At 42.0% G+C, this 130,077-nt stretch overlaps 2 protein-coding genes, 1 long non-coding RNA gene and 1 pseudogene across 18 annotated transcripts; 3 read left to right on the forward strand and 1 right to left on the reverse strand.

The window, feature by feature from the left end:
* The first annotated feature begins 3,194 nt into the window (after positions 1-3,194).
* RNF135 (ring finger protein 135) lies at positions 3,195-20,036 on the forward strand. 2 transcript variants are annotated; one of them, XM_064582470.1, is made up of 5 exons: positions 3,195-3,523; positions 12,195-12,344; positions 15,662-15,824; positions 18,299-18,382; positions 18,977-20,036. In XM_064582470.1, the coding sequence occupies exons 1-5, from the start codon at positions 3,248-3,250 to the stop codon at positions 19,504-19,506; spliced, it is 1,203 nt and encodes a 400-aa protein (XP_064438540.1). In that variant the 5' UTR covers positions 3,195-3,247; the 3' UTR covers positions 19,507-20,036. The 2 variants fall into 2 exon arrangements, with proteins under 2 accessions (XP_064438540.1, XP_064438541.1); XM_064582471.1 differs by lacking the exon at positions 12,195-12,344.
* On the forward strand, positions 9,469-9,598 carry LOC129046274 (U4 spliceosomal RNA; annotated as a pseudogene).
* On the reverse strand, positions 17,702-32,813 carry LOC123854282 (uncharacterized). Of its 3 annotated transcripts, none has more exons than XR_010408466.1 (6): positions 32,675-32,813; positions 31,328-31,410; positions 28,854-28,963; positions 23,400-23,469; positions 20,292-20,474; positions 17,702-18,543 (listed from the first exon to the last, which is right to left on the reverse strand). It is a non-coding gene; the product is annotated as an uncharacterized LOC123854282 (long non-coding RNA). The 3 variants fall into 3 exon arrangements; XR_006793295.3 differs by lacking the exon at positions 32,675-32,813 and adding an exon at positions 32,040-32,216; XR_006793296.3 differs by lacking the exons at positions 28,854-28,963; positions 32,675-32,813 and adding an exon at positions 32,040-32,212.
* RHOT1 (ras homolog family member T1) lies at positions 32,278-93,245 on the forward strand. Of its 13 annotated transcripts, XM_045889422.3 has the most exons (22): positions 32,278-32,543; positions 49,682-49,740; positions 51,582-51,663; positions 54,519-54,562; positions 54,855-54,908; positions 55,040-55,092; positions 58,814-58,922; positions 59,236-59,337; positions 65,160-65,258; positions 66,028-66,136; positions 67,109-67,229; positions 69,632-69,716; positions 70,073-70,218; positions 71,190-71,290; positions 73,119-73,249; positions 73,924-74,007; positions 76,017-76,136; positions 77,741-77,943; positions 78,989-79,084; positions 80,731-80,853; positions 91,122-91,169; positions 92,364-92,452. In XM_045889422.3, exons 1-21 carry the CDS (start codon positions 32,468-32,470, stop codon positions 91,135-91,137), a joined length of 2,013 nt encoding a protein of 670 aa, XP_045745378.1. In that variant the 5' UTR covers positions 32,278-32,467; the 3' UTR covers positions 91,138-91,169; positions 92,364-92,452. The 13 variants fall into 13 exon arrangements, with proteins under 13 accessions (XP_045745378.1, XP_045745375.1, XP_045745377.1 ...); XM_045889419.3 differs by lacking the exon at positions 91,122-91,169 and having other exon boundaries at positions 92,364-93,245; XM_045889421.3 differs by lacking the exon at positions 92,364-92,452 and having other exon boundaries at positions 91,122-92,357.
* The last annotated feature ends 36,832 nt before the right edge of the window (positions 93,246-130,077 follow it).

The following is a 130,077-nucleotide window of genomic DNA, read 5'->3' on the forward strand; positions in this document are numbered from 1 at the left end:
TAATGTTCATCCACAGATTGTTTTTAAAAGAAACCAGCCCATCCATCTCATTAAGAGCTGTAATTCCAATACAATTTTGACTTTTTGTTTACTAATTATTTATATAAACTTATACTTGTTTTGATTGACTGCTAATAATAAGTTTTTAAAATATTTATTTATTTATTTGAGACTGAGCATGAGCAGGGAGGGGCAGAGGGAAAGGGAGAGAGAAACCCAAGCCAACTCTGAGCTGAGTACGGAGCCTGACTCGGGGCTGGATCTCATGACCCTGAGATCATGACCTGAGTGGAAACCAAGAGCTGGACGCTTAACTGACTGTGCCACCCAGGTGCCCTGCCTGCTAATAATAATTTAAATGATAAATCAATCTGGAAGAAAAGTTTAAGAAGAGACTTTTTGTTATAGGAAGTAAAACTTTTAAAATTTCAACATATATACATATTTTTATTGTAGAGAATTATTACAAATTGATAAAAGTGATTACAAAGTGATAAGACTTTCATGCATAAAATAGATTGTCTTAGAATATCATTCTGTGGAATTAGAAAACTTAGAATAAATGGATAAATTCCTAGAAATATATAAATTACCAAAACTGAAACAGGAAGAAATAGAAAATTTGAGCAGACCTATAGCCAGCAAAGAAATTGAATCAGTACTAAAAAAAACTCCCAACAAACAAAACTCCAATGATGTGGGAAACAAAGGCAAAAGAAAAATTAAATTTCCTTACTATTTACAGCCCATTGACAACACCTTTAAAGAGGCAGAGTGACCTTCCTCTAGGAATTCAGCTGCCTCAAGGTTAGTACTTTGTTAAGGGCAAAAGGCAATCTTAGCCCAAACCCCAGGATCCAAGTCTACTTTAACCTATAAAAATTCCTTTGGGAGGGCACCTGGGTAGCACAGTTGGTTAAGCGTCTAACTCTTGGGCTCCGCTCAGGTCATGATCTCATGATCCTAAGATCGAGCCCCGAGTCAGGCTCTGTGCTCAGCCATGGAGTCTGCTTGAGATTCTCCCTCTCCTTCTGCCCCTCCTGCTCCTGCTCCCCATCTCTCTCTCTTTTAAGAGTATTGTATTTTTTTTTAAAGATTTTATTTATTTATTCAGGAGAGATAGAGAGGCAGAGGCAGAATGAGAAGCAGGACCCTGAGCTGAAGGCAGACGCTTAACTGACTGAGCCACCCAGGCAGCCCCTCTTTTTTTTTTTTTAAGATTTTATTTGTCAGAGAGAGAGAGAGCGAGCGCTCATCAGCAGGGGGAGAGGCAGGCAGAGGGAGCTGAGCAGGGAGCCTGATGCGGGGCTCGATTCCAGGACCCTGGGATCATGACCTGAGCCAAAGGCAGAGGGTTAACCGACTGAACCACCCAGGCATCCTGAATTCTACAAAACATTTAAAGAAGAGTTAATACCTATTCTTCTCAAACTATTCCAAAACATAGAAAAGGAAGAACATAGTTCCCTAGAGAATGTGGAATAGAAATGCAAATTCAAGAAGATGAAAGAATGAGAAAATTTCCAGTGTAAATGAAGAACTCCTTCATGTATTTTTACCCCTAGGGCTATTTCCACCCCTACCCCCTTTCTGGTAACCACTGCATGCTTTTGCATGAAACTTTTAGGAATTGTCCAAGAAAAAGTTTGAAGACCACTGGTTAATCTACTCTTTCAAGAAACTTGGGTGTCTAATAGAGAAGGAGACGTGGCTAGAGGGGTGCTTCTATTAAAGGAGATTTTATATTTTAAGATGGAAAACGTAAGCATGTGTCTTTGGTATTTTGCCTGTATTTCAGAAAAGAGAGGCATTGGCGAAACAGTTTACCACCAATGAGGACACTTGGGAACAAAATCCAGGTAATACATCAGGATAGGCTAAGTTATGCTGATGCCACAGCACCCACTAAACTTCCATAAGCTTAACATATCTCAAGTTCATTTTCCTCTTTTACTACATGTTCTAGTGTGGGTCTGCAGGGGGTCTGCTCATCTTCGCCACTCAGAAACCCAGGCCACCAGATGATGGCTTCAACTCCATAGTCAGGGCATTTGGCAGAAAGGGATACAACGACTTACTCACTAGCTTTTTAAGCTGGTGGAAAGGTAACAAGTATTCTGCATGTTTCAAGTGGGTCAGAGAAGCGCCAATCCCACCAGATGCTGGAAAGAGCTGGAAACTTCAAAGAGTAGACTAACAGGTAGTTCTATTGAACACTACTTGTCATTTCCAGTATTGGAAATAGCCACAAGTTTGTATTATCTATTACCTACTTCGGGGCCAGGCAAGATGGGGTGAAATAAAATATGAGATATCGTTAGTTCATTTCAACAGAGAGGTAGGGGGTTCTGGTCTCTGCCACTCAGTTACTGCTGTGTAAACCTGAAAGTTCCCTTGCCTCTTTGGGGCTTTGGGGAGGATGTGATGCTCTTCCAGCTCCAACGTTTTCATGCTGTAATGAGCTTGGGACTGGAATAAGAGGAGAGGAGGAAGGGAGCGAGCCCAAGGCGCGCGACCTCAAGAAAACAGACTCCAGTATTTTTGTCCGGATGCCTGTTGGATAATGTGCTTTCAGCCAGCAGAGAGCAGTAAGGAGACGGTGGCACAGTTCTGCATTGTAATAGCTGTTTGAAAAGTCTAGCGGTCGCTCAACTTTGGCTGCGCGTTAGTATCACCCCGGCGAGGTTTTTTAAGAATCCCGGCGCCGGGCTCCACCCCAGACGATGAAATCAGATTCTCTGGGAGCCAAGCCCCAGCATCGGTATTTTTAAAGAGTTATGTGCACCGGGTATTCTTTAATCCTTTACTTGCTGGAGTGGCTGGATGACATCTAGTGGGCGCATTCTCATAAAAAAAGTTCTTGAACCGAACCCTCTCTTTCTTCTTCTCTCAACGGCTGTCGGGGTTGCGTTTTAATAGGCCAAGGTGTGTGCGGTGGGGGGGGGGGGGGGAGGCATCAAGCTAAAGGGTCTTTGGGACATCAGCGGGCTCCTATCGTTTGGGGGCGAGCTGATCTCCCCGCGCAGGAGGCTCTGACTCCGGCCAGCTCTGACCTAGGGCGCCCGCGCCGGTAGGGGGAGGCTCAAAGTCCGCTTTCAGCGGGACAGGACACTGGAAAAAAAGGGTGGGCCGAGGCGGGGAGAGGAAGGCCGGGGGAGGAGCCGGAGGAGACGTTGCCGCGAGCGGGCGGTCCCCGACGAGGCCCTGACTTCCGCGCCCCGGCGTCCGGCGGGGCGGCCTGGTCACCATGGCGGGACTGGATCCCGGCCCGGCCGTCCCCGTGTGGCTGGTCGAGGACGACCTGGGCTGCATCATCTGTCAGGGGCTGCTCGCCACGCCCGCTACGCTGCCCTGCGGCCACAGCTTCTGCCGCGAATGCCTGAAGGGCCTGTGGGCCGCGGGTAGCGCCAGCCCCCCGCGCTCCTGCCCCACCTGCCGGGAGAGCGCCCCGGCGCCGCTGCAACTGCGGAAGAACACGCTGCTGCAGGAGCTGGTGGACAAGTACAGCCGGGCGCTGCGCGAGGTGACGGACGGTCCCGGCCCCGCCCCGCGCCCTCCCCCGCCCCGCGCCCTGCGCCCCGCGCCCCCTCCGCGCCTGCGCCCGCGCCCCCGGGTCGCGCCGCCCAGCAGCCGGTAGGAAGGCGCAGCGGCTCTTCCTCGCATCCGGCCCGGCCTTCCTGCTCTCGCAGGGCTGGTGTCACTCTGAGCACTCCCGCTTCTAAGTATGAAGAAGCTGGGGGCGGGGGGAACCCTAGTCTCCTGACATCCAATCAGCCTGGCTGCTCTAGCTACTTCTTGGCACATTTCCACTTCTTTCCAGTCTTTCCTCTGTCTCTGAACATTCTTACATTGAGGTAAGATACAGCATAAAATTCGTCATTTCAGCCGTTTTTTATGTGTATAATTTAGTGGCATTAGTTATATTCTCAGTGATGTGCAGCTGTCACCAGTTTCTGTTGCCACAAGGCCATCACCACAGAGACTCTGCACCCCTTAAGCAATAACTTCTCATTCCAACTCCCTGCAGCCCCTGGTAACCTCCAGTCTTTTCTGTCTCCATGATTTGCCTACTCTAGATATTTCATGTGAGTGGAATCATATAGTATTTGTCCCTTTGTGTCTGGCTTCTTCCACTTACCGAGTTTCCAGGGTTCATTCATGTTGTAGCATGCACCTGAATTCTGTTCCTTTTGGTGGCTGAATAATATTCCATTGTATGAATGTACCACATTTTGTTTATCTATTCATACACTGATGGACATTCAGATTGTTTCCACCTTCTGGTGACTGAGTAACGATGCAGGAACATTGGTGTGCACGTAACTAAGTCCTTATTTTCAGTTCTTTTGGGTAAATACCTAAGGCGTGGACTCACTGAGTGGTATGGGAGTTCTATGTTCAACTTATTGAGGAACACAGCCAAACCATTTTCCAAAACAGCTACAACATTTTACATTTCCACCAGCAAAGTAGGAGTTGCCGATTTTTCCACATCCTTGCCAATACTTGTTATTTTTCATTTTATTTTGATTCCCCCCCTCCTGCCACTTTTTTAGGATAGCTTTCCCATTAGGAGTGAAGTGCTTTCTCACTGTGGTTTTGGTCTGCATTTCCCTGAGATTGATGATGTTGACTGACCATCTTTTCATGTGCTTATTGCTCATTTATATATTTTCATTGGAGAAATGTTTATTCAGGTCCTTTGACTATTTTTCAAAATTGGGTTGTCTTTTTTTTGTTGAGTTGTTTTTTTTTTTAAGATTTTATTTCAGGGGCGCCTGAGTGGCTCAGTTGTTAAGCATCTGCCTTTGGGCTCCCTGCTCATTGGGGAGCCTACTTCTCCCTCTCCCACTCCCCCTGCTTGTGTTCCTTCTCTCGCTGTGTCTCTGTCAAATAAGTAAATAAAATCTTAAAAATAAGTAAATCAAATAAGTATCAAATCAAATAAGTAAATAAAATCTTAAAAAAAGATTTTATTTACTTCAGAGAGAGAGAGATTGAGAGAATGAGTGGGAGGAGGGGCAGAGGGAGAAGCAGACTCCCTGCGGAGCAGGGACCCCCCCCCCATGCAGGCCTGGATCACGACCTGAGCCGAAGGCAGATCCTTAACCGACTGAGCCACCCAGGTGCCCTTTCTTGTTGAGTTTTAGGAAATCTTTATAAATTCTGGATATTAAACCTTTATCAGATATATGACTTGCAAATATATTCCCCCATCTTATGGTTGTTTTTACTTTCTTGATTGTGTCCTTTGATGCATAAAAGTTTTAAGTTCTGCTGATGTCCAATTTACCTATTCTTTTATTGCTCTTGCTTCTGGCATCATATCTAAATCCATTGCCGAATTCTGAGTTCATAAAGATTTACCCCCGTATTTTCACCCAAAAGTTTAATGGTAATAGGTCTTACATTTAGATTGCTGATCCATTTTGAGTTAATGTTTCTATATGGCATGAGGTAGGGGTCCAACTTTATTCTTTTGCATGTGGAAATTTAGCTGTCCCAGCACTGTTTGTCGAGGAGACTGTTTTCTACTTTGAGTGGATTTGGCACCATTATAAAAAATCAGTTGGCCGTAGATGAATGGGTTTATTTCTGGACTCCTAATTCTATTCCATTGGTTTTTTGGTCTATCCTTATGTCAGTACCACATTGTTGTGATTACTATAGCTTCGTAGTAAATTTTGAAATCAGAAAGTGTGAGTCCGTCCGACTGTGTTCTTCTTTTTCAAGATTGTTTTGGCTCTTAAGGTCTCCTGCAATTCCATATGAATTTGAAGATTAATGTTACCATTCTGCAAAGAAGGCTGTTGGAATTTTGAGAGAGATTGCATTGAATCTGTAGGTCACCTAGGGTACAACATCTTTAATAATATTAAGTCTTCTTCCCAAAAACATGAAATGTCTTTCCATTTATTTAGGTCTTTTTAACTTTCTTTTAGTGATGTTCTGTAGGTTCCAAAAATATAAGTCCTTTCATCTCCTTGGTTAAATTTATTCCTAGGCATTTTACTCCTTTAGGTGTTGTTATAAATGGAATTGCTTCCTTAATTTCCTTTTTGGATAGTTCACTGCAGGTGTATAAAAATACACTTCTTTTTGGGTGCTGATCTTGTGCCCTTCAACTTAGCTAAATTCATTTACTAGCTCTAGTAGCTTTCTTATGGATTCTTTAGGATTTTATTTATAAGGTCATGTCCTATGTGAGTAGAGATCATCTTACTTCTTCTTTTCCAATTGGGATACCTTTTATTTCTTGTCTAATTGATTTGGCTAAAACTTCCAGTACAATTTTGGGTAGCAGAAGTGAAATCAGGCATGCTTGTTTTGTTCCCTGTCTTAGGGGGAAAGCTTTCAGTCTTTCACTATTGAGTATGATGTTAGTTGTGGGCTTTTCATAAATTCTCTTTATTTTTTTGAGGAAATTCCTTTCTATTCCTGGTTTTCTGAGTGTTTTTTTTAATCATGAAAGGTGTTAGATTTTGTCAAATGTCTTTTCTGCATCAATTGAGATAATTTATGTGTGTGTGTGTGTGTGTGTTTCCTTCATCCTGTTAATATGGTGTATCACATTGGTTTTTCTTAAATTGAACACCTTGCATTCCTGGGATAAATTCCACTTGGTCATGATGTGTTATCCTTTTAATATGCTGTTGGGTTTAGTTTGCTAGTATTTTGTTAAGGATTTCTACATCAATATTCATAAGGGATATTGGTCTGTAATTTTCTTGTGATGTGTTTATCTAGCTTTGGCATCAGGGTAATGCTGCCCTCACTGAGGAGTTAGGAAGTGTTCCATCCTCTTCAATGATTTGGAAGAGTTTGAGAAGGATTGGTATTAATTCTTCTTTACGTATTTGGTAGAATTCACCAGCGACGCCATCTGGTCCTGGACTTTTCTTTGTTGGGATTTTGATTACTGATTCGATCTCTTTATTTGTTATACCTCTGTTGAGATTTTCTGTTTCTTTTTGAGTCAGTTTAGGTAATTTGTGTTTCTAGGAATTTATCCATTTCATGTAAGTTATCTAATGTGTTGGCATACAAAGTTCATAATCTCTTAAATGTTATTCTGTAAGGTCAGTAGTAATGTCTCCACTTTACTTTCTTTCTGATGTTAGTTATTCATGTCTTCTCTCTCTTTTTTTTCCCCATTTCTTCTTTTTTTAATTAACATATAATGTATTATTTGTTTCAGGGGTATAGGTCTGTGATTCATCAGTCTTTTTTTTTTTTTAAGATTTTATTTATTTGTTTGACAGAGAGACACAGCGAGAGAGGGAACAGAAGCAGGGGGAGTGGGAGAGGGAGAAGCAGGCTTCCCACTGAGTAGAGAGCCCGATGTGGGGCTCGATCCCAGGACCTCAGGATCATGACCTAAGCCGAAGGCAGACACTTACGACTGAGCCATCCAGGCACCCCAAGGGATTCATCAGTCTTACACAACACCCAGTGCTCACCACAACACATACCCTCCCCAATATCCATCACCCAGCCACCCCCATCCCCCTCCCTCCCCAGCAACCCTGTTTGTTTCCTAAGATTAAGATTCTCATATGGGGGGCGCCTGGGTGGCTCAGTCGTTAAGCGTCTGCCTTCGGCTCAGGTCATGATCCCAGGGTCCTGGGATCGAGTCCCGCATCGGGCTCCCTGCTCAGCGGGGAGCCTGCTCCTCCCTCTCCCACTCCCCCTGCTTGTGTTCCTGCTCTCGCTATCTCTCTCTCTGTCAAATAAATAAATAAAATCTTTAAAAAAAAAAAAAAAAAAAAAAAAAAGATTCTCATATGGTTTGTCTCGCTCTCCGGTTTCGTCCCATTTCATTTTTCTTCTCTTCCCCTATGATCCTCTGCCTTGTTTCTTAAACTCTGCATATCATTGATATCATATGATAATTGTCTTACTCTGATTGACTTATTTCGCTTAGCATAATACCCTCTAGTTCATCCACATCATTGCAAATGGCAAGATTTCATTTTTTTGATGGCTGTTGTAATATTGCATTATATATATATATACCACATCTTCTTTATATATTCATCTGTTGATGGACATCTGGGCTCTTTCCATAGTTTGGCTATTGTGGACATTGTTGCTATAAATATTGGGGTGCAGGTGCCCCTTCGGATCATTACATTTGTATCTTTGGGGTAAATACCTAGTAGTGCAATTGCTGGGTCATAGGGTAGCTCTATTTTCAACTCTTTTTTTTTTTTTAAGATTTTATTTATTTGATAGAGAGAGACACAGCGAGAGAGGGAACACAAGCAGGGAGAGTGGGAGAGGGAGAAGCAGGCCTCCTGCAGAGCAGGGAGCCTGAGGCGGGGCTCGATCCCAGGACCCTGGGATCATGACCCGAGCTGAAGCCAGACGCTTAATGACTGAGCCACCCAGGTGCCCCTATTTTCAACTTTTTGAGGAACCTCCATACTGTTTTCCAGAGTGGCTGCACCAGCTTGCTTTCCCATCCTCTCTCTTTTTCTTTATCAGTCTAGCTAAAGATTTATCAATTTGTTGATTTTTTCAAAGAACCAACTTTTGTTTCATTGATTCTCTCTATTGTTTTTACATTCTCCATTTTATTTATTTCCAATAATCTTTATTATTTCCTTCCTTCTGTTAGCTTTGGGTTTGGTTTGCCCTTTTTTCCCTAGTTCCTTGAGGTATAAATTTAGGTGATTGATTTGACATCTTTCTTCTTCTTTTTTTTTTTAAGATTTATTTATTTATTTATCAGAGAGAGAGAGAGAGAGAGCACAAGCAGGGGGAGCGGCAGAGGCAGAGGGAGAAGCAGGCTCCCCACTGAGCAGGGAGCCGGATGCGGGACTCTATCCCAGGGTCCTGGGATCATGACCTGAGCCGAAGATAGATGCTTAACGGACTGGCCACCCATGCATGCCCCCGATAATATTTTTATTTATTTTTTATTTTTATTTTTTTAAGATTTATTTATTTATTTGACAGAGAGAGAGAAACAGCATGAGAGGGGATAGGGTCAGAGGGAGAAGCAGGCTCCCTGCTGAGCCGGGAGCCCGATGTGGGACTCGATCCCAGGACTCCGGGATCATGACCTGGGCCGAAGGCAGTCGCTTAACCAACTGAGCCACCCAGGCGCCCCACCCCCCGATAATATTTTTAAACAGAGTTGAGGTCACATTGTATAACCAGGTTATATCCTCTTTTTTTAAATTTTAATTAATTGAGTTTATTTTTTAGAGCAGTTTTTTTTTTTTTAAGATTTTTTATTTATTTGACAGAGATACAGCGAGAGAGGGAACACAAGCAGGGGGAGTGGCAGAGGGAGAAGCATTTTAGAGCAGTTCTAAGTTTACAGAAAATTGAGCAGATAGTATGGCAAGTCCCCATTTGCCCTTCATAGTTTGCCCTACTATTAACAGTTGCATTGGTGTGGTACATTTGTTGCAATTGATGAATCAACATTAATACGTTATTCACTAAAATCTGTAGTTGAGCTTTGCGCGGTGGCAGTATTGTAGCCAATGAGTTTATCCAAGGCGTGATTATTGCCAGTTGAAACCAAAACCCACAGTTGATATTAGGGTTCACTCTGTGTTGTACAGTTCTATAGGTTTTGACAAATGCATGATATCACGTAGCTATAATTATGGTGTCATACAATTTTACTGCCCTGAAAATCCCCTGTGCTCCACCTCTTTGTACCTTCACCCCAACCCCTGGCAACTGTGGATCTTTTTACTGTCTCTTTAGTTTTGCTTTTTCCAGGATGTCATACAGTTAGAATCATTCAATTTCTGGCCTTTCCGGATAGGCTTCTTTCACTAAGCAAAATTATGGTTTGTGGCTTCATAGCTCACTTCTTTTTATTCCTGAAAAATATTCCATTACATAAATGTACTACAATCTATCCATTCACATTCTGATGGGACATATTGGTTGCTTCCATTTTTTTTTGTGATTATGATTAAAATTTGTTTTCTTCTTTTTTATTATAAATACAGCATTATCCCTCAGGTCTTTAAAACTCTTTGCTAATGTTGCTTATGATAACTGAATATACTTCCCATTGACTGTTAAGTAAGAATGATTGTTTTTGGATGGTAGAATATTGGATGATTTAAAACATTCCCTCTTTCTCATGCTTTGCATTTTTTTTTTTTAGATTTTATTTATTTATTTGAGAAAGAATGAGCAGGTGGAGTAGCAGAGGGAGAGGGACAAGCAGGTTCCCCCCCACACACACAACACTCAGCAGGGAGCCCGACTTGGGGCTCAGTCCCCTGACCTGAAATTAGATGCTTAACCGACTGAGCCACCCGGGTGCCCCTCATGCTTTGCATTTTCTAAATTCACTGCAATGAGTGTGCATTTCTTTTATGAATAGAAAAAACAATATACTTTTTTTTTTTTTTTAAGTTTTTAATTTGCTCCAGTGCCAGGATAAGGGCTCCTCTCTTCAGTTCCAGCCACCTGAATATTTAGTAGGAGTGGGGCCTGGAAATTTAAGAGCAAATGGTGTTACCAGTGGTCGGCTACCTCCCTCTCTAAAGTAGCCTGATTATGGCTTCCAAAACACATACTATTTTGAGGGACATCAGGCTTCTTAGAGTTGCAGAAGGTCCTGCGTCATTTCCAGTTTTTGAGGTCCCAGCATGATTTTAAAAATGTGATATGTCAAAACAAAGTTATAGGGGCACCTGGGTGGCTCAGTCGTTAAGCGTCCGCCTTCGGCTCAGGTCATGATCCTAGGGTCCTGGGATCGAGCCCCGCATCGGGCTCCCTGCTCGGTGGGAAGCCTGCTTCTCCCTCTCCCACTCCCCCTGCTTGTGTTCCCTCTCTCGCTGTGTCTCTCTCTGTCAAATAAATAAAATCTTTAAAAAAAAAAAGTTATAAAAACTCTGGTTTATTGACAGTTGGATAATGAACACGTTGTATTTCTGTGACTCTGTATAGGACCCCTTTTGGACGTAATGCAATGTTCACCATTTAAGTCTGGGCCCTGCCTGCCTCTGATGAGTGCCACCAGATCTGGAAGTTGCCAGAATGTTGGCAGCAGAACTTCCACTCCCAGCCAGGCAGCTGAGCAGATGAAGGTCTTTAAAAGGGGTTATTTAGCGCCCTCTAGTCTGAGTGTCGCTTTAAATGGTCAGGATGTCAGGGGACCTGGCTGGCTCAGTTGGAAGACCATGTGACTCCTAATCTCAGGGTTGTGAGTTTGAGCCTCATGTTGGGTGTAGAGATTACTTAAAAAAATAAAGTCTTTTATTTTTTTTTTAAAGATTTTATTTATTTATTTGACATAGCGAGAGAGAGCACAAGCAGGAAGAGCAGCAGAGGGAGAAGCAGGCTCCCTGCTGAGCAAGGAGCCCGATGCGGGACTCGATTCCAGGACCCTGGGATCATGACCTGAGCCTAAGGCAGACGTTTAACCGACTGAGCCACCCAGGCATCCCAAAAATAAAGTCTTTTAAAAAGTAAAAACTAAATCTGGAGGATGTCAGTAATCAAATAAAAGGAGCTTGTATCTGTGCATCACTTTAAAGTTTGAACATCTGGGGCACCTGGGTGGCTCAGTGGGTTGAGCATCTGCCTTGGTCCTGGGATCGAGCCCCACATTGAGCTCCACACTCAGTGGGGAGTCTGCTTGGGATTCTCTCTCTCCCTCTGGTCCTTCCCCTGCTCACGCACTCTCTCATTTTCTCTCTCTCTCAAATAAATAAATAAAATCTTAAAAAAAAAAAAGTCTCCAAGATCCCTGCACAATAAACTGGTAGAGTGTCTGCATTGTTGAAGAGGAGAAAGAGGGAGGGTCACTTTCAATTTGAAAGGAGTGGTGAGGACACAGGATGACTCTGGTGAGAGTGGGTCTTCAACCTCTCCAGTTGAATGCCCTCCACTGCCCCACTCACCTTACCAGCTCCACCCACCCTGCCAGTCTCTCAGCATCTCTGCTCTGACCTCTGTTCAGAATGATGAGCCCGCACGTCCCTTTAGGCTTCACTCTCACACCCCGCCCCCCAGCCTGGGGACGGGTTCTGGTTCCCTGTTATGGCCACTGGACAATCAGTAGGCATGCAAAAGATCTGGGGCATCTACCTCCTGTCCTCTGGACATTTTTGTCACTCTGTTGCCTGCTTCCTTTATGTAGTGTTTACAGCTCCCTCTGTCTAGAGCTGGGTCCTGGGTCCAGCTTTGGGTTCTGCTTTGTTCTTTTAAAGGCAGCGGCACAGAAGAGCATCCCAGAAGTTGGGCGTGAGCTGGCGGAGTTGGTGGAACAGCTCGTAGACATTGTCAGGAGTCTTCAGAGTCAGAGGCACCTCCCCGAATCCAGACCAGGCAATGAAGGGAGCACCCCGAGCATGTGCATGGTAGGCTCAGCCCAGAGGGGAAAGCATGTGCCGGGGGCGGGGCTAGGGATGGCTTCCAGCTGGAGCCACAGGAATATGCTGGGAGTTGAAGGATGCAATAAGTCTTCATCTTTTACCATTTTCTTACTGTCACACATGGATGACCAGAAGTGTGCAATGCTTGAGGTGAGGTAGGGGGGCTTCAGGTGGGCTAGATTCCATCCTTACCTCTGCACCTAACCAGCTCTGAGATCTCCAGGGACCTCTATGCAAATCCTGCAGACAGTCTAGTCCCCATCTTCATTGACCTTTCAGCAGCCTTTGACCACACCTTCATTCCTGAAGCTTTCTTTTCCCTTAGCTTCCAGGACAGGAGTCTTCTGACCTTCCCCTGTTTCTCTATGGCTGCTCCTTCCCCAGCTGTCTTGCAGGCTCACTCTCTTTTCCTCTCCTCAGCACCAAAATGCCCAAATTTCTCAAGGCTGAGGGGTACATCCTTTTTTCTTCCCCACTGAGTGGTCTTCCCCACACCATGGCTTTAATTACCACCCCATGCGCAAACATAGCTCCAGCCTGGACCCCTCTCTGAGCTGTGGTCTGCTATCTTCCTTCTCACCTTTTCCTCTGTGTGTCTCAAAGGCACATCCCATTTAGAATGTCCCAAACTGTCCCAAATTCCTCTGGGAGTCCCCATCTTGGTGACTGGCCCTATGATCCTTCTAAGGACACAAGCCAGGAACCTGGGAATCATGTCACCCCCTCCCTCACTGGCCTAAACATCCCCAGAGCCTATTTACTACTCTTGAGCTCCTTGGAGACATCTCTGATCCAAGCCTCTGATCATTTCTTTTTTTTTTTTTTTTAAGATTTTATTTGGGGCGCCTGGGTGGCTCAGTCATTAAGCGTCTGCCTTCAGCTCAGATCATGAACCTAGGGTCCTGGGATCGAGCCCCGCATCGGGTTCCCTGCTCAGCAGGAAGCCTGCTTCTCCCTCTCCCACTTCCCTGCTTGTGTTCCCTCCCTTGCTGTCTCTCTGTGTCAAATAAATAAATAAAATCTTAATAAAAAAGATTTTATTTATTTGAGAGAGAGAGTGAATGAGAGAGAGAGCACAAGCTGGGGGTGGGGGGTGGCAGAGGGAGAAGCAGACTCCCCACTGAGCAGGGAGCCCAGTGTGGGGCTCCATCCCAGGACCTTGAGATCATGACCTAAGGTGAAGGCAGACACTTAAGCGACTGAGCCACCCAGGCTCCCCAAGCCTCTGATCATTTCTTGCCTGGATTGCTGCAATAATTATTTACCCCACTCTATTCCTGCTGGTCTGCTCTTCTCATGGTTGTCAGAGTGACCCTCTCAAACACAAATCTGATTTATAACATCTCCAGTGACATCTGCTTGTGTGGGATTAAGACCCAAATCCTGGCTGTCCTCACAGAACCAACAGGGCCCTGCAGGACTCCTTCCCTGTCTGCCTGTCCTGTCTCCTTCCAGCCGGCTCCCCTCCCCCGCCACTCCCCGGGCTCTTCAAGCTTCAGCCACTCTGGCCCCTATCAGTCCCCCAGTGTCATACTTCTTCCCACCACAGGGTGCACCCCGTGGAATGTTCTTTCGCCCTGCCACCTAGATAACACCTCTCATCCTTCTCATCCCGGCTAGATCATCACTTTCCTGGAGAAACCTTCCTTTTCCTGGAGAAACTTTCCTGGAGAAACCTCCACTGATTTCCTCGAACAAGTCCCCCTGTTAGAGGCTCTTACGATTTCATTTGCAGCAATTACCACAAGTTGCAACTTGATAATGATGGGTGCCATAATTTATTCATGTCTGTTTTCCCTCCTCCCCTGCTCTGGACTCTAAGCTTCATTAGGGTAGAGACCCTGATGGCTTTTGTTCACTCTTGTATCCCCAAGCTTAGCAAGGTGCTTGCCACATAGTAAGTGCTCAGCAAATACTCAGGGGTCTTCAGGGCTGTAAGGTGTTGGGGGGAGGAAAGCCTGAGAGTCTGACTTTCACACTTAACATTGCATTGGTTTGATGTGAGGACTAATGAAGCTCTGGTCTAAATAAGTGCTCGAGGGGCGCCTGGGTGGCTTAGTCAGTTGGGCGTCTGCCTTCGGCTCAGGTCGTGATCCCAGGGTCCTGGGATCAAGTCCTGCATTGGGCTCCTTGCTTGGCGGGGAGCCTGCTTCTCCCTCTCCCTCTGCCCCTCCCCACCATTGTGCTCTCTCTCTCTTGCGCTCTCTTTCAAATAAATAAACAAAATCTTCAAAAAAAAATTTTTTTTTAATTAAAAAAAAAATAAGCGCTCAAGTGGTGGGAAAATGCAGGATGATAAAATTCACTATGGTGATTTAGTTCACCTCCGTGAGCTGTAACTTCTTTTGTAAAAGGGGGATAACCAACCTACCTTGGAAGGTTGTTACACAAATTAGAAGTAAGCCACGTGAAGTACTCAGTCAGTGGTGCCTGCTACTTTACAGTTGGTAAGAAGAGTGGAAAATAAGAGTATCCAAAATTGGGAAGGAACATCAGGGGCCAAAGGTGGCATGGTGGGAGCAGATGAGAGGCTGTGTTGGGGAATAACAGGACCCGAGGTTAAATAAAGTCAGGGAGCATGTGTTGGCGGCCCCAGAGAGCTGGGAGGGGCTGGATGCCTGGCCACATGTCTACACTGGTTCTTGAGAGGAGAGGTGATAGAATGATAGCCTTCCAGGGAAGATTATTATGGCCTCTGTGGCTGATCTTGGTGACTATCTGTATTATTTATTTTGTAAAGCCCCTAGAGGATGGGCTTACAAATTTTACTACTTTTTTGGGTATTACCTAAGAAATCCACATTTATTGTACATAATACTAGAAAATGTATAACAGGTTTTTAAAAAAAAATTTTTTTAAGATTATTTATTTGGCAGAGAGAGATATAGCAAGAAAGGGAACACAAGCAGGGGGAGTGGGAGAGGGAGAAACAGGCTTCCCGCGGAGCAGGGAGCCCAATGTGGGACTCAATCCCAGGACCCTGAGATCATGACCTGAGCCGAAGGCAGACACTTAACAACTGAGCCATCAGGCGCCCTGAAAATGCATAGCAGTTTAAAGAAAACAAAGGAACATCGTCTGTAACCCCACCACCCAGAAATAACCACCCTTTAATATTTTTGCTGCACTGTGTGTTCTTCCAAATTGCTTTCAAGGCATGTAGTTTGAGGACCTAATTATGTTTTTAAAAATCTGTGAGGAGGCAAGTAGAAAATGATAGATGGCAGAATTAGAATATACTATTTGCTGCACACCTTAGGAAACTTCAATTATTTAATTTCTTTTTAATGATCCATCAATAGTCTTCTTCTGGTGGGGTGGACCTTTCCTTGGCTTCTTCAAAGCCAGTGACTTCCAACACACCCGAGAGAAAAACGAGAGACATTCTACATGACCTAGAAGAAATCCAGAAGAAATTACAGAAAAACTTCACGTGGAAAGAGGCCTTTGAAGAACAGCCGCAGGGTGAGTTGATTTTATTGGGTGAAAGAGGATTAAATATGGAATTTGGGGGAAATGACAAAAACAGTGACAAATAGCTTTGTTTTTTGGGGATAGGATCCCAGAGCCCAGCTGTGTTGTCCCTGTGCTGTTGTAAATGAGGAAGGGGTGGGCGGAGGTGTTTTTGTGGCTGGATACGTGTTTTGGATATGGCTGGAGGTATGATGTCACCTAGGCCTTTAAAAGATGAAACTCATTTTCCAAGACCTCTACATCCAGAACCTAGACCTGATTTTGCTGCTCGCCTGTGTTACCAACCTGAGGAGATTCAGAAACAGGCTGCTTTTTATGTTTAACTATTAAATGTCTTTGTTAACAAAGCATGCAACTTTGTAAATTGTCCTTGATAAGTTTAATTAAAATATCATGTGTGGTGAGTATGCTAATAGAAAACAGTAACAACGCAGAAAAGAACCTCTCTGTCCTGACTTTGGAGGTTCTCTATTGTAACCCTTGTCACCACTGAAGAACAATTCACACCTGCCCCTTAGACGTGAGCTCTGGGCTCCCTCTGTTCTGCCTCCTGCTCTCGCCACTGCCAACTTTATATACTTTAGAGACATACCTCTTATAACTATTTTTATGTTTAAATGATCTTGCTCAGGGCGCCTGGGTGGCTCAGTCGTTAAGCGTCTGCCTTCGGCTCAGGTCATGATCCCAGGGTCCTGGGATCGAGTCCCACATCGGGCTCCCTGCTCGGCAGGAAGCCTGCTTCTCCCTCTCCCACTCCCCCTGCTTGTGTTCCCTCTCTCGCTCTCTCTCTGTCAAATAAATAAGTAAAATCTTTAAAAAAATAAATAAATGATCTTGCTCTGCTTAAAAAGTTATTTTTTATTTAAGTGGAGGAACTTCATCCCTTGGGAAAAACTCAAGGAAACAAGTGAGAGCACACTTTATCAGTTGTTCCAAAAACTGAGAAATAAGTGCCCTCTTAGCTCCTGTGTCCCGCTAAATTTAGATTGGGTTCCTTAGTGATCTTATTTACTTAAATTTAAAATCAGTATTTAGGGGCTCCTGGCTGGCTCTGTTGGTGGAGCATGCAACTCTTGATCTCAGGGTTGTGAGTTCAAGCCCCACGTTGGGTGTAGTTAAAAACAAAATCTTTAAATAAAATCAATTTTTAGATTTTGGGGTTAAATTAAAAATTTTATTTTATTTTTTTTAAAGATTTTATTTATTTATTTGACAGAGAGAGACACAGCGAGAGAGGGAACACAAGCAGGGGGAGTGGAAGAGGGAGAAACAGGCTTCCCGCTGAGCCAGGAGCCTGATGCGGGGCTCGATCCCAGGACACCAGGATCATGACCTCAGCCAAAGGCAGATGCTTAACAATGAGCCACCCAGGCACCCCTAAAATTTTATTTTTTAATTTTTATTTATTTATTTATTTATTTATTTATTTATTTATTTATTTATTTATTTATTTTTATTTGACAGAGAGAGACACAGCGAAAGAAGGAACACAAGCAGGGGGAGTGTGAGAGGGAGAAGCAGGCTTCCCGTGGAGCAGGGAGCCCGATGCGGGGCTCGATCCCAGGACCCTGGGATCATGACCTGAGCCGAAGGCAGACGCTTAACGACTGAGCCACCCAGGCGCCCCCACCCCTAAAATTTTAAATTCAGGGGTGCCTGGGTGGCTCAGGCAGTTGGCGTCTGCCTTTGGCTCAGGTCGTGATCCCAGGGTCCTGGGATCGAGCCCCGAGTCAGGCTCCCTGAGAAGCAGGGAGTCTGCTTCTCCCTCTCCTCCCCACTCATGCTCTCTGTCACTATTTCTGTCTCTCTCTCTCTCAAATAAATAAATAAAATCTTAAAAAAATAAAATGCAAAATGCTTGTGAGAAATTAAAAAAAAAAAATTTAAATTCAGAAATCAAAACAATATAAAAGCTTACAGTGAAGGTCTCTTTCCCACCCTCATTCAATTTTCCTATTGCCCTGCCTCTGTTAACTGCTTGTATTAGTTTAAGTGCCCATTCAGAATTTACTTATGCAAGTAACAGTTTAAGGCACTGATGGGGGGGGTGTCATGGATATTTTGGGTGTTGGGGTGCTGTGATCCCCTAGACCTATAATTTATTTGATAGATATGCACATAGCACTTACTTCCTATGTAGCTGGCACTACGCTTGGTGCTTAGAACATAAAGATGAACAAGGTCTCTATCAGCAAGGAGCTTAGAGCTTACGGGGGGTGGGGGAAGAAACGCGCAGTAAAAAAAAGTCCACGGTGAGAACATGGGGCTGCACATACCTGAGGTGGATGTTCTGCCTGATCCAAGTCTGACACTAAAAAAATGTGTGAGGAAATGTGATGAAGCAGACAAGCTGTGTGTCCTGATCACGATGTTTGGATACCTTGTATTTGCCTTTTATTTGTTTATTTATTTATTTTTGATGACCCTTTTTCCCCTTCCCGATTTTCTGAAATTCTTGGTGGAAGTCCCAGAAGCTCCCTATTCCTCTTCATGTCCGCTGCCTGACCAGAGCCACCCAGCCCCCAAGAGGGCCTCCCGGTTTGCTCAGTGTAAGTATGTGGGCTGCTGAACACTTGGATTTGGCCGGCCGGGTCCACCTTTCTGCTGCTGGGTCTCTCCTTGGCTCACAAGAGGATCTGATTACAAAGACAAATGGGATTGAAGACTCCCAAATTCCAGGCTATGCTGAATGGGATTCAGAGACAGCTACCTGAAAGAGGCCCAATGGGGAAGTAAAAATTAAGATGGAAAAAGGGTATTGTGATTAGAACAATACTAGGGATGTGTACAGAAAACTGCAAGTTGATGTACTTGTTTTAATGCCAGTATGAATAAAACTTTATCACACCCAAAGGTACAAAGCTGCTTTGTGCGGGGCACATGGGTGGCTCAGTCAGTTAAGTGTCTGCCTTCCGCTTGGGTCATGATCCCAGGGTCCTGAGCATTGGGTTACCTGCTCAGCAGGGAGTCTGCTTCCTTTCTCTCTCTACCCCTCCCCCTCCCTTCTCCCTCCCCCCCCCATGCTCTCGCTCTTGCTCTCTCTCTCTCAAATAAATAAATAAAATCTTTAAAAACAAAAACAAATCCCCAAGCTGCTTTTTGCTATTAGAGCAAGCCAGTCATATCCTTGCTCTTTTCCTCAGGGGCCATCTGTCCGACCTTTGACCTTCGCAGCCACTCCTATACCCTGGAGGTGTCCAAGGATGGCCGGGCCGTGACTGTATCTCGCTGTCCACAGACCCATCTTGGGAGTCATGAGAGGTTTGTGACCTGCCAGGCCTTATGTTCCCAGGCCTTTTCTTCTGGACAGCAGTACTGGGAAGTAGACACTCAGCATTGCAGCCACTGGGCAGTTGGGGTGGCTTCCTGGGGGATGAAGCGGACCCAGATCCTGGGAAGGACCAGGGACTCCTACTGTGTAGAGTGGAAGGGGACTAGCCAGCTCTCTGCATGGCACATGGTCAAGGAGACTGTCCTTGGCTCAGAGAGACCTAAGGTGGTGGGCATCTGGCTGGACCTGCAGGAGGGGAACCTTGCCTTCTATTCAGTGGCTGATCAGGAGACGCTTCTGTATGAGTGCCCGGTCTCAGCCTCCTCTCCTCTGCACCCCGCCTTCTGGCTCTATGGCTTAAATCCTGGAAACTCTCTGACTATAAGACCAGTAAGGGTGTAAGGGTTCCCTGGGTGTCAGAACCTGGTGGTTTCCTGGCCTCTCCCTCTGCTTTCAAGCTGGTGGCACCTCGACAAGAGTCCCACTTCCAGAGTTAATGGGTGCGCCATAAAGGGCTAACTGCAGGCTTGGGATGGGCAGACTGCACATTCCCAAGAGAGCGTGGGCCCTTGACTAGTTGCTGGGAGGCAACCCCTAAGCCCTTGGGGTATCCTGCCTGATAAGAGTGTTTGTTCGCTGGAGGGTCTTGGGCCAGGAGGTATCAGCTTGACCTCTAGAGGGACTGGAGACTAAGGCCTGCCCATGTGGTTGACCCCCAGGAAAAGCCTGGGCACCAAAGCTTGGGGGAGCTTCCCTGGTTGGCAGTCTCCTTGTACATTGTCACACATTGTCACTAGGAGAATTAATACTGTTGTGTGACTCCATGGGGAAGGAGAGTTGGTGTCTCTTTGGCCTGTGTCCCATGTGCCTTTTTCTCCTGCAGATTTTAATCTGTATCCTTTCACTGTAATAAATTGTAACCAAGACTACAATCGCTTTGTTGAGTTCTGTGGGTCCTTTTAGTGAATCACTGAACCTGGGAGTGGTTTTAGGGACCCTCCCCCTACAACACGGGGGCAGGTTATCCATTGCTGTGGAATAATACTACCATGAATGCAGTGGTTTCAAACAGCGCTCAGTTATTAGCTCAGTTTCTGTGCACCAGGCGTTAGGGCACAGTTCGACGACTAGCCTCACCAGCTGCAGTTAAGGGGTGACCTGGGGCCATGGTGGCATCTGAAGCTCACCTGGGCAAGGCTCTCCTTCCAAACCCACATGGTTGGCGGCATTCAGTTCCCCGTGGGTTGTTAGACGGAGGGCCTCAGTTTCTTGCTGGCTATTGTCTGCGGGCCACCTTCAGTTCCTTACCCCATGGGCCTCTGGAACGTAGCTGCTTACTTCCTCAAAGCCAACGAAGAAGAGGCGGTCTCCTAGCCAAATGGACATTAGATCTTATATAATGTAATCACACAAACATAATCACATACATCCTGTGGCCTTTGCCTTCTTCTATTGGTTAGAAACATACCACAGGTCCTGCTCACGCTTACTGCATGGGAAGGGATTAGGGAAGAGCAGGAATACCAGGAGGTGGCGGGGCTTGGGGGCCCCTTACAGTCTGGCCAACACTGGGTGTCATTTTGTTCTCGATTTCCCCTGTTTTTAAAAACCATTTTATTACATGACAGAACAGATACAGAAAACTTCATAAAACACATGTGGAATATAAATAATGAATTATTATAAACACCCTTATTAACTACCTTTGGGTCAAGAAATAAAACCTTCCTATCCCCCCCTCCCAGAAGTTCCTTCACGTGTCTTGTCTCAATCACATGACCCTGCTTCTACCTGAAAGGAGAATTCTACCACTGAACACCAATGCAGGCATTCTACCTGAAAGGAATCTGACTTTTACAGTAATCACTTCCTTGAATCTCTTTAGAGTTTTAGCACCCGAATATGCACCCCTAGCCACAAGAGTCTTACCCATGTAAAAAAAAAAATGGATGTCTTTTTCTTAACTGCTTTGTTGAGATATAATGTACATACTATAAAATTCACCTATTTAAGGTGTACGGATCGGGGGACACCTGGGTGGCTTAGTTGGTTGAGCGACCAACTCTTGATTTCAGCTCAGGTCATGATCCCAGGGTCCTGGGATCGAGCCCCACTTCAGGCTCTCTGCCCAGCAGGGAGCCTGCTTCTCCCTCTGCCTCTGCCTGCCATTCCCCCTGCTTATGTGCTCTCTCTCTCTCTCTCTCAAATAAATAAATAAATGATCTTTTAAAAAATAATCTTTAAAAATAAATAAACAAATAAAATAAGTGTACAGATTGGGGCACCTGGCTGACTCAGTTAGTAGAGTGTGCGACTCTTGATCTCAGGGTCATGAGTTCAAGCCCCACGGTGGGTGTAGAGATAAATAAATCAATCTTTAAAAACATAAAAACTGAAGTGTACAAAACAATGTTTAGTATGGAGTTGTGAAACCCTCACTGTATTCTAATTTTAGAACATTTTCATCACCCCCAGAAAGATCCCTCATACCCATTAGCTGTCAATGTGTCTTGTAGGTCTCCTAATCTACACATCTCCCTCTCCCTCTCCTCTGCTTGCAGTTCATCCATAGGACCTCAGGCTGGATTGGCACCTGTTTTGAGGATGTGGAAATTCACATCTGGGCTGTGGGGCAGGGTTGAGCAGACAGTGCTGCAGCACAAACCAGCCAGACAACCCTTGGCAGTACATTTAAACTCTTTGCCCTCCTTTCCCTTGTAAGATGGAAATAATTATTATTTGCCCTTCCTTTTTTTTTTAAAGATTTTATTTATTTATTTATTTATTTGAGAGAGAGAGAGAGAGAGCGCACATGAGAGGGGGGAGGGTCAGAGGGAGAAGCAGACTCCCTGCCGAGCAGGGAGCCCGATGCGGGACTCGATCCCGGGACTCGATCCCGGGACTCCAGGATCATGACCCGAGCCGAAGGCAGACGCTTAAGCAACTGAGCCACCAAGGCGCCCCTCATTTGCCCTTCCTTACCTTCGTCAAAGGGTTGCTGAAAGAATTAAAGTAATAGGTAAGGGAACTGGGAAAATGCCAGGACAATTGTAACCATAGCAATGACAGAATTATGTCAGCCTCCGCACCTTGGCCTCTAACATCTTGAGACTCACATCTAATTTACATACATGTCCTCGAGAACAGGGCCAAGCCAAATTCTTCCACATGTTCTATTAATTTGCTCTCTAGCCTTGCGACCACCGTATGATGTAACACACCAGGAAGCGGGGGTCCAGACGGGGTTAGTGGTTTGTCCAGGGCTGGTCAGCTAGCAGGGCAGGGACCAGGCCCACTTTCCCCCCCTCTCGAGTCTCTAACCTTAATACCCTCTGATAAGGTCCTGTGCTGAACGGGGACCTGGCCTTCCACTCTGATGGGACACAGCTAGCCCTAGAGCCACGAGGTACTCTTTTTTTTCTGCCTGGTGGTGGTGGCAGTCCTCGGTTAGTAGAGTGGCCTTGGGTTGTCTGAATAAGGACAAGACCTCTCTCTTTGTGCCAGTTGACCGTTAAAGGGCTCTCGGTTCTCACTTCCTGCATCGTGGCGCTTTTATCTTCTCACCCAGAGTCACTTTGATGTTTGCCCTTCAAAAGCACCAAGACTGAGAATTCAGAGGCCAGGGTTTTTAGCGTCTTGAGGTGCTTTGGTTAAATACCATCCCATCTGGTGGTTTGGATAATGCGGCCTCTTTGAGCACGGAGTTTGTTGCCTGGTCACATGATTTCCCCAAACTAGAGCAGAAGCATAAGAATCAGAAAGGTAGAGAATGAAGGTTAGCCCTCTGCTTCTTTGCTTTTGTCTCGAGTTTTTGGTCAGCAATCAGCTTTCTGGGACACTGTGAAAAATGGTACCCTTCCTCAAACAGAACAAAACAAAAATCCTCCAGAATAGAAATAACATAGCTGAGGGGCGCCTGAGTGGTTCAGTCGTTAAGCATCTGCCTTCGGCACAGGTCAGGATCCCAGGGTCCTGGGATGGAGCCCCGCCTCGGGCTCCCTGCTCAGCGGGAAGCCTGCTTCTCCCTCTCCCACTCCCCCTGCTTGTGTTTCCTCTCTCGGTGTCTCTTTCTGTCAAATAAATAAATAAATAATCTTAAAAAAAGAAGAAGAAAGGAGGAGGAGGAGGAGGAGAAAGAACGAAGCTGGAATGCCAGTGAGTGAAGGACCTCTCACTTGGATCTATACTATGTGGGGGAAGGAATCATCCACACACGGATCAGACTGGAAAGATGTCCCATGGGGAGGCAAAAGCTCATGGGGAGAGCACCGAGGACTCCTGGGGCAGCTTCTCACCTCCTCTGCAGACGTTTCTCTCAAAAACCCTTGTTTTCTTGGAGGCATGTCTCCGTGAAGTGCTTTTTTTCTGGGGGTCAGAGAGAAGGGAGTAATGTCAGTGACAACAGCCACCTCTGTCTATCTCTCCCTCTCTCTTCCCCTCCGCCTCACACACACTCTTCACCCGCTGGGGAGGAGGCACCTACTGGAAAGCATGGTTGTTTCCATTATTGGGGTCCAGGGCTTTGGGTTCCTAGAAGAACCACTTACCAACCAGGAAGCCACCACCTTCTTAGACTCATAGCAACCTCTCATACAATTGTATCTATCTGTCCCTTACTTTTCCTCCCTCAAATACATTTTTTTCTGGAAAAGTTTAATTTGAAGACTTCATTTCCTAGCTGATTGCAGAAACAAGCGGCGAAATGCAACAATGCTGCTCTTTGGAGGTACCTCAGGTACCTTTTGCTGTGGTTGAAGGAAAAATCCCTTCCCCAGGGGCACTTGGGGCTTTTGACAGGAAGGGAGAATTTTCCTTCCTATATGCTCAGCTCCATCATTCCCCACTCCTAACTAAGCCCTCAGCCCCAAACCTACACTATTCAAACCCAAATTCATCCTCACTCGTAATTGCTCAAAACCCTAATCACGGCAAGGGGCGCCTGCCTGGCTCTGTCAGTGGAGCATGCGACTCTTGATTTTGGGTTTGTGTGTTCGAGCCCCATGTTGGGTGTAGAGATTACTTAAAAATAAAATATTTTTTACAGGGCGCCTGGGTGGCTCAGTCGGTTGGGTGTCTGCCTTTGGCTCGGGTCATCATCTCAGGGTCCTGGGATCGAGTCCTGTGTTGGGCTCTCTGCTCTGCAGAGAGCCTCTTTCTCCCTCTCCCTCTGCTCTTCTCTCTCTAATAAATAAAATATTTAATAAATAAATAAATAAAATAAAATTTTTTTTAAAAACCCCCAAACCCTAGTCACTGCATGATTTTGTGTTCTTCCAGAGGAGTGCAGTCTTCTTTAATTATAATTAAAGATTTGTTCTGATTTGGGGTTTACTTTCCTAAGCAGCCATAGGCTTTCTCAGGACACTGTTTCCCAAGCTTCAGTCTTTTATGTGCCACGATTCTTGTCGCACTTGTGTATCTCCTGCATCATTTTTTACTTAATATTTTTTCCTAAACCAACTCACTACCCCCCATCGGGTACATTTATTTCAAAAGGAAACTTTTAAAAAAAATTATGTAGATGGGAATCGGAATCCTGTGTCTTAAAGGGGTAACCCTAAATATATGTTTCACAGAAAACAAAAACAATATGAGTGGCTTGGTTCTGTCCTATAAGGCTCTGAACCCGAGGCTTGCTCTGGAGCTGGCTTTCATGCATTCTCTCTTTCTCTCTCCCTCTCTCTCTCTCTCTCTCTCTCTCTCTCTCTCTCGTGCATGCGCTCACAAGTGGAGATTATCAGGTATTATAGATTTACTTGGGGCTTTCACCTTGACTTAATTAGGATAGAAACATAATAGAAAAGGGAAAAAACATTCTGGCCACAGGGGTCACCATTTCAAATGTCCCTGCACCATCTATAATTACCTCGTTCCACGACTTAGGGTAACATGCTTCTAAGACATTGGGCTGTTGCTCAATGGAAGACTGTCTTCCCTCCCTGCTCAGTGAAGTCTTTTCACCTTTATTTTTCGAAATTAATATGCCCTGGGGAGAAAGCCTTCTGCCTTTGGTCAGGACACAGCGTCTTGGAGTTACCACAGGATCTTTTCTTCACCACCTTCTGCACAATTAGTCACCAGGTTGTGACATTGGATTCTGCCTTCTCAAATCATCCCAGCCCCGGCCCCCTCCCCTTCCCTCTGCATCTACTCTGGTTCAGACTCTAATCACTTCTCTGCCTGATTATTTTATTTTATTATTATTATTATTTTCTTTTTTAAAGAGAGAGAGCAAAGCAGGGGGAGCAGGAGAGGAAGAAGTAGGCTCCCCACCAAGCAGGGAACACAACTCGGGCCTTGATCCCAGGACACCAGGATTATGACCCGAGCCTAAGGCAGACGCCCAACTGACTGAGCCACGCAGGTGCCCCTCTGCTGGATTATTTTAATTCGAGCCCCTCTGTCTCTAGTTAGAACCCCCTTCCCATCTGTTCTCATTCTGCTAACGTGAGCTTCCCTGAACACAAATCAGATGTGCTTCTCCACTTAAAACTCCCTAGGGCTCCCCAGTGCCTCCAGCAGAAAGTTCCACTTCCTACCTCTACTCTTCCCTACCTCTAGCCCCATTTCCTGTCATCCTCCCCCACACACCCTCCACCCCAGCCACCTTGCTTTGTGTCACATCATGTACTTTTGTGCATCCAGTCTACTTGGCCTGTAGTGTCCTCCCCCTTGTCCAGAGGGAGATCTCTGTTGAAAATGGTACACAACATGTTTAGATCAGATCAAAGCAGACCCACTAAAACCAGGAGCCATCAGGAAGGCCCCTCGGGCTAAAACCATGGTATTTTTTCCTAGGAACCTCTGGGATATTTGCATTTTTGCTGGGTTAAGGCATGGTGTTGCCTGGGGGTCATCTGTTAACACAGGCCTGTAGGAAGAGCAGACTACCAGAGGGATGCGACACAGTCACAGGTCCGCTGATTTTGGCTAGGGGAGGTAAAGATTTAGATTATGAGATGCCACCTTTTGTGGAAGGTTTTTGAAAGGTTTGGGTACACAGAGGATGATTTGGAGGATTCTGGTGATAGGATGGGTGCCTAAATACGAGCTGCTTTGTCTATAACATATCGGTGTTGTTCATTACTGTGCTCCTAGCACAGAGCACAGCCCAGAGCCTCACACATGGTAGAAACACTAAATACTTGTTAAATGACTTAATAAACATGATATCCTACATTAGTGTGTCAAAGCATTGCTATTCTTCTAAATATTTCTTTAATTTTTTTAAAAGATTTTATTTATTTATTTGAGAGAGAGCAAGAGAGAGAGAATGGGTGGGGGGGGCAGGGAGCCCAATGCAGGACTCGATCCTAGGCCCCTGGGATCATGACCTGAGCTGAAGGCAGACGTTTAACCGACTGAGCCACCCAGGCACCCCTCTTCTAAATATTTCTATTAATTTTATTTAAAAGATATAATTATTAAATTAACTTTGACATTTTACCAAAGATGGTTGTACTAAAAATTAATTCATAATCTTTAATACATTTTTCCTTTCTTTGTACTCTCATCTAATATTTATGTACATCTATTCATTTTTAATTACCTGACGAACACATGTACATGCTTGTAAAAGTTCAAAACTACAGAAGTATAGAGGATAAACTTTGTATAAATGAATATATCATACTTCATTTTTATACAGCTGTAATTATATATGTGGTTTTATATTTTTATTTTTTCACTTGTTTTGTAAATACTTTTCCATATCTTTTTTTTTAAAGATTTTATTTATTTGAAAGAGATGGAGCAGTGGGGGAGGGCAAAGGGGAGGGGACTGAGGGAGAGGGAGACCAGCAGACTCCCCGCTGAGCAGGGAGCCTGACATGGGGCTTGATCCCAGGACCCTGAGATCATGACCCAAGCTGAAGTCAGACGCTTAACGGACTAAGCCACCCAGGCGCCCCTCCATATCTATAATAGTCATTAGTTTTAATGACTGCAAATGTTCTCCAATGTACTTATTTATTTATTTAAAGATTTTATTTATTTATTTGACAGAGAGAGAGTGAGCACAAGTAGGGGGAGCAGCAGAGGGAGAGGGAAAAGCAGGCTCAACAGGAAGCCCGACTGGAGACCCGATCCCAGCACCCTGGGATCATGACCTGAGCCGAAGGCAGACGCTTAACTGACTGAGCCACCCAGGCGCCCCGTATTTATTTAATCTTAAGGTAATCTCTGTACCCAGTGTGTGGCTTGAACTCATGACCCTGAGGTCAAGAGTCATATGCTCTACCGACTGAGCCAGCCAGGTGCCATAATGACTGCAGACGTTCCAATAATTTTATGCCATACTTAATTTATTCCCTATAATTGTATGCTTTTCCATTTTTAACTGTTGTGCAATGTTCCTCTAAATAGAATATGTATATGTATATATTTTTTTCTTCTTTTGATTATTTTCTTGGAATATATTTAATTGTGGTGATTTCTTTGCAGAAATAAACAGAAATTATAAATTTACTATTTATGGATTTTTTTGTTTTGCAGAAATAGCCTGTGGCCTAAAAATTTCTGAGAATCACTGGTTGATATTTATAATAAGTCAGCAAAAATTTTAATGTCTTTACAGTGATCAAAAGTTATATTAAATGCATTTTTGCCTTTTGGAGTTTACAATTTGAGTGGGCAGGCTAATCAATTTGCCCTTGGAAAAATTATGCATGTCAGCAAATGAATTCCAAATTAAAAAATGCAGTGAACAGTGATATGTGAGCATGAACTATGTGTTAAACAATGTGATAAATGCTTTATCTGGACTTTATTTAATTATCAAAAAAGCCCTATGAGATAGCTCCATTTTGCAGATGAGGTTTATGTTTTTCAGAGAGGTTCTGTAACTTGCCCAATGTTTGCCCAGCTAGCAAAGTGTTGGAGATGAAATGTAGGCTCCGGAGCCCATGCGCTTACCCATTCCCTAAGGGAATTCAGACCATGTGTGGGGAGGATGGGTCTGAGAGGCTTCTCAATATAAATTATCTCTTAATTGAGGGTTTTTGTTTTACAGTCTGTATTTGAAAGGAGCTTAAGAAAATTAAAAAGAAAACTGGATGCAACCTCATCAATACGTGAGGATTTTTTTTTTAGACAAAAATTAGCCTTTACTATCTAGTTGAGTGTTATAAAAAGTATCCAGTTCTTCAATATTTAAAATACCCATTCTTTTTTCAAAAGCTAAAGAGAACCTGTAAAATAAAGCATTTGTATGCTGTAGAGTGGAGGATTTTTTTTTTTTAGTACAGTTGACACACAATGTTACATCAGTTTCAAGTGTATAACCTAGTGATTCCACAACTCTGTAAATTATGCTGTGTTAACAGATGAGGGTCCTATGTGGAAAAATTGCCTTTCAACATGGTTAGTTTTCAAATGCCTTTTAATAAGTAATTGTGCTGAGTGACGTACCTTCCAGCCTAATCAAGCAAACAGAATCCGTGTCCTCTAGAGACCCATCCATGTGACTACACAGAGGACATGGATGTTTGAACAATGAACCAAGAACAAGTGCATTAGAAGGCAAGATAAAGTATTTACTCTATATCAAGGCATTGGACTTTTCTGCTCCAGCAGAACAGGCTTGACAGCAAAAGGAAGAAGTCTTCCTGGGCAGAATGGGAGATAAAAGTGAAGAATGGGTGGATGATGAATGCTACTTTGGGTTTAACTTGATAGAAGGATCTGAGGAGTGGGACCAATGCCAGCCCGAGTCTGACTTGGTCTCCTGCCCAGGACTGTGGCTAACTCACCAATCAGAAACCAGCCTCTTCTCCCACCCAATGTCAGTCATCTTCTACCCACTGGCTCTGGGTGTTCCGCTGTCCTGGGATGCAAAGAGAGGCTAGGTGGCAAGCTCCTCCTTTGACAGACATAAAAGATGGATCCTGTTATCTCCTGGCAAGAGTATTTTGTTCAGACCTCCCTATGTCCCCTGTACAGTTGAGGAGACAAGAAGTTTGTCTTGTGATGGTAGAGCTCCTTCCTAGCAGTGTTCTGGAGGAAAATTCCATCAGTGCCTTCTAGATTCCAATCTGTCTTCTTGGCTCTATCCAACATACTTAATATACAGTAATCAGTCTGTAATATCCCAGCAGTCCCACTGCCAACAACTCCATTCCCTGGCTTATGTTTCGCTGCAGTGTGTCATCATGTGGCTCTATACTTAGGCTCAGAGAGGTGTACGGAAGTCACTTTCTTCACAATTTACTTTATTCAACATTTGTAAATCACTGACCATGTACTATGCACTATTCTAAGTGTTTTCCTACTAGTAACACATTTAATCTTCATTACAATTCCATGAGGTGTTATTATCATTTAGCAGATGAGTTACAGAGAAGTTAAGCAATTTGCTTGATGATGCACAACTAGTTACTGGCAAAGCTGAGTTTCAGACCTAGGGGGGCAGACTCCAGAGTCCCTGCTCTTAACCCCTGAACTATACTGTCTCCAGGAGAACTTCACAGTGACCCCTGATGGATGCCTGTTAATATTATGAGAAGGGCATATCAAGGGAGGGCAGGGGGCCAAAGCTCCACAAGTATAGTTGATTGATAGATGGAGAGGGGCTGTAAGAAGAAATTTACATTGCCCAGGAGGCCTAGATACCCTCTCCCTCACTTTAATGAGTGTCGGTCTCTGTTTGTACAAACCATTCGTTGTTGCCTACTGAAAGTGGTGGTTGGTTGTCTCTTTTCTGCAGCCCTTGAGTCTGGATTTTTTTTTTTTTTTTTAAGATTTATTTATTTGACAGAGAGAGAGTGAGAGAACCCAAGGCGGGGGAGTGGCAGAGGGAGAGGGAGAAGCAGGCTTCCCACGGAGCAGGGAGCCTGATGGGGGCTTGATCCCAGGACCCTGAGATCATGACTCAAGCCAAAGACAGACGCTCAACCAACTGAGCCACCCAGGCGCCCCGACTGTGGGTTTTTAAGTAGGTTTTATTGACAAAGGAGTTCCCAGTATTAACTCTGTGATGTTCCCCTGCCAAATAAACTCTTCTTAGTCCCCTGCCTTCCAAACATTTCAATTAATAGGAATGCCAAAGCTGTACATGCCAGCACACATGTACAACACCATGAAGGCCTTGTCTCTTCTCATGCTCCCGGAGAAGTCCCTCAGAATTAACACCATCATCAGCTGGTAATGCTATTGCAGCACTCCTGGGATCAAGATTCTTTGCAGAGGGTTGTTTGGAGCGGGCAGTGCCCTGAAGAATTTGCCTCTCTGTAAAGGGTCTTTGTCCTTTGTAGTCTAATATTTGTGTAACTTACTTTTATAAGAAAAAGTTTTTTCACATATATTATTTAATGGGATCCTCCAAAAAATTCCATAAGGTCAGAGGCTGGGAAGAGATGATAGTCTTCATTTGGGAGAGAGTAAACTGAGGCAACAGGTGATATGACTTGCCCAGAGTCACACACTAAGGATGGCAGAGCCTGGCTCAGTCTCAGCTGCCCTGCCTTTGGCAAGTCACGGTATCTCTCTGCGTCTTGCTGTCACCTATAGAGTAATGAGAGTGGAATAGATGCTCGGTAGGGGTCTTTTCAACTCAGTCATCATGTAATACTAAAATTCAGAGGAATCCTTTTCCCTGAAAGATTGGGTTATCAAGACTCCTGAATTTCGGGACAGCTGGGTGGCTCAGTCTGTTAAGTGTCTGCCAGGGGCTCAAGTCATGATCCCAGGGTCCTGGGATCGAGTCCTGCATCGGGCTCCTTGCTCAGCGGGGAGCCTCCTTCTCCCTCTGCCTGCAACTCCCTCTGCTTATGCTCTCTCAAATAAATAAATAAGATCTTAAAAAAAAAAAAAAGACACCTGAATTTCACATTTGCATCCATCCTGGAATAGGACTTCATTATCTCCCAGCGACCAAGGAGTGTATCTCTCTTATCTCCCTCCTTATATCACAGTGTTTTTTGGAAGGGCTTCCTCTCCTATGCTCCTTAGGGACATCATTATACTAAGAGGCAAAATACTGTTGTAAATGTAACAATGTATTTGCCTCAAAGCCTGTGGCTTGTAACTTTTCAGTGCACTTCGCTATAACAATGGTAGCTGAGATCAACAGAGCAAGTACGGAGCCTGGCACTGTACCAGATGTTTGACATGTATTATCTTACTTATTCTTCAAAACCACCTGAAGAGGTAAGTATTGTTATCATTATTGCCACGTTACAGAATGGACAGGTTGGAGATGTAAAAGCACTTACTCAGGATCACATACCTCATTAGGTAATGGGTCTGGATTCAATCCCCTGCAATATCTCAGCAGCTCTTAACTGCTACACCAACACCCCATGGCTTCTCCTAGGAGAAAGGGGGATTGTATTATGCACACGTTATTTCCTCTAAAAACTTACTATGTAATATTTAAGACAGAAAAAAAAGGCACATTATGCAGATAGCAACAAATTCCTCCAGATAGAGAGGGTCAGGAGGAAATAAGGCAACATTAGAAAACTCAGTAATAGTTTATTATCCAGTGTCACCTATGTGTCCAGCATTACGTTCAGCAAGCCTAACTAAAGATTAGTATCGGAAGACCTTGCTCAAAGGAAACCACAGAAAGTGGCTTAGTTTGGTTTAGAAACTAGGTTTGGCTTAGAGCAGAGGAAAGTCATTTAGTTTGCTACAAAGAAATGAATCTGTTTACAAGGACAAGATAAAAAAGAATCATTATTTAGAACTGTATTTTGTAAGCATCACAGACAAAAAGCTGCTAGGGTGGTGGCTTTGGGTAATGAAAAGGCTCTATCCCAGGAGCCAGTCACCCTTTACATCAATCAATCATTTTCTGAGGGCTATGTCCAATGAGGTATGGATGCTACTGAAAACCAGGTAGGCAGGTCGCTGCCCTCCTTGAGATTATAGTCTGGTGAGAATATTGCCGTCCTGAGTCACTGCCAAGCTCTAGCTATGTGACCTTGGACAAGTACCTTTTCCTGCCCCAATTCTGCAAAATCAGTGGGCGGATCTGCCACTCAAATTCCCAGCCCCCGGCGTATCCGCGGCCCCCGGGGCCGGGAGGAGGGTGGGCGAGGCGCCCTGGCCCTGCGCTGCGGCGAGCCGGACGCGGGAGGCGCCGCTCAGGCCCGGAGAGCGTTCGCGTTCCGAAAGCGCTTGTCCCTCGCGGCGCCCCGTCGGCTCCGCCGCCGCCGCCGCCGCCGCCGCAGCCGCCCGCGGAGCCGGAGGAGGCGGAGCTGGAGCTGTCCCGGCTCCCGAGCGGGGAAGCAGGCGAGGAGGCGGCGCGGCGGGCCCTGGCAGAGGATCGGGCGGGGCGGCGGGGGAGGCTGGCAGGCGGTGCCGGCAGCGCTGGGAGAGCGGCTCCGCGGGGTAGGCGCTCCCGGCGAGAGGTGTCCGCTCCATGCGTGCGGGCCGAGCCCGGCCCCTGCGAGCCGCCGACATGAAGAAAGACGTGCGGATCCTGCTGGTGGGAGAACGTGAGTCCGCGCGCCGGGGCCACCGCAGTCCCTGCCGCCCCGGGCCTGCTCGCCCCTCTCCGCTCCCTCGGGCCTCCCAGCCCCTTAGCTCTCCCCTTCCCGCGGCCCGCAGGCGGCCCTCAACCTCTCACCTCACCCGGGCCCTGCTAACACCTCCGGCCCCTGACCCCCAGTCGTCCTCGCAAGCCTTGTCCCCCTGAGCCTCTGACCACCGGCCTCATCCCTCCGAAGGTCCTCTCCTTTTCCGCTTGGAATCCTTTCCTCCTGGGCCTCAAAGCGTTTCCGAGGCCGCTTCCTTTTCAGACCCTCTTGTCTTTCGTGGAGATTCGCTTGTCACTGCCAGGCAGGTGCTGGAACAGGCCGACTGACCAATTGGGATGGCGTGAACCGGCTCCCGGGGAGGCTAGGGGGAGGGGTGCACAACTGTTCGACTTGCCGGCAAGGTCAGGATTCTGCTTTTTTGTGTGTGTGTGCTCGCAATCTTCCCACCCTCTAGACATTCACCTGTTTTTGGCGTTACTTGTTCTTTGCGTTGGAATAACTCCTGGTATCCTCGATATTTCCTCAAAAATTACTCTCAACTTCAAGTTAGACAAGTGCTCAATGAATTAATAATTATCTGGGGAGGGTCCTTTAGTTGAGAGAATTATTGTCACCAAAAGCCAAATCCCCCCCCCCCTTTTAAGCATTATTTATTGTATAGCTACTTGGTAATTTATAAATAACAGGCACACAGGAGATCCAAACTGACACATACACAGAAGACCCCCTAGAAATATTTAGATTTCACCTTTTGAAGATATAATAAAGGAGAAATGCCTTCTGTTCACTGACTTGGGGACAGAACAACAGGGACTTCTTGATATCACTTGGCTAGTTACATGACTCATTTGGTAGGACTAAAATAGGAAAGTGGGCTGGGAGGACTGAATTGCTTGTTTATACATTAGTTAATTGTTTTGAAGCATTCTGTTTCAAACCCCATTTCATCCTAGAGTAGCCCCTCCAGGTCACTCTGATGCACTCCCAAGGAAGAAAGCTAACACATTTTTACCCTCGTCTGTAGTGTTCTTTGATATTCATTGAAACCTCTGTTCACCTGCTGTTTGGAGAAGTCTTTAAAATCAGAATTTGGAAGTAAACTTGGCTTGACACAGTTTACTTTTTGGTTTGCAGTTGTGAATTTTAGTCTTTATTTTTAACTATATCTTAATCTGTATTTTGCATGGATTTCCTTGACAAAGTTCAGGAAGGTGTTACTTAACATACGATTCATACCTGATGCATTTGGAATAAGGTAGGGAAAGTGAGTAGATGAGCCACTTAAGAAGCTGATCCTTAACTGTGTAAAAAAATAGTTTTATAGTACAGTAATTGCAATACTAATTTTCTGAAAGCAAAAATCCTATGTTTGGGTTTTACTTTTGAATATAGAAAGCAATTACATATAATTAGTCTGTGAAACATCTAAATAGAAATGCTATATATATGTAAGATATATTGTTCAGGCTTAGGGCATTTAAGTTAAAATGTTAACAGTATTATTTAGAAATACATAAAAGAACTCAAAATTTGTTAGAAAAATTAAAAGCCATGTTCTGCAGATATGAAAGCAAATAGGAGAGTTGAGAAAAGTGTGCATGCGTGAGCTTTTTGATCACAGGGAGAACCTGACCTAAAAGAAAGCCTTAGTTTTTAAAGAAGACATTTTCCTTGAAAAGGTTTGTTCCAAAAGCTTTTAGGCCAGTTACCATAGATATAATTTTTTTCACATTTAAAAATATTAGAATTATACTTAATGTGAAATATGTAATTTTAATTAAATTAAAAGCTGGTATTTTGGGGGGAAATGTTTGAAGCATTAGGAGATTTAATGTAAATATTTGGCAGCTGCTAGCCTAGCTATACCACTTTAAATGCTGGGTAAACATAAATGTGACCAAGGCTATTTTAATAAATAAAAAAATACGGGATGCCTGGGTGGCTCAGTTGGTTAAGCGTTTGCCTTCGGCTTAGGTCATGATCCCAGGGTCCTGGGATCAAGCCCCACATGGGGCTCCTTGCTCAGTGGGGAGCCTGCTTCTCCCTCGGCCTGCCCCTCTCCCTGTTTGTGCTCTCTCTGACAAATAAATTAATAAATAAAATCTTAATAAATAAATAAATAAGAATAAATTGGTCTAACACATGGATTTATCAGGAAACGCACTTTTTAAGGTAAAAGTGGTAGTAATTTAGTTTTCATTTTAAGATGGTTAAGGGGAATGGGAAAGAAAAAAAAAAAAGAGCATCATCTCTGGTATTTTTGTAAAGTCTGTTCCTTCTCTATCACTTCAGTACATTTTACTGCTGTTACTGTCCCTGAACCACATAGCAGCATCTTCATTCACTGAAACTCCCAAGTAGTTGTGAATGGTTTCAACATTCTGTTGGCTAAACCTATACTGTACTTGGGAGGTGAAATGGATCTTTTCTTGGCCCATCCAGACTCTGGATTCTGATCCATCCAGGTTTAAATGCGAACTAATTGCTTACTGTCTCTTTAGTTTTCAGATCAAAGAAGTTAGATTGTCTATAAATTTTAAGGTATTTATTTACAGAGAAAGCCAAAGTGTTTTAAATATCATTTGCACCTTATCTTAATAATATTGAACATAATGGGGACCATTCAGGCCACGTTAAAAGTCAGTTGCCATTCTTAAAACAAAAAATTTTAAATCATTAAAAATGCAACCATGCAAAACTTAGTTCTTCAGATTATGATTTTTCATGGTCAGATTCTTTCACCAGAATATGTATTTAACTAGATTTGCATTACTATGCTTAACAAATGTCCTTGTTGCAGTAAAATTAGCATGAACCTTAATGACCTTTTATCTAAATCATGTAGCTACATTAAAAGTACACAAGATTTAGTTTTAGTGAAGTCTTGTTTTTAAATTGAAAAGTTTGTCTTTACCGGTCAAAATAATTGAGAAAGTGGAACTGTTATCCTCATTTTAAATGAATCTGATGGCTCTTACTCAATATGTCCAACTGATTAGCTTATCATCAAAACTAGTTCAAGCCAAACTAGCTAAGGCTTCGATTGGCTCTGGCCTAGGCTTTTGTAGTATCTCTCCTTAACTGGTCTCTCTGCTTCTAATTCCGTCTATTCTGTATGTAGCAGGCAGAGTCATCTTTAAAAAATATCTCAGATCCTGTTATCCATTTTTAAAATTCTTTGATGATTTCTATTTTGACTTAGAATAAAGTCCAAACTTTTTTTTTTACAGATTTTATTTATTTATTTGACAGAGAGAGACAGAGCGAGAGAGGGAACACAAGCAGGGGGAGTGGGAGAGGGAGAAACAGGCTTCCTGCTGAGCAGGGAGCCCGATGGCGGGGTCGATCCCAGGACCCTGAGATCATGACCTGAGCCGAAGGCAGACGCTTAATGACTGAGCCACCCAGGCGCCCCTAAAGTCCAAACTTTTTAATGCAGGCCTGCAAAGTCTATCACAATCTGGCCCTTGTTTCACTGTTGTACTGCTCTCTACTGCTTTCTGGACAAGAAGGCCTTGACTTAGGTGATTCTTCCCTGCATATTTGTTCACTTGTTTTTTGGGTTCGATAGTAAGCTTCATGAGGGCAGAGGCTTTGTCTTGTTCGTTGCTATATCCCCAGTGCCTAGAATAGGCCTGGCATAGAGTGGGCGCTCAAATACAGTTGACCCTGAACAACATGGGTTTGAACTGTGTGGGTCCATTTATATGGGGATTTTTTACGGTACAGCACTATACATGTATTTTCCTTATGATTTTCTTAATAACATTTTTTTCTCCAGTTTACTTTATTGTAAGAATAACATACAAAATATGTATTAATAGACTATGTCATCAGTAAGGCTTCTGGTCAACAGTAGTTATTAGTAGTTAAGTTTTTGGGGAGTTAAAAGTTATCTGAGGATTTTGGACTGCTGGGGATATGGGGAGTTGGTTGGTGCCTCTAACCTCTGCATTGTTCAAAGGTCATCTGTAGTTTTTTGTTTTTGTTTTTTGAGAGAGATCATGCGCGCGCAAGAGAGCTTGGGAGGGGGGCAGTGGAGAGGGAGAGGGAAAGAGAGAATCCCAAGCAGACTCCATGCTCAGTGCAGAGCTGGACGCGGGGCTCAGTCTCACAATCCTGAGATCATGACCTGAGCCGAAATCCAAGAGTGGGACGCTTAACCCTCTGAGCCACCCGGGTGCCCCAGGTCATCCATAGTTTTTGAAAGGATGAATGAATTCAAGTTAGTTCCATTTATTTAGCCTTTACTTGTTTTCCAAACCAGTCCTCTTAGTCATAAACATTTGACCATTCTCCTTTCTTTCTTTTTTTTTTTTTTTTAAGATTTCATTTATTTTTTAACAGAGAGAGAGACAGCGAGAGAGGGAACATAAGCACGGAGAGTGGGAGAGGGAGAAGCAGGCTTCCCGCAGAGCAGGGAGCCTGATGTGGGACTCGATCCCAGGACCCTGGGATCATGACCTGAGCTGAAGGCAGATGCTCAACGACTGAGCCACCCAGGCACCCCGACCATTCTCCTTTCCTAAATCCAATCTGATGTGTGGTTATTGTTAGCATTTGAGGGCAGCGTTCGTCCAGTGTCTTGTTCCAGGTCCTTAGCTTGGTTTTGCCTGGGAGATTCCTGTATTCTGGCAATAAAGTAGACCAGTGACATCTAATGACAGTGTCATGTCTATTCTGTGTCTTGGCTGCCAACAGTTACATTTCTTGCCAAGAGGTCAGCTTCTCCTTGAAACACCAGAGGTCATCTTAGTAGGATCAGGAAAGATTCCTCAGGCATATGATAGGAGTAAGAATCAAAGAAATTTCAGTAATAAGCTAGCATTTATGTTAGAAAAAAAACTTTCTACAGTCCCTTTAAAGCCATATTGCTTTCCATTCTGATCTTTGTTAAATGATATTTGAAGATTAAACTCCTCCAGTTTCAGTTATACTGTGTTTTTAGTACCTGGGTGATAGTTTATGACTAAGGATGTTCAAGCATAGTCTAAAGAGTCTCTTCTCTTCATAGGGAGTCTATATCATTCTCACATATGTATTACGACCTGTCTTTTTGTTCCTCTGGCACCAGTTGGGCACTAGGGTTGATCTAGTTCAAAGGAGAGGGATAGGCCGTAACATTTGTTCTTCTGCAGCCCAAATAGTCTGCATATGGTCAATGAAATTTTCCTTTGGAACAGTACTCAGCTATTGCCCCAAATGCTAAAGTTTCCCAGTTAAAATTATAACTCATAGTCACCTTCCTCATCCCCGTATATTTTAATTACATAATTTAGGGAGAGCCAACAAAGCTTCATAAGAAGTAGCAGATAAAAATGAGGAGTAGGTCCCTTTACCACTTGAAACACGGGGTGTTTGTTATCAAGAAAAATAACCAATATGGCGGTTAGGATGGTAATTAGAACCAAAAAATGTTATTTCCGCTTCATGAATATTAGGAATTTGCTGTCATTTAGAACTAGATGTTCAAAAGATGTTATGAAAAGACAAAGAAATTTTTAGCCTGGATAAATCTAGATAATTTGTTCTATAGTGATGAATTATGTTTCCCATGGATGACCTACTTAGAAGCATGGAGTCCAGACAACACCGTGGCATGTTGTGTTGAACTGATCAGAAGTCCTTCCCTCTTCGGGGATAATTGTGACCATGCCTTTTGTTTTTATAGATTACTCAGTGTTTCTCAGGCAAAATAGAGGAAGTAGAGACCATTAGATGGCTGGCTAACAATAATTCTTTGTCCTCCATATTAATATTTATGTTAAATATTTTTCAGTTACATTTTTTTTTTAAGATTTTATTTATTTATTTGACAGAGAGAGAGAGAGAGAGAGACACAGTGAGAGAGGAAACACAAGCAGGGGGAGTGGGAGAGGGAGAAGCAGGCTTCCCGCCGAGCAGGGAGCCCGATGCAGGGCTTGATCCCAGGACCCTGGGATCATGACCCGAGCCGAAGGCAGACGCTTAACGACTGAGCCACCCAGGTGCCCCTCAGTTACATTTTTACATATTATATTTTATTAAATTTATACTTATTTGTTATAAAATTATGTAAGTATATTATATATGATATATTAAATATAAATTTTTTTTTAAGATTTATTTATTTATTTGAGAGAGAGAGAATGAGAGACAGAGAGCAGGAGAGGGAGGAGGGTCAGAGGGAGAAGCAGACCCCCTGCCGAGCAGGGAGCCCGATGCGGGACTCGATCCCGGGACTCCAGGATCATGACCTGAGCCGAAGGCAGTCGCTTAACCAACTGAGCCACCCAGGCGCCCCTTAAATATAAAATTTAATTGGTACAGTAATTAGAGAAATTTGTTCCTTCATGGAAATTATTTTTTGGAGTAGTTGAAAATATGTAGTGTTTATACTCAGATCTGCCATTGTCGAGGGGCCTTTTGGATTGTAGACCTATTTAAATAGAATTTAGGCTAAAATTGGGGCCCCTGGGTGGCTCAGTTGTTAAGCATCTGCCTTCGGCTCAGGTCATGATCCCAGGGTTCTGGGATCGAGCCCCACTTCGGGCTCCCTGCTCCACGGGAAGCCTGCTTCTCCCTCTCCGGCTCCCCCTGCTTGTGTTCCCTCTCTTGCTGTGTCTCTCTCTGTCAAATAAATAAATAAAATCTTAAAAAAAAAATTAGGCTAAAATTGGTGGCCTATTGTAATTTTAAACCTGCTGCTTCCCTATTTTTTTGATGTCTCACTCAGGGTTAGGTGGTTAGGCCTTAAAGGAAGCAAAATGCTCTAGTTTAGATTCACTGAAGCATTTCTTAACTAAATCACATCTGCCAATCTTTTATTAAAGTAGCTATCATCTTACTGCTCTTCCAAAAGGAAACCCAAAATGATACTAATGAAACTGTGCTCATTTTCTCCAAGTCCCCTGTAATCTCTTTTGCTCTAATATTGAACTTTTTTTTAGAAGAGGAAATCACTCTTGGATTTTTATGTGGAAGAGATTCCTGTTCTTTGATTTTTAAAAGGCCTGCTATACAATTACTTCAGAAACTAGATGGAATTGTTATATTGCAGTGAGTACTAAACCGCCTCAGATTTTTTAACAGGTAAGGCAGAATATGAATGAGTAAATAAATAAAAGTACCACACTCTAAGTGGCAGTATGCATATAAATAAATTGAATGATTCCCACTTTTGGTATCACTGATTGTAGGTCTGTATGATCAAACGTAAGTAAGGCTCTTTAATTGTTGTAGTGTTTACAGTGCCCTTTCTCTTGCCAAGGGGTGTCTTTCTCTGTCCCTGAGGCCTGCTCTGTTGGAATAGACCTGGTGGCAGGTTTGTACTCTGGTGGGAGGAGCCCGTTGCTGCACTGGTGGCCACAACTGCCTTGTTGAGCCAAGCTGTGAAGAAATCGGAATTTCCTCAGAATGTTGGTCTTTCCCTTCTGAAAATATCCCTGGGAATGTAAGGGGTCCATGGGAAAAGCAGAAAGGGACAATGGCCAGGAAAAGGGCTGTTCTCATGAGTTTTGAGCAGAGAAATGAGGGAGAATGGCTGACGTGGAAGGGTTGTGGTGAGGGAGGGGACTCTAAAGGTAACAGGGACCACCTGTTGAAGGCCTGCGTGGTGGTGATTATGGAGCAGTAAGTCCTTAGCTTCCTTGGAAACGAATAGGCCTTTTAATGTTGGTGTTTCACTTCATTTTGATCATTTTTGTTGAAGGTTTCCAGCTGTGGATTAAGTTAGATTTCTTCTGAAACTGGTGAGGGCTTTGGAGTGGTGGGATACAAGCAGAATTTTAAAAAAGTAATTCTAGGGGTGCCTGGGTGGCTCAGTCGGTTAAGCAGCTGCCTTTGGCTCAGGTCATGATCTCAGGGTCTTGGGATCGAGCCCCACATCGGGCTCCTTGCTCAGCGGGGAGCCTGCTTCTCCCTCTCCCACTGCCTGCCTGCCGCTCCCCCTGCTTGTGCTCTCTCGTCTCTGTGTCAAATAAATAAAGTCTTAAAATAAATAAATAAATAAATAGGTAATTCTAAAAAGGGGATTGCGAGAGGAATCAAGGTCTGAAGGGTATTAAGGCAGGCAGATTTCTCAAGGACCAAGCAAGAGTGAGACTTGTTTTCCCTTTGGGTACCAGGGAGCATCTGAGTTATTGAGCATCTGATTCATTTTTCCCATTCTTAACATAGTTGATCAAGGATAAGAATGTAGAGATGTGGGGCACCTGGGTGGCTCAGTCGTTAAGTGTCTGCCTTCGGCTCAGGTCATGATCCTGGGGTCCTGGGATCGAGCCCCGCATCGGGCTCCCTGCTCAGCAGGAAGCCTGCTTCTCCCTCTCCCACTCCCCCTGCTTGTGTTCCCTCTCTCGCTGTGTCTCTCTCTGTCAAATAAATAAATAAAATCTTAAAAAAAAACAAACAACAACAACAACGTAGAGATGTGTAAGATGTCCAGGAGAGCTCTGCAGAAATGAACAGTTTTGGGGCGCCTGGGTGGCTCAGTCGGTTAAGCGTCTGCCTTCGGCTCAGGTCATGATCCCAGGGTCCTGGGATCGAGCCCCGCATCGGGCTCCTTGCTCTGCGGGAAGCCTGCGGAGCCTCCCTCTCCCACTCCCCCTGCTTGCTTTCCCTCTCTCACTGTGTCATTCTCTGTCAAATAAATAAAATCTTTAAAAAAAAAGAAATGGAACAGTTTCTGGGAACATCTGTGCTGGCGGTAGTTGTGGGATTTTGGAGACACTAGGGAAAAAGACCTCTCTACTTGGGTAAGAAAGACCCAGAAGTTCAAAGACCACAGGAATTGTACAAGCATTGGATCTCCTGAAAGGTTTGTTGTTTTAAGTACCTGGGAGTTTTATTACTTACTAAAATAACGTATAGTACAGGGCCTGGTGGACTTGATTGGACTTCACAGCAGAGGCATCCTCCTGTCAGGTGACCCACAGGCAGCTCTGCTGTGTGTTGTCTTCAATCAGACATCACTCTTTGCAAGGAACTTTGTTAGGGCTCTCTCCCAAATGCATTCTTCTTACTCTGCAGTAGCCTCAGTTGCCAAGAGTAAAAAATAGGCAGCAGGTCCAAGCTCTAGGTTTTCTGATGCTGAAATAAGAAGGCAGTGGCTTGGTTCATTTTAAGATAACTATTTTGCCTCCATTGTGCATATCATGTGGAATTAGAATGGACTACTATGGATTTTGAGATGAATACTACCTTGAGCTAACTGAAGGTTTGGGATTTCTGGGACCCTAAACAAGGCCATGATGAACGGAGTTATTTAAGGAAAAAAGTTATGAAATGCTGATTATAAGTCAGCAAGTTCTAGAAATTTCTGGACCCCATATTGCCTTGGTGAGTCGCACTTTGTTCTTATAGATGGATGAAGGTTCCTGACAAATCACTTTCCTATACACAATTAAAATAGATAACAGATACGGTTTGGGGATCTGTCTGCCATTGCTAGGATACCCTGAGGTAAATTACTATAAGGTACATGTAATGTGCACTTTTTCATCTGTTACAGGCCACTCTTCTAAGGTGTGCTGTGTGATAGTGTAGATTAATCATTGATAGCACCTAGTCCTTTTTTTAATAAACAGAGTATAAACATTGTAGCATCTAGTCCTTTTTTTTTTTTTTTTTTTTAACTGATGAGAAAATTGAGGCCCAGAGAGAGTCAGTGACAACTCAAGGTTATACTGCTAATTAGAAAGCTGATTCCCAAATCCAAATTTTCTGGCCCATTCTAGTGCTCACTTAACTCCTTTAATTTAAACTGTCATCATCATCATGATGACAACTACCATTTGTGTATTTAATGTTTGCCAGGTATTGTGCTGAGCATTACGTATGTCATCTTAATTAATCCTCTTACTAATTCAGCTGTGGCTGTTCAGCATTATATAGATGAATAAACTGAGGCTAGATGACTTGCCTGAGGAGACACAGCTAGTAAGCCCTGGGACTGAGATTTCCGTCCAGTCTTGGCTGATTCCAAAGCCTGTATTATTTTTTTCCCTTTTTGTGTGTGTGTGAAATATTTATATCAAAGGTATAAAGAATAATATAACAAATACCCATCACCTAGCTTGATAAAGAAAACATTACCAATCAGTTGAAGCCCCTTGCATTTCCTTCTCTTTCTCTCAAAAGTAACCAACCACTTCCCTAAATTTCAAATCTGTGCTCTTAACCACTAAGCCATAAGCTGCATTTACTAAGAGCATTTGCTAGGACCTAAGATTCAATAGTGAGCAAGAAAGACACATTCTCTGCCCTTGTGGAATTTCCCATGGGTGATAATGAAATTCTTGTTCCTTAGTCTTTCCAGAGATACTCAGTAGCTGGTAGGAAAACTAAAGTTTTCATCAAGAAGGTCTAGGAAGTCCTTTAGGAGATCACTGGTGATATGCTGGATGTTTGCCTAGGTGTTACGCACAGTACTGTTTTAAGAACACACGTCTTAACTGATTACTCAGTTTTTCCTCCTTGAGACCAAACTATAAGCTTCTTTTATGAGCTTTTTGATATTCTGCTATGTTTAGAGCAGAAAATATCTCTTTCTCTTCCCACCCTTACCTGCCCCCTTTCCCTTTTCTCAAGAGTGATTGAGCATAGCACTTGATCTGTACCTCTTCATAGCAATTTTGTCTATCTTGTTTAATACATTTTCCATATTATCCCCACAGAGAATGTAAGCTTAAACTTTGTACTTGGAAGACAATCAGGTAAATACTTAGCAAATTAATTAATAGTAGGAGTCTGCACAAGGAAGATGGGTCATGTAAAAGCATTAAGTTAATACTGTATGATCTTCCAGTGTTTTTTCCCCTAGCTTGGTCCAGACATGGGCAAATATGCCAGAGTGGAACTCGTACTCTTGGATAGAAGGTCTGTTACAGTGTTTCTCAGTTTTTTGAGCCATCACTACTTTTTATAAAAACAAAACTGTCGTGCCCTCTTCATTCTGGCAGTTTTCTGAGTGTTCTACAATTCAATTCAATTTTGACACTAACCACCCTGCATTATCATCAGATCCTACAAGTTAAAGTGCAACGTCCCCAACAAGATTACCCTTACTTTAGACACCAACTGCAAGTGGGGTCCCCAGACTACCCACACTTCCTCCTGGCTGACTACAAGTTTGGGGCTTCCTACAACCCCCTTAGGTTTGATAATTCACTAGAACAACTCACAGAACTCAGGAAAGTGCTGTACTTCCGGTTACACAAATGAACAGCCAGATTAAGAGGTACATAGGGCAAGGTCTTGAAGGGCCCTGAGCCTGGGAGCATCTGTCCCCTTGGAGTCAGAGTGTGCCACCTTCCTGGTTCATCATCAGGTTCACCAACGAGGAATCTCCCCTGAGCTTTGATGTCCAGAGTTTTTATATGCAGCTTCATTATGTAGGCATGATTGATTAAATCATTGACCATGTGATTGAACTCAATCTGTGGGCTCCTGGCCTCCCCCCCGGCCAGCTGCTAGGTTTTGGGGTGGGGCTGAAGGTTCCAACCCATTAATCACATGGTTGGTAACCAGTCCCCATCCTGAAGCTGTCTAGGCCCTCCCTTCTCCCTGATGGGTCATCTTATCAGGATAAACTCAAGTATGTTGAAACGGACTTTAACAAAAGACACTCCTATCACACAGGAACTTCTAAGGGATTTTGAAGCTCTGCGCCAGGAACTGGGTGGGGATGAAGTCCAGATGGATTCTTTATTATATCACATCCTCTTTTAATATTATTGGAAATTTCAACATTAATTATTTTCTACTAAAGACAAACTGAACAGTAATTTTAGAATTTATTTTTCCCCTCAGAAGTTACCCTACTGTTCATAGCTCTTCAGTTGCTGGTAAGAAAAACTTTGAATGGGATAGTTCCAGAAGCTCCACGAGGTGGAACTTAATTTCCTAAATGGCAGGGCTGAAACAAAAGCAATGCTATTGTGCTTGGGCAAGGTGAAAGCAAGTCAAATAATTCAGTCTGGCTGATGTGCTAGAAGTCTTTCTCCCATTCATATAAAATTAGAAAATTCAATTCATTATCAAATATTTGATTATTATATTGATGTAGACACACACACGTTAAGTATGCACCTTATATTCATAACAGTTTGATGTAAGTTGTGTGGCACATAAGGAGTTCAAAGAAGGAAAGCGAGGGCTGCAGTAGCCCTGGGACGTCTTTAGGGATGAGGTAGAATTTGCGCTGTCCTTGAGAGATGGTTAACATTTGGAAAAGCAGAGGAGTGAGAAGGAATGCTGTTTTAGATGAATAAACCATGTGAGGAGGCAAGATCCATCATAGCCTGTTTGTGCTTACGCAGAGCAGAATGGCCTTATTTGAGCAAATCGAGTATGTGGCAATAGTGGGAAATGAGATGAAATAGATGAGGTGGGATTCAATTATGCATGATTTTCAAAGGCCAGCAGAATGCTTCATCTTGATATGGTAGGTAATTGAGAGTCAAGGCTTTTGATCAGATGAGTTAGAAAATGAAAAGATGTCTAGGGGTGCCTGGGTGGCTCAGTCGTTAAGTGTCTGCCTTCGGCTCAGGTCATGATCCCAGGGTCCTGGGATCAAGCCCCACATTGGGCTCCCTGCTCAGCGGGAAGCCTGCTTCTCCCTCTCTCACTCCCCCTGCTTGTGTTCCCTCTCTCGCTGTGTCTCTGTCAAATAAATAAATAAAATCTTAAAAAAAAAAAAAAGATGTCTAAGAGAGAGGTGTTGGCATTTGTATTGCTGATGGATTTTAATAAGAGGAGAGGTTGGAGGAGGGGGTAGAAAGTTGGGAATGGGGAGTGTTTCAGTAAAAGTACCGTAATTACAAAAAGGTGGGAACAGAGAGGAAGGAATTAATATTAAAAATTTCGAAGGAAAATTTGATAGAGCTCGAACACTCAGTACAGAGGAAGGGTAAATCAAGGATGGGCAGTTTTTGAGTTTCTGCTTTTTGTCCTGATGTGTAGAAAGAATGTTCTTTATTAGTGAAAATCTCATAAATCTGTTGGAATATAATCTCCATGAATGTGAAAAGAGGGAAGACCTAGTGCCATGATCAGGGGTATCCCCAGCACCTGGCATAGTGGCTGGTATATAGAAGTGTTCAAGAAATATTTGTTGAAAGGATGAAAGAATGCATTTAACATGCCAATCTTTAGGTAGATTTTAGTTGCCATCTGTAAAATTTTTTTTTTGAGTAGGCTCCATGCCCATTTTGGAGCCCCATGTGGGGCTTGAACTCACAACCCTGAGATCAAGACCTGAGCTGAGATCAAGAGTTGGACACTTAACTGACTGAGCCACCTGGGCGCACCTGCCATCTATAAATTTAGAACATGCCAATTTCACTACCAAATGGTGACTTTTAAAGTAGTACTTGTTGGGACACCTGGGTGGCTCAGTTGGTTAAGTGGCTGCCTTCGGCTCAGGTCATGATCCCGGGGTCTTGGGGTCGAGCCCCGTGTCGGGCTCCCTGCTCAGTGGAGAGCCTGCTTCTCCCTCTCCCTCTGCCTGCCGTTCTGCCTACTTGTGCTCTCTCTCTCTCTCTGTCAAATAAATAAATAAATCTTTAAAAAAAAAAATAAAGTAGTACTTGTTTTTTTTTTTAAAGATTTTATTTATTTATTTGAGAGAGAGAGAGAATGAGAGAGAGCACATGAGAGGGGGGAGGGTCAGAGGGAGAAGCAGACTCCCTGCGTAGCAGGGAGCCTGATGCGGGACTCGATCCAGGGACTCCAGGATCATGACCTGAGCTGAAGGCAGTCGCTTAACCAACTGACACACCCAGGCGCCCAAAGTAGTACTTGTTAACATTTTCTAGTAGCAAAAATTGTTTATATTTGTTGTAGAAAATTGGGAAAATATGCAAAAGTACAAAAACACAGTTACAATTACATTTACTTCAGAGATGACTGCTGTTGGTGTATAGATCCTTCTGGGTTTTTTTTTTTTTTTCCAGTGTGGATACATATTTATTTGTAAAATGAGGTCATATAGTAATCCTGATTTATACCTGCATAAATGTCATTTTTCGAAGTAAAATGGAACTGTTTGAACCTCCAAATAATGACAGTAGTGGATTATAACACGTAGAATATTGTAGGAATCCACGAGACCATGCTGATATGAATCAGAAGGGAGTTTTTCCTTAAAGTAGAATACAGAGTAATGGAGAAGGATTGCTAGAAATAGAAACATCACCATGTAGCAACCACTGTAGTAACACAACACAAGAATCATGAATGGCTGCTAAAACCAATAGGTAAAAGTTTGATGAGAAACAGAATGTTTGCATAGTCTCAATGTATCTTCTCACAAGATACTTATCAATTACAAAGGGAATGGTAATAACCTGCAGACACTACCTCCTCCAAGTGATGATAGTTAACATCACCAGTAATGTGACAAATTAACATCATCTCCCTTCTGTGATGCCCTGTGAGGGATACAGTATCATTTCTGCAGCATTCCTGCCCAGAATGCAAAACCTGAAATTAATCACGAGATAACATCATACAAACCAATTTGAGGGATAGTCTACAAATTAAATGACTTGTTTTTTTCAATGCTGAGGCCATGAAAGATAAAAAGGATTGAGGAACTCTTCCAGACTAAAGACTAAGGAGATGTGACCACCAAATGCAACATTTGATCCTGGGGGAAGAAAAAGATTTTTCTTTTCTATAAAAGATGGTAATGGGACGAATGGTGAAATAAGGTTGACAGAGTAGATAATAGCACTGTGTTAGTGTTAATTTCCTGATCTTGACAGTACACCGTGGTTATGGAAGAGAATGATCTTGTTAGGAAATTCATACTAAGGTGCTTAGGGTTATGTAAGGGGCCATCATGGTTTAAAAATACAGAGAGTAGGGAGAGGGAGAGGAAAGGAATGATAATGCAAGTGTGGTATAATGTTAACATTTGAGGGATTTGGTTAAAGAATAGATATGACTCCATTGTACTATTTTTGCAGTGTTTCTGTAAGTCTGATACTTTCTCAAAATAAGTTTAAAAAAAAGTGGAACTAGAGCTTCTGGATTGGTCACCAGTGAATCAGTGAATATTTTAATTAATTTATATAGTATTTGTGTATGTACTGCTTGCTGACTTTAGGGGCTATCATTCCTTCTCTGTATTATTGTCTTAATATTTTTTTATTTTACTTTTTATAAGATTTTATTTATTTGAGAGAGAGGGTGAGAGAGAGAGGGAGAGAGCACAAGCAGAGGGAGCGGCAGGCGGAGGGAGAGGGAGAAGAAGTAGGCTCCCCACTAAACAGGGAGCCCAATTCGGGATCAATCCCAGGACCCTGGGATCATGACCTGAGCCAGAGGCTGACACCTAACAGACTGAGCCACCCAGGCACCCCACATCTTAGTATTTTTTTTAAAGTATGTCATAGGAAAGAGATAGAGCACTGGCTTAGCCATCAGAAGATGGGTTATTCTCTTAAGTCTGAAACTCATTTTTTTAGTGAGACCTTGAGAAATCGCTGTTTCTGGGTCCCAGGTACTTCATCTGAAAATTTTTGCCGGGGGGGCTGGATAAGCTGACATTGATAACTGGATTCTAGCAGTTCTGTGATGATGGGCTCTGGATTCACTGACATGGTTGGAACTCAGAGAAGTGTTATAGTCAGCTACTTGAAAAAGGCCCAAGCCTTCTCACACAAGTAAACTGAAAAGACTCTCAGAAATCGGAGCTAGAAGATACCTGTCGGACCATCTACTCTGAGCCTCCACTAGCGACACCCGACTTGTTTGCAGCACACCCTCTAAGTTGTTTTACCAGTACTCTTTTTTTCCAGCCATTCATTATTTTTCCGGAGACTTGACTTGTGTTTTTAGTCACCCTTTCTTTTAGTCATTTAAAAAAAGGAATGTGACTTTTCTTCACTTAAAAATTTTCCAGTTCTTTCATATTTAGCCTTTACCTTTGGAAACCAATTTGCTATTATGGCAGAGATTAATAGGCAGGTGGATTGTTTTCCTTTAGAATCACAAAAGGATTTAGTTGATGCAGTTGACTGTATATGATCAGAAAGTGATGGGAATAGAAATGAAATTTACAAATGAAAATGAAGATTTTTAAGTTTGTGCATTAAAAATCTTACTAGGTTAGAAAATATAACAGGAGAGTTACTTTTGCTCTTACTAAGCTTTTCCATATCATACCCTAAAAAAGAAAGAATATAAGGATGTCCAAAGCAGACACACTGATCTTCTATTGGTGAGGATGTAAATTATTCTTTTTTAGAGGTGATTTAAAAATATTTATTAAAAATAAAGACGATTATGCATGCTAACTTGAGTTCACTTCTAGGAATTTATCCTGTAGAAATATTCATTGCAGCATTGTTTATAAAGCTGAAAACTTGAACAGTGCTCATTGTTAGGAGACTGCATTAATAAATAAGGACATGTCTTACAATGGATTCTTATACAACTGTCAAAGAATAATGTAAGAGGTTTTTTACATTAATATAAAATGGATTTCCTGTTGCTATTTTTAAAAATTGTGATAAAATATATAAGACGTATGATTCGATATTTTAACCATTTTTGAGAGTACGGTTAAAGGGCATTAAATACATTGACAGTGTTGTGTAATCATCAGCACTTTTTCTCTCTAAAACTCTTTCATCATGCCCAATTAAAACTCTGTGTAGATTACATAATAACTGTCCCTTCACCCCTCCCAGGAAATTTTTACGTATGGACATGGAATACTGCCCAAGTACATAATTTAAATGATAAGGGAAGATTGTAAAATAGTATGAATGCTGTGATTCTGCTAGTAAACTGTGTGGTGAATTATTATAATAATATAAGTAAAGAAAAAATCTGGGAGGCTACATATACTAAACTGGTAAAGAGGGATTTGGGGGAAGATTTTTACTTTTATATTATATTTTGGTAATTTTTTTGTTTTAAACAATGGGCATGCATAACTTTTCTAAGCAGAAAAAGAGAGATACTTTAAGCATTGTACTAAAACTGGGTGATTTGGATGCCTCTGATTTTGGCGAATGAATAACAGACTCTGCTGTGTGGTTGCTGAATTTGAGCTTATGTAGAACCTAAACACTTTATTATTAAAATAATGATGTTTGTTTTCACAGCTAGAGTTGGGAAGACATCACTGATTATGTCTCTGGTCAGTGAAGAATTCCCAGAAGAGGTAAACATTTTTATGTCTTGTCTATATTTAAAATCCTTTTAAATTTATCAAAATCGAGTTAAAGTGAAATAAATTCTGCACTTTTTTGGCATGTGTTTTCCTTCTGACAGTTGTGGCTTTAAAAGGGCTCATATTAGTTTATACAAGCCATCCCTGAAACGTAGTGCAGGAGCAAGAATCAAACTAGATCTGAGTTCACCTAAGTCCTTTGCTTTTCCTCCTTTTGATTTTGGCTAGGACATTTGTCATCTCTGTGCCTTAGTTGTCTCATCCGTAAACTGGAGCTGGAAGGGATATTAGAGATCATCAAAGCTGTTAATCCTTTCCTAAAAATAAAATGTTATTCATAACCCCAAAATATAAAACAGGTGAGTATTCCTTTAGTTGAAGTAAGGGCTTGAAACGTCTGGCTGGCTCCCCACCTGCCTTCCGTCTGACACTCCCCAGTCTTTGAGGCATTAGAACCCCTAGGATTCTGACACACATATTTGAGAACCTTTAATATTATCCATTACATCATTTTACAAATGAAGAAACTAATTCATACCACCTCTGCCTACCTCAGAGGGTTGTTATGTGTCTCAAATGAGGTAGGCTTAATAATAGTAGAGTACCACCAAAAGTAAGGTGGTTTTATGATTACTGGCAATATATTTGTGTTCCAGAATGAGGGACTGTTGGCTGAGGCCTTATTTAAAGTTAGAATTTTGTTTTGGGGAATGGGATTGATGCAAATGGGATGAACACTATTTATTCTCTTCACATAGTTGGTGTATTAGCCCCACAGTTTGCATTTCCCCTTTCTTTACTCTTGTTTAGTTAAGAATATGTGTATAATTTCATTGTTCAGACAGGAATTTGGTATATTATATGGTAGTGTTTTCAACAATTACAAGTGCCACATAACCATTCATTGTTTCTTTTGCTTTTTTTCCCTCTTAAATAAGATACTGGAATAAGTAATTACTTAATTTGTGAAATAAAGTGTATCATCATATGATCACTTGGAGTATAATACCTAAAGGCTTTCTGTGATCATTTAACTGAGTTTAGAATTGTCATTTTAGCATAGTCCTCTTGGGTATGGATAAGAGGCTTTTAATTGGCTTAAAAAATCATAGAGTCTTTCTAAAAAATGGAATCATTAAATATAAGGCTTATGTAGCCAATCAGTTACCTTCTAGAAGAAATTAATTTTGATAATTTATTGTTTTATTTGAGAATTGCTTTGGATTAACATAGCTCCTCATTTGTAGCGTGTCTTAAGCATCAACAAAATGGAATGAAAACAGCATTTTAAAAATCAAATGTTTGAAACACCGAATTAATTTAAGTATTGTTTTAGGCTGCGTTACATCTGAAGTATCCTTAATATGTCCTTAATATGTCCTGTGCTCACACAAGTAGAAATGTGCATGCTTTTTATTTTTTATCTTTTTAAAGATTTATTTATTCATTTGAGAGAGGGAGAATGAGAGAGAGTACATGAGAGGGGGGAGGGTCAGAGGGAGAAGCAGGCTCCTCGCTGAGCAGGGAGCCCGATGCAGGACTTGATCCCGGGACTCCAGGATCATGACCTGAGCTGAAGGCAGTTGCTTAACCAACTGAGCCACCCAGGCGTCCTGTGCATGCTTTTTTAAAAGAAGTGTTTATCGGGGCACCTGGATGACTCAGTCGGTTGAGCATCCAACTTGATCTCAGTTCAGGTCTTGATCTCAGGGTCGTGGATTCAAGCACAAAAATAAGCATTTGAAAGTGTAATAAATCTGTTAACAAGTTTGATTGATAATATCCAAAGGTTTTTTTTTCTTTTCTTTTCTATATTTTTTTTGCAAATGAAGGTTCCTCCCCGAGCAGAAGAAATTACCATTCCAGCAGATGTCACCCCTGAGAGAGTTCCAACACACATCGTAGATTACTCAGGTAATGAATATCCTCTTGTGGGTGAAGCTGCAGCATTAATTTAATAGTCCTCAAAAAAGGTGTACATACTGAGCTTTAAAAAATGTTCCAGGATAAGTGTTCCTTTTTCTCTAGCAATAAATAATTTACTATTCTTGTCTCATTTATATCTCCTTGCTAACCCCCACCCCACACGCCATATAAAGCCTCCGTCTTGTAGTTTTCTGTCCCAGATTTACTAAGTTGGGTTCCATAATAATGAAAAGGAAGGAGTGATGGTAAATGACAAGTAGTAGATAAATCATTATCCTCCTTGACTTGGCATGTTTGCAGAGGTAAGTTCTGGATTAATTTTGTTATCAGGGATTCAGGAATTCTGAATTTGAGAATTTGTTGAGTTCTAAATTTGTTCTTTAATTTATCAGCCTTTGTCCCCTCCCCCAAATAATAGTTAAAACAGTCATCAGCTTGCTTACATTATATGATAATAGAAGCACATTTTTATTGCTTTGAATAATTTAAAATTTTTCTACCCACTAATACTTGCTTTTTTTTTTTCTTTCAAAGATTTTATTTATTTATTTGACAGAGGGAGAGAGAGAGAGTGGCAGGCAGAGGGAGAAGCAGGCTCCCCACTGAGCAGAGAGCCCAATGTGGGGCTTGATCCCAGGACTCCGGGATCATGACCTGAGCCAAAGGCAGATGCTTAACCGACTGAGCCACCCAGGCACCCCAAGGACTTAACTTTTTAATCACTAAATTATTTTGCTCTGTTCTGGGACTTCTTTTAAAAAAAAAAAAAAAAAGGGAGGGATGACTGGCTGGCTCAGTTGGTAGAGAGTGTGACTCTTGATCTTGGGGTTGTGAGTTTGAGCCCCACGTTAGGAGTCAGTTGTAACAGATGTACCACTCTGATGGGGTATGTTCATAATGTGGGAAGCTATGTGGGGGCAGGAAGTATATGGGAAATCTCTGTGCCTTCCATTCAGTTTTGCGGTGCATTTAAAACTGCTCTAAAAAATAAAATCTGGGGGTGCTTGGGTGGCTCAGTCATTAAGCGTCTGCCTTCGGCTCAGGTCATGATCCCAGGGTCCTGGGGTCGAGCCCCGCTTCGGGCTCCCTGCTCTGCGGGAAGCCTGCTTTTCCTTCTCCCACTCCCCCTGCTTGTGTTCCTGCTCTTGCTATCTCTCTCTCTCTGTCAAATAAATAAAATCTTTAAAAAAATAAAATAAAATAAAATCTGTTTGTAAGCATGGCATAACTACATTGGTAATACTTTGTTTTCCTAAGCTGGTATCCTACATATTCTAAAGATGAAATACTAGGACTGAGCAGTCCAATACATACGACTATTGAACACTTAAAACCTGGCTAGTCTAAGCTGAAATGTGCTGTAAGTATAAAATACAGGTGGAATTAGACTTGGTGTGAGAAAAAGAATATAAATCTCAATAATTCTCTTGTTGAGTATATGTTGAAATTTTAATATTTCTGATATCTTGGGTTAAATAAAAATGTGCTTTTACCTGTTCCTTTTTACTTTTGTGGGGGGGAGAGGGGCACAGAGAAGCAGGGGAGAGAATCTTAAGCAGGCTCCATGCCCAGTGCAGAACCTGACATGGGGCTCGATCCCACAACTCTGAGATCATGACCTGAGCCGAAATCAGGAGTCAGACGCTTGAGCCACCCATGCACCCCATCCTTTTGACTTTTTTAATGGGACTGCTGGAACATTAAAAATGACATACACGGCTTGCTCATCCAGCTGCCAAACAGCACTATACCAGAAGCTGAGGGGGTTGGACGCTTTCTGCTGCAATCAGCCTTATAACCTGCTTCATTTACAAAATTATTCTTTTTCAGCATTGGAATTGAAGCCATTACCCATCGATTACTCAACATATGAAGAGATATTTAAAATATGGCCAGTTATTTGGCATAAATTAAAATACCATTGTACTCACTTATAGTATTAGTTTGCATGTCAGAAATAACAGGCATTTTGGGGGGGAATATTTAATATAAGGTGATCTAAATTAATGTCAGTTATTGCTTTTCTCTTCATATGTATGCTTTTTTTAAAAAAAAGATTTATTTATTTATTTGAGAGAGAGAGAGCACAAGCCAGAGGGGCCGAAGGAGAGGGAGAGAATCTCAAGCAGACTCCTCGCTGAGTGCGGAGCCCGACTTAGGGCTCGATCTCCTGACCCTGAGATCATGAGCTGAGCTGAAATCAAAAGTTGGATGCTTATCTGACTGTGCCACCCAGGCACTCCATTCATTTGTATGCTTTTTCATCATAGCTATGATCATGCATAACTCCTGCACTGTGGGGTTATATGCACATCCACCATTTGAGACCCATTCCAGCCAGAGATATGTGTTAGAAAGGGAATTCTGGACTCTTCACTATCATGCTTTGGTTTTGCTTCTGGGGCCTGCTCTCTTAAGATACAAGCTCTTAAGCTTGTATTGCCCAGATTCTCACCTGGCCTTCTGACCCTGTGTGTATGGACTCTTTGGGCTTCTGACTGCAGCACCTAGTCTTCTAGCTTGCGTTTCTGATCTCTTTGGCCTGACCCTTCTCAACTCTGGATCAGATGCTGGCCTAGATTTATCACACAATGCCTTCTGCTCTTCATGCAGTTATTCTGTGGTAGACTTGTCTTTCAGTGCCAGCCAGCTTCCTTATCGTAGTCCAGCTTTTTCCTTTCCCTGGTTTGCCCTTGCCTTTGCCACCTCATCTGGCACTACACTACATAAATGACATGAGGGATGAGGGATGTTGGATGCGTGCCATGTAGATGTTAGCTTGGCCATTAGTTTTTATGAAAGTGTTTAAAATAATGAACATTTTTTGACTTTGTCATTTGTAGAAGCAGAACAGAGTGATGAACAGCTTCATCAAGAGATATCACAGGTGAGTTAAAAAAATATAGCTGTAGGGTTTTTTTGTGGGAAAACAGTGATGATTTTGTGAGTCTTAGGTCTTAAGTCTTTGTTGTTAACTTCTGGCTTTGAGTATGTATTTTTGCAGTAAGTCCTTAGGAACTTTTTCCTCTTAAAGGCATGCTAAATGTGGGGGTTTTTTTTTAGGTTTCAAATTTTATTCTTCCTTTGGCCCAAATATGTTAACTAGCTGGTAATTAAATGCTACCATTTACATTTGTATTGTTTAAAAATACCATTAATTTCTTAATTTTCTCTTGTAGGCTAATGTCATCTGCATAGTTTATGCTGTTAACAATAAGCATTCTATTGATAAGGTATGAATGTGTGACTTTTTTCACTATATCTAGTTAAATTTCAATGGGGGCACTTTTAAAATTGATCCTTAATTTAGAGTTTTCAGAGAAGATCCTCATTGTGGCTTAGCTCTTGTTAATTTTCTTTTTAGGTAACAAGTCGATGGATTCCTCTTATAAATGAAAGAACAGACAAAGACAGCAGGTATTTTTTTTTTCCTCTGAAACTTTGTATATTGAAAAATTTCAAACTTAGAGAAAAGTTGCAAGAAAGAGTACAATGAACACTTACATCCACTAGTTAACATTTGCCACTTTACCTATAGGTCTTTCTCTGTTTATACACACACACTGGTTTTGGGAGGAATTGTTTGAGGCAGCACATATATTTGTGAGCAAAGCAGAAAACAGTGTTCTGGTACTATAATGATTTACAACTTCTGACATGAAATATTTTGATCATTGATCTTACGTTTATTTCTCTTTCTCAAACCACTGCTTAAGAAGTCTGCACTTTAGAATTCCTCTCCCATCTGTATCATATGTGCCTTCTCGGTGGAGGTGCCCCTTGGGTGAGGAAAGGCTTCCCCTAGTCACTGATTGCTTATAGGGTGGTGTGTATAACAGCACGGGACTGGGAGGAGAATGAGTGCCCTCTGAGATCTGGCTTATCCACTTCTGTAGTAGAGACAAGGCTAATGCCTGTCTTGGCTGCATGTGGTAATTTTGAGAATCCAGTGAAATAATGCACTTGAACTGCTTTATAAGTTCTCTAAAGATTGCTAGAGATCTTTATTTAGGAATGCATAGAGGGAGATTCCTTCGAAATTCTTTGGAAGATACATGTGTGATGGGAAGAAGTAAGAGAACACACCTTCTGTATTTTTCTGAGCAGAATGATAGTTCTGGGTTTAAGTGTTTTCATTTTTTTTTTTAAAGATTTTATTTATTTATTTGAGACAGAGAGAATGAGAGAGAGAGAGCACATGAGAGGGGGGAGGGTCAGAGGGAGAAGCAGGCTCCCTGCCGAGCAGGGAGCCCGATGCGGGACTCGATCCTGGGACTCCAGGATCATGACCTGAGCCGAAGGCAGTCGCTTAACCAACTGAGCCACCCAGGCGCCCCAGTGTTTTCAGTTTTAAGTAAAAATGGAAACCAGAATTTCTTGGCAGTATTATTTAATGGAATATGTTATTTATGAGGTATTTTTAAATGTTAGGGAAATCAGACTAATATCTGTGTGTTGTACACATCTGGCCCTTTGTTTAATTTTTTAGATATCTCTGTTGGACATTTTTGTGCCTTGAAACTGTAAAGATCTGGTTCTAAACAGATGAACGTAGTCATTGACCCTGTCTCTTGTATTCACGGAAGGAGACTTTATGACTGAGATGGCATTGTATATGCTGTGTCTTGCAGCTCTGATGGCACCTCTTTGTCATAGTTCTAAACTTTTAAGTGACTTCCCGACAAGGTAAAAAAGAGACAGTGAACCCGTAGAGCTACTGTCCAATGTAGTAGACTCTAGTCAGTTGTGGTGATTTAACTCAAATTAAGTAAAATTAGATAAAACTAAAAATTCACTTCCTTGGCGTGTACGTAGCCACATTTCAGGTGCTCAGTAGCCACTTGTGGCTGGTGGTTACAGTAATGGACAGTCCAGATAAAGATCATTTCCATCAACACAGAGGGGCATAGCAGATAGGCCTGCCTTCAAGGGGTCCACAGCTACATGCTCCCACAGACACTTGCTCTTCTTGCTGCACACTTGAGAGATGTTTCCACAGGGGACTCTCCAGAGAAGGCAGTTTTTCTGGGCTTTATCAAGCACCAGGTGGACACCTGAATTTAAAAAAATTAGTTTCACTATGACAGCTTCCTACAATTCTGTGGTTAGTTTTGTGGCCCTTTTGTTATTCTCTGAAAGTAGCTTATAACATTTGAAGATCGAATTGAGCTTTCTCAGGTGTGGCTGTTTTTTCCCCCTTTCCGAATCATATGAGCATACTTACTTTTCTTGTGCTTGACTTGTCCCAAGGGGGTCTGTTTCTTTATTATATGGACCTTACACTTTCTTAGTAACTTCTTTCCTGAACCTCATACCTTAAGTTTATATTTGTTGCACATATATTTTCCGTAGGACTTCCATGGACTGTTGTCACAGTGGTTCTTAATCAGGGGTGCCCATCACTGTCATCTGAGGTACTTTCAAAGAATATAGGTGCCTTTACCCCACCCCTGGAGTTTTAAAATATGTAGGTTTGGAGTAGGGCTTGGACATGTGTATTTTTTTAAGCTCCATAAATTATTTTGTATACACCTTTAGTTGAATGCAAACCACTACATTTTTGGAGACCCTCCTGGCTTTGTTAGGAATCTATATTTGGGTTATATAGTGGGCCAGGCCCTTTATGCATAACCATACTAGGGGTGTAAATAAATGTGTGCAAGAATTTCTCTTGCTATCTGGAGTTCCAAGAAGATAATTTGCTTTTTCTCCAAGCTCTCTTGCAAGATGTACAAATAACAGTTCCCTGATAGACTAGCTCTCTTTGATAATCCCCATTTAGATTTCTCATAGGCCTTTTGGATTTAATTTATCTGAAACAAAATCCTTAAATCCCTGCCTACTCCCCACCTCCCCCCACCCCAAAAAAATCTTTTCTGACTCAGGAGATCTACTCAATTTGTCCAGCCAAAAACCTATGTAGTTTTCTTAATTTCTGCCTTGCCCTCAACGTCCATATCTAATCTACCAGTTGTTCCTATCCATTCTGCTTCTAAAATAGATCTCAAATCTGAATACTTTCTCTCCATCTTCACTGTCCTAATCCAGGCTACCACATTTTAAAAAGCTTTTTATTACTGAAAAAAAAAAAAAAATCAGACACATACAAAAGTAGGGAGGATCGTCTAATGATTCCCGCCCGTACCTGTCACCAGCTTCAACAGTTACCAATTCATGGCCGGTCTTGTTTCATTTACTACCCCTCCCATTGGGATCATTTTGAACAAATCATACTGTCAGTATTTCCATCTGTATCTCTAAAAGGCAACATGACTCATTTTATTGTGCCCCTACTCCTAATTCCTCACTGGCTTCCTGTTTTACACTTATAATAAAATGCACAGTCCTCACTGCAGCGTATGTGTCTGGCCTTTACTCCTCTTCCCCGCCCCTTTACGCGCCTCATCCCCGTCCGTTTACGCACCTCTTCCCTTTTGCTTAGTACTCTCCCGCCACTCTGACATATTTCTGTTTGGATTCACCAGGGTGTTTTTTAGGTTTGAGCCCTTTGTACACATTGTCCCTTCTTCCTGCACAGCTCTTTTCTGGCTCTTCACAGGGCCCATTCCATCTCCTCCTTTGCTCCTTCACTCAGATGCCACCTTGTCAGAGAGATTTTCCCCCAATTACTGTATAATTAGCCCCCTCCCATGACTGTTCCATATCCCCCTATTTACTTTCTTCATTGTACTTACAGAATTGGAAAGTGTATTGTTTATTTGCTTATTATCCATTTTCTGATTTTCGCTATTAGAATGGGCAGGGACCTTATCTGTCTTATATCCTTTAATGCTTAGAACAGTACCTGGCTTATAAGAAGTACTCAGTAGGGGCTCCTGGTGGCTCAGTCAGAAGAGCATGCAACTCTTAATCTCAGAGTCGTGAGTTCAAGCCCCAGGTCGGGTGTAGAGATTACTAAAGAAAATAACTTAACTTTAAAAAATTAAAAAAAAAAAAGTACTCAGTAAATATTTGTTGAATATGAACATGCTGCTAGGGGACTGGAACTGACTACAGTAGAGGGTTCATGTTGGGGGGATTAAGTAAAGCTAATTAGAATGGGTTATTATATACTTTAAAATAGGTATTTAAGGTCTTTTGCCTTCCTTATTATTGCAATATATTCTGTTTATTTCAGGCTGCCTTTGATACTGGTTGGGAACAAATCTGATCTGGTGGAGTATAGTAGTATGGAGACCATCCTTCCCATTATGAACCAGTACACAGAAATAGAAACCTGTGTGGAGGTATGCCTTACCATTTGATTTAGAAATTTACTGCTGGTGAATTCTCACTAAACTGTGGTTTGAAATAGGATGTGTGGAAGTGTGGGATGGGATAAATTTCCTGCTGTTTGTGAAGTCATGTAAACCAAATATAACAGAGAACTTGGAATTGACCTCTGAGTTCTTTGTAGACGTTAATATTATGATTTCGATGAAGAAAAATGTCTTTTTCAGTTTCTTCAAACAATCTTGTTATTATCTTACGTTGATAGTTTAAAATTTTTTAGCTCCCATAATTGCTTTTAGAATATAAAATTTTAAACTTTTTTTTCAGTGTTCAGCAAAAAACCTCAAGAACATATCAGAGCTCTTTTATTATGCACAGAAAGCTGTTCTTCATCCTACAGGGCCCCTGTACTGCCCAGAGGAGAAAGAGGTAACCCCCTGCCCCCCAAGCTGTGTTAGTAGGGGCTGGAATGTGTAGGTAGTAACTCTAGTAGTGATTTTTAGTAACTTTTTTTTTTTGTAAGATTTTTTATTTATTTATTTGAAAGAGAGAGAGATAGTGAGCAGGAACACAAGCAGGGGGAGTGGGAGAGGGAGAAGCAGGCTTCCCGCCAAGCAGGGAGCCCGATGTGGGGCTCAATCCCAGGACCCCAGGACCGTGACCCAAGCCGAAGGCAGATGCTTAATGACTGAGCCCCCCAGGCACTTCGATTTTTAGTAACTCTTTTTTTTTTTTTTTTAAAGATTTTATTTATCTGACAGAGAGAAACACAGCGAAAGAGGGAACACAAGCAGGGGGAGTGGGAGAGGGAGAAGCAGGCTTCCCGCCGAGCAGAGAGCCTGATGCAGGGCTCGATCCCAGGACGCTGGGATCATGACCTGAGCTGAAGGCAGACGCTTAACGACTGAGCCACCCAGGCACCCCTAGTAACTCTTAAGTATTCTTCTAAACTGCTGAAATTTAAATTATTGTCTACTAAACAATTACATTTTCTAGGTACTTCAAAGACATTCATGTTAAATACTATGAATAGTATTCCAGGTCAAATAGTATTTCAGGAAATGCCATTAAAACAAACAGAAGAATTGGCAACAATAACAGCAAAGTCTGAAGACTTACCTAATGGTTTACTTACTTTGCTAGTATAAAGTTCACAGACTTAAAAACACACACAAATGAAAACCCTGTGTAATGATTTGACATAGGTACAGCATGTAACACAATTTGAATATTCCATTCTGTTTCATAGCTAAGAAACACAGTAGTATTTAAAATTTAACAATATTTGCTATAGACTTTTTTCTTTTTTAAAAAAATTTATGTATTTGTTTTTTAATTCCAGTATAATTAATGTACAGTGTTGTATTAGTTTCAGGTGTACAATATAGTGATTCAGCAATTCTGTATGTTACTCAGTGCTCATCATGATAAATGTACCCTTAAGGTGCCTGGGTGGCTCAGCAGGGAGGCTGCTTCTCCCTCTCCCTCTGCCATTCCCCCTGCTTGTGCTCTCTGGCTCTCTCTCTCTGTCAGATAAATAAATAAAATATTTTAAAATAAATGAATGAATGAATGAACCCTTAATCCCCTTCATCTATTTGCCAAAGTCTTTTTTTTTGAAGATATGTTTATTTATTTGAAAGAGAGAGAGAGAGAGAGCACGCGCGCACAAGCTGGGGGAGGGGTGGGGAGAGGGAGAGAGAGAATCCTCAAGCCGACTCCACGCTGAGCACAGAGCCTGATGCGGGGCTCAATCCCAGAACCCTGAGATTGTGACCTGAGCCAAAACCAAGAGTTGGCCGCTCAACTGACTGAGCCACCCAGGCGCCCCTGCCATAGACGTGTATGGATATACCATACTTTGTTTATCCATTCATCTGTTGATTGACATTTGGGTTGTTTCCATTTTTTGATTATTGTGAATAGAAGAAGTTTGAGTACCTGTTTTCATTTCTTTTGAGTGTATATTGAGGAGTGGATTGCTAGGTCACATGGTAGTTCGGTTTCATTTATTGAGGAATCACCAAACTGAATGGCGGGTTCCAGTTTCTCCACGTCTTTGCCATGCCAATACTTGTTATTTTCCTTTTTGTGTGTTTGTGTGTATGCTTTATTATAGCCATCCTAGTGGTAGTGGTGGTTTTGATTTGCATTTCCCTGATACCTAATGATGTTGAACATCTTTTCATGTGTTTATTGGCCATTTGTATATGGAGAAATGTTTATTTAAGTCTTTACCCATGTCTTAATTGAGTTGCCTTCTTACTGTTGAGTTTTTAAGAAATAAAAAGTTGCAGATTTTTTCCAGGAAAAATTTATAGTATCGGTGAGTGCCTGGCAGACTTTGACCTGTGGGCTAAATTGGCCTGCCACCTGTTTTTGTACGGTTTGTGAACTCAGAATTTACATATTACACGGTTTTCAATGATTGAAAAAAAAATCTGAAGAAATAATATTTTGTTATATGGGAAAATATATAACTTTCAAATTTCATCATTTATAAATAACATTTTACTGCAGCACAGCCACACTCGTTCCTTTATGTTTGTCCGTGACTGCTTTCGTGCTGCAAAGGCACGAGTAGCTGCAACAGAGCCCGCATGTGCTGCGCTCACTTCTGCCTGCTGCCCGGCACACTGCTGATTGCACTGACCCCATTATGACTTTATAGTGTGAGTACCATGTGTGCCACGGTACCTGAGCATCTTACTGTTTTATTATCAGTGCATTGCCCAGCATGCCAGAACAAAAGAAATATATGGCAAAGCAGATAGATTTTCTGAGCTCAAACTCCAGTTCTCGCATCATTTTTTTAGGGACCTTAATGCAAATGCAAAGGAAAGTTCCATGTTTTATAATTCATTTGACTGTGCACTTGAGGAGCTTCCACCTAACCTTCAGTTGGAACTGATTAATCTGTAGTGTAATGACATGCTAACAGGAAAATATCAAGAAAAGAATCTAATATAATTTTGTAAATGCCTTCCAAGCAGTTAATGTGCTCAATTAAAATGCTCTGTTTATGGATATGTGTCAGTATTGGCCATGCATATCTACAAAATGATTTTCAAAGATGAAATATGTAAAATCTCATTGCAGATCAGCATTAACAGATGAACATTTTCAGTCTTCATGATAGAGAACACTAACTTTGAACCCTAATTAAACAAAACGTATTCCTCCCCCAAAAATTCCATTTTTCTTATTAGTAGACCTGTGTAGCAAATTTTTACTCCATTATTACTACATTTTGAATTCTGTCAGTAAAAACTTTATGGAAATTTGATTCTCTCTTGCTGTATAATATATAAATACCTACGTGATATTCTTGATTTTGCCTATTGGCCCCCAAAGCCTAAAATATTTGCTATGTGGTGCTTCACAGAAAAGGTGCCGACCCCTGGTATAAGTAATTAATCTGAGTTATCCCTTAATCTGACCCTGATTTACTCTTCCTTAATCCTGGTTTACTGTTCCATAATTGTAGTGCTTTCTTTCTCTTAGTCCCGTATTTCCCTAATTTGCCCCATAATAGTCACTAGGCACACTTGTTAAAAACACCAATCCTATTTTGATTCAGCCAGATACAGCATCTTATGATCAAGGAGATTTGGGAAAGTCTCATACTATAGAGATTTACCTGAGGCCTTGGCCTAGTGGTACATTAAATCCGCTCTATTAGTTCTCAGTGCTTTAATTGCTACTTTTTTCCTAGGCCTATTATTAGTTTTGCTAATCTGCTTATCTCCCCTGCCCTTCCCCCAGTCCCAGAGACTAAAACTTCTACCACCATCTGTTACTTGTTTCTTAGGAGGACCTGCCTGAGATAAAAGGTGTAACTTTTAGAAACTAAACCTTGTTTATGTAGACAACAATAATAATTTTGTTTCCCTAAGTAAGCTCTACACCAACATGGGGCTGGAAATCCTGATCCTGAGATCAAGAGCTGCACCCTCTACCAGCTGAGCCAGGCAGGCGCCCCAAAAATAAACTTTTTTTTTTTAAATTTTATTTATTTATTCATGAGAGACAGAGAGAGAGAGAGAGAGAGGCAGAGGGAGAAGCAGGCTCCCAAGGAGCAGGGAGCCCGATGCGGGACTCGATCCCAGGACCCTGAGATCATGACCTGAGCCGAAGGCAGACGCTTAACCATCTGAGCCACCCAGGCGCCCCCAAAAATAAACTTTTAACACAGGGAGCACCTGGGTGTTTCAGTAGATTGAGCCTCCTACTCTTGATTTCAGCTCAGGGTTGTGAGATCCAGCCCTGGTCCGGCTCCATGCTCAGCACAGAGCCTCCTTAAGATTCTCTCTCTCCCTCTGCCCCTCCATCCCAGGTTGTGGGTGCACGTGTGCACGCGTGCTCTCGCTCTCTCTCTCTCAAAAATAAATAAGCTTAAAAAAATAAACTTTTAACACAGATTTGAGGTGGAATCATCAAAAAAATAATATTCAAGATTAAAGCCTGATGATTAATTCAAAATTAATTCCAATGATGATGGACTCTGTATGGCCCATGGAGTCCTCTGCTTACCTGATAATGAAAAAGATGTGACTTGTATAATAATGTTTATTGTGTGAGGGTTTTAATTATTCATATGCAAAATGAAATGTTTAATTACTGTAAAAATTTTTTACAGCTTTATTGAGATATAATTAATACCTTTTAAACATAGTCATATTTTGGTGTTATGTTTTAAGGTAGTTACTATTTAAATACTGTATTGAGCCAGTAGCTTAGACCACTTTAGCTTTTTTTTTTTTTTAAGATTTTATTTATTTGTCAGAGAGAGAGAACAAGCAGGGGGAGCGGCGTGCAGAGGGAGAAGTAGGCTCCCCACTGAGCAGGGAGCCTGATGTGGGGCTCGATCCCAGAACCCTGGGATCATGACCTGAGCTGAAGGCAGACACTTAACTGACTGAGCCACCCAGGCACCCCCAGAAGAAGCTGTATTATTTGGTTTCTGATTTTTTTACTTAACTTTTCTCATTTCTTTATAATCTCTTTATATCTTAGGTTTTATCTTTGTCTCATTACATCAAATTGTCTCCTAGAGACCCTATTTAAAACAACATAAGAAAGGATTGTCTATATGTTTGAGAAGATAATAATACTGTTTGTTCCAGATAGCGGTATGGCTGAGGTTCATAAGTACACATTTCCTCACCTTGCCATCTTCATTTCTCTGACTCAGACTGTCCATAGGAGATCTCCTTACAGATTTACACAGTGTTTAGAGATCTTCCTGAAAGTTTTATTTTCTCAAGATAGTTGACAGTGGTTATCCTGTAGTAAACTATACAAATCAGAAGCGTGTAGGCCTTATTTTTAAATAGTAAAATACTTGTTCTATCCATTATATATCCTAAAACAAAATTAAGGAAGTTGTCAAAATACATTTCCAGCAGCATTACTTTTAAAAGTTTTATAGAGTCACAATAGGCAAGATTCTTTTTAAAATGCAAGTAATTCTTATAATAGGAAGTTAATTAAAGGCTTTTATACTTTTGCCACCTGTTTGTGATTAAGCATACTTAATTCCCAACTTTGACACACACACAAACACACGTGAGAGACCAAAACATTCAGTCCCATTCTTCTATCAGAAGGTTGGTCAAAAATCAGATGTTGGGGGATACCTGGGTGGCTCAGTCAGTTAAGCATCTGCCTTCGGCTCAGGTCATGATCCCAGGGTCCTGGGATCGAGTCCTGCATTGGGCTCCTTGCTCAGTAGGGGCCTGCTTCTCCCTCTGCCTGCCGCTCCCCCTGCTTATGTTCTCTCTCTCTGACAAATAAATAAATAAAATCTTAAAAAAAAAAAATCAGAAGTTGGTTATACCTCAGTAAAGTTAGGGGGAAAATCAGAAATTGGGAAGGAAGGCCCTTAGTAGTTTTATAGTCAGTTCAAATTTTTTATGGAATGAAGGAGAGCGTAAATAAATATTTTCTTTATGACTGGAAGAATACATTTTCTCTAATGATGAACTTCTTTTTTTGCTTATCCTTGGAGAATTTATGGTCACCAGGGGCAGAATTTGACCATTCTGTGTATTGGTCCAAGTAAATGGTACCTCATTTACTTAAAAAGACATTGAGTATAAAAGTAAATGGGTTTGCTTTAGTTCATTTTTCATGTTTTATTTGATGTTATGTATTTGATTATGAAAACAAAACATTACTTATGGAAGTCATATTTTGAAATCCCAACTATCTTAATTAACATAATTGTTTCTTTTCTCAATGATGTATAGATGAAACCAGCCTGTATAAAAGCCCTCACCCGTATATTTAAAATATCTGATCAAGATAATGATGGCACTCTCAATGATGCTGAACTCAACTTCTTTCAGGTAGCCCTCTTCTTCTTTAGGCATTTTTGTATCTTGGGGGGTTTCTTGTTGAGAAAAGCTATAAAAAATATTATTAGCTTAAACAATGTTATGTTGATAAGCATGTCTTTTTCATGTAAAACTGTCTTTCCCATCAAGCTATTTAAGTCTTCACCTGGGCTATAAAACTCTCCTATGCACAGGAATTGAGGAGACTCTTTGTGTCATTTCATGGTATACAATGGGTGTATTAAAGATGACTTGAAGTTTGAACTCTGAATTATTTTTTCTCTCTTGGTTTTGTATAACATGGGTACACAAAGAGCTCTGTGTTTTAGAAATGCTATGGAGAGAGTAGGGAAAATTTCTTTCCTTCTACATATGACATGTTTTATTTATTTATCTTTTTATTTATTTATTTATTTAAAGATTTTATTTATTCATTCAAGACACAGAGATAGAGAGAGAGAGAGAGCACGAGTAGGGGGAGAGGGAGAGGGAGAAGCAGGCTCCCTGCTGAGCCAGGAGCCGGATGTGGGACTTGATCCCAGGACCCTGGGATCATGACCCGAGCCGAAGGCAGATGCTCAACCATCTGAGCCACCCAGGCGCCCTGTAAGACATGTTTTAAATAAATAATGCAAAGCAGAGATGATCCTATTTTAATTTAGAATTTGGTGCTTTTTTTTGGTTGCAACTGATTTAATGTTGTTTTGTAGAATAATGTTTTATATTATTTGTGGTTTTAATACTGTTTTGTTTTTAAATTGATTTTTACATTTTTTGCTAGAGAATTTGTTTCAATACTCCATTAGCTCCCCAAGCTCTGGAAGATGTCAAGAATGTAGTCCGGAAACATATAAGTGATGGTGTGGCTGACAGTGGATTGACATTGAAAGGTGAGTGAATGGTGTTTTCCCCCCCTTTTAAACTTGATATTTTCAGACTTTGGCAGAAGGTGAAGGTCCTAGCATTATATATACTTTAAGGAAATGTTAGGATTTACTGATAGGCCTAAGATCTAACTTGGTTATTAAGAGTTAGAAGAGACAGGCCATTGATGGAGATAATTATCCTTACTGTCAGCAAAGATTAGAGGTGGGGAAATTGCTCAGATCTTAGGAATGCAGAGGTCCATCTGAGGGGCCGAGATTTCTGGGACAAACAAATTTTTTTTTCTTTTTTTTTTTAAAGATTTTATTTGAGAGAGAGAGAATGAGAGAGAGCACATGAGAGGGGGGAGGGTCAGAGGGAGAAGCAGACTCCCTGCCGAGCAGGGAGCCCGATGCGGGACTCGATCCAGGGACTCCAGGATCATGACCTGAGTCGAAGGCAGTCGCTTAACCAACTGAGCCACCCAGGCGCCCGGGACAAACAAATTTATCTTAATATTCTTACTACTTAATAGCATCCTCTAAATATAAATTATTTTCAGGGCATTTTGTCTACCAGTCACATTTACCAAGTACAAAATGTTCCTTGTAGAACGTATTATAGAGCCACAGTGAAATAAAAGATGAAATTGAAAACCACTGTTTTCCATTATAGAAATAAGTTCAAAAATCTATAAAATGACTTCATTTATTTTTATCATATAACTTTCTGAATGTCAGTGTATTCCTTGGGATGCATTTTTGGCCCTTTTATCCATTGCCATCTCTTGCTGACTTGGGTGTATATGTGAAATGATTCTGAAGTCAGCTCTGTTTCATTGACAGATTTATGAACTTTGTTTTGATTTGACCTTCGGTATGCAAAGCTGTATGCATATGTTCATGATTCTAGCTCTTGGCATTATGTGTTACATGCTTTTCTTCCTTGTGACTTTGTACCCTTATTCACATCACCTGTGCTTACTGATTTTATTTCAGGTTTTCTTTTTTTACACACACTTTTTATCCAGAGAGGGAGACACGAAACTACCTGGACTGTGCTTCGACGATTTGGTTATGATGATGATCTGGATTTGACACCCGAGTATTTATTCCCCTTGTATGTACCTTTAGCTTTCTAATTGATTTTGCTTGCCAAGTATTTTTAAGTTTTATTTGGCACACAGTTTAGGTAGGCTTTGAGCTACCCAGAACTAATTTAGATTTATAGAGAGGTTTATAGCAGGATTTGTCAACCTCAGCACTACTGATATTTTGGACCAGACAGTTCTTTGTTGTAGAGTCTGCCCTGTGTATTATAGGGTGTTTAGCACATCCTTTTTTTTTTTTTTTAAAGATTTTATTTATTTATTTGACAGAGACATAGCGAGAGAGGGAACACAAGCAGGGGGAGTGGGAGAGGGAGAAGCAGGCTTCCCATCAATCAGGGAGCCTGATGCGGGGCTTGATCCCAGAACCCTGGGACCATGACCTGAGCTGAAGGCAGACGCTTAACGACTGAGCCACCCAGGCACCCCTGTTCAGCACATCCTTAGTTGCCAGTAACACCTCCTCCCCCAGCTCTGACAACTGAACACATCCAATGTCTCTAGAAATTGCCAAATGTTCCTTCAGGAGCAAAATCATCCCCAGTTGAGAGCCCCTGATTTATAGCGTGGCATAAATTTTTCCTCTTCTTCTCATGGGGAATAAGAGTATCTTTTTTTATTCATCTTACTGAGGAAGGAGATAACAGATGCTGGAGAAACTTGCATTTGGAATCAAGACGTCAGTATATTGGTTCACTTCTTTCTATTAGTCCTTCTCCTCTGTAAGTTCTGTGGCCTTTTCTTAGCTCAGGATGAAATAAGTTAATTTTTCTTAAATAGCCTGTTTAGGAATTTTGTGGTTCTGTTTGTGGTTATTTTCCTCCGATAATGCTATGTGTAAGTTGTGTTTGTTTAAAATGGACCCAGTTTCACCTGAAACAGGAGACTGCCTTGCTGTGTGTTGCCTCTTCTGTACCCCAGGGGGGTAGGCTTTTCAGGGAAGTGATGTCCCAATATCTGGCCTTTTGGGTCTTCAGCCTTTCTTCTTTACTTTTTCCTTGGCACATTGTCTTCATAGTGTCCCTTTTCATTTTAGCATAGCACCCCTAGCTATCTATGTAAGGGTTCAGAAAGACTCTTGTTTTTTCATTTATCATCATCATGGGGAAAGCAGAGTTCTTTCTGGTCCATTAATCGGGTCTAAGTTGAAACTTATCTTGTTGAAGTGACTAAATCTTGGCTCAAGTAATTTCCCAGATTTTTCAATAAAAAGCATTGAATGAATGAATTTGTCCCAGGACCTTTTGTCACATTTTCTTTTCTGTGCCATTAACATGGGTAGGTAAATTCTACAGGAAGTTGCTTATTACTTTCTTAAGCGTGACAGTAAGAAAACTCCGTTGCTTAGGGCTTTGTGGCTCACACTAATAGCTCTCAGTTTCTTTATGCTGTTTGCCTTTCATTTTCTGTAGAATAGCCTCATAGAGCTACCACTTGAATCTTTCTAGCCTTGTTATTAAACTGTCTCTTTCTGTCCTTCATACTGCTACTGGATTAGTAGACACATAAATACATATTTGCCCATGTCACTTCCCTTAGAGCCAGGATAAAGCTCAGTCTTCTTAACATGTTATACAAGGTCATTCATGATCTGCTCTGCTCATGCTTCACTCTCTGCCTTCATTCTAGAAGTAAATACTGCTACTAAACTATTTATAGTCTACCAATCATCAGTTGTTTCAGGCTCTAGGCTTTTGCCCAGGGATTCTCACTTTTCCCCCCTCTCTCTCCCAACCTAATTATTGCTTCTTATCCTTCAAGTCTCTCCAAGTGAGGTGATAGTGTCTCTCAGTAGGACTGACACCTCCCACCCCCATGCCAGAGATGTCCTCTTTCATGTGGGCCACCATAGCATCCTTGGTTTACCCATATCCACCACTTGCCTCATTCTTTTGCAATAGTGAGGTTGTCTGTCTGTGGTCTGTCTCCTACTTGACTGTGGTTCCCTAAGGGTAGGGAGCCTGTCTTGTTTTTGTGTGCCTAGTATCTAGCTAGCACAGTGCCTTTGATTGAACTGAACTTAGGATGGGTCACAGGTCAAATCAGGCAGAAATAACCTCTTCACATCTTTTCAGCTCATTAAATGTTGACATAAGCCATAATTATGACTTACAGTTTGTTTATAAGAAGAACAAACCCATTACAGTGTAATGGTGTTACTTGTAAAATTTTTATTTCAACCTGCCCTTCAGAAATTTAAGAAAACTTTGTGTGTCAGCTCAGAATGAGTGTTATTACAGCTCTTGTGAGGATTGCTATTCCACTCCATTGACTTGGAATGGCTTCAGCAAAGGTATTTTATAAATGGTATCATCCCACAAAAAAAGACTTGTTGCAGTTTTATATCTGTTTCTTAAATTTTAATATTTGGTTAATGATTTATTTTACTCTTAAATTTTTTTTTTGTCAATAGGCTAAAAATACCTCCTGATTGCACTACTGAATTAAATCATCATGCATATTTGTTTCTCCAGAGCACCTTTGACAAGCATGATTTGGTAAGCTTTCAGCTGTAGTTTTCCATGATTGTAATAAAATATTTTTCTGTAAATGATTTAACTCTGTTCCCTTAGCTAGGGGATGCTCATGTCACATAGCCAAAAATTGCTCAAACTTAAGTTAGACTAGCAAAAATTCTGTTTATTTACTTTTATTATTTTCTCAAGATGAAAAAGTCTAGTTTCTGGTAGATTCTTATATAGGTTTTCTTATATACATGAGAAGAATTTTCTTGAGAAAATGTAAAATTTCATTTGTTTTTAGAAGCATAGCTTTACTAGACTGGGGGCTCTGTGTTTGGGAATTATTCTCTTAGGTGTCTAAACATTTTGTATACTTCTTTGTGTATCCTCAGGACAGAGACTGTGCTTTGTCACCTGATGAGCTTAAAGATTTGTTTAAAGTTTTCCCTTACATACCGTGGGGGCCGGATGTGAATAACACAGTTTGTACAAATGAAAGAGGCTGGATAACTTACCAGGGATTTCTTTCCCAGTGGACGTGAGTACAGAGCTCACTTGTTTCCTTTAGAGTTACAGCCAGTTTAAAATTACAACGTGTCACATTCATCATTTTGTAAGTTGGTCAGGTCTTACAGAATGCTTCAATCATAACTGCCTGTGAGCAGGATTTATAGTGCTGCTGCTGTGTCTAAGATGAACTTTAGATGTTCTATCAATTTATCAGGAAGGTCCTGTTTGCTTTTGGATGATGTACAGGGAAACAGTAATAAGTCTTACATCAAAACTGAACTAGATTTTAATACTTTTTTGATTAAGGGAATTGAAAACCTCATTGCTATTACACAATTCTTATACTTCCAGAATATGGGGAGAGCATATTTTACTTGACACTGAAGGCTTATTTGAGGTTTTTTGTTGTTGTTGTTGTTTGTTTTTAATTCACTTCTTAGGGTTTTTCTGCAGTCTACCTACAGCATAGTTGACATTGTATCTGGGGCGCTAAGGACATCCTCTGGTCGCGCATGATGACATTATTACTTTAGCCTTGGTGAGACTAACTTTCTCAACACCAGGACATGTTCTTTTTTTCACATCACAAGAAGGGTTAACTAATTTCAAGTGCCTTTCAGTTATTTTTGCACCTTTTGCAAACCTTTTCAGATTTAATTATCAAGTCCTCAACCAGCCAATATTTGCAGTAAGCTTTTGTAACTTAGGAAGCAGATAATATAAAATATCCTTACCCTAGGTTTTATCAGCATCTCACTGCTCATCTCAGTGTAGGTATAGGAATCCCACTCTACCCCTGCCAGTCTTGCATCCCCTCCCTCTCTTCTCTTCCTGAAGAATGGCAGCGTAGGGAAACCCATGGTTGGGCACATGGGAAATTAAAGAAGTCTGACAAATTATCTGGGTCTTGTGGTAAGATTATTTGAGCTGTTGGGGATTTTTTTTTTCCTATAAATGTCCTTTAGAACTTTTCCCATTTCCACCTCCTCCCTTTCTTAGGCTCACGACCTACTTAGACGTCCAGCGATGCCTGGAGTATTTGGGCTATCTAGGCTATTCTATATTGACTGAGCAAGAGTCTCAAGCTTCAGCCATTACAGGTAAGTATCTGGATAGTATTCAGTTCATGCTAAGAAACATTTTTTAATATTCCGGGTTCATGTGTGAAAAGAGTGAAAATAAACTCCTCTTCATTAGTCTTTCATGTCTGTACTCTGTTCTCCTAGCCATTTGGTAATTTCTTTTGAGTTCAGAGTCTTGATTTTACTGTTTATCAAAAAAGAAAGAGTAAGGGTGCCTGGGTGGCTCAGTCAGTTAAGTGTCTGCCTTCAGCTCAGGTCAGTCTCAGGGTCCTGGGATCAAGCCCCGCATCGGGCTCCCTGCTCAGTGGGGGTCTGCTTCTCCCTTCATCCCTCACCCCTCTCTCACTCAAATAAATAAAATCTTTAAAAAAAACTTAAAAAAAAAAGAAAAGAAAGAGTAGAGGTTTTACTTCTAGCTTACCCCTGAGGACACTCCACTGATGAACATCAGGGAGGGCTGTGGGCAGTAAATGTAATGTGCCAGTTTATCTTGTCTTTTAATTTTCTTTAGACATTAAAAACAATACCTATTAACGCATAAGCCCTATACTGAGCTGTGTGTCTCTTGGTTTTGTAACCATTTTCTACACTGGGAAAACTTTCCCAGATTTTATAATTCTTGCTGAGCAATGTGTTCCACTTAAAGAATACCATAGGTATGGAAATAACAAATTAGGGAACGGATCGTTTCAAGATTTTCTTATATCCTAATTGGTGGGGGAAATGCCATATCTTACAGGAAGTCCCGGCACAAGAAAACCTTTTTTTTTTTTTTTTTTAAGATTTTATTTATTTGAGAGAGAACAAGAGAGAGCATGAGCATGGGGGAGAGGCAGAGGGAGAGGGAGAAGCAGACTCCCCACTGAGCAGGGAGCCGGCTAAGGGGCTCGATCTCAGGACCCTGGGATCATGACCTGAGCCTAAGGCAGACACTTAACGACTGAGCCACCCAGGCGCCCCGAAGACAATCAAACTGACAGAGCAAGTACCCTTTAAAGTAGTTAACCAATTAGATAGTATTTAATTCAGCACCAAAGAGCAAGGAATGAATTCCTAGCTAGCATGAGGTTCTCTCACTCTCACAAAATATTGTGGACATCTTGCTATATCAATAAGTATAGTTTTATAGATTTTAATGTTAAATAGTGTGTCATCATATGGATGTGTGTAACTTATTGAACTATCCCATGATTGTTATGTGTGTTTTTTTATCATTTTCAGTTTTTGGCTACTATAAATAGTGCCTCTGGTGAGCTTCATTGTAGTTGAATTGTGGGGTACAGCTTAAAGAGGTCTCTTTACCTCTGGAAGAGAGGCACCATTGCTCTGGTGTTGGAGCATTCTTTTCTGTTCTGCCTCTTTAGAGATTTACATTTGAAAGCCAGTGAACCCCAGAGTGCATATCCCTTCCCCATTTATAAGTTCAAGATGTGCAGATTGGAGATAGCATCTTTTAATTTGTAATTTGTTATGACAGTTACTTATCACAGAAGAAAATAGATGGGATATAATGTTGGCTATATTCATTGTAGTTTTCATTCATTTTTAGGATATAATTTTCCTTATGAAAATGTGCTACTTTTTTTATGCTGAAATAAATATCATTTGGTTACCAGAAGTTCACTTTACAGCCAGCTTTCAGAAATGCATCTTTTCCACCAAGTGAAGCCTTTCCGTATATTTAGTGCTTGGTTTCACATACAGCATGGCTGATGCACAGTATGTCTATTTATTCATCATACACTTCATAAAAATGAGAAATCACAGTGCCCTATTTTGCAGAAGATGAAATGGAGGCTCAATGAGTCTAAATGGTACATAATTAGGTTTTTTTTTTTCTTCTTAGTAACAAGAGATAAAAAGATAGACCTTCAGAAAAAACAGACTCAAAGAAATGTGTTCAGATGTAATGTAATTGGGATGAAAAACTGTGGGAAGAGTGGAGTTCTTCAGGCTCTTCTTGGAAGAAACTTAATGGTGAGAGTTCTCAGATAATAGAGCTTTATCCAGCAAATTTTTATTGTCACGAGCTTACATGATTTTTTCATAGCCACTAGCTCTTTTTACTGGAGCTCAGTGGCCTGTGTATATTAGTAAAGTACAACTTAAGGGTAACGATGATCCTGTTGAACTGCCTTTATCTTCGTTTCATTGGTGTTAGCTGTCATTTGTCTTTTTTTTCCTCAGCAGTATTTAGGTGGGGGTTAAACGAATGCATATGTGAAAGCACCTGATATGGTGCTTGGCATGAAGTAAATGTACAGTAAATATTTCAGATTGAACACTGTATCTAATTCTGGCCCTGAGTAAAGAGATGGAGGTGTTTCCAGATGGGTCTCATGTCAGACCAAATTATAGCACAAGGAGAATTGCTAGCAGGTAGCTCTGTAGTACATTTTCAGTAATGTAGTTTCCTTCCTTTTCAGCTGCTCCTTTTACTTTATACAGAACAAATGCATCTTTTGTCTTAGACCTTAAGAACTAAGAAACATAAAATCAATGTCCCCTTTGTACTGATAAATAATACATAGTGTAGGGAGGAATGCCCTTTTATTTATAACACACCCACACATACATGCAGAGTGTGTGTTGATGAAAACTAGGTACTATAACTTCTTATTGTAAATATTGAGACTTTTGGTTGTTTTCAGAGGCAGAAGAAAATTCGTGATGATCATAAATCCTACTATGCGATCAACACTGTTTATGTATATGGACAAGAGAAATACTTGTTGGTAAGAAATTCTCTGGCATATAAACATTACTAATTATTAGGTATATTTTTATGTGACTCTGAAAACATAATTGCATTTAATATCGTGGCTATATGTAGAACTTGTGTGATTTTTTTTTTTCTTTCACCTGGTTTATTCACTGGAATTAATTTTAATTCCCCTGATGTGTATGGTGATCACATGGGTGTAGGTATAAGTAAAAGTTAATCTATTTGTGTGCTTAATTGTATATTATACATAATAGAAAGTAAAAACGACAAAAATATAGCTTCTCTTTCCTCTTTCTTCCACTTTTCTTTAAAAATTTTTTCCTCTACTGTTGACTAGAAATTAATATGAAAACCTTACCGCAGGTGCTTGGTAGTTTGTACTCTGAATCAAGTTTCATCTATTTAGCAAGAGAGGAGTATAGTTACCAAATATGTTAGTCTAAAAAAATGGATGAAAGAAGTGCATGACTGAAAAGACACTATGAAATACAGTAGAAAGAGATTGTATGTTCTTCTTGGATCCAGTCAGTTTGGTTCAAACCTTCATCCACCATTGATTAGCTGTGTGAGTCAGGCAAGTGGCTTATTCTCTCTGAGCCTGACTTTCTTATTAAGTTAGCTCATATGAGGAGTTCCTAACAAATAATAGGTACCAGAAAAAGTTCATTTCCTTTCTTTTTGGAAATAGTTTATTCTGCCAGACAGATGATCCCATTGAATTTCATACAGTTTTTCCTCTTTGTGATAAACATTTTTTATCAGTTTCTTATTAAACCTTGTTTATCTCCCATTCTTCTCCTGTAAGTATAGTTCTGCTTAACTGGGTACTCAGTAAAAAGAGCTGACTGTGAATTTTCCTGTTTTTATTCTTATACTGTTCTTTGTAAATTGGTATCTTTCATGCCTCTGACTATCCATGCTGTAATAGTGTTTTATTTGGAATATATCGAGTCACTTCTGACCTTGTACTCCTCCTCAACATAATTGTACTATCTTACATAACTCAGTAGTACTGAATTTTACTCTTGCTGGCTCATTGTCATGGGGGGCTATTTCTTTAGAGGCTTTATAATAAACATTAAAAAAGGGTAGGCAGTGAAGTAGAACAAAATGACCTTAGTGTAAAGAGTCTTTTTCTTTGTTTTGTTTTTTTAAGTTGGTGAGGAGAAAATGTGGTCTGGTAGAAAGAAAATAGACTTGAAATCATATTTGAGTTCAAATTTTGGTCTGATGACTTGCTAGATGTGTTATCTTAGGCAGTTGACTTAATCTTTTTAGGCTGTCATCTTATCTATGTAGAGAATGTGCATAAAGGGCCTGCCTGGCACAGGTCGGTCACTAAATGTTTGCTTCTGTAAAACCTTAATCACAGTTTTCAGTCCTCAAAATCAGAAGCTACTTGTTTTTTTGGGTTTTTTTACTATGTTATGTTAATCACCATACATCATTAGGTTTTTTTTTGTTTTTTTTTTAAAGATTTTATTTATTTATTTGAGACAGAGAGAATGAGAGAGAGCATGAGAGGGAGGAGGGTCAGAGGGAGAAGCAGACCCCCCCGCCGAGCAGGGAGCCCAATGCGGGACTCGATCCAGGGACTCCAGGATCACGACCTGAGCCAAAGGCAGTCGCTTAACCAACTGAGCCACCCAGGCGCCCCATCATTAGTTTTTGATGTAGTGTTCTGTGATTCATTGTTTGTGCATAACACCCAGTGCTCCATGCAGAACGTGCCCTCTTTAACACCCATCACCAGGCTAACCCATCCTCCCACCCCCCTCCCCTCTAGAACCCTCAGTTTGTTTTTCAGAGTCCATCGTCTCTCATGGTTCATCTCCCCCTCCAATTTCCCCCCCTTCAAGAAGCTACTTGTTTATTTACACTTCCCACCTCTAAAAATAGCCTGAAAAGTTATGCTTAATTAGTACTTTATTTGGAAGTCAAGCAATAATAACACATCATGACTGTAATTAAACATCAATATTATGGTATTAATGTTTCTTATCTTTTTCTTTTTACAAGTTGCATGATATCTCTGAATCGGAATTTCTAACTGAGGCTGAGATCATTTGTGATGTTGTGTGCCTGGTATATGACGTCAGTAACCCCAGATCCTTTGAATACTGCGCTAGGATTTTTAAGGTTTGTTGTTCTTCTGGTCTGTAACTGTTGGTTTGGTCTGTAATTTTATATGGAGTTAAATGAAATTGTATAATGTGATGTTTTCTAACCAGGGAGAAGCAAGAAAATCACTTGTAGAGCTTTTAAAAAATACATATATTTGTCCCATCCGTAAAGGTTCTGGTTTCATTCTGAGGTGGTAGAGTCCTAGACATCTGTACTTTAAAAACATTTTTTTCCACATGTGACTCTGATGGGCACCCATAGTTAAGAACCTCTATATTAATGAAAGGTCCTCTTGGCCATTAGGAATGCACTTGGAGGGGTGCCTGACTGGCTCAGCCAGTGGAGCGCATGACTCTTAATGTTGGGGTTGTGAGTTCGAGCCCACATTGGGTGTAGAAATTACTTAAAAATAAAATCTTAAAAAAAAAAAAAAGCAGTGCACATGACTTATATATTGCCAGTTACACCAATAATAATAATAGAGCAAGGGGAAAAACCAGAGGCTTGAGAAGTCCTCACTTTGAGATTATCACCAAAATGCAATAAGAGTTAAAAACTGTATGCACAAAGGAATTTATTCTAGCATTGTTTTTAATAAAAAAACTAGAAATAATCCAGATGCCTAACAATAAGAGGATGGTTTACTAAATTAGGACAAAATAGGGGGCGCCTGAGTGGCTCAGTCGTTAAGCATCTGCCTTTGGCTCAGGTCATGATCCCAGGGTCCTGGGATCGAGCCCCGCATCAGGCTCCCTGCTCCGCGGGAAGCCTGCTTCTCCCTCTCCCACTCCCCCTGCTTGTGTTCCCTCTCTCGCTTTGTCTCTCGCTGTCAAATGAATAAAATAAATAAAATCTTTTAAAATTTAAAAAAAAGTAGGGGTGCCTGGGTGGCTCAGTCGTTAAGCGTCTGCCTTCGGCTAAGGTCATGATCCCAGAGTCCTGGGATCGAGCCCTGCGTCGGGCTCCCTGCTCCGCAGGAAGCCTGCTTCTCCCTCTCCCACTCCCCCTGCTTGTGTTCCCTCTCTCACTGTGTCTCTCTCTGTCAAATAAATAAATAAAATCTTAAAAAAAATAAAAAGACAAAATAATACAGTGGAATATTAAGCAGCCATTAAAAATAATGGTTTTTGAATTCTGAAAACATGGAAGATTAAGTATTATATTTTTAAATGGCTATGTCCAGCATGGCTGCAGCTATAGAAATGTATATAAATGCATGTGCTTAAGGACAAATGATATGAAAAATGAAAATAGTGAACAAAATAATAGAATTGTGAAGCAGAAATTTTAAAAATGAAAATAATGTGCTCTAGGATAGAGGAATTTAGATGGATTTCTTTTATTTCAAAATATGGTATCTTTTTAATAAAAAATACTGATTTTTTTCAAATTGTAGTGAATCTGAAGAGTCGTTATAGGTTCGTATGGTTGCCAGCATTAGAAAATTGGCCCTGGTCTTATGAGACTGCCCTGGCCCACTGCCAGTCATTGCCTCTTAGTTTACTTTCTCTTTGAGGCTATGCTTTGCCTAACCAGAGATAATTTTTAGTACGCATTTAATTAAATGTAGTAATTTTTTAACTTGTCATCAGATTTTGATTTTAGTTTTTATTCCGTAGCAACACTTCATGGACAGCAGAATACCTTGCTTAATCATAGCTGCAAAGTCAGACCTGCATGAAGTTAAACAAGACTATAGTATTTCACCTGCTGATTTCTGCAGGAAACACAAAATGCCTCCACCACAAGCCTTCACTTGCAATACTGCTGAAGCACCCAGTAAAGATATCTTTGTTAAACTGACAACGATGGCCATGTACCCGTAAGTACTTGCTCTGCTATCATTTTCATGTTGCATGGTTCATAATAACGTCACATGCCATGATGAGCCACGAGGGCGGAACCTTTGTCACATAGAAGTTGTTCAGCAACAGAAAGAGACTTTGTAATGAGAAGGAACAAATTTGAGTAAATGCGAGTTTGGTTTGGGTGCCATAATAAAATTACACAAAGAGTGCTTCTGACAGGATTTGTATATTTTTAAGCAGACTGTAACTATCTTAATAGGATAGTACAGTGAAACCCAACCCCTGACCCAGCATTTAAAAAATAGTCTTACTGCAGTCAAATGGGGTTGGCATCATGTTACTTTATGCTTTTAAGACATCTCCATATGAACAAAAAGTTCATTTTAATATTTTTCTCTTGATTCATTGACCTTGAGTATGTGGAGTATTCTAAAATATTTTATGAATTTATGTTTAAATTATAGATATGTTCGAGAATATAATGTCTTTTTTAAGTGCTGTAAAAAGTAGTTGTAATTGGAATTCCTGCTATATAAATGTTTTACATTAAGTGTTACGAACCATGAATTTTATGTACATTTATTGTATATCTGTACATGCATATGCATAAGCACATAACTGGACATTTTCATAGCTTACTAACTGCCTTAGAATTGCATGGTTCTTAATGGCATTCTCCTCAAGTACTGTGTGTGTATAATTCTGTTTTGTAACAAGATAGTTTTTCAGGCAGTGCGTTTCTCAGGACTTTAGCTTAATCTATTTATTATTAATTTAGTCTCTAAATTATTTTTCTTCTTATGAAAACTACGGTATAAAATAGAGTAATAAACATGGCTTCAAACTGAAGTCTTTCAGAAAGGTGTTAATTTGCACAGATTCTTCAAATCAGAGTTAACTTTACTGCTATCCTATTAACTAATACTTTTTAAAAAAAGGCAGCAAGTCCTTGAAATTCTATTTGTATTGGAAGACAAGTCATTCCTGTTAGTATAAGATAAACAGAACCTTATTTATGTTTTACCTTTGCTTTAAAACTCTCGTGTATGTTATCTACAGAGAGGATCATTACAGAGACAGACTCTCCCGAGACATGGGCAACACTGATAGAATAGAGAATTTGAGAAAAATCTGGGTCTTTCTAAAAACTGCTTTGTAAGTTACTTTTTCTTTATGGCTTCTGTGGGATTTTGTTGACATTTTCTTATAGATGACCAGATCTCCTTTCTTGCCGTAATTAACAATTAGTAATTATCCAGAAACGCACTGCTTGGTCAGGCTTACTGCCTAACTGTATATTACAGTGGTTTTTTTTCTTTTTCTTTTTTTAGTTTTTACTATGTAAATGCACTGTTTTAATCTTGTAGATAACTGTGAGTGTGTTTTCAGATCTGCATCTTGAAAACGTTTTACTGCAATTTGTGTGTGTGTGTGTGTGTGTATATGATAAATGTACATACAGGGACACTTGCTTATATGGTTAATCCCAAACTACTTCTCACGAAGCATCTCCCTGTTGCTAAGCATACTTTGCATCTCTCCTCTTTGCGGGGCGGAGCCTGTGTGTGTTGGAGAATCAGACTGAACTGATAAAATAACAGATGGATTCCAGTATGACAGCTGGTAGCGACTTAGTAGCATTGATATGTTCCTCATCACAAGTCAGGTTTTAAAGAGGAATGTCTTGAGTCTATGAGAGTTTAAAAATTAATTCTCGTTTTTCTTCATGTTGGGAATTAGGCATTATTGGGATGCTGCTAATCGCCACAACCATGCCACAGTGCAGTGTGATCTCATCAGATCTCACAAGCTAAGCCAAGTCAGATTGGCCCAGTCCTTTGACTGAGAAGCCTTTTTAAAAAAAAGTTCAGGTGTTACAGGAAGTGCTGGCATTGATCCGTCAGGTGGCGCTCTTCTGGGTGGGTTCTGTGCCAGGGCCTCTTCAGGGTGCTGCGATGGCTTTGTGTTTCTGCTCGGCTCTGGCCACTGGGCAGTCACTGGAGACCCCCTGCTCTGGTTGTTAGGACAGAGGTGAAATAGTGCCTATAGCAACTAGTACAACTCCACTCAACCAGAAAGGAGTCAGAAAGCCTCCCTAAATTTCATATCTGATACCAATTGGACCCACTGTTGATTTTTACATCCTTACCCAGAGTTTCATGCTATCATACTTAGCTGCTGTGTTTTCGTAGCAGATGAAATCAACCCTCTATTTTGTTCAAGTGGAAATTTATGAAGCACTTTGATTTCCTTTGGGAGCCAGGGTGCTTGATGAATTAAAGACGATGTTGTTCATATCTCCTCAGGGTTGAATATACTCGTCTTTGACCCTTTTGTGTATTTGTCACTCTTCTCCTTCCTGGTTTTCAGGCATGTGTGTATGCTGAGGGAGGAGGAGGGAATGGTTATTTCAATGCTAGCAAACTTTGTCCTTTTGGCGGGTGCTGTGGCTTACTCCGTTTTTCTTTTTATTAGTTTACATGAGGGTGCCATCTATTGCTGTGCATACTTGTTCCACTAAAACGCTTGTAATAATAATTCCATCCCCCCTCCAAAAAAACCAAGAGTGTTAGCTAATTTTCCTTAGGTTTTCTCTAGGGAGGGAGGAGGGAGCTATTGCTGTTTATTATATTTTTGGTAAATGTGGAATTCTGCACAACTTTAGCATGCCCCACAGTGTCCTTTTCCTTAGTGTTGCTTATGCCTAAATCTTTTTTTTTTTTTTTTAAGTTGGCACACCCTAACTTGTGCCATATTTGTAAGTAAGAACTCAACTCCTGTCCTTCTGTGTGTTTTCGCAGCCATGCCCGGTTACGCTGTATGTGCACCTGCAACAGGTGTACATTTTGCATCTGTCAGAACTTCCTCAACTCAGACTTGCTGCAATCTGTAAAGAACAAAATCTTCACTGCAGTTCTTAACAGGTTCTTAACTTTATTTACTGGGTACCAGGCATTCTGTTAAAATACAAAAGAAAAAAAAAAAGTGGATAACTATTTATGATACAGGTACTCACTACAAAGACCACAAGCCAACGATGCCCAACTAACTTCCACTAAAATTCTCACCATGGTGATGATGTTTTTAGGGGACTATAAAATAAGATTTTGGATTTCTTTTTTCATGAAGGAAGTTAAAGTATCGTTTATATGACAGGATGATATGTGTAGGGAGATTAAAATCTTTTGGCTGAGAGTTGTAGAAATAGATTAGGACTTTCATAGTAACGAAAAGACACACTGATCCCAAATGTGAAACTGTACTCACTTACATTCAACTAATGTAACTTAATTAAAACCATACTGGTGTGAACGGTATCTTGGGTTTGAAAAATCTCTGTATTATAAGTACCTGGAATGTTTATTTGAAAGAGCATGGCTTCTGGAAATGAGAATAATAGCGAACTTTGAGGATTCAAAGGAATATGGAAAGAGCAAAAGGTCTGTAGTACTGGTTTTTGAGGTCTTTATAATTGAGCCCAAAACATGAAGTATGCTTAGAAAGTAATATGCTTTTTAGAAAGGGAAGAAAAACAAACAAACAGGATATTTACATTCCTTCAAAGCAAAGAACTTGGAAGGTTATATTCTTATTCTGGTCATGCTTCCATTGTTCAGATTTACATTCTGTGAGCATTGAAGAGCCTGTGTACTATTAATTTGTACCTACTGTAAGTTTTTGTATCTAAACATGAATGAGTGCTTTGAAATTGACATTCAGCTGTCATTGGGAGCTGATCAAGCTAAATAGATTTTGGTTAGAAATGGGTCCATTCTTTGTCTTACTGCTGGCCTCTCACTGGAGGCTAGACTCTGGCTGTAGGATAGTTTGTGTCCACCAGCAAAAATAGTAGATGTGGCTATGAAGCAGTGAGACTATATTTAGTGTGGGTCAGAAACTGATTTTCAAGGCATTCTAAAAAGAGTTTCGATGACATTTTGAGCACTAGCAGCTCTGGAATAAGAATGCAGCCGTCTCAGGTGACTGCTTTGAAGGGACTGCCACACCAATTTGGTGGTAAAGTTCTGCCTCTGTCCTCTGAATGGCATCTTAGAAAGTAGTAACACAGATTCTCTCATGATGACTGTCTGAGAAAATGCAAGGCTAGTTCAAACCAAACAACATGCAGGAGCTCCGGTGTTGGAAATGGTAGAGTCGGAAGAGATTGCAGAACTCATCTGGTCTAACCTCCCATCAGAATGCCTTCCTGAAAGCCTTCCTGTGGAGAGTTCTGTTTATCTGCTGATGGCTTTCCTCCTTGGAGAGGGTTTTTGCTTTTGCCTTTGCTCTTTATTTTTCTTTTTTAACTAAAATGATTTCCCTATAACTTTCTCTCCTTTAGTTTTAGTTCTGCCCTTTAGAACAACATACGACTATTCTACTCCCTCTTCAACCTAGCAATCCTTCAGACATTTGAAGACGGCCATCATGTCTCCCCTAATTTTCTCTTCTCCAGGTAGAACATCCCCATTTCTTTCAGCCTTTTCTTGAATTAGATGGTTTAGTGACCTCATCAGTCCTGGTTGTCCTCGTCTGAAAGCCCTTTGGGTTTTCAGAGTTCCTCTTAAAAGAGGTGCCACTGAGAATGGAGAGCAGTGCTCCAGGTGTGATGGGACAAGTCCTGTTCCACAGTTAGGACAGCACCTGTCTGCTGCGTGAAGTAACGTTAGCAGCCCCATCCCACTGTTGGTGCATATAAATCTTGGGGTTCATTGAAATCAGATTTTTTTTTCATATGAGGTACTATTAAGGCAGCGTCCCCTCCTCTCTAATTTTGTACTTGACTCTTTGAACCTAAACACAGATACATATGTATCTCTATTAAATGTCATATTCTTCTTTTTGATCCATTTGTTCTAGCTCAGTCATTTCAAACATTATTTCTGTCATTTGTCCCATTATATATCTCTCTTGGCATTGTGTCATTTGCAAACTTGGTAGATATGTCTTTTTTATTGTTCAAGTTATTGATAAAAATAATGTTGAATACCAAGAGATTGGAGAGAGAGAGGAAGCCAAAGCCAGCAAGCCCTGAAGTATTCCCTTGGAGATCTCTTTTCCCAAAGACACAGGTTTAAAATTCTTGGGGAAAGATTATTCTATAAATTAAAAATATTTTATTATCTAGTCCATATTTTCTCTTATTATCTTATAAGAGATTTCACAGAGGGCTTTTTTGAAATCAGTATGTAATTTCTAACACATTCCTCTGATCCACCAATGTAGTAATTTTGTCTGAATAGGAAGTGACATCTATTTGGTATCTTATTCTCGGTGAACCCACCTTGGCTCCTAATAATTGCTAATCAAAAACCATCTATTTTACTTACCCTGTAAGATCTTGAGTGTCCATATTTGCAGATTGATTCATTGTCTGCATCTTTAGTGACAATTTTATTCTTAGGTCAGTTTAGTCAGCTTCCAAATGGAAAAGGTTGAGTGTGTATTAATGGATGAGCTTGCTCATGGTAAAGTACTCTGTACAATGATCTTTGAAGACAAATCAGCATATCTTGTCATATCAGTTTATAAACTAGAACTAATTTAATGGTAATGTCAGCATACATCCCGACATCTAGTAATCAAGAATGGAATGAGTGAAAAAGATAAGGAGGGAAACCAGTGTACCTTTCAAAGAACTCCTTCCTGATTCCTTGTAGTGTGTCAAAATTTTATAGAAGTACAGTGGAAATTTAGTTCTGTATTGAAGTTTCCCCTAGTTTACAGAAGGATGTAGACAAGGGAGATGGGGGTGGAGCCCCAGAACTTAGGTACCTACAAGGTCTGGATGGGTAATGTCAATGCACGAAGGTGGCCAAGTATGAGAAGTGAGAGACATAGGGACCGTGCCAGCCCCTGTCTAAAAGAGGCAGCCACGACTCAGCTCTGGCCATTTGTTGTTGTCCAGGCTGGCTGTTGCCAGGTCTTCTGATTCTATGAGACACTAGACATCAGGATTTTTATGTGAAATTTCCTGCTATTCAAATAATGGCAAGTAAATTTAAATCTTTAAAAGTACTGATCAGAATAAAACATGTTTACAGGCCACCAGCTTGCAACTTCGGTCTTCAGATATGGCCTAGAGTTGTGAAATTGCAGGCAAAAGGAAAAAAAAAAAGAAAGAAAGAAAAGAAAAGAAAAAGAAAAACATACACCCAAGGAATGAAACTGTCTCTTTCCCCTTCCCACCAACCAAGTTCTACTCCCTTTTACATGAAGAATCTGAGAAAGTCAGGGGTGATAGGGTCACCTTCTTTCTCTACTATCTCTCAGGTTGTGGCAGCCTTTGGTGGTTGGTCACCATTGGTTCGCCATGCTAGATAAATCTTAATGTTATAAAGCAGAAAAAGGATTGCTTAATTGGGTAAAAGTCACTTAGGAATTTTTCACTGTAATTCAGTAGGGAGGAGTCTCACTCAACACTAAGCCTTAAGTCTCTGGTTTTAGAAATCTGCCACGTCTCATGTTTGATTTAGAAGTATAAAAGAGTAGTTTTAAAGTTTTTATTTAAGCAAAAAGTTTCATTAAATGTCTGCAAAGAAATTAATAGACGGGTATTGGTACATACATGTTGATCTCAAATTTAATGTCTTGTTTTAGTGTGCTTGTTAACATGTTGGTTGTTGAAATAAATCACTTCCAGAGATAGTACATGTTTGAGGCCACATTCTCCCTTTACCTCCCTCTGCCTCTGTGATTTATTCACTCAGATACCTAAGTACCTGCTTTAGATAGGATCCTGCTGTGAGCTGGGGCAGAATATGAAGATGAAGAAGATTAAGGACCTGCCTTTAAGTGCCTTTCTAAATACTATGTTATTAAAAAATTTTTCCTTAGCGGTGCCTGGGTGGCTCAGTCGTTAAGCGTCTGCCTTCGGCTCAGGTCAAGATCCCAGGGTCCTGGGATCGAGCCCCACATCAGGCTCCCTGCTCGGCGGGAAGCCTGGTTCTCCCTCTCCCACTCCCCCTGCTTGTGTTCCTGTTCTCACTCTCTCTCTCTCTCTGTCAAATAAATAAAATCTTTAAAAAAAAAAATTTTTTTTTTCCCTTAAACTTTGGTTATGTTTTCAGTAACCTTAGTCCCTCAGGCTACAAAAGGAAGTGCTATAACCTGATCATGAGAGGATTTAAGCCTAATAATTTATATTTAGGCAGTTCCCACAGATTCATTTCTGAAATTATCCATTTTTTCCCTAGCTATCTGTCTTTGACCGGTAAATATTGTCCCCCCCTCTTTTTGAGCTTATTTGCTGACAGTACATATTTTAAGTAGAGAGTAGTAATATTTTTTCTTTTTAATGTAATTGAATATATATTTATTTCAAGATGTGAGAAAAGTGTTAAACTATGTATCTGACATGTAACTTTGTTCTCTAGTAATTATGGTCTCACCCTTGTGATCTGAACAGGTTTGTTTTTCTTTAGAACAGTTTATGAATAACTGGAATTATTTGAATTTAAATACATTTGGAAGATGATTAATATCTGGTCAGATGATTTTAATCTTTGGCAATGCTATTACACTATTTCAAATAATGTAAATTATGGTACTGGGAAAATATACCTTCTGATTATATTTTAAATTACCTTTTTGATCTGAAAGTGTTAAAATGATTATGTAGGAGTGAGCTGGATTGTTGGTTTGAACTACCCAGGGTTTTAGTTATCAAGTATTTATTATTCTGACTTCAGAAGACTCCTACTTTGCATGACGATGTTACTGTACTGTAGTGTGCTGTGGACTTTAATTTGTCCTTTCCTTTAGGTGTTCATTTTAATTTGTATGTCTGTGTCACTTAGTCATTTTTTAACTTCTCTCAGTCCCTGTCCCAGCTAATTTCTGTGTGTAATCCTCCCACTTCTCCTAACCTATAATTTAATCAAAATTGTTTATTTTATAATTTATTATTTTGGTGTGGTTTTCTTTAATACATATTTTGGTTTTAGGATTTCTTTCATCCCATTTTATTATTTGCATCAGCCATATGAATTATTTGTTCATGTTACTTCTTAAGTTCAGTAGCAGCATTTTACTTTAGCAACCAAGTGCCTAGTTCACAGTGAGTATTTACAGTGACCCAAAGGTATGATGGACAGTCATTGTACCCATTGAATTTTTTGCCCAATTTTTTTAATGCATTTTTAAATTTGGGTGTATGTGGCATTTATTTTAAGCCATTTATTAGTGATATTTACTCATATTGTTTTAATAATCACCTAACTTGTTCCTTAATAGGAGCCCGTTTTTTGAGGAAAGGATTTTATTATTGTCACAGTGATATGAATTGCCTTTTCATAGGATTGCCTATGAAGAGGATAGGTACCTAGAAATCTTAATGTTCTAGAGAGTCTTCTGGGAATGTAAGAGTTCTTAGGATATTATGTTATAGTAAACTATTATATCCAACAAAGTCTGTCCTGTGTTTTAGTTTCATATGAAACTTCTGTGTTCCCTTGTATCAAGGTCCTTACAAGGCTTTTCTTTTAATTAGGATACATAGTCATGTTTAAAATTATATAAGAGCTTATGTTATAGATTCTCATTAAGTAAGCCGCTGCTTGCATTTTAAATTTTTTGCCGTTGGTTAGAATATTAAAGGATGCCACAAGGTGGAGTTTTCCTGTTCTGATCTTTAAGTATCAGTAGGTAACATATAGATATTATGTGTTTCCCATGTATCTACGATCATGTATAAATTTTGGTTCTTCTAGTGCTTGGTGAAGCATTTATTGACATTGATGCACACTTACGTCCTTTTCCAAAGTATGTTACTATTTAGGCATGCTCAGTTAACAGCTTTCTTATGATTTGTGTTGCAGTTCATCTTTGTTGAATACAATATTTTGACTTCTTAACCTATCTTGAGAAATACCTTATTAAAAGATTTCATGCCTACTAGTTCAATTAGAAGAATTGTCATTATTAAAATTATTATTAAGAGTAATGGCATTATTATTAGAAATGAATGTAAAAGATACTTCACCAGGCAAAAACAAAACACCAAGAAAACAATGGGAGGAATAAAAGCAGGGAGGCCCAGGGGCACCTGGGTGGCTCAGTCTGTTAAGCGTCTCCCTTCAGCTCAGGTCATGATCCCAGGGTCCTGGGATTGAGCCCCACGTCGGGCTCCCTGCTCAGCGGGGAGTCTGCTTCTCCCTCTGCCTCTGCCGATCTCCCTGCTTGAGCTCGCTCTTTCTCCCTCAAATAAATAAAATCTTTAAAAAAAAAGGGGGGGGGGGCCCAGAAGGCTTTAAAAAGCAAGTGAAATATTTAAAAACAGAACATTTAACTACAATTTTGGTGACCTCGGTACAGTTTTCAACTTGAGCTATGTAATTGCAACTAGGAAAAAGCTGTATGTACTGTCTATGAGCACTAGTAACTAGGTTCCATGCATTATAGTTATGTAGGCGGTTGCAAAGTATTAACTTAAAAATTCCTACATGAAATACATATGTGGATAGAATTATAAAATTAGAAGAACATTCATATTCCTGCATCTGTGCACCTCTGCTTTGGGTTTGGAAAGGATCGGGTGGTGAGATGAAAAGAATGTAATCTAGGAAATTCACATCTATTTCTGCAAAGTTGCACAGGACGGCTGGTAAACGTGCCTGGTGGGACTGCTCTTCCCGCAGTCTCAGTGCGCTGCTCTTGAGTTCGCTCCACTGAACTTTTCTTTCCTCCTCATGAGAGCCTGCAACTGACATCTGGACCTTTCTGGATTCTCCCCCTTCCTTAAATTGTAATTTTTGCAGACTTTTAGGTCTCTGCAATATAGTCTATATACCCGAGATATAAAGTCCTGGGACACGTTATAAAAAACAATATTAAAAATACCCTATATGGGAATAGCTAGAATGGTTTAATTCCATTGAGCCCTTTAGAATTTGATCATTTTGTTTCTAAATATTGTAACTGATACCATTCCTTTTATTACTGGTCAAATACATTGAACCAATAAAGATTTTAACTCATGTTCTTACATATGTCATAAATTGTAGAGTGAATCAAAAGTATCTTGTATGCCTTCTTTAAGGCATTCTGTGCAAAGGTACATAGGAATTGTGGTCACTCTGTTATATGCCTTGTTCACACAGACACTTCTTAATTTAAGCCTTTATTGCCTGAAGTTTGAAACCTCCCTTTCTCTCTGCCTTATTAAGTAGCAGCGTAGGGGTGCGTGGCTGGCTCGGTCAGTAGAGCATGCAACTTTTGATTGCCAGGTTGTGAGTTCAAGCCCCACATTAGGCGTGGAGCCTACTTAAAAAAAAAAAAAAACAAAAGCGCTTGTCATCTGATTGACATATGAGCCCTCAGCACTTCTAAGCAGAAAGCCAGCATCCAATATGGAAGAATTTTCCATCTCAGAACTTAGAAGCTCTGACAAGTTTCAGATGATTAATTACGGATTATATTCCAGCATTTCGTCATTATTTCTTATGTTCTAAAAAGAGATACTGCTGATCTAAATTATTGTACATAGAGAAGGAAAATGTGATTCTGTTATATCAATAGATTTTTTATTTTTATTTTTTGAGATTTTATTTATTTGTCAGAGAGCGAGCGAGTGAGACAAGCAGGGAGAGAGGCAGAGGGAGAAGCAGACTCCCCGCTGAGCAGGGAGCCCGATGTGGGACTCCATGCCAGGACCCGGGGACCATGACCTGAGCCGAAAGCAGATGCTTAACGACTGAGCCACCCAGGCGCCTCTCAATAGGTTTTTTAAAAAGAATCTTTATACACACACATGCACACAGATTTTTGACCTTGTAATATTCATTTTTGGGAAGTGTCTTAAGGAAACTATACTAAATACAGAGAAAAATCTTACGTAGAAGGATATTCATCCCTTTAGTTATAGTCACCAGTAAATGGAGACAGCCACACCCATAGGGGAATCGGATATAATATATAATAAAGCTGTTTAAAATGATGTTTCTGTAATTTACATAATAGTAAATTTTTAAAAGGATATAAAATTATATAAATTATACACATTATACACATTATGTTTGCAGCTATGTAAGAAACACATAGGAAAAGTCTAAAAGGAAATACCCTAAATATTAGTTGTCTTAGGTGATGGGACTCTAGGTCATTTTTTTTCCTTCCTACTTTTATTTTCCTTGTATCTTATAATGAGCATATATTACCTTTTTGACAGTAAAAAAATAATAAACTAAAAAGAAAAAAGTATGCCATAAGATAATTTATTCTAAAATGATATTTTATGTGAGTCATTTTGAAAAAATTATACTTTTGAATTGTGGAAGAATTATTTTTGCTTGAGTTTTGAAATGAACTAGGAAGCAGCTTTATGAAACTATTACTCTGCTTCAGCTTGAGACCTGAAATGACAAACATGGCTCAGTTCTCATACGTATGGAATACAACTAAGATCGTCACACTGTTCTCTGTTCAGGTGCTGTGAGTCAGCTAAGCAGTGACAGGTGTGCCATCCATTATAAATGCGTTCTCATATATAGAGAGCCTGGTTAGTGCAGCTCTTAAATGCACATGCTAACGGGATAAAATAGGTCTCTAAGTAGACTTCCAGGTCTACAGGTGTCTTAAATAACCACTATAAGGTTGATGGAGTGATTGAAGTATATCTTATGAGTTAGTAGTTGCCTTAAGTTTTAAATGTGGCTTCACCACGTGTCTTTATTGTTTCTCATATATAAATATGAATTGCTGTTCTGCCTATGGAAGGCTATACTATAGCTTGTGGAAAACAGTCATTACTATCTTGAAATGCAAAAGTAAACTAAGCAATAAAGTCAGAATACATTATTTCATGAATGGTAATACTTGCTTCCAATACAACAAAGGGAGCTGTGTGAAACGGATTCCATACTTGAAAATATTTATGAGAAATCGTTTTGACTGACTTTAAGGTGATGACAGCTAGCTTTAATCCTAGTTCTTCTCTTCCCCAAATTAAAAAATAAATGTAGGGGCGCCTGGGTGGCTCAGTTGGTTAAGCGACTGCCTTCGGCTCAGGTCATGATCCTGGAGTCCCAGGATCGAGTCCCGCATCGGGCTCCCTGCTCAGCAGGGAGTCTGCTTCTCCCTCTGACCCTCCTCCCTTTCATGCTCTCTGTCTCTCATTCTCTCTCTCTCAAATAAATTAAAAAATAAATAAATAAATAAATGTAAAAAAAAAACTTTTAAAAATCCTCTATCAGTGAAGATGCGTAAAAATCTGAGAGAGACCAAAGCCGAAGCAGAAGCTCTACTGCCCTTTTAGCCTGTGTTCTCACTTTAAATTCTATGCATCTCTATTGATTTGGAGTTACACACTTTGAAACTCTCATCATAGGTCTCTGATAGTCCATGAGTTTGGAGTGTTGGACTCAATTTTTTGCAGATGTATGTTTACAGTTGTTGGTAGTCTGCAGTCAGAAGCATCAGTACATTTTGTGACTAATAGTTGTTAGCCTCATTTTGAATGAATACCTATGATCACCACCTACCGTCAGGTACTGTTTAGGGACTGGGTTCCAGGGCTTCTCTTAGTGTTTCAGACCTACGAGGACCAGCCTCGCAGGGATATATAGAGAATGTATATCACAGCCTTAGGTTTTCTTGCCTGGTATGTGAGTGTTTTTAAAAAGTACCCATAGATTTTTTTTTTTTTGGAAGTTTGGCAATTTGTTACAGAATACATTTATTTTAAATATAGAAAGCACGAGATGCATCATATTAGGGTGGCAACTCAGTTTCTGTGTGGGATGTTTAATTGAGAGATGTTATTTTCAGTCCCCTTCTTTTGTGAGCTCTGCTGTGAACTTCAAACTCTGTGCATGTGTATAAAGGTTAAGAGCCTGGGTAGCTGAGTGGGGTGCCATGCTGTTAGCCAAGGACGAAGGCAGGATTACTTACCAGGTGCACGCCGTCAGCTCTGTAGAAGATTCTATCTTCATGGAGTCATCCCATGGTCCACTTTGTCTTGAAGCCAGGTAACATTTCCCACAACTAGTGGGTTGGCCTTGTTGGGGTTTTTCCAACTGGAAAAACTGAAACCTACGAATTTTCTTCCCTAACTTGAAATAAATCAATCAATAAAACATTGCCTGTTGGAGGAACTAACTCACAAGGTGGAATGAATCTGTGTTATCACTTTGCTTTTGTAAAATAATATGTCAGGAGTGATTTTTTTTTTCTTTTTCTTTTCTTTTTTTTTTAGGAACTGGGGAGAATAAGAAATTGGAGTGCTGTGTGTTGTTTTGCCATGGTGATAAGCATGGAGCACTCTGGCTTGTATTATAGACTTGTTCTAGGATGGGCAGATTGCATTTTGTGATAACTAATCCAATCGTCACTCTATTACTGAGGCGAAGTCGTTTTGTACAATTGATATTCTTGGCTCTTAACTCTTTTGCGTATGTCAGTGTCCTGGTCTTTTAACGATGTCTGACTTTTGCTTCAAATCTGTTTGTTTCTTAGTTGTAAAATAACCTGAACTAGACAGTCTAAGCTCTTAATTCTGTAAGTTTTCTACATCTTCTCAATTGTGCTCATTTAACTAAAACTCCAGTGACACTTGAATAAAATATTCCAACTTTTGCTTTCAAGCATTATCCTCTTTCTGGTAAGCTGTCATACTTGAGACTCTTGAGGGTGCTTAGCAGTGTCATTAACTGAGCATGCTCACAAACTCAGTTTGTGGTACAGGCTGTCCCTGTTCTTGTCATGAATAATATGGCTTCTTTTATGTCATTTACCTTTCAGTCCATCATGTTACATGATGTCCTTTAGTTCGTACCATTGTCACTGCCTGTCTAATATCAGGGTTGGTTTTTGGGGGGGTTTTTTGTTTGTTTTATTTTTAATTTTCTTTCTTTAACCAGCAGTAACCCAATTAATGTGAACTGGTAAATCTTCCCCATACCCTTTGGGATTTTTTTGGTAAATTTTTATGGGGCTCAGTGTTTCCAAAGTTGATTTTAAGCATTGCTCTTAGAAAAGTATGGTCACTTGTCGCTTAACTGCTTACATGATAGCTTTTGATTCCTGGGCACAGGAGATCACATATTAAGTTCCATGAAATGGACTCTCAAGATTGTAAGATCTTGGTTCTACCTCTCAGTTTGAAGGACCGTGGTGGGATTAAAAAGTAGTAGGTTGATTTGTCTACGTTCTCCATTTCCCATGTGAAGAAAATGTCTAAAATTTTAGATGTTGATTACTCCCAAGTAGTAGCTAATTATAAAGACATTCGGCTTTATTAATGTCTTCATTATGTCTTAAGATAATGATTATCTAAGCGATGTACATGTGGCTATATTGATAAATGTTTTTGGTAATCATTACTGTATGCAATTAGCCTGACAAGTGTGCTAATACTTCCCTAAAAGTAGACTGTTAATATAATTGGTATTTTCATACTAATCATGTCTTGAACATTAATTATATTTTCTGACTACAGGCACGTGACACAAGCTGACCTCAAGAGCTCCACGTTTTGGCTTCGAGCAAGTTTTGGTGCTACTGTTTTTGCAGTTTTGGGTTTTGCTATGTACAAAGCATTGTTGAAACAGCGATGATTAAAAAAAAAAAAAATACTGGCCCTACCAAAAACAAATACTTTTATGTATTTATGTATGCTTTAAATTCTGCTAGAAATATTGAGATATTTATACATGCAGAGTTACTTTATTAATATTTGTAATTCGTGCATAAGAGTATTTTAATGATAGTTATAACTGCAGTATTGGCTAGCATATGGAAAGAAAGAGCTTAACAGCCAAACTAAAATGGCTAAATTTCAGAGGCCAAAAGGGAATATTTTGTAAATAATGTACATATTCAGGCAAGATATGGTCTCCCAAACTGAATTCTAGAAATGATGTTTCTAGATGTTTCTACATGGTATTGTTAGTGTTCGGTTGGCTCACTCTCCTAGATCTAAGTCAGCTCAGAGATTGTATTTACTCATGGATCACTTATTTATTTCACATTTTACTCAGAACGATCCTTTGGGTTCTTTAAAGAACACCAGGCACAATTTGCCATTTTCTCTCCATTTTTAAAAACAGATGCGTCCTGGTCAGCTCACACCTCTCTTTCAGTCACTCTTTGGTAGGCCAGCCTCGAAGCTGTCGTGCCGTGTAGAAAGTTGCATAGCTGAGTGAAGTGCTTCTTGAAGGAAGGGAGTGAGTTAAAGGCAGTTAGCTGGGGCATTACCTATATGATTATGTTGCTTCCTTTGTCTGTATGTGGAATTTTATAGCCCTTTCACTCAAATGAGAAAAAAGATTTGTATATTATCAATGTTTTTAGTTTAAATAAACAGTCACCATTACTACTACTGAATTTCCTCCCCCAGTGTACATCATTCGATAACGGCCGTGTCTATTATAGCGTCTTACAGTGGCTGCACGTGTCATAAAGTGTTCTCTGTCTGGCTAGGATAACCCGGAGGCAGCACTTGTTTAAATGATAAAATAAATCTAATGAACATAAACTCTCACGATAAACCTATTCTTTTTCCATCATCAACCTTTTTGAGTATTTAAATAAATAACTGCTGTGTACCATGCTCTTGAGTTTTTTGTCTTACAAAGTAAATATTTCTGTACAGGTGTGAATGGAATCCTCTGGTTTCTATCTTTCTTACCTTGAAAATTATTTTTTGTTCAAGCAGATGATACTCATTAGGAAAGAAGACAAGTATGATTTGTATATAGAAGAGGAAGTCTATTTTAAAGTTGTGGGCAAATCTATTCTTCGAGGAGACCAGTTGTTTTCTCTTGCATATACCTAGCTCATGTGGTTTCTGCTGTGACGTACGTGTTTATCTGCTCCTCTAACATGGTTTTTTTTTTTCCTTTTTGCTGTTCTGATGGACGTCTAAAGGCCACATTCCCTGAGCAGCTGGAAACAGCATACCTTACGAGCTCTACACTTGTAAAATAACCTGTGCCGTGTTTAGCTGCATACTTGCCTGTCCCCCCACTTCCCATTTCCATTCTAAATTTGAGGAAAGGGAAAATTAAGCAAAAATCTGGTGACTGCTCGTTTTCATTTTCTCGGAGTCTCCTACTTAGATGTGTCAGTTACACAGCTTCCAGTGACAGTCCATTCTTGCCTTCCAAGTTCTTCCCTGTTGAGACTCAAATGGATATACCTTATAGATTGATGTGTTTGTGAGAAACTGAGGAAGGAAGGTAGTTTGCCAAGATGTGAAAAGTGACGTTAATATATGTAGACTTTTCTCTCTCAATCTTTTCATTTGAAGCGCAGGTGTCCAATTGGCAGGAAGGCCGGCAGCTGCCCTGTCTCACCTGCTCTTGACCCCGTGCCCCCTGCTAAGCCTAGCAGCCTTCCTGGACCGTCAGTGAGTGCAGGTGGGGCACGTTTGCAGGGGGAATGCTTCCTGGTTTCTCCTCTGTAACCTACCGAGTCACGCAGATATTTTCTTCATTTCACATTCACTTTAGGGACCAGTTAATGTGGGGAAATATGTGAATAAATAAAGTAATAGGCTTCTGGCTTTTACAGTTTACTCTCAGAAGATGCAAGCTATAAGAGCACTAAGGGGATATGAGGAAAGTAGGGACTTGAGGATTGGAAAGAAAATCTTTCACTTTGCACCAATTGCATTCTCTCTTAAATTGACGGTTCTGAGGCTGCTTGCTACAATATATATTTTTTTAAAGATTTATTTATTTATTGGGGGGGCAGAGAGACAGAGAGAGAGAATCTCAAGCAGACTCCCCGCTGCGTGTGGAGCCGAAAGCAGGGCTCAAACTCACGGCCTGAGCCAAAATCAAGAGTCGGATGCTTAACCGACTGAGCCACCCAGGTGCCCCGGCTTGCTACAATATTTTAATGAATAGTGAGGCAGTCATGTGAAGAAACATCACTTTGAAGGTTTGTGGTCCTATCGCATAATGTAGTAAACTTAACTTAGCACATCAGGGGTCTGTTGCTTCTTGCCATTCATGTCTTTCTCTTTTACATTTGACCAAAAAATGAGTAATGTCCCACATTGCTGGAGCTTATAAATGCTATAGTAGAGTGGGCAGTGGGTGTTAGGAGTTTGGGGGGCACATAACCATTCTGAAATGACCTGTGAAAGAAGAGGTAGGAGGGCTGTGGGTATCTATGCATATCTGTACATCAGGGGAAAGCACCAAGGAGGAGACATACTGATGAGCCAGTCCTGAATGAAATGAGAATTTTTCTGACTTGAGGGAAGGCAACTGAATAATGAATAGCAAAGGGAGAACAGAGGTAAGTGCTCAAACTCTGCGTAGAGTATAAATCTTTCCTAAATAGGCCCTGAGAATTCAACTGGTGTTAGCTTTGGTGCCCCTTTTGTCTGAGTTGTACTAGTAGAAATCAACATAAAGGTGTCTTTAAAATATATATACAAACTGGGGCACCTGGGTGGCTCAGTCGGTTAAGCAGCTGCCTTCTGCTCAGGTCATGATCCCAGGGTCCTGGGATCAAGCCCTGCATTGGGCTCCCTGCTCAGTGGGAAGCCTGCTTCTCCTCTCCCACTCCCCCTACTTGTGTTCCCTCTCTCGCTGTCTCTCTCTGTCAAATAAGGAAATAAAATCTTTAAAAAAAATAAAATATATGTACAAATCTTAAAAATGAGTATGTGACAAAGTTGTCATTAACACATTTATTTGGCATCATCCTTTAAATTTTAATAGTCCATGTGTTTTTAGGAAGCTGATTTGGGACTAGGTACTTTTTGGAAAGTAGGACATCAAGATGCTAAATTTATTTAATGTTTATGGCATGAGAGTGCTCCACGCAGGTAGCCTGGCTGTTCCAAAAACCCCAGTCTCCAGATTTCACAGCCCAAGTGCACTTGTTAAAACCTCTACACTTGCAAGTAATTCTTGTCTTTTTAACTCTGTTTATCAAAAGTCCATCTGTGAGAGTGAATGTTTGTTAACCTGTTTGAACCTCAGCTGTTTCCACTTCCGTCTCTGACCTGTGAGGATCAGAGTGACGAATTTGACATCTCTTTAGTGCATCCCAAATTCAAAAACACCCATGGCACATGCAAACTATTCAAAACCTTTTTCCCCCAAATTTTTGGCTCAGAAAGTATGGACAGCTTTACCAGAAAGCAAGATTTTGACATCATTAGGAAACACTTCCTAACTTCCTAGTACCTTTCCAGTTTCTGGATGTATCTTCCAGTGGTAGTGTTTTGCTCTGTAGATTTTATCTTCTCCTTTAGCATAGACTGTTGCAGAAGTCAGACAATGAAATTGAGGGCTTGCCATTCGTTCTGGGTTTGAAAGCTGTATGTCGGATATAGACCCACAAGGAGGCATTGCCAGTATTATCTTTATACATATACATTGGAAAAATCAAATTCCACATGATCACTTTTTCCTCTTTTAGGATTTTCCTGTTCGTGGTTTATATTTAAATCTTTTATAATCAGACAACCCTTGGAAGTTTTTATTAGAATGATGTGGGTGTACATGGGGTAGAATAACTTACGGGTCACAAATTTTTCTGTAAAGGACCAGATAGTAAGTGTTTGAAATTTTTGCTGCTCTCCACTCTGTTATAACAGGAGAGCAGCCACAGACAAAACAAATGGGCATGACTGCATCCCTTTATTATTTATTTTTAAAAGATTTTATTCATTTATTTGAGAGGGAGCATGAGTAGGGCTAGGGGCAGAGAGAGACAGAGAAGTAGACTCCCTGCTGAGCATGGAGCCCGACGTGGGGCTCAATCCCAGGACTCTGGGATCATGACCCGAGCCGAAGGCAGATGCTTAACCAACTGAGCCACCCACGTGCCCCGCATGACTGCATCCTTTTAAAAAAAGAAAAAAAATTTAGAGAGCGAGCAGGGGAGGGGCAGAGGGAGAGGGGAGAATCTCAAGCAGAATCCCCGAGATGAGCGAGGAGCCAGATGCAGGGCTTGATCTCATGACCCTGAGATCATGACCTGAGCTGAAACCAAGAGTCAGACACTTAACCGACTGAGCCACCCAGGCGCCCCACCATGACTGCATTCTATTTTGTGTTTTTAAAGATTTTATTTATTTATTTGACAGAGAGACAGTGAGAGAGGGAACACAAGCAGGGAGAGTGGGAGAGGGAGGAGCAGGCTTCCTGCTGAGCAGGGAGCCCGATGCGGGACTCAATCCCCGGACCCTGGGATCATGACCTGAGCCGAAGGTGGACACTTAACGACTGAGCCACCCAGGCGCCCCACCATGACTACATTGTAATAAAACTTTGTTTATAGGCATGGAAATTTGAATTTCATGTCATTTTCATTTGTTACAAAATATATTTTTAAAAATATTTTAACCACTTAAAAACATAGAACCTATCTTAGTCCAAGGGCTGTATAAAAACAGGGCCGTGGGCCAGATCTGACCAACACCTGGTATAACTGATGAAAGTATAGTAATAAATGCATAGCAGCTTTTACTAGTAGTTAAAAAAAAATTACCTGATTGTTTTGAAATTTGAAAAGGTATAATACTAGAAAGAACTTAAAGTATTATAGTCCTGTTTTATTTGTAGGGAAAATAAGATTGGATCTGTAGGAGGTGTTTCATTTGTTTCACTTTTGCTGATGGTATTATTCACCAGAACATAGTGCTCCGTTGGGGCTGAGGCTCACCTTGGAGGGCAGTGTGGCCTAAGCAGGTAAAGAGAGTATCAGTTTCACTTCCTTTGAGCAATCCCCTGGAGCTATTCTTTTGGTACTTTATCCATGTTTGTTTTCCATTTGTGCAATTGTGTAATTGTACACCTGGAAAGTAAAAGAATCCTACAAGAGGGACGCCTGGGTGGCTCAGTCGGTTAAGTGTCTGCCTTCAGCTCCGGTCATGATCCCAGCGTTCTGGGATCACCTGTGTTGGGCTCATTGCTCAGCAGGGAGTCTGCTTCTCCCTCTCCCTCTGTCCGCCCCCCCCCCCCACCCCACTTGTATGTTCACTCTCTCTCTCAAATAAAATCTTTAGGAGAAAAAAAAAGAATCCCACAAGAGTGTTTAGTTTGACCTCTAGTTTTCTGGGTGATCGGCCCCCTTGTGTGCATGACAGTGTGATAATACTTATTTATTTAGATATTAAAGTCAAAATATCAGAGCTAAAATAGACCAAGATATCATCTGTCCAACACTATACTTTTATAGAATAAACAGCACAAAGAGTAGAGGTGACTTATTCAGAGCTGCACTATTAGTCTGTGCCTGAGCTAGGACTGGAACCCAGGTCCTGACTCCCAGCTTAGTGCTCCTTCTGCTGTAGGAGCCAGCTCTTGACAACTTGACTTGATTTTTTACTTCTGGTAAATTTGTAGTATGTTCCGTTTTAAAAGCCCAGCCTAAGAAGAAAGAAAAAACCAATAGCGTTTTGACATTTCAATTACTAAGAAGGGTTAAAGTGGGTAAAGCAAATTTTCTGGAAGACTTTCAGTTCCTCTGAGGCATATTGCCTTCACTTCTGGTAGCTGTCACCAGGTAATTGATGGTATCTATTTAGAGGAGTGCAGGGTTTTTGTTTTGTTTTTGTTTTAAGATTTTATTTATTTATTTGAGAGAGAATGAGATAGAGCATGAGAGGGGGGAGGGTCAGAGGGAGAAGCAGACTCCCTGCCGAGCAGGGAGCCGGATGCGGGACTCGATCCTGGGACTCCAGGATCATGACCTGAGCCGAAGGCAGTCGCCTAACCAACTGAGCCACCCAGGCGCCCTAGAGGAGTGCAGGTTTTATTTCAGGAATAGATTACTGAGGGAAGTAGGGCTATAACTACTCTTTTAAAAACCCTGTTTATGATTTTTGTTTAATTGTTCTTAAATTGTTAATTTAAAAAAAAATGCTTTCTCTTTTTATTTATAAGTAGAAAAGTACCTTGGGACAGAGGCTTTACCAGAGGGGAAGCTCCTAAGAATAACATTTTGTCACTGACTTAGACGTCTGCTGCTCTGATTTGCCTCTGTGGGATTTCTATGAGTCCAGCCTCCTGCATGCACCCCAGCCACTTCTGGGTACCGTCTAGACCTGAAGCGGCTGAGTGTAACACATCCAGTTACTCTTTTTACCGCTTCCCTCTCAGATCTCTTATCCCCGCCCCCCGCCCCTCCCGCCCCCCCCCCCCACAGATTCTCGGAAGTATGGTCACAGTGCTTGGGAACTTGTAAGGAATAGTTTTCAGGCCCCACCCCAGACCAGCTGACTCAGAAACTTGGAAGTTGGGGTCCAGCAAAATGGGTGCTCACAAATACTGCCCCCCATCCCCCACCCCGGGATTCCAATGCATGCTGAAGTCAGAACTGCTCACTGGACATGGGGGCAAAGTAGTTCAACACACAGTTTTTGCCTTCAAAGAGGTTACAGTGTGCTTGGAAAACTAAGTTAACAGTGGTTAAAATTATAGAGTAATTAAATTATGGGTCTGTTAAAAAGGTTAGCAAACTTAGGTCTTTCTTTTCTATTCATGATAACATTCAAATCGCAAAGTGGTTGACAAGGCCCTGCAGACCTGACCCAGACCTTGTTTGCCCCCAAATTTGCACTCTCCCATCTGACTACACCCCAAAGAGATTTTCCGTTCTAACAGTGCACCTCACTCGCTCTGTTGGATGCTTTGCAGATGCTCCTTCTAAAACCCTGCCCTCACAGCTCCTTATCCTTTAGGTCTCTGGCCAGGCTGCCAGTGTCCAGGATCTGAGTCTTGCTGTTTAGGATACATCTGTCCACTTCACCCCCGTCTTCGCAGCATGGCTCCCCAGCCCTCACCTGTGTTTGGTCCAGAGAACATCTCTTCTACCCTCTGTAGAGGCTCCATTAAAGGGTTTAAGCAGGGGAGGGATGTATTAGGCAGGTGTCTGCAGATTGCCCTTTCCTCTGCCACTGAAGAACTGAACCTGAAGTAGCTGATCGTCTCCGTTCTGCCGGGCTTTGCCTTGCTGGCCGTGCACTGAGTCTCAGATCTTTGCCCCACTTGCCGAGCACCTGCCTACTCTTAGAGTACCCAGGGGAATACCTGTCCATCTCCTGTGTCTAACTTAATTTTCTTGATTTATGCAAACCTTTCCTGAGAAGCAGCTATACTCAGTCACTGCTGTCCTTGCAGAGACACTGACGAGCAGCTCTAGAAACTAAGTGATCTCTTCATGGTATTGGGAATTCACTGGGTTGCAGATGCAAGAACATAAAAGCATGGACTTAAGAGGTAAGGCCTGAGTTTGAATCTCAACTTTGCCATGTTCATTGTGCATTACTTGACTTTTCTGGTTCTGTCTTCCCCTCCCTATAAAATGAAGTTTGGGATCATTGTGTACATTCACTGAGATCTGCCCCTGGTTTTTTCACCTTCCTCTTTCCCCAAGAGAATAGTCCCCACAGCAAGCAGCGCTGGGTGGCAAGGCTCTGCTCCTCCTATGCTTGAGCAGAGCTCAACCATTGCATCTGGGAGAGCTGGGGAGGCCTGGGTGACAGCCAATTTTTTTTCCCTGTGTGTATCTGAGAAATGCCTTGACTAAGTTGTCTTGAGTATTGGGCCCAATAGCCCCCTATTGCCTTGGCAGGTGGCACAAATAGCTGACTTTCCTATCTTGCTGGCTACTTTCTCTTTTTCAGTCTCTCACTGGCTGTTGGACCTCTGCCGAACCTCTCAAGTGTTAGTGTTCTCCAAGGTTCTGTCCTGAGTTTTCTTATCCTACCTATACTCTGTCTCTAGGTGATCTCATTGAGCTCCTTGACTATATATATTTTTAACTTTTTATTTCAAAATAGTTTGAAACATTTTACAAGTTACAAAAATAATAATAGGGTTTGCCTGTTCTGGGCATTTCAAATAAGAGGAGTCATACAATATGTGGTCTTTTGTGACTGGCTCTTTCATGTACAATAACGTTTTCAAGGTCCGTCTACACTGTGACATATATCACCATTTCATTTCCCTTTTTTGGCTGAATAATATTCCATTGTATGGACATACCACATTTTGTTTATGTTCTCAGTTGAAACACTTAGATTGCTTTTACTTTTTTTAAAACAATTTTTATTTTTTTATTTTTAAGTAAACTCTGCATCCAATGGTCTTGAACTCATGATCCCGAAATCAAGAATTGTGTGCTCCAGCTGAGCCAGCCAGGTGCCCTTTACTTTTTGACTAGTATGAGTCATGCTCCTATGAACATTTGTGCACAGTTTTTATGAGCAGATATGTTTTCACATTCCCTTGGGTATATACCTGGGTGTGGAATTGCTGGGCCTTCTGTAACTCTGTGTTAATATTTTGAGGAACTGCCAAGTAGTCTTCCAAAGTGGCTGCACCATTTTACATCCTCAGCAGCAATATATGAGGGTTCTAGTTTCGACGCATCTTTGCCAACGCTTACCTGTTTTTTATTGTAAACATTCTGGTGAGTGTGAAGTGGTATCTCATTGTGATAGTGGCTAATACTGATCTTGCCCAGAATAGTTATACTTGCCAGATTTTCGACTTCTATCATTTCTTCTACTTTTATTAATTGGGATTGTACTGTAATAATTTTTTTTTTTAAGTAGGCTCCACACCCAGCATGTAGCCCAAAACAGGGCTTGAACTCACAACCTCACAACCTGAGGTGAGATCAAGAGTCGGATGCTTAACCAACTGAGCCACCCAGGCACCCCCAATTTCATTCTTTTTTTATGGCTGCATAGTATTCTGTTCTCTGTGTGTGTGTGTGTGTGTGTGTGTGTGTGTGTGTACATCTTCTTTATCACTTTATCTTTTGGACACTTAGGTTGCTTCCATATCTTGGCTATTATAAATAATGCTGCAGCGAACATGGGGGTGAGTGTATCTTTTTGAGTTAGTGTTTTCATTTTCTTCAGATAAATACCCAGAAGTAGAATTGCTGAATCATACAGTAGTTCCATTTTTAATTCTTTGAGGAACCTCCATACTATTTTCCATAGTGGCTGCACCAGTTTTTTTAAGATTTTTATTTTATTTTTAAGTGATCTCTACACGCAGTGTGGGGCTTGAACTCACCACCCTGAGATTGGGAGTCACACACTCTACCGACTGAACCAGCCAGGTGCCCCTGTGGCTGCACCAGTTTAAATTCCCACCAACAACGCATAAGGATTCCCTTTTTCCTCATCCTCACCAATACTTGTTGTTTCTTGTCTTGTTGATAATAGCCACTCTAACAGGTATGAGGTGATACCTCATTGTGGTTTTGATGTGCATTTCTCTGATGATGAGTGATGTTGAGCATCTTTTCCTGTGCCTGTTGGCCAACTGGGTGTCTTTGTTGGAAAAATATCTATTCAGATCTTCTGCCCATTTTTTAACTGGATGGGTTTTGTTTTGTTTTGTTTTTTGCCATTGGGTTATATGAGTTCTTTATATGTTTTGGATATTAACCCCTTATCAGATACATTATTTGCAAGTATTTTCTCCTGTGGGCTGCCTTTCCATTTCATTGATGGCTTCTTTTGCAGTGCAGAAGCTTTTAGTTTGATGTAGTCCCATTTAGTTTGATGTTGCCTTTAGTTTTAGAGTCAGATTCTAAAAATCATTGCCAAGACCAGTGTCAGGGTGTCTTAAATCATCACTGTGTACTCAGGGCCTAGAACGATAGTTGGCACATAGTGCTCAATAAATATGTTTTGAATGAACAAATGAACAGGCAAATAAACAAGCCAGGCAATTTGCCTTAAAACTCTGTGGAAGTCAGTGAAACATTGGACTGAGTGAGGAAATAAAAACTAAAGGGAAACCTAAACATTTCCTGCTGAGATGGGCTCTGACAACTGAGCTGTGTGGAGGGGCCCCGGCAGAATCAACTACAGGGTGGCAGGGACTCAGATACTTTGGATCCAGTGGCCCCAGGCCTCAGAATTGGGGTTTCGGCTTTTCTTCAAGTCACCTAATCAACGAGGCTCCTTAGCCTGAGCTCAGCAATCTCCTACGGCAGGAGACAACAGACGTTGGTGAGGATGTGGAGAAAGGGGAACCCTCTTGCACTGTTGGTGGGAATGCAAGCTGGGGCAGCCACTCTGGAAAACCGTATGGAGGTTCCTCAAGATGTTAAAAATAGAGCTACCGTACGACCCAGCAATTGCGCTACTGGGTATTTACCCAAAAATACAAATGTAGTGATTTGAAGGGGAACATGCGCCCTGCTGTTTATAGCAGCATTATCAACAATAGCCAAATTATGGAGAGAGCTCAAATGTCCATCAACTGATGAATGGATAAAGATGTGGGGGCACCTGACTGGGTCAGTCAGTAGAACATAGGACTCTTGATCTCAGGGCTCTAAGTTTGAGACCCACATTGGTGTAGAGATTACTTAAAAATAAAGTCTTAAAAAAAAAGAAATCTTGCCATTTGCAATGACATGGATGAAGCTAGAGAGTATTTTGCGAAGCAAAATAAGTCAGAGAAAGACAAATACCATATAATTTCACTCATGTGGAATTTAAGAAACGAAACAGGTAAACATAGGGGCAGGGAGGAAAAAAAAGAGAGAGGCAAACCGTAAGAGACTCTGAACTATAGAGAATAAACTGAGGAGTTGATGGAGGGAGGTGGGCAGGGGATGGGCATTGATGGGGATTAAGAAGGGCATTTGTGATGAGCACAGGCTGTTCTATGTAAGTGATGAGTCACTGAATTCTACTCCTGAAACTGATATTACACTATATGTTAAGTAACTAGAATTTAAACGAAAACTTGAAACAAAAATAAATAAAGTGCAGGGCCGATTGTGTGAGAAATAAAGATGAAAGAGTTATAGTGGCGGGAGGTGCTATATTGGAAGATTTTTATCTTTAAAGAGGTAATGTGTAAATAAATGTCTATTGCACGTAGAAAAATAGTAACTATAGGAGGTAAAATCAAGTGCAGTGGGAATTCAAACAAAGGGGGAATTTCCTCAAGTTGAGGAGCTCCCCAAATTTTTATGGAGGAAGTTTTGTTCCACTTGACCTTGAACAACTTATACATAAAAAGTATGTAAGTATGTATGTATTTATTATTATTATTTTTTCATAAGGAGTACTTAGTTTCACTTGGGCTGGAGGAATTCAAGTGCCTGTGTATCTCATATTTCCGGGGCTGGAGATCAGCAATCACCTCTTTGAAGGGGTTTTTCTTTAGCATGGTCTGTAAAAATGTAGATACACACTTCTGTAAAAAATGTCAAAGTAGCAGCTGAATTTGAAAAATATGCTCTGTAATAATGCACTTGGAACAGAATAGGTGTTTATCTCAAGCAGCATGAAAGCTATGTTAATTTGTTAGGAATAAGTGGCAGCTGAAACTTGTACCAGATTATAAGCCAGGTGCATCTTATGTTGCAATCAGGCTTCTGCCACATTTTAGGATTCACATTTGGGGAGTGAGTTACTACTTGCCAGAAATGTCCTTCAAAGCCCAGTGAAGAAGCTCTGCCTGCCCAGTAGTTAGTAAGAAAGAAGGGGGCGCCTGGCTGGCTCAGTTTGTAGAGCCTGTGACTCTTGATCTCGGGTTGTGGCTTCAAGCCCCACGTTGGGTGTAGAGCTTATTTAAAAAATAAATATATATATTTTTAAAGAATGAATTAAGAGAAGCATGTCATCGGCCAGAGAGAGCCTTTCTTATGTAGCCAGCTCTGTGGATATCCCTGGGAAGTTGGCCAAGGAAGTTTGCCTTTGGCTGTCTGCTGGCTGGTTTCTCTGTGTCCATGGGGCCACCCATCTTTAGAGCTCCCTGCTGTACACCGCTGAGTTTATATTTATGCTAGATCAAAATTTTAAACTGATTTTCTCTTTGTGAATCACGAATTTTGAACCGAAAATATATGGTTCTGGAAGTTGTGAGAGACAGGGACAGCTGTGTGTTCCTTTACTGGGTGCTTGCTTAGAGAAGGAAGACACTGTCCTCTGTTGTTCACCCCACCCAATAAGTTTCTGGTCTTTAAGCTGCATTCCTATAAGGATTAACCTCTACCTGCTACCTCCAAGGAAGAGTTCAAGTGCTGCTTACATTGCTTTTTTTTTTTTTTTTAAAGATTTTATTTATTTATTTGAGAGAGAGAATGAGAGAGAGAGCACATGAGAGGGGGGAGGGTCAGAGGGAGAAGCAGACTCCCTGCTGAGCAGGGAGCCCGATGCGGGACTCGATCCCGGGACTCCAGGATCATGACCTGAGCCGAAGGCAGTCGCTTAACCAACTGAGGCCCCCAGGCCCCCTTACATTGCTTTTTTAACTAAAGATCTCAAAAACAAAAGGAAATCCCTAGATTCTGACACTCCAAGCAAACCTCGGTCTGGGAGAATTGACAGACAAGGGTTTAGGTGAATAGGCAGTCCACTGTCATCCTGTCTCACCTTACGTCAGCTCACATGAGCAGGAGTGCTTGGTGGGGTGGTATCCACTTATTTCCTCTTTGGGTGATATTTTAAGAGGTGCTTACATTAAGGGAGCACCCAATGTGCATATCTTTACCCACTAATTGAAATGGGTGCTTAAATTCCCAGCTAGCAGGTTGGATCCCATTTATTCTGTAGGCAGGATGGCTCTATTTAGGGATGCCCCTTCTCAAAAAGTAGAAACAAAAAAGGCAACAAATCTTTCTGAGAGCCTGCATGGGGTTATAGCAGACCAGGGTAAAATGCCTATCACAAAAGATAACCTATTTTGCTCATCAGTGAGCCATTTGTCCTTTGACTTCTCAAGGTACTGGAGAAACAGGAGTCCAGCTGGCAGTAAGCTGGGCACCCCTAGTGCTTCAAGCAGTAGGTAGTTTAGGGTGAGCGACAAGGTAGCACCCTGTCCCTTCTTGGTTAGGAAATGATTTCTGAGCTCTTGTAGGTGGCAATACAGCATAGGAAATTATAGGCTGCACGAGGGAAAGGTCTGTGCCAGCCTTCAGGTCTGGGGCCCTGAGGAGGGAGGGCTCCCCAAGCACCCTGACCTCTTGCCAGGACAGAAATGGACAAATGTTAAGAAGCATCAGAATTTGTTAGGTCTCGAGTTTTTCTATTCTGCCTCCCTGCCCCATGCACAGAAGGAAAGAGCAACTTAGCTCCCTTACCAGCAATACTGAAGAATTGTCTCCACCCCTCATCTCAGGATCACCCACCTCCACCCTATATGGGAACTCTGAACCTTGGAGAAAAACTGCTGCCCAAGGGAATCACCCCATCCCACCTGGCCCCGGTCTCCTAGGATGCAGCCAGGGCAGAGTTTGGACAGAACTAATGGATCCTTTCTTTGGGATGTGTCCTTCCAGTTTCATTTTCCTTCCCTTGTTGCCTTTATTTCTAGAATTCTGGGAGCTGTACTGATCATTGTTTCTACCCATCATTATTAAGGGAGAGATAGGGAAACATTCCCATGGTAACAGTTTCATCTCAAAATATCTGAATGCTATTAGCTGCTTTCCTCTCCAGGGAAAAGACTAGATTCTTTTTTTTTTCATCTTCATCGTCGGAGTACAGTTGACAGTCCTATCTACACTGCTGGGAGGCCTGCCCAGGTCAGGAACAGAGAGAGAAAAGTCCAGAGAACCAGATTTGTTTCTTAGCTGACTTCACTTTCTGAACAAAGTGAAAACATAGAAAAAACTTAAAATTTAGGGGTGCCTGGGTGGCTCAGTTGGTTAAGTGTCTGCCTTCAACTCAGGTCATGATCCCAAGGTCCTGGAATCAAGCCCTGTGTCGGGCTTCCTGCTCAGCAGAGTCTGCTTCTCCTTCTCCCTCTGCTGCTCCCCCTGCTTGTGCTCTCTCTCTCTCCCTCTCAAATAAATAAATAAAATCTTTAAAAAAATAAAACTTAAAATACATTAGCCCAGGGAATTGCTGGTGGAAGCACAGATGAAAATATCAGCTTCTCCCAGGGAAATCATCACATAAAAACACACTAGATGGGCCAGCACAGACATTATTCAAAGGCCTACATGCCACACTTACTGCAGGCAGAGCACTGTGGTTTGAGCAAATTCAGATGTATATACTGATCATCATTGGAAAAGCAGGGGGATGATGGCACAAGAAAGCACTATCCTTTATATTCATGACATACTTTATGGCTGCCAAGGGACTTTTCATATATATATATAATTTTTTTTTTTTTGAGAGGGAAAGAGAGTGCGTGCTAGCAGGTGGTGGGGGCGGGAAGAGGGAATCCCAAACAGTCTCCACACCCAGTGTGTAGCCCGATGTGGGGCTCGATCCCACCACCCTGAGATCATGACCTGAGCTGAAATCAAGAGTCAGATGCTCAACTGACTGAGCCACCTAGGTGCCCCATAATTATACACGTTTAAAACAAATGTGTCCTATCTCCTTTATCATCCCATTTCTTTTTTTTTTTTTAAAGATTTTATTTATTTATTTGACAGAGAGAGAGATAGCGAGAGCAGGAACACAAGCAGGGGGAGTGGGAGAGGGAGAAGCAGGCTCCCCGCGGAGCAGGGAGCCCGATGCGGGGCTCGATCCCAGGACCCTGAGATCACGACCCGAGCCGAAGGCAGTTGCTTAAGCGACTAAGCCACCCAGGCGCCCCTATCATCCCATTTCAATATGAAAAGTCCTGGGGGGGCCTGGGTGGCACAGTCGGTTGAGCGTCCAACTCTTGATTTCAGCTCAGGTCATGATCTCAGGGTCGTGTGATCGGGTCCTGCGTCTGGCTCTGTGCTCAGCGCAGAGTCAGCTTGAGATTCCCTCTCCCTCTGCCCCTCCCCTAGCTCTCTCTCTCAAATAAATAAATAAAATTCTTTAAAAAATATGTATAATTGGGCGCCTGGGTGGCTCAGTTGGTTAAGCGACTGCCTTCGGCTCAGGTCATGATCCCACGGTCCTGGGATCGAGCCCCGCATCGGGCTCCCTGCTCTGCGGGGAGCCTGCTTCTCCCTCTCCCACTCGCCCTGCTTGTGTTCCCTCTCTCGCTGTGTCTCTATCTGTCAAATAAATAAATAAAATCTTTAAAAAAAAACGTATAATTGTTATCTCACAGTTTTGGTGGGTCAGACATTTGGGAGCAGTTTAGTTAGGTGGTTCTGGTTCAGGGTCTCTGATTAGGTTACAAGCTGCCAGCTGGGGCTGCAGTCATTCTTTTTTTTTTTTTTCCATGCAGAACGTGCCCTCTTTAATACCCATCACCAGGCTAACCCATCCGCCCTCCCCTCTAGAACCCTCAGTTTGTTTCTCAGAGTCCATAGTCTCTCATGGTTCGTCTCCCCTCCGATCCCCCCACCTTCATTTTTCCCTTCCTGCTATCTTCTTCTTTTTTTTTAAACATATAATGTATTATTTGTTTCAGAGGTACAGGTCTGTGATTCAACAGTCTTACACAATTCACAGCACTCACCATAGCACATACCCTCCCCAATGTCTATCACCCAGCCACCCCATCCCTCCCACCCCCAACCACTCCAGCAACCCTCAGTTTCCTGAGATTAAGAATTCCTCATATCAGTGAGATCATGTGATACATGTCTTTCTCTGATTGACTTATTTCGCTCAGCATAAGACCCTCCAGTTCCATCCACATCGTTGCAAATGGCAAGGTCTCATTCCTTTTGATGACTGCATAATATTCCATTGTATATATATACAACATCTTCTTTATCCATTCATCTGTCAATGGACATCTTGGCTCTTTCCACAGTTTGGCTATTGTGGACATTGCTGCTATAAACATCGGGGTGCACGTACCCCTTCGGATCCCTACATTTCTATCTTTGGGGTAAATACCCAGTAGTGCAATTGCTGGATCGTATGGTAGCTCTATTTTCAACTTTTTGAGGAACCTCCATACTGTTTTCCAGAGTGGCAGGGCTACAGTCATTCTGAAAGCTTGAGTAAGACCTCAGGATCCCTTTCCAAAATGGCTCACTCATCTGGCTGTGGGCAGGAAGCCTTAGTTCCTCAGGACCCGGTCCTCTCTCCATGTGGCTGCTTGGGTGTCATGGCAGCTCCCTTTACCCCAGAGCAAGTGATTCAAGAGATAGAGAACCAGGGGGACGCTGCATTGTCCTTTATGACCTAGTCTCAGAGGACACACATTGGTTCTGCCATATTTAGTTTATTAGATGTGAGTCACAAAGTCCAGCCCACACTTAGGAATCGAGCTCCACCTCTTGAAGGAAGGAATATCAAAGACTTTGCAAACATATTTTAAAATTGTCGTATCACAGTAGTTATGAAAAAGAATGAGTCAGTGCTATATGTACTGATATGAAACAATCTCCAAGATACATATTCAGTGAAAGCAGCAAGATGCAGAACATTAAGTTTGGATACCACTTGCGGTTTTTAAAAGCAATGAGGGATATATATGCAAATATACATACATATGCTTTCATATACATAGATTATCTCTTGGAAGATATACAGTAAACTGGCCTCAAGGAGGAGGAGTGGGGACAGAGGTAGGAGACTGATTTGCTTTCTGTACCTTTTGAATTTTATTTGTGTAAGAATTACTCTTTAATAATAAAATAAAATTTAATCTTAAAAATGGATTAAAATAACAGAAATAAATAATATTGTGGAAAGAACTCAGAGCAAAAGAATGAACAGCTTGCGGTAGAATTAATTTTTATTTTTTATTTTTTTAAAGATTTTATTTATTTATTTGAGACAGAGAATGAGAGAGAGAGAGCACATGAGAGGGGGGAGGGTCAGAGGGAGAAGCAGGCTCCCTGCCGAGCAGGGAGCCCGATGCGGGACTTGACCCCGGGACTCCAGGATCATGACCTGACCCGAAGGCAGTCGCTTAACCAACTGAGCCACCCAGGCGCCCTAGAATTAATTTTTAAAAGCTACTAGGGTAAATGATCTGGGGGAGGGAATTAATGTGCTTGCTTGCTTGTTTATTTTCTTTGAAGCCAGTTTGCTTTCTTTGAAGGCATGTGTTGAGACAGGAGGCTATAAGCAAGAGGTTTAAGGAAAACAGACTGAGCTCTCTGAAGGAGGGCACTTGGAAGAGAAATTCCTCAAGCTCCCACACCACCGATACCCACCTACCTGCATTTGTATGTATCTGTTGTGCTCTCTCTTTTCTCTTACTACAGATAAACTGTCCACACGGCAGCCCATTACTTCAGCGCTGGATTCCAGCCCCTCTCATCTACTCCAGCAGTTCTCTTTCCCTCTTTCTCTACTCTCCCCTTTCACCCCCTCCCTCCTTCATTATCAACCTTTTTTCCTCCTGCATCTCTCTATACAAACATATTGTTATTTCTGCCATCTGGAAACATTATCTTCTTGTCCCCATTCCTCTGTTTCCCTTTATTGCTTGACAGTTTCTCTCATATCTCCTATTCTCTTTTTAAAACCAGAGATAGGGGCGCTTGGGTGGCTCAGTCAGTTGAGCATCTGACTCTTGATTTCAGCTCAGGTCATGGTCTCAGGGTAGTGAGATCAAGCCCCATGTTGGGTTCTGCGCTCAGTGTGGAGTCTGCTAGTCCCTCTCCCTCGCTCCTACCCCTGCTTGCACACTCCCTCCCTCTGTCAAATAAATAAATAAACAATCTTTAAAAAAAAAACCTTGAGATGTAATTCACACACCATAAAATTTACCGGTTTAAAGTGTATGATCCTAATATATATCGGTGGTGTCTAATAGATTCACAAAATTGTAAAACTGTCACTATGACCTAACTTGAGAGCATTTCGTCACCCCAAAAAGAAACCCCATACACATTAGCAGTCACTGCCCCCCAGCCCCTGGGAAACGCTAATCTACTTTCTGTCTCCATGAATTTGCCTAGTCTGGATCTTTCATATAGATGGAATCATACAGTATGTGACCTTCTGTGTCTAGCTTCTTTCATTTAGTGTGATTTCAAGGTATATCCATGTTATAGTATATATCAGTATTTCATTCCTTTTTATGGCCAAATAATATTCCATTGCATGGATATACCGCATTTCGTTTATCCATTCATCAATTGATGGATTTGGGGGTTATTTCCACCTTTTGGTTATTACAAATAATACTACTGTGAACATTTGTATACAAGTTTTTGGGTAGACATATGTTTTCAATGTTCTTGAGTATATATCTAAGATTGGAATTGCTGGGTCATGGTTTAACTCATGTTTAACATTCTGAGTAACTGCCAGACTATTTTCCAAAGTGGCTGCAACATTTTACATTCTCACCATTCTTTCCCACTGTTCACACTTGTGATTGTCCATCTTTTTTACCATAGCCATCCCAGTAAGTATGAAGTGTTTTTGATTTGCATTTCCCTATTGGCTAGGGACGTTAAGCATCTTTTCAGGTGCTTATTGGTCATATGTATGTCCACTTTAGACATTTGTCTATTTGAATCCTTTGCCTATTTAAAAACTATCTTTTTATTAAGTTATAAGTGTTTGTTACATATTCTGATACTAGTCCTTTATCACATATATGATTTTCAAGTATTCTCTACCATTCTGTGAATTGTCTTTTCATTTTCTTTTCTTTTCTTTTTTTTTTTAAAGATTTTATTTATTTATTTGACAGAGAGATAGAGAGAGAGCACGAGTAGGCAGAGTGGTAGGCAGAGGGAGAGGAAGAAGCAGGCTCTCCGCCGAGCAGGGAGCCGGACATGGGGTTCGATCCCAGGACCCCAGGATCATGACCCGAGCCGAAGGCAGCCGCGTAACCAACTGAGCCACCCAGGTGCCCCTCATTTTCTTGATAGTAAATTTTGAAGCATATATTTCTCTTTTTAAGTAATCTCTATGTTCAATATGGGGCTCAAACTCAAGACCTTGAGATCAAGAATCACATGCTCTACTGACAGAGCCAGCCAGGTGCCCCAGCATTTAAGTTTTTAATCTATTTTTTTTTCTATTGTTGCTTATGCTTTTGGTATCATATCCTATCAAGATAACCATTGCCTGGGGCGCCTGGGTGGCTCAGTCGTTAAGCGTCTGCCTTCAGCTTGGGTCATGGTCCCAGGGTCCTGGGATCAAGTCCTGCATTGGGCTCCCTGCTCAGCTTGTGTTCCCTCTCTCGCTGTGTCTCTCTCTGTCAAATAAATAAAAAATCTTAAAAAAAAAAAGATAACCATTGCCTAACTCAAAGTCACCAAGATTTACATCTGTGTTTTTTTTTCTAAGAGTTTTAGCTCTTACATTTAGGTCTTTGGTCCATTTTGAGTTAATTTTATAAGTTCTGTGAGCTAGGGGGCCAACTATATTCTTTTGCAAGTGGATATTCAGTTGTCACAGCACCATTTGTTGAAAAGACTATCTTTCCCCTACTGAATAGTCTTGGCATCCTTGTCAAAAATCAATTGGCCATAAATGTAAGGGTTTATTTTTCAATTCTATTTTATTGATCTATATGTTTATCCTTATGCCAGTACCCCACAGTCTTTATTACTGTAGCACACAGTAAGTTTTGAAATCTGGAAGTGTGAGTCCTCCAACTTTGTTCTTTTTTTTTTCCCAAGATTATTTTGGCTATTCTGATCCTTTGCATTTCCATATGAATTTTAGGATCAGCATGTCATATTCTGGGGGGTGAGAGTTGGGAGAAGGCCAGCTGGGATTTTGTTATGGATGGCATTAAATATGTTTATCAACTTGGGAGTATTGTCATCTCAATAATGCTAAGTCTTGTAATCAATGAACATGGGATGTCTTTCCATTTATTTAGGTCCTCTTTAGTTTCTTTAACAATATTTTGTACTGGGGCACCTGGGTGGCTCAATTGGTTAGGTGTCTGCCTTCAGCTCAGGTCATGATCTCAGGGTCCTGGGATCGAGCCCCAGTCAGGCTCTCTGCTTTGTAGGGAGTCTGCTTCTCCCTCTCCCTCTGTGCTCTCTCTCTCTCTCAAATAAATAAATAAAATCTTAAAAAAAAAAAACGAAACACCAAAACAATGTTTTGTACTTTTTAGTGTACAGGTCTTTTACCTCCTTGGTTAAATTTATTCCTAAGTATTTTACTCTTTTTGATGCTATTGTAAATCGTTTTCTTTTTTTTTTTTTTTAATTTTCTTTTTAAGTAAACTCTACACTCAATGTGGGGCTTGAACTCACAACCCTGAGATCAAGAGTTTCATGCTCCACCAACTGAGCCAGCCAGGTGCCCCTGGGAATTGTTTTCTTAATTTCATTTTCAGACCATTCACTATAATGTATAGACATGCAATTGATTTTTATATGTTAATCTTATATCCTATTAGCTCTAATAGTGTGTGTGTGTGTTCCTTAAGATCTTCTATATATAAGATCATGTCATCTGTGTATAGAGATAGTTTTACTTCTTCCTTTTCAACCTAGATTTCTTCCATTTATTTTTCTTTCTTAATTGTCCTGGCTAGAACCCCAGTACAATATTAAATAAAAGTGATGAGAATGGACATCTTTGTCTTATTCCTGGCCTTAGGGGGAAAATATTCCATCCTTTCAGCATTAAGTAAGTTGTTAGCTATGGGTTCTTTATAGATGTCCTTTATCAGATTAGGTAAATTCCCTTCTATTCTTGCTTGTTGAGTGTTTTCATTATGAAAAGGTGTTGGGTTTTGTCAAGTGCTTTTTTCTTATCTATTAAATGATCTCTTTATCCTAAAAAGGTTTTTATCCTTTATTCTATTAATATGATGTGTTACATTGTTTTTGTAGGTTGAATCAATCTTGCAATTCTGGGATAAATCCCACTTGTTTCTGGTGAGATTTGTATATTAAAAGGACTTTAGGATGGATTCAGTTTGCTAGTATTTTGTTGAGGGTGTTTGTATCTATAGCATAAAGCATTATTGATCAGTAGTTTTCTTACAATGTCTTTGTCTGGTTTTAGTACCAGAGTAATACTGGCCTCATAGAATAATTTGGAAAGTGTTCCCTCCTGTATTATTTTTCGGAACACTTTGTGAAGGATTGGTTTCCTAGTTTGTCTTGAACCCGCTCTAATCAGGCTTTTTGCCTGTGCTATTATGCTGAAACTGCTCTTGACAAGATTTCCAGTGACCTCCACATTGCCAGTTCAATGGTCCATTCTCAGCCATCATCTTATACTCATCAGCAGCATTTGACACAATATTTTCTTCCTTCTTGAATCTTTTCTTGGCTTCCACACTTTCCTGGTTTTCTTTCTGCTTCATTCACCATTCTTCATGAATCTCCTTTGCTGGACTTTCCTCCTTTAGCAGATCTTTTAATAAAAGGGCCACAGCCTGGGGCGCCTGGGTGGCTCAGTTGGTTAAGCATCTGCCTCAAGCTCAGGTCATGATCCAGGGTTCTGGGGTCAGGCTCCCTGCTCAGTGGGGAGTCTGCTTCTCCCTCTCCCTTTGCCCCTCCCCCTGCTTGTGCCCTCTCTTCCTGTCTCTCTCAAATAAATAAATAAAATCTTTAAAAATAACGGGCCACAGGCCTTGACATTTTTTTCTATCTTTTCTCAGACTTTTGGTGATTTCATCTGCTCTACTGAATTTAAACACCAATCATATGCTGAAGACTCCCAAATTTGGAGCCCATATGTGATCTCTGTCTCTGGATTTATAGGTCTACTGCCTAGTAGACATCTTAATATGGATTTGAACATACATCTCAAACTTACCACATCCAAAATAAAACTTTTGATTTGTCCTACCAAAACCACCAAGCCCCACCATCTTCCCCATCACTGTTCACTGCAAGTTTATCCTTCCTGTTGATCAGACCAAAAATCTTGGAGTCATCCTTCTTGGTTCCTTTCTTTCTCTTACTCCTTACCCATCCCATTAGCAAATCCTGTTTGGACTACCTTCAGAATAACCAGAGTCTGACCACCACTTCTCACTACCTCTGTGATTAGATTATCACCCTGGTCTTTCTCCAGCTGGGATTGTTGTAATAGACTTCTAAATGGTTTCCCTGCTTCTTCCTTTGCTCATCTTCAGTCTGTTCTCAACATAGAAACCACCCCAAGTGTTTTTATCATGAAGAGATGTTGAATTTTGTCAGATGATTTTCTGCATCAATTGAGATTATCGTTGTGTTGTTGTTGTTTGGGTTTTTTGTTTTGTTTTGGGGGGTCTGTTAATGTGGTAAATTATATTGATTTTCAAATGTTAAACCAACTTTGCATTCCTAAGATTAACCTCATTTGGTCATGGTGTATTGTCCTTTATATATATGTTGCAGTTGATTTGCCAAAATTGTAAAAAGGTTTGAGTCTATGTTCGTAATGGATATGGGTGTGTTATTTCCTTTCCTTATAATGTCTTTTTTTGGTTTTGGTGTCTGGGTACTGCTGGCCTCATAGAATTAGTTGAAGAGCGTTCCCTCCTCTTAAGTTATCTGGAAAAATTGTGCAGAATCAGTATTTACTTGTAACCTATCTTTTATTTAAAGTAAGTTTCTTGTAGATAGCCTATAATTAGATAGTGATTTTTTTATCCAATTTAGCAATAACTTTAGTGCTTGCTTTAGAATTTATAGTATATATCTTTAGCTTATCTCCGTCTACCTTCAAGTCATATTATACCACTTTACATACTCTATTAAAATCTTGTGGATGAGGGGCGCCTGGGTGGCTCAGTCATTAAGCGTCTGCTTCAGCTCAGGTCATGATCCCGGGGTCCTGGGATCGAGCCCCACATCAGGCTCCTTGCTCAGCAGGAAGCCTGCTTCTCCCTCTCCCACTCCCCCCTGCTTGTGTTCCCTCTCTCGCTATCTCTCTCTGTCAAATAAATAAATAAAATCTTTAAAAATAAATAAATAAATAAATAAAATCTTGTGGATGAAATAGTTAAAGGGGATTAAGAAGTACTAACTTCCTGGTATAAATAAGTTGCAGCGATGATAAATACAGCATAGGGAATATAGTGAATAAGATTGTAGAAACAACGTGACAGATGATGACTGCACTTACCATGGTGAGCACTGAGTAATGTACAGAATTGTTGAATGTTGTACACCTGAAACTAATAAAACACTGTTAATTATACTTCAATACTAAAAAAAAGAAACAAAAAAAAACCCCTTGTAACTGTATACTTCCGTTTCTCCTGTCCTGGCCTTAGGGATACTGTTGTCACATATTTTATTTTCGCATGTGTTATAAACCCATGATTCAGTATTACTATTTTTGCTTTAAGAAATTGATTATCAGGGCACCTGGGTGGCTCAGTCAGTTAAGCATCTGCCTTCAGCTCAGGTCATGATCCCGGGTTCCTGGGATTGAGCCCTAGGACAGGCTCCCTGCTCAGCGGGGAGTCTGCTTCTCCCTCTCCCTATGCCCCTTCCCCTGCTCATGCTCTCCCTCAAATAAATAAATAAAATCTTAGAAAAGAAATTGATTATCTGTGGGGCACATGGGTGGCACAGTTGTTTGGGTGTCAGACTTTTGGTTTTGGCTCGGGTCGAGATCTTAGGGTTGTGAGATCAAGCCCCATGTTGCGCTCCATGCTCAGCGCAGAGTCTGTTGAGGTTTCTCTCTCCCCCTCCCTCCGCCCCTCCCCACCTCGCTGTCTTTCTCTCTCAAATGACTGAATAAATCTTAAAAAAAAAGAAATTGATTATCTCTTAAAGACATTTATTTATTTATTTAAAACATATTTTTTTTTATTTTTTTATTTTTTTTTTAAGATTTTATTTATTTATTTGAGACAGAGAGAATGAGAGACAGAGAGCATGAGAGGGAGGAGGGTCAGAGGGAGAAGCAGACTCCCTGCCGAGCAGGGAGCCCGATGCGGGACTCGATCCCGGGACTCCAGGATCATGACCTGAGCCGAAGGCAGTCGCTTAACCAACTGAGCCACCCAGGCGCCCCAAAACATATTTTATTTTTAAGTAATCTCCACACCCAATGTGGGGGCCTGAGCTCACAACCCCGAGACCAAGAGTCACATGCTCCACCGACTGAGCCAGCCCTGGTGACCCTCTTAAAGACATTTAAATAAAAAAATAAATAAATAACATAATTCAGTACCCATCTATTTTTTTCTGGTGTTCTTTGTAACTCTGTATAGAGCCAGATTTCTATTTGATATCATTTTCCTTCTGCTTGAAGGTCTTCTTTTAACATATATCCTATAGTGCAAGTCTGCTCGTGGTGAATTCTTTCAGCTTTTATGTCTGAACAGTCTTTATTTCACCTTCATTTTTAAAAGACATTTCCACTGGGTAAAGAATTCCAGGGTCACAGTATTTTTCTGTCAGCGTTTTAAAGATCTTGCTCCACTGCCTTCTGGCTTGCGTTGTGGGTGGCAATAAATATGCTGTCATCTTATCTTTGTTTCCATGTGTATAATGTGTCTTTTCCCTCAGGCTGCTTTTATGACTTTTCTCGTTATCACTGGTTTTGTTTTTTTTTTTTAATTTATTTTTTTTTTAATTTTTATTTATTTTATTTATTTGAGAGAGAGAGAATGAGAGAGAGAGCACATGAGAGAGGGGAGGGTCAGAGGGAGAAGCAGACTCCCTGCCGAGCAGGGAGCCTGATGCGGGACTCGATCCAGGGACTCCAGGATCATGACCTGAGCCGAAGGCAGTCGCTTAACCAACTGAGCCACCCAGGCGCCCTATCACTGGTTTTAACCAATTTGATTAGGAAGTGCTTTTGCGTATTTTCTTCATATTTCTTGCACTTGGGGTTCATTGAGTTTCTTGTGTCTGTACATTTATAGATTTCATCAAATTGATGACCATTATTCCTTCAAATATTTTTTTCTGCTCCCTGCTTTTCCTGGGACTTCAAACACACATTAGCATAAACATATTAGGCTGCTTGATGTTATCCCACTGCTCACTGATACTCCATTAATTTTTTAGTCCTTTTTCTCTCTATGTATCTAATTTTAGTAGATCCTATTACTGTGTCTTCAAGTTCACTAATCTTTTCTTTTCCTTCTGTTAATTTTATCCAGTGTATTATTCATCTAGACATGCCTGGGATTTTTAGTCTCTACACATTCAATTTTGGTCTTTTTTATATCTTCAAAGCTTCCCTGCTTCTACCTTTGCCTGTCTTCAGGCTTTTGTCAACATGTTAAAATGTTAACATGCTACCCCTTGGCTCAGAACTTTCCAGTGGCTTCCCATCTTATTCAGATAAGAAGTCATAGTTTTTAAAATGACTGACAAGGTCCTACATGACTTAACCTGACTTCATCCATTACCTCTCTGACTTTATCTCCTTCCCTCACTCCTCTCCATCTGCTCTGCAATATATGAGCCATGCTTCTACCCCAGGGTTTTTGCACTTGCTTTTAACTCTGCCAGAAATGCTTATCTCCCATATGTCCACATACCTTTTCCCTCACCTCCTTCAGGGTCCTACTCAAATGTCACCTCTGTAAGATCTTCCCTTCCACCCCATTTTAAAAACTTCAGTGTCTGCTCATATAGGCATTTCCTGAATCCTTGCTTTGCTCTTCTCTATAGCTCTTATCATCATCTTACATACTGTACTCTTTTATCTAATTAATTTTGCTAGTCTCCCCTCTGTTAGCTCTGAGGGGGCAGAATTTTCATCACTGGTTCACTCTCAGCTCCTAGCACCGTAGGACCTGGCACATAGCGAACACTCAGATATCTGTTAAGTGAATGAAATGAGATTTGTTAAGTGAATAAATGAGAGCCTGTTGGCACAGGGGGTCAAGGGAGCGTTTAATAAAAAAGGTGGAAAAATTAACATACATTATGGAGCTTTTTCCAAAGTCCTTTTTCCATATCATTTAATTCTCATAACCAAGAGGCGTAGTCCCCATTATAAATATACCAGAACTGCCACTAAAGGAGTTTGAATCACCAGTCTCAGACCAGCTAAGTAGCAGGACTGGGACTTGAACCAGCACCCTCTGCCAGGTGCCATGATTGAGGTGAGTACCCAGTTAGCAACAGCCTTAAGGGAAAGGTCTTAAGCTCCTTTCAACTTTGATAGTCCTTTCTCCAAAGAAGGACTAAAGCTTCTACCCCAGACTTGGTAGAAGCAATTCCCTGTTTCTGAGTTACAGCAACCTAGGAAAACTCCAGCATGGCAGAGCGAGCACACCACCTGCGGATACCCATGAGAGCCTGGGACTTATTTTTAGCTCGAGTAGGAAAAGTGCCGAATGTCTTCTAGGAGAATTGGCAGCTGACAGGCTGCTGATACAGCTATGTTGATGTAAGCTGATGGCAGAGGGGAGGATGAGGGTTAGCGAGGAGGCAGGAGGTGCTGGATCCGCCCGTACACTCGCTGATGCTCTGATGTCCAGTTCCTTGTGTTGGAAAGCTGTGGGTCAAAAGTTACTGCGAGGGAGAGAGGGTCATGTAGATCATCTGGAGATTGCAGAGAGCGTGGGAACGCGTGGCTCCCCCAAGTCAGAGCACTGGTTGAAGCGTCCCCGGGTTCTTGGCCTCTTCCTACTCTATTACCCAGGAGTAAATAAAAGAACAGAAGTGCATCTAGAAAGCATGGCATCTGATTTGGACCGTAGTGCTCAGACATGCCAGGTGAAAGCAATCTCTAACACCTCATGATACAGAAGTTGTCAAATAACGGGCTCCTGTTTCCTCAGAGAGGCAGCAGAATAAAGCTTTTAAAGGAGTCACCTGTGGACTCTTTTTTTAAAAGATTTTATTTATTGGGGTGCTTGGGTGGCTCAGTAATTAAGCATTTGCCTTCGGCTCAGGTTGTGATCCCAGGGTCCTGGGATCGAGCCCCGCATCAGGCTCCCTGCTCAGCGGGAAGCCTGCTTCTCCCTCTCCCACTCCCCCTGCTTGTGTTCCCTCTCGCTGTGTCTCTCTGTCAAATAAGAGCACCCCACCTGTGGATTCTCTTGAGGAGAATCAAGGTTGAAATGTTTTCTAGTAGGGTTTTTTTTTACGTTTAGTTATGAAAATTTTCAAATATAAACAAAAGTAAAGCAAACAGTGTAATGAACCCTCATGTACCCCTCACCCAGCTTTAGCAGTTAACATGGCCACAGCCTTGTTTCATCTCTTCCCCCACCCACTCCGAAATTATTTCCAACAAATCCCAGACAGCACATCATTTCATCTGAAAATATTTCAGTGTATACCTCTAAAATATAGGGAATCTTGGAACGCCTGGGTGGCTCAGTCGGTTAAGCATCTGCCTTCAGCTCGGGTCATGATCTCGGGGTCCTGGGATCAAGTCCCTCCTCGGGCTCCCTGCTCAGCAAGGAGTCTTCCTCTCTCTCTCTCTGCATGCTTCCCCCCCTGCTTGTGCTTTCTCTCTCTCTGGCAAATAAATAAATAAAATATTAAAAAAATAAAATAAAATATAGGGAATCTATAAAAAATGAACAACCACAATTCTATCTTCATACTTTAAAAACAATGAACAATTTCTTAAGATCAACTATACAGGGCGCCTGGGTGGCTCAGTTGTTAAGTGTCTGCCTTCGGCTCAGGTCATGGTCCCAGGGTCCTGAGATTGAGTCCCACATAGGGCTCCCTGCTCAGCAGGAAGCCTGCTTCTCCCTCTCCCACTCCACCCTGCTTATGTTCCCTCTCTCACTGTGTCTCTCTCTGTCAAATAAATAAATAAAATCTTTACTAAAAAAAAATCAACTATACAGTGTCCAGGTTTCCCAAATTGTCTGAACAAGCTTCCTCCCCTTCACTTTGTTTAAATCAAGATCTCAAAAAAGGTTCATCTCTTTCCGCTCCTCTTTGCAATTTATTGCTGAAGAAAGCAGGTCATTTTTCCTGTAGAGTCTTCCACAGTCTGGATTTTTCTGATCGCATTTCCCATGGTGCCGTTCAACATATTCCTCTGTAAATTTATTAATTTGTTAACTGCCAATTTGTTTCCTGTAAATTGGTGGTTAGATCTAGAGACTTGATCAGGTTCAGGTTCAATTCTTTTTTTCTTTTCTTTTTCTTTTTTGTTTTTGAGAGAGAGAGTGCACACCAGCAGTGGGGGAGGGACACGAGGAGAGGGAGAGAGAGAATCTTAAGCAGACTCTCTGCTGAGCCTGGAGCCTGACACTGGGCTCGATCTCACGACCCTGAGACCATGATCGGAGCCGAATCAGGAGTCAGATGCTTAACTGATTGAGCCACCCAGGTGCCCCGGCTCAGGTTCAATTCTGTGGCAAAACATATATCATAGGTTGGTGCGCCTGGCTGGCTCAGTTGGTAGAGCTTGCATCTCTTGATCTCGGGGTTGTGAGTTTGAGCAACATGTTGGGTTGTATAGATTACTTTTTTTTTTTCAAGATTTTATTTATTTGAGGGGCACCTGGGTGGCTCAGTCATTGAGCGTCTGCCTTCGGCTCAGGTCATGATCCCAGGGTCCTGGGATCGAGCCCCACATTGGGCTCCCCGCTCAGTAGGAAGCCTGCTTCTCCCTCTCCCACTCCCCCTGCTTGTGTTCCTGCTTTTGCTATCTTTCTGTCAAATAAATAAAATCTTTAAAAAAAAAAAAACCCAAGATTTTGTTTATTTGAGAGAGAGCGAGCACGCACATGCACGACTGAGGGGAGGGTCAGAGAGAGAGGGAGAAGCAAACTCTCTGCTGAGCAGGGAGCCTGGTGTGGGGCTTGATCGCAGGACCCCGGGATCACGATCTGAGCCCAAGGCAGACACCCAACCCATTGAGCCACCTGGGCACCCCTAGAGACTACTTTTAAAAATACGTCAAAGACGATGCTATGTACTTCCATCTGAGGCAGCAAATGTCTGGTTTCTTTTTGTGATGTTAGCAGCCTAGAATCATTGCCTAGACCGCACTAATTGACTGATGCCTAACGAATTTTAAGGGACAAATGTGGCTGTGATGTCTGTCTCTGAGTAATGCGTTCAGGAGAGCATTTCCTGGAGAACGTGTTGTTTGCTATTTCCGAGTCATGAAGCCAGCCTGGAAGCCTGTCCTGGTGGCTGCACTATGGGGCTGGCTGATCCTGGGCCCTTTAGAGAACCTGGGGCTTCGTGTGTCTGGGTCAGCCCTGTGGGGGGTGTTATGACGGTCTTCCCCACTAGAGGACACTGTGGCTCCATCTGGTTCCCAGTCAGTGTTGCAACTTGGAGGCCTCTCAGAAGACGGAACCTTTGGTGTGCATTTATTAGGCACCAATTGTGTGCCTCTTGTGTCAAAGGGAGAGATGAAAGAGGTCAGACACAAAGTCCTGTGGCATTGTTTCCCAAGGCAGGTTCATTGTATTTTCCTTTTAAAAAGAAACAGAGGTATTTCTACCTCTGTTGGAAACCACTTTCGCCCCCCACAGGGGTAGCTGCCTTGGGCTGTAAACTGCAAACCAAATTTGGTTACTTGGTGTTGGATTTTTTTTTTTTTTAACAACTGCGATCTATGGGCTTTTTGGCATGTGAATGTATCCAAGAAAGATGCCAAAGTGTATTCATCTCCGAAATAATTTATTCATCGATTCAACACCATGTATTGAGTATCCAGGGGGAAAAGGGAGGGAGAAATGACGCTTGCTTACTGAGAGCTTCTTCGTGCCAGGCACTGCCCCATCCTTTTTATCTACATCCTAGCAAGATGTGTCACATTAGCCTAGTTTAAATCCAAGGCAACTGAGTCCCGTTGAGCCTCGTGAACTCACTTGGCGAAGGTTATCCTGCCAGGCGCAAATGGAGGTCTGTGAATAAGTATGTCTGTCTTCCACTAACCCCCTAGACGCCAGGCTGACAGCATGATTACTAGAGGACAGAGAAATCGTGGCAATTACAAAGGCATCCTGTCCTTATGGAGGTCATGATGTAACACGGATGTAACACGGCAAACAGACACATGATCACAGATCCCCTACCACGTAGGCATCCTCACCACAGGGATGCTGTCCTTCTGCAGGGAGGAGCCCACTGACCACCAGCGATAGGGCATCCCCGGGGCTCTGCAGGACGGCTGCCTTTGTGGTGACTGCCCACTCGCCCTCACCCCATCTGCCCCGTGACCCAGGCTTTGGGGGGGCATCTGCATGACTCAGACCGGGACCACCAGCCCACCTGGAATGTTTAGCAAAACCAAGACAGAGATGACTTCTACTGCTCACGGAGGGGGGCACAGGGAGACATATGCATGATCAAGCAAAAGCAAGGGTTCTTGAAAATTCTGTGCTAATGTAGCAAATAATTTAAGATGCCCTTCCCGTTCTTCATATTTTCAAACCCACTTAACCAGTCCCCAGCCTTGTCACTATGGCCTCACAGTTCAGCCCTGGCAGCACCACTGAACTCACATCATAAGAGCCCAAGCTGTGGAATTGACTAAATGCAGTCAGATACATTAAGGAGAGAGGATGACAGCCGGCTGCTGGGACAACGAACTAACGGGTTTCAGCTGGGAAAGAAGATACAGGTGGCAGGGGTCTAAAGAAACACAGGAGTGCTTGGAGAGGCCCAATCCCGATCGCCACTTCAACCTCAGGCAATCACAGCTGCAAGGTTCTGGGGAGAGGACAAGCGTGGGTGTGCTTTAAGCCAGCACCCTCCTCCGAACAAGCCCCAGGATAATGAATGAGCCATCAGCTGGCGCCTTTGCTCTCCGAGGAAAGGACCTCCCTCTGCAGACCGTCCCTCTGCAAAAACAATTGTGCCTCAGGAGCCATCTGGCAAATGTGTCCGTTCCTTCAGCGGTTCTGGTATTTCCCTGACTTGCAGCCCCTTTTTCTTGGCTATAAATTGTTGCAGCAAGCCAAGCCAGCAGAATGCTTACAGTGCCTCATAGGCTTTCCCCGAGCCTGGTTAACCCCATGGTTCGCAGCCTAGGAGGCTGCTCACAGCTAATGGATGTCTTGGAGGCATGCATTTTCCTCCTCACTGTTCTTATGTATTGTGGAGTATGCAGAGCAGGCACGTGAGCCACAGACCATAGCTGCAGCAACCAGACTGAGCGCATTTCCGTTGCAGGACGTCCTTCATGGAGAAGGGACAGGTTAACTCCAGCTCTCTGCAGAGGACTTGGACAGCTCCCCAAGGAGCCACAACAGGCTGCCTCAGTGGTAGGACCGATCACGTGCTCTGGCCACACACGGGAGGATGCCCAGCAACCCTGACTGCCAGCCGCCGGGCCCCATTTTGCACAGAGCCGCGTTCCTCTTCTGACCCGGCTTGATGGTGTGCGAGGCTGGAAAATTTTGGGTCACCTTGGGCCATCCCCCTATTTCCAGCCTGCTTCACTGCTTCTAGTTCAGAGAACAGATAAAGGCAGGAGATGGAAGGGGAGACTCTTGTTAGTCTCTCATATCCTTGGGTGATGTGCCTTATGGACCGGGGGGCCAAGGTGAGCCATCAATCATAAGCCCCCTCTCCCCAACTCGGGGAGTACTGGATTGTTCTAACGGGGTGGGAGAGAAAGCAGTCAGTGCTAAGACTCCCAGAATGTCCCCATCACCTAACAACGAGTAGGCAGTTTCTATGTGGATTTACACCTTCCTGTCTTAGTACATGCAGTTCCCTCTGTCTTGAACGCATCAAGCCCTCATCCACTTGGCAAACTGCTACTTGGTCTTTTAAGATCCAGCTCTAGCATCACCTCCTTGGACCCCCTTTCTGCCACCGCATGTTTGCATACATCTCTACTCAGCACTGATAGCATTGTGCCAGAAGGATTTTCTAGCATGTCGTCTCTACCTGTCCTAGAGCTCCCGGTAGGCAGAAACTTGGTCTCATTCATCTCCGTGTCCGGAGCCTTAGTCTGCAAAGGTGTTTATAGGCACTGTTTTGGAATGGAAAGTCAGAGATTGTGGGATTTTGAGATGGATTCTTCTACTGCAATCTCGTAGTCCCCAGGGTCGCATGGCTAAAGAGTGACAGGGCTTGGACCAGAACGCAGGTCTGCTGACTCCTGGGCCTGCTCGCAAGTACTAAGGAATCACATCCTGATCTGTATTTCCCCTATCTGGCCTGGGTGGGAGGGGTGATGGGAAGTGAACAGGCTTCTGGGCAAGCAGCAGGAGGGAGAAGGGTCCAAGGGACCCAGCTGTATTTCAGGGCCAGGGGAGAGGTCACAGCCCATCTAGTCTGATGTCTACGTTTACGGATGAGAAAATGGAGGCTCACGGGGTTCAGGTGCTTTGGTCAAGGTCACACAGCAAGCTGATGGCAGAGCGAGAAGAATGTGTGCCTTCTAATCCCCTGAAGAGTTGAGATGGCCCAGCCCTCCTGACCAGCTGCTCTCCGAGGGGCAGGTCCCTGGAGTCCTCGACTCTTCTGGGCTTTTCTTTCCCTCTCCTGGTGTCACAAGCACTTAAGTAGGGTGCGTTCTGCATAAATAATAAAGAATGCTCTCCTTCCAGGGAGGAAGGCCGCGTCTCGTCAGGCAGTGTGACAGATGGTATTTACAACGTGCGCCGAGAAGTTCTCACACCGCCTCACTTGGGCCGCGGCTGAGAGATGGAGGAAGCAGATCTGACTGCCCACCGTCTCACTCCCCTGCCCGCCGTTCGCAGGCGGCTGTGTCCCCATCATCAGAAAGCCTGCCTCATGGGCCCCGAGGCATTCTTCACTGCAGCCCCTCACCAGAGTAGGTGTGGGATGGATGATATTCTTTCCCAGAGGAGGCCCAGAAAGCCCTCTGAGGCCAGATGCCAGGCAGACTTCCTAGGAATTCTGACCTCTGGGATGCCTTCCTTCGGCCTGGAGAAGTAGCAATGGGGCAGGTTTATTCCTGAGCAAAGACTTTTTGAGAGCTTTCTAGGTGCCAGGAATTGTTCCCGGGTTCACGGCCACTGTTGTAAGTCCTTGTTCTCATGGAGTGTATAGTCAGTGGAAAGGCTGACCCTGGGCCTTGGGGCCGGGTCCTTTCCTCACAGCTGGCCGGACACCCTCATCAGGGCCGGCACTGTGCGGGGGTGAATGAAGGCAAACCATCCCCCTCCTTCTGGGAGGAGACTACACAGGCAGCTTAAGAGAAACAAAGCAGAGGGGCACCTGGGTGGCTCAGTCATTAAGCATTTGCCCTTGGCTCAGGTCGTGATCCCAACGTCCTGGGATCGAGCCCCGCATCGGGCTCCCTGCTCGAAGGGAAGCCTGCTTCTCCCTCTCCCTCCCTCTCTCTCTCCCTCTCCCTCTCCCCCTACTTGTGTTCCCTCTCTCGCTGTATCTCTGTCAAATAAATAAAATCTTTAAAAAAAAAAGAGAGAGAGAAACAAAGCAGAGAAATAGACCGATGGCTTTTTCCCTAAAGCTAAAGCCATCCCCTGGCACATACCAGCCTGTGATGGGACAAGCTGGCGCTTGGGCACCCTGATTTAGCTCTGCCTGGTTGCCCTGGGGGAAGATCGGTAGTTGGGGCCAAGGGCACTTACCACATCAGCTTCCACCCCCTCACCCCCCACCCCCCCGCTTTCACTCTTAAAATAAGAAATTTGGTGAGAGGAATGGAGACTCAGACCTCCTCTGGGCCCAGGGGTTTGTGTGTCCCCATTAGTAAAATGGAGGCAACTGGACTCATTCTGCTTACCTCAAAAAAGCCAGCTTTGGGGTGACAACATGGAATGACAGACCTAGAAGCGCTTTGACATAAAGACAGCAGGATCTTTTCTCCGTAACATCAAACTCGGTTGCTTGTTGGGGGCTGAGAGTAATAACTCTGTAATTAGACTTCATGTCCTATCAACAGCCATGCTCTGTTTTTCATTAAACAGACATTTGCTCGGCTCCTACGGTGCACAGTGTTGCATATTGTGATGGATGCAAAACCGAACAGGCCATAATATCCTCTCCTTCAAGGCACAGACAATCTTGGATAAAGAAGATAAAACTTGGCTAGAGGAAGGCATGGTCCGTTTGGGCCAGAGGGTTAAGGGAAGGCTGTGGGAAGGAGGGGCGTGCTCAGAGAGGTGCATGCGATCCCACGAGGAGACACGACCTACCTCTTGCATAACCAAAGGTCCCACAGAGTATTGGAGGCCCAAAGAGAGTCCAGAAGTGGCACCCTGGGGACCAGCCACGCCCCAAGGAGATGGCAGAGAAGGAAGCCGAGAGCCAGCAAAGCAGCTGACCATTGCCCAGAACGTGTGGCTGGCTACATTTTGGAACTGGGAGAGTCTCCTCTGTGCCCTTCTGAGATCCGCTTTTGGGAGCCCACGCCTGTCTTTGAAAGGGCTTGGTGTCTGTGAACCTAGACATCCTTCCATAATGATTTAAGTGTCTCCGCAAATTGGGGGCCCTGGAGGGAGTGAGAAAGGAAGAGACGAAAGCAAAGCAGCGTTGGGCCTTGTGCCGTTTGATCTCCAAGACAGCGGGCAATAAGAGAAGAATGTGGGAGCTGGGACAGAGGGTGGTTGGATTCCAAGTGGCAGTCTCCTCCCTGAGCGGCGTCCGCTGTTCGGACTTGCAGGCTTCAAACATGACTGGGGGATTCCTGGAAGACAAAAGAATTCAGGGCTGGGGCTTGGATCTCAGCCAAAAATAATTCATGTCTTCATCTCAGGCAGATCCATGGTGGGCCGCTCGGGGCTGTTTGCAGGTTTCTCAGAAGATCGGAGCTCCACGTGGTGAGAGGGGCCTGTAAGGGTCAGTTTGGGTTTACTTTAGGGAGAGAAAGGGCCTTGAGGGGTTCATGCCTGACCAAAGGAGACCTCAGAATGGGAAGCTATTGTTGGAAAAGAGGCCCAAGCCGGAGAAGTTCTGGAGAAAATCACCCCCCCACACCTCCTGCTCTGCGCTGCCATTTGCTTTGGGCGGTAATTATAGCCCTTAATGTTCCTTCCCTGGCTTCTCATTAGCTCATGTGGTCCACAAACTCCTTGGCTCCTCTCACTCCGCTTCCCCCTCCCAGGGGCTCCCTCTGGCTTTCCCGGCTCACCACTGGCAACCCAGTGTTTTAGCCTCCAGGTTCAGAGCATCAGATCCTTAAGAACTCCGCCCTCTCTTGACCCCCAAACAGCTCTTCCTCTTCCCTCCTTCCTTTTCTCCCTGAGCTGTAATCAGAGGATTATCTGATTTTCTCCTGGGAGGCCAGGGCCTGGGTCTTACTCTCTTTCCATTCTCAGCACCTCTGCCAGGGTCTGGTGAATAATGGACACTTGCAATAGTGTTCTTTGAATTGCACTCTTGGGCTGGGGCCAACTTGATCTTCCTAAAATGCTGCTCAAGTTAGAAGCTATCCCTGCTTCTCCATCGCCCCCCGAGCAAGGTCCCACCTCCTCAGCCTGGCACTCAAGGACTTTCGAGACATGGTTCTCACCACCTGGCCACTTGGAGCTCACCCTCTGAGCTGCTCTCAACGCTGTCAGTGGCTTTCCTACCTCTGTGCCTTTGCTGCGGTGGTTCCTTCCACCCAGACACCCTTCCACACAGTCTCCCCTAAAGCTGCCCCAATTTTCGAGGCTCATCTCTGAACTGAGTGTGACTCTTCGGAGCTCAAACTGCTCTCCCCCCAGGCTCTGATCCTGTGCTGCAGCCACTAAGAGCGTCTTGTTAGGAACTTTAAGAGAGGTCATGGGTGTGGAGCACTGACAAAATGAAGAGCAGGATATCAGTCAAAGCCAATCAGCCCTTGTTTGCTGTCACCTCCCAGCAGACCTAGGGTTCTCTGAGGACTGGGCCCGTGTACAGTTGTCTAACAAGTGCCTGACCCATGGCAGCCACTCAGTGAAAGTGAGCAGGCACCAACAGCCCATTCCCTCCTCTGTCCCCAGTGTGGCACTGAATGTGCCAGTCCTCAGGTCATCCTAGTCTGGAGTGGCCCGAAAGCTACCAGACAGGCTGGCCACTCCCATTCCTCAGAGGGGTCCCACTGCCTGCTGGGGGGTGCAGTGTCCTGAGCTGCCGACTGCCTGGGTCCGAGGGGTGAAACAGGCTGGCTGGTGAGGCGGAGGCTACCCTGAAGGCTAATGGAGATTCATGGAGGAGGTTGGATAAGGCCAGACAGCCATTCTCCTTCCAGCGAGGGCCAGGGAAAGGAAGCTTCGGTGAGTGGTTGGGAATTCTTTCCTAGGATGCTTTTGGTGCAGGTGAAATGTTCCTAGGGCAGACAGAGAAAAAAGACGCCCTCCTGGAGACTTCTCGGATCCTCCCTCTCCCCTAATTGCTGCTGAGCTCACGACCTCTTCCTTGGATGGCATCTCCCATCTTCCTATGCTCAGGCCAACCTCCTCCTATTTTCCATATTACAGCCGAAGGATTTATTTTTTTAAAGATTTATTTATTTATTTATTTGAGAGAGAGCGAGAGCGAGAGAGAGAGAGAGAGAGAGAGAGCACAAGAGTGAGCACGCAGTGGGGAGGGGCAGAGGGGGGAGGGAGAATATTAAGCAGATTCCCAGCTGAGCACAGAGGCCAACACGAGGCTGATCCAGGGACCCTGAGATCATGACCTGAGCCGAAACCAAGAGTTGGTTGCTCAACTGATTGTGCCATCCAGGTGCCCCTGGAAGGATCTTTTTATTATTTATAGTTGAGAGAGACAGAGAGAGCGCATGTGCTCGAGGGGGGGAGGAGCAGAAAGAGAGGGAAAGAGAATCTTAAGCAACATGCGGCTGGATCTCATGACCTGAGCCACAATCAAGAGCCAGACACCCAACCGACTGAGCCACCCACGTGCCCCCAGAAGGATCTTTTTAAATATTACTCTGCTGCTCACAGTCCTTCGATGCCTCCCCATTGGCCTTCGGTAAAGTTGAAGCTCCTTTCTCAGGAAACTCACAGCCCTTCAAACCGTCACTTGCAGGCCGAGCTCTTCACGGGAAGCAGCCTGCTCCCATGGGCAGCCATGCCAGGTTGCTCGTAGCTCCCTGCCATACCATACTGTTTCCCATGCCCGGCCTCTGCCTGTGCTCTGCCTAAAATGCCTTCCCTTCAGGTTTCTCACTTTGCCTGGTTCTGGGGCATACCCTTTACGAAGCCTTCTTGGACCCTCAAGAACCCTGTCCTTTGGGTTTCTATGCCCCCTGGACTTCCCTGGCTGTCTCCAGTTGAACAGTTTCTGGAGGGCAGGGTCCAGATCCTATTTATCTCTGTATTCCCGAAGCTCTGTCACCTGCACTCAGTAGGAGCTCAGTGTTCAGAGAACTGAGCCTGCTGGGGTTCCTTCTACCTGAGGGGATGACAGAGTTGGACTGTTGATAAGAGATTGGGCTAAAGAAACCAAAGGGCAGCTGGGGTCAGAACACCGCCCAGGGCTGCTGGGCATCACAGCAGAGTGGCTGACGCCTCTCTGAGCCCTTCTTCCCCTCACCCCACTCCAGGCTTCCTGGACGACTGGTCGAGTCCCAGAGATCTGAGTCTCCCACAGCCAGCACCAAGACAGGTCAAGTAAATGATATTGGGAGGGTGGGGAGGCAGTGATACTGACCTCAG

The sequence above is a fragment of the Mirounga angustirostris genome, unplaced genomic scaffold (assembly GCF_029215605.1).
Source record: "Mirounga angustirostris isolate CCGP_5_RB_7025 unplaced genomic scaffold, mMirAng1.0.hap1 SCAF_17, whole genome shotgun sequence".
In the NCBI taxonomy this organism is placed as follows: Eukaryota; Metazoa; Chordata; class Mammalia; order Carnivora; family Phocidae; genus Mirounga; species Mirounga angustirostris.

What these genes read in the sequence shown, in the direction of transcription:
- RNF135 (XM_064582470.1), top strand. Translation starts at nt 3,248, where the DNA reads ATGGCGGGACTGGATCCCGGCCCGGCCGTCCCCGTGTGGCTGGTCGAG. An exon ending in ACAGCCGGGCGCTGCGCGAG is followed by an intron (nt 3,524 to 12,194) that starts GTGACGGACGGT and finishes GTTCTTTTAAAG; the next exon opens with GCAGCGGCACAGAAGAGCAT. An exon ending in GCACCCCGAGCATGTGCATG is followed by an intron (nt 12,345 to 15,661) that starts GTAGGCTCAGCC and finishes ATCCATCAATAG; the next exon opens with TCTTCTTCTGGTGGGGTGGA.
- RHOT1 (XM_064582463.1), top strand. Translation starts at nt 32,468, where the DNA reads ATGCGTGCGGGCCGAGCCCGGCCCCTGCGAGCCGCCGACATGAAGAAA. An exon ending in TTCATCAAGAGATATCACAG is followed by an intron (nt 54,563 to 54,854) that starts GTGAGTTAAAAA and finishes TTTCTCTTGTAG; the next exon opens with GCTAATGTCATCTGCATAGT. An exon ending in ATAAGCATTCTATTGATAAG is followed by an intron (nt 54,909 to 55,039) that starts GTATGAATGTGT and finishes TTTTCTTTTTAG; the next exon opens with GTAACAAGTCGATGGATTCC.